Source organism: Martes martes, assembly GCF_963455335.1.
Source record: "Martes martes genome assembly, chromosome: 3".
Taxonomy (NCBI): domain Eukaryota; kingdom Metazoa; phylum Chordata; class Mammalia; order Carnivora; family Mustelidae; genus Martes; species Martes martes.
This window is the reverse complement of record NC_137890.1, coordinates 193292854-193437032: the sequence shown is the minus strand read 5'-3', so window position 1 is coordinate 193437032 and position 144179 is coordinate 193292854. Positions and strand designations below refer to the sequence as shown.

Here is a 144179-nt window from a genome sequence, read left to right as displayed (position 1 = left end):
CTTCTAGGTGTCTCAGAAAATATTTCTTATAGAACTTTAAAGGCAGTATTCTTTTTTCTCTTAGCTTCTAGCAGTGCCATCTAAAGGCATTTGATTTGGAGGGGTAGCTTGTATCTGACTTGTTTATTCTCTCTAGAAACTTGTAGGACCTTTCTACCCTAACTCTTCTGGAATTTTATGATAATGTGTCTTGGTGAGGATTTGAATTTATTACTGTGCTATGTTCTTTAGTTCTGAGATATTTTCTTGTGTTTTTTAGCTGGTTTCTTCCTGCATGTATTCTCTTAAAATTTTTGTATGAAACTCTTCTTAGATTGATGTGTATATAGATAGATATGCACACGCCTGTATATAGATGTATACATATATGAATAATTATCTATCTCTTTGCCTTTATACTGTAGTTTCTAAATTTCCTCAACTTCATTTTCCAACTTTTTAAAAAAATGTGTGCTAATCTATTAATATCAACTGCTCATATTCTGTATATTCAAATAATTTATCATATTCAAATAATTTATTATGAACATTTTAAACACAGAAAAGCTGAGAGAATAGTACTGTAATTACCCATATACTCACCTTCTAGATTTACAGTTAACATTTGCTATAGCTATTTACATGTTTATATTTTTTTCTGAACTATTTGAAAGTTGTAATCATCATGACACTTGACCTCTAAGTACTTCAGAATGTATCTCCTAAAAGGATGCATTTCCTAGAGATAGTCTTCAAAAATAAAACTGTCTGCCAAGAATGGCCAGCAGTCCCTGTCCTGATGGATGAAACTTACTCCAGACTTTGCCGTGAAAGAGAGGAGAAGGCAAGGGGGTCAACGCTCAGGGACAAAGACCCTTTACCCTTCTTTGCTCCCCCTCTTATTGCTCCTTCAGGATAATCACAAAGCCTTATCACTGTGTCTCAAGCACATGATGTGTGACAAGGGGTGTTACTGGAACTAGAAGGATCTGTTTATAGGAAAGATATGATATGCTAATCTGCATATTCTATGAGATCTGCTAAACATAGCCTAGGGGACAGTGCATACATCTCTTAGATCACAGGGCAGCCGTTTGGGCTAAGAAAGCCTCAGGGAAGGCAACTCCCCATGGCATTCCTATGGCAGAGTGGTCACACAGGCCTTGGCATTCCAAAGACCTATGACCTTCTCCAAATCCTTGCCTTGCCCCCACCACAGGCTCTGTGTTACAATTTAGCAGCCAGGTATTATGTATGATTTCATGCTGTACATTAACCCCAACAAGTGTCATATGTAAGAAAGTTCATGTTAATTCCTTAAATCACCTAATATCCATCCATATTCAGATTTTCACAATCCAAAAATATCTTCCAGAACTGTTTTGTTTGTTTGTTCGTTTTTTTTGTTTTAATTCAAATACGGGGGTGCCTGGGTGGCTCGGTTGGTTGAGCATCTGGTTTTTGGTTTTAGCTCAGGTCACGATCTCATGGGTCGTGGGATTAAGCCCTACATCCGGCTCTGCTCAGCAGGAAGTTTGCTTGAAGATTCTCTCCCTCTGCCCCTCCCCTGCTCACACATGTTCTCTCTCTCTCTCGAATAAATGAAAAAGTCTTTTCAAAATAAATAAAATTCAGATACAATCAGATTCATCCATTGCATTTGGCTATCGTATCTACTGATGTTATTTCATATTGAACGGGTCTCTCATTTTTTAAAAATAGCTTTGTATTTTTAATGAGACCAAGAAAGTTGCCTTGAAGAAGGATTTGTCTGATTGTTTTCTCTTGGTTTTTTAACTTGTTCTGTGCTTTGTATTTCTAAACTCAATTTGTATTAGATTCAGGTTAAATCTTTTGGTCAAGACGACTTCATAGGTGATAACTTAATACATTACATAATAATGGAAGGATGTACTATCAGGTTGTTCCACTATCCGTGATGCTAAGTTTGATCATGTGGTGAAGGTGATGAGTATTAGACCTCTTCATTGTAAAGGCATGCTTTCCCTTTGCAATTAGCAAGTTATCTGTGGGAACAGACCTTGGTATTGTGCAAATATTTCCTTTTTTTTTTTAAGAATTTATTTTTAGAACAAGCACATGAGTAGGGAGAGGGGGCAAATGGAGGGTGAGAGAGAGAATTTCAAGTAGGCTTGGACTGAGTTCAGAGTCCAACCTGTAATAAGGGAACACAAGGCTAGCTGAGAGTGAAGCAGAAGCTGACACCCTGCAGTCTCCCCCCTCCCTCCACTTCCGGGTGGGACATGTGTGACATTCTTCGGGAATCTTCCAACTATCTTAATGTTAACGCCTTGCTGGAGGGGAAAAACAACCTTAACTTGACAATGGTCCTCTTCAGCATATAAAAGTTCTTTTAAAACCTCCCTTTTCCTTACTTCCTCCAACCCCATCATATATATTCAGCCACCCCTCATAACACCACCACCACCACTCCCCCCACCCCCCCTTCAGCAGCTCTTTCTGCCCACGGGTCCTGTCCCTGTGCTTCAGTAAACCATCATTTTGCACCAAAGATGGCTCAAGAATTCTTTCTTGGTCGTCAGCTCCGGACTCCACCCCACTGAACCTCCCTTATATTCTAATACTTCATTCTGAGGTTCGATCCCATGACCTCAAGATCATGATCTGAGCCAAAATCAGGAGTGGGACACTCAACCAACTGAGCCACCCAGGTGCCATGCTAATTGTGCGAGTATTCTTGTCAGTTACTACACTGGGGGTTACAGAATGGCAATTTCTAATTTGATTGTTCTTTTTTTATTTATTACCTGACTTGTTTTTTTCTGTGAAGTAGAGCTTTCCCTCATCAGCTGTAGTTAAAAAAGCAGGTTGAATGTCTAATTCTTGAATATTTACCAATTTTCACTGTATACGTGATGTGATAGTCCTCTCCTATAGTGGCAAAAGATTTTTTTCCTTTCCCTTTGACTGTTAGTATGGATTCTTAAATGTTTATTAATTCAATATCTTAGAGTTAACTACATATACTCTTTTAACACTAAAATTGTTCCAAATCTGCCCGATAAGAGTCCCTTCAAGCTGCTTTTGTGTCCTTTCAACCTACACTTTTATAGTCTTTGAGCACATCACTGTTTTTTCGCATATGTGATGCCCCAGGCTCATCTTGTACTTTCCTCAGCCCTGAAAATCAGCCATTTTTCCTGGCTCCTTTTTGTCAGAATAGCATATAGAAACCAATGGCACGTATTTTAGGTGTACTCATTTATTACTGGGATGGTATTAATAATTTGGGGCTTTCCCAGGGCCTATAGCTAAGATGGATGGAGATACACACCCACATACACATATCCCACATGTCATTTTTTTAAAAACTGAGTTCAAATATAGATTTCTAACTCAACTAAAAATATTTCAGGTTTTTTTTTCCTTTTATGCTTTGTTTTTATACTTAAAATATAAGTTCTTATCCTAAAGATCTAGGTTCTTATGACATTAAAATATTATTTTATTTTACAATATATGTAAAATAGTTTTTAAAAGTCAATAACAAAGTTATTGCTAACTGTGAAAGTACTGATGGACATGTAAGATTTTTTTTCACATGTTTTATCTATATCTGAAAGTCTGTATTTTGACTAAGAATGTTTGATAATCCTCTTACTAATAGTTTTATAATACAGTTTGAGGGTTTTTTTGTTTCGATTTGGTTTTTTGCTTCAATTTGTTTTCGTTTTCAGAGTTTACTTGTATTTAATTTTATTTTAAGCTATATAAAACATTTTTTAAGGTTCATAGTCAAAGCCTAAATTAAAAGGTGTATTTAGAGAAGTTTTGCTTCTCTCCTCTCCCTTCCACCATCCCATTCTTACAGACATTATTGTACATACCATTTTTATTAGTTTGTATATTTCTTTTGTTTCCCTTTACAAAAATACCTAAATACCTACATATATACATACATATATATCATTTATCTGTTTTCTGAGATAAAAGGTAGCATATTTTATTCATTTTTCTGTACCTTGCTTTTTTTAAAAATTGAAGTATAATTAACATAAAATAATCAGTTTCAGATATACAACTTTTTCTTTTTTTTAAATAGCCGCCATACCCAGTGTGGAGCCTAATGTGGGGCTTGAACTCATGACCCTGACCTCAAGACCTGAACTGAGATCAAGAGTGAGACACTTAACTGACTGAACCACCCAGATGACCCATTGTACAACTTATTGACTCAATAATTCATTGCTCACCATGTTAAATGTGGTCATCAGCTGTTACCAATACAATGTTGTTATAATAATTTTGACTATCTTTTGTATGTTGTATTTTTCATCTCTATGACTTATTTTATAACTGGAAGTTCATACCTCTTAATCCCCTTTATCCATTTCACCCAGCTCTCCTCTGGCAACCACTAGTTTGTTCTCTGTATTTAAAAGAGTGTTTTTGCTGTTATTTGTTTCTTTGTTCATTTGTTTTGTTTTTTAGATTCCCATATAAGTAAAATCAAATGTTATTTGTTTTTCCTTATTTGACTTATTTCACTTAGTATAATACCCTCTAGGTCCATCCACATTGTCATAAATGGTAAGATCTCACTTTTTTAATGGCTGAGTGTGTGTGTGTGTGTGTGTGTGTACACCACATCTTCATTATCCATTCATCTATCAGTGGACACTTGAGTTGCTTGCATCCTTGGCTATAGTGACTAAAGCTGCAATAAACATATTGATGTATATATCTTTTTGAATTAGTGTTTTTGTTTTCTTTGGGTAAATATGTAGTAGTGGAAATACTAGATTATATGATATTTCTGTTTTTAGTTTTTTGAGGAACCTCCATACTGTTTTCCATAGTGGCTCCATCAATTTACATTCCCACTGATAGTATACAAGCATTCCTCTTTCTCCACATCATCACCAACACTTGTTATTTCTTGTCTTTTTGATTTGAGTCATTCTGACAGGTATAAGGTAGTATGTCATTATGGTCCTGATCTGCATTTCCCTGATGATTAGTGATATTGAGCATCTTTTCATGTTTCTATTGGCCATCTGTATGTCTTTGGAAAAGTATCTATTTAGGTCCTCTGTCCATTGTTTCAATTGGGTTATTTGTATTTTTGATGTAAAGTTATAAAAGTTCTTTGTATTTTTTTATATTAACCATTTATGAAATACATCATTTGAAAGTACCTTCTCCCGTTTAGTAGATTGCCTTTTCATTTGTTGATGGTTTCCTTTGCTATGTGAAAGCTTTTCATTTTAGTCTAGTCCAATAGTTTGTTCTTGCTCTTGTTTCCCTTGCCTGAGGAGATATATCTAGAAAAATGTTGCAAAGGCCTATGTCAAAGAGATTAATAATGCTTGTGTTTTCTTCTAAGAGTTTTGTTGCTTTAAGTTTCACATTTAGATCTTTATTCCACTTTATTTCCCTGTGTGGTTTAAGAAAATGCTCCAGTTTCATTCTTTTGTATATGGTCCAGTTTTCCCAACACCATTTATTGAAGAGATTTTCTCTGTTGTATATTCTTGCTTCCGTTGTCATGGACTAATTGACCATATAATCATGTATTTATTTCCGGGCTCTCCATTTTGTTCCATTGACCTATGTGTCTGTTTTTGTTACAGTATTATATTTTTTTTATTACTACAGCTTTGTAGTGTACCTTGAAATCTGGGTTTGTGATACCTTCAGTTTTGTTCTTTCTCAAGATTGCTTTAAGTATTCAGGGTCTTTTGTGGTTCCATAGAAATGTTAGTGTTATTTGTACTAATCCTGTGAAAAATGTTGGTATTTTGATGGGCACTGCATTGACTGTAGATTGCTTTGGGTAGTGTGAACATTTTAACACTATTCTTCCAATCTATGAGGGCCAATTATTGTTCAATTTGTGTCATCTTTAATTTCTTTCATTAATGAGTTATAGTTTTTGAAGTACTGGTCTTTCACCTCCTTAGTTAAATTACTCCTAGGTATTTTATTCTTTTTGGTACAGTTGCAAATGGGATTGTTTTCTTAATTTATCTTTCTGCTACTTCATTATTAGTGTATAGAAATGCAACAATATTCTGTACATTAATTTTGTATTCTGTGACTTTACTGAATTTATTTATTAATTCTAATAGCTTTTTAATGGTCGTTAGGATTTTCTAGGTATAATATCAAGTCATTGGCAAATACTGTCTTACTTATTCATTATTAATATGGAGTTTTTTCATTTCTTTTTCTTGTCTGCTGCAGCTATGACTTCCAGTACTAAGTTGAATAAAAGTGGTGAGAGTGGACATTCATATTTTGGTTTTGATCTTCGAGGAAATGCTTTTAGTTTTCCCCCATTGAGTATGATGTTAGCTGTGGGGTTTTCATATACAACCTTCGTTTTGTTGAGGTATGTTCCCTCTACACCCACTTTATTGAGGGTTTTATCATGAATGGATGTTATATTTTGTCAAGTGTTTTTTCTGTCTCTATTTAGATGATCACATGGTTTTTATCCTTTCCCCTGTTAATGTGACATACCACATTGATTTGTGAATACTGAACCACCTTTGCATCCCTGGAATAAATCTAATTTGCTTATAGTGAGTGATTTTTTTTTTTAACTATATTCTTGGATTCATTTTGCTAGTATTTTGATGGGGGGCTGGTTGCATCTATGTTCATCAGAGGTATCAGTCTATAGTGTTCTTTTTCATATTCACTTTGTCTGGTCCTGATATTAGGGTAATGCTGCCCTTGTAGAGTTAATTTGGAAATTTTCTTCTTCTATTTTTGGAGTAGTTTGGGAAGAGTGGATATTAACTCTGGTGGAATTCATCTGTGAAGCCATCTGGTCCTGAATTTTTGTTTGTGTGGAGGTTTTGTTTTCATTTTTCCAATTCAATTTTATTTCTTGTATTCAATCTGTTCAAATTTCCTATTTCTTCCTATTTCAGTTTTGGAAGATTATCTGTTTCTAGGAATTCAGCCATTTCTTCCAGGTTGTCCAATTTGTTAGCAATTAATGTCCTTTATTATTCTTTTACAATCCTTTATTTCTGTGGTGTTGGTTGTTACTTCTTCATTTCTGATTTTATTTGAGTTCTCTTTCTTTTTTTCTTGATGAGTCAAGTTAAAGGTTAGTCAATTTTATCTTTTGAAAGAACCAGTTTCTGGTTTTGTTGATCTTTTCTATTTTTTTTTTTAGTCTTGTTTCATTTATTTCTGTTTTTTAAAAGTATTTATTTATCTATCTTAGAGGAAAAGTGTACATGTGCAAGTGGTGGGGGGAGGCAAAGGGAGAGACTCTCAAGCAGACTCCCCACTGAGCGTCGAAGCTACCACCATAGGGCTCAGTCTCACGATCCATGAGATCATGATCTGAGCCAGAATCATAAGTTGACACTTAACCAACTGAGGCACCCAGACACCCCAGTTTCATTTACTTCTGTTCTAATATTATTCCCTTCCTTCTACTAGCTTTGGGCTTTGTTTGTTTGTTTTTCTAGCTCTGTTAGGTATAAGATTAGGTTATTTATTTCAGCTTTTTCTTTCTTGAGATAGCTTGTGTTGCATCTTGGCTTTTTTCATTTAACAATATATCTTGGAGATCATTCAAACTCAGTGCAGAGAGAGCTTCCTTACTCTTTTTTTATGGCTGTGTAGTCTTATATGGATATGTTAGTTTATTCAGCTAGTACCCTAATATGGTTATTTGTGTTTTTATGGTCTTTGCTGTTATAAGTAATGCTTCAATGAATAACTTTGTGAATATGTTATTTCTTACTGGTAGAGATTTATATTCAGGAGGGATCTTTGAAATAGGAACTCTGGGTCAAAGGGTAAATACATTAGCAAAACTCTTTTTGATAAGGACTGTACCATTTTGCACTTCCATTAATGATATATGACTGTGCTTCTTTCTCAGTATGCAATATGAGTTCTTTTGAAGGTTTCATATCCCTTTGTTCCTTCCAAGTCACTCTTTTTCAAGTTTTTCACTTCAGTCTTTTATGTTAGTGGCTTTTCTCAGATGTTTTCTGATCCTTGACTACCTGTTTATACTAAGAAGAAGGGACATTAAATAGCTAGTTGTGTAGGTTTGTTTATTGAAGGCTTCCTTAAATAGTTATCTGAGGACTGCTTTTTTGGAGAACCAGGCCAGATTTCAGGTCTTTTCTTTGGGCTGGTCCTATTCCCAAGGGAAGAATATTTCAGTTTCCTTCTTAAACGGTAATCCTGACTACCAGCATTTTGGAAACCCCCTGAGGCTGGGAGATCTTTGTAATAAGTATGGGTGATCAGTGTTTTGGTGGGGAGAGAAGGAAGAATAATATTTTAGAAGAGAGTCTATACCACCCTAGACTTAAATTGTCAGTCTCTTTTGTATAGAAGATTGAAACCAGGTGGCAGCATGGCTTTTCTCTACCTCTAGTCCTTTAACAGAATTGAGGATATAGTTTTGTTCATCTCCTTGACAATATGATATTATTAGCTAATGGGTGAATTTAAACCATTGCATTTATTGGGATTACTGATCTATTTGGACATAGGGCCATCATCTTATTTTGTTCTTTTTGTTTTTGCTTGTGTGTGTGTGTGTGTTTCCCTGATTTAGTGCTTTCTCTTTGAAAAAATAAAATTTATTTTCCCTTTTTTAGTCTCCCTTGACTTGGAAGCAGTGGGTTTTATTTCTGTTTTTTGTTTCCTTGTTGTTTTTGGTCTTTGTTGGTTTTTATTTTTAATGCTTACTCTTTAATGTTTAGAATATATTCTTTTTTTTTTTAATATTTTATTTATTTATTTATTTGACAGACAGATCACAAGTAGGCAGAGAGGCAGGCAGAGGGAGAGAGAGGGGGAAGCAGGCTCCCCGCTGAGCAGACAGCCTCATGTGGGCTTGATCCCAGGACCCCAGGATCATAACCTGAGCCAAAGGCAGTCGCTTAACCAACTGAGCCACCCAGGAGCCCTAGAATATATTCTTTTTTAAAACACTCAGAATGTCATTTTAATTTTAGTTTCTTTTTATTTAAATTCAATTAATTAATATATAGTATATTAATAGTTTCAGAGGTAGAGGTCAGAGATTTATCAGTCTTTCATAATACCCAGTTCTAATTATATTCTAATCACATACCCAGTGCCCTCCTTAATGTCCATCACCCAACTATCCCATCTCCCCACTTTCCTCCCCTCTAGCAACCCACAGTTTGTTTCCTATGATTAAGAATCTCTTATGGTTTGTCTCCCTCTCTGATTTGATCTTATTGTATTTTTTCCTCCCTTCCCATAGAAACCTCTGTTTTGTTTCTTAAATCCCACATATGAGTGAGATCATATGATATTGTCTTTCTCTGATTGACTTATTTCACTTAGCATAATACCCTCTAGTTCCACCCATGTCTTTGCAAATGGCAAGATTTCTTTTTTTGATGGTTGAGTAGTGTCCCATTGTATATAAATACCACATCTTCTTTATTTATCTGTCAGTGGACATCTGGGCTCTTTCCATAGGTTGGCTTTTGTGGACATTGCTGCTTTAAATATTGGGGTTCAAGTGACCCTTCAGATCACTACATTTATATCATTGGGGTAAATCCCTAGTAGTGCAATTGCTGTGTCATAGAGTAAAGGGTTCCTCTTTCTCTGCATTCTTGCTGAAATCTGTTGTTTCTGGACTTGTTAATTTTAGCGATTCTGACCAGTGCGAGGTGGTTTCTCATTGTGGTTTTGATTTGTATTTCCCTGATGCTGAGTGATGTTAAGCATTTTTTCATGTGTCTTGTTGCCATTTGTATGTCCTCTATAGAAAAATGCATGTTCATGTCTTCTCCCATTTTTGTGATTGGATTATTTGTTCTTTGGGTGTTGAGTTTGACAAGTTCTTTATAGATTTTGGATAATAGCCCTTCATCTGATAAGATATTTGCAAATATCTCCCATTCTGTAGGTTGTCTTTTGGCTTTTTCAACTGTCCCTTTTGCTATACAAAAGCTTTTTATCTTGGCGAAGTCCCAATAGTTGATTTTTGCCTTTGTTTGCCTTTCCTTTGGAGACCTGTCTAGCAAGAAGTTGTTGTGGCCAAGGTCACAGAGGTTGCCGTCTGTGTTCTCCTCTAGGATTTTGATGGATTCCTGTCTCACATTTAGGTCTTTCATCTATTTTGAATCTATTTTTGTGTATGGTGTAAGAAAATGGTCCAGTTTCATTCTTCTACATGGGCACCCAATTTTTCCAAAACCATTTGTTGAAGAGACTGTCTTTTTTCCATTGGATATTCTTTCCTGCCTTGTTGAAGAGTTGTTGACCATAGAGTTTAAGGTCTATTTCTGGGTTCTCTATTATGTTCCTTTGGCCTATATGTCTGTTGTTTTTTTTTTTTTTTTAATATGTCTGTTTTTGTGCCAGTACCATACTGTCTTGATGATTACAAGACAGGTTGTAATACAGCTTGACCTTCAGAATTGTGATGCCACCAACTTTGGTTTTCTTTTTCAATATTCCTTTGGCTACTTGGGGTCTTTTCTGTTTCCATACAAATATTTGTTCCAGCTCTGTGAAAAAAGTTGATGGTATTTGGAAAGGGATTGTATTGAATGTATAGATTGTTCAAGGTAGCATGGACATTTTAACAATATTTGTTCTTCCAATCCATGAGCATGGAATGTTTCTTTGTGTCTCCCTCAGTTTCACTCATAAGTGTTCTATAGTTTTCTCAGTATAAATCCTTTGCTGCTTTGGTGAGGTTTATTCCTAGGTATCTTATGGTCTTGGATGCAATTGTAAATGGGATTGACTCTTTAATTTCTCTTTCTTCTGTCTCGTATTAGTGTATAGAACTGATTTCTTTACGTTGATTTTATATCCTCGCACTTGGCTGAATTCCTGTATGAGTTCTAGCAATTTTAGGGTGGAGTCTTTTGGGTTTTCCACACAGAGTATCATGTCATCTGTGAAAAGTGAGTTTAACTTCTTCTTTGCTGATTTGGATATCTTTTATTTCTTTTCATTGTCTGATTGCTGAGGCTAGTACTATGTGAAGAACAGTGTTGAAGTCAACAGTGATGGTTGACATCCCTGCCATGTTCCTGACCTTAGGGGAAAAGCTCTCAGGTTTTACCTTTGATATTCACTATGGGCATTTCATAGATGGCTTTTATGATATTGAAGTATGTTCCCTCTATCCCTACACTATGAAGAGTTTTAATCAAAAAAGTTTGCTCTACTTTGTCAGATGTTTTTTCTGCATCTATTGAGAGGACCATATGGTTCTTGTCCTTTTTTTTATTAGTGTAGTCTATTTTGTATTTGATTTGCAGATGTTGAACCACCCATGCACCCCAGGAATAAATCCCATTTGATTGTGGTGAATAATCCTTTTAATGTACTGTTGGATCCTATTGGTTAGTATCTTGATGATAATTTTTGCACCCGTGTTCATCAGGGATATTTGTCTGTAATTTTCCTTTTTGGTGGGGTCTTGGTCTGGATTTGGGGTCAAAGTAATGCTGGCCTCATAAAAAGAGTGGAAAATTTCCTTTCATTTCTATTTTTCAAAAAGCTTAAGAAGAATAAGATTTAATTCTTCTTTAAATGTTTGGTAGAATTCTGCTGGGAAGCTATCCAGCCCTGGACTCTTGTTCTTTGGGAGATTTTTGATTACTGTGTCAATTTCCTTTCTGGTCATGGGTTTGTTCGGGTTTCCTATTTCTTCCTGTTTCAGTTTTGGTAGTTTATATGACTCTAGGAATGCATCCATTTCTTCTAGATTGCCTAATTTTTTGGCATATAGTTGCTTATAATATGTTCTTAAAATTGTTTGTATTTTTTGGTGTTGGTTGTGATCTCTTCTATGATTTTATTTATTTGGGTCCTTTCTTTTTTCTTTTTGATAAGTCAGACTAGAGGTTTATCAGTCTTACTAATTCTTTCAAAGAACCAACTCCTAGTTTCATTGATCTGTTCTACTGTTTTTTGGTTTCTAGTTCAGTGATTTCTGCTCTAATCTTTATTATTTCTCTTCTCCTGCTGAGCTTGGGGGTTCATTTGCTGTTCTTTCTCCAAGTCTTTTAGGTGTAAGATGAGCTTCTGTATTTCTTGAGAAAGGCTTGTACTGCTACGTACTTCCCTCTTAGGACTACCTTTGCTGTATCCCAAAGATTTTAAAGAGTTGTGTTTTCATTTTCATTTGTTTCTTTTTTTTTTTTTCAGTGTTCCAAAATTCACTGTTTGTGTACTGCACCCTGTGCTCTATGCAATATGTGCCGTTTTCATTTGTTTCCATAAATTTTTAAAATTCTTCTTTAATTTCCTGATTGACCCATTCAGTCTTTAGTAGGATGCTGTTTAGCCTTCATGTATTTGAGTTCTTTCCAAATTTCTTCTTGTGATTGAGTTCATGTTTCAAAGCACTGTGGTCTGAAAATATGCAGAGAATAATCCCAGTCTCTTTGAAACCTGATTTGTGACCCAGTATGTGATCTAATCTCAAGAATGTCCCAGGTGCACTCAAGAAGAATGTGTATTCTGTTGCTTTAGGATGGAATGCTCTGTATATATCTGTCAAGTCCATTTAGTCCAGTGTGTCATTCAAAGCCCTTGTTTCCCTTTTGATCTTTTGCTTAGGTGATCTGCCCATTGCTATGAGTGGGGTGTTAACATCACCTACTATTATTGTATTATAATCAATGTGTTTCTGTAATTTTGTTATTAATTGGTTTATATAATTGGCTGCTCCCCAGTTAGGGACATAAATATTTATAATTGTTAGATCTTCTTGTTGCACAGACCCTTTAGACCCTTAGTATGATATAGGCTTTCTCAGGCTTTTTCTTCCCTTACTATAGTCTTTGGTTTAAAATCTACTTTGTCTGATGTAAGTACTACTACCCCAGATTTCCTTTGATGTCCATTAGCATGATAAACAGTTTTCCACGCCTTCATTTTAAATCTGGAGGTGTCTTTGGGCCTAAAATGAGTCTTGCAGACAGCATATTGATGGGTCTCGCTTTTTAATCCAATATAATACCCTTTGTCTTTTGATTGGGGCATTTAGCCCATTTATATTCATAGTAACTTCGAAAGATATAAATTTAGTGCTATTGTATTACCTGTAAAGCTGTGTAATTTCTCTGTTCCTTTCTGGGCTGTGTTACTTTTGTTACTTTTTGTGTTACCTCTTCACTTAAAGGATCCCTTTTAATATTTTTTTGAAGGTCTGGTTTAGTGATCACAAATTCTTTTTAGTTTCTGTTTGTCCTGGAACCTTTTTATTTGTTCTATTTTGAATGACACCCTTGCTGAATAAAGTATTCTTGGCTGCATATTTTCCCATTTAGCACCCTGAATATATTATGTCATTCCTTTCTGGTCAGCCAGGTCTCTTTGGATAGGTGTGTTGCCAGTGTAATATTTCTCCCTTTGTAGGTTAAGGACTTGTCTCAAGCTGATTTCAGGATTTTCTCTTTGTCTCTGAGATTTGTAAATTTCACTATTATATGTTGAGGTGTTGACCTGTATTTATTGATTTTGAAGGGAATTCTCTGTGCCTCTTGGACCTGAATGGCTGTTTCCTTTTCTGGATTAGGCAAGTTCTCTAGTATAATTTGCTTCAGTATACCTTCTGTGCCTCTCTTTCCACTTCTTCTGGGATCCCATTTATTCTAATATTGTTACACTTTATGGTATCACTTATCTCTCAGAATCTCCTCTGGTGATCCAGTAGTTATTTATCTCTCTTTTTCTCAGCTTCTTTTTCTCCATTATTTTGTCTTCTTTTTAAAAAAGATTTATTTATGTATTTATTTGACAGAGGAAGAGAGAGGGAACACAAGCAGGGGGGATGGGAGAGGGAGAAGCAGATTTCCTGCTGAGCAGGGAGCCTGATGCAGGGCTTGATCCCAGCACCCTAGGATCATGACCTGAGCCAAAGGCTGATGCTTAATCGACTGAGCCACCCAGGTGCCTGTTTTGTCTTCTATATCACTATTCCTTTCTTCTGTTTTATTATCCTAGCAGAGCCTCCACTTTTTATTGCATCTCATTACTAGCCTTTTTAATTTTGATTTGATTAACTTTTAGCTCTTTTATTTCTTCAGAATGGGATTCTCTAGTGTCCTCTATGCTTTTTTCAAGCCCAACTAGTATCTTTATAATTGGTATTTTGATCTCTATTTCTGACGTCTTACTTATATTCATGTTGATTACATCCCTGACAGTCAGTACTGCCTTTTGTTCTCTTTTTTTGAGGTGAGTTTTTCCATCTTGTTTTCTGTGCAGAATAGAATAGATGAACGAGACAACAAAATACTAAAATGGCAACAACAACCATAGAGAAATATACACTGAACAAGTCAGAAGAGACCTAAAACCAAAAGAGAGAGAGAGAGAGAAAATATAATCATATAGGTGAATAGAGTAATACACTGGATTCTGTGTGTATTTTGGTCATTTCACTAGAAAACTACATCCTAAAAGTGTAAAGAAAGAAAAACTCATATATATACAAAAGTAAAATTAAAAACAATGAAAGGATAAAATGTAATAGTAAAGATGAAAATTTAAAAAGACTTAAAAAAGAGAGAATATAATCAGACAGATGAAGAGAATAGAGCAGTACACTGGATTCTGGGTATATTTTGGTCTCTTTGTTAGAGGAAGCTATAAGCCAAAATTGTAGGAAATAAAAACTTATTTATACAAAAATAAAATTAAATACAATGAATGGACAGAAGGTAACTGTAAAGATGAAAATAAAGAAGACTTAGAAAAAGTTAACAAAATAAGAAATTGGTTGAAAAGGACAGAGAAAAAAATTAAAATTGAAAGACTAAAGAACCGTAAGAAAACAACTGTGAATTCTATATCCTGTTTTCCCCTAGTGCTGGAGATTTGCAGTTCTGTGTGATTGGTAAACTTGTTTTTAGTCGGATGTTCTTGTTGATCTTCTGGGGGAGGGGCCTGCTGTGCTGATTCTCAGGTGTCTTTGCCTGGGGCGGAATTACACTGCCATTGCCAGACAGCCAGGCTAAGTAAGTGGCTCTGGATTGCTCTATGTAGCTTTTACTCCCTGAAGCTTTTCCATGCCTCCATGGAAAGAATGGATGAGAATGAAGATAGCGGCCTCCCAGTCTCCAGGCCCAGAGCCAAAAGCTCATGCCCCCCACTCCTCAGTGCACCCTCAGAGCAAAGCAGTCAATCACTCCTCTCTCCCTGATCTCCATCCACACTCTGTGCTCACCTAGCCTGTGACCAGGCGTTTCTATCTCAGGCGTGTGACCCTGCTTTGAGTCTCCAAACCCTGCTGACTCCTGCAGCACACAGCTGTGCCACTCCTCCCAGAGATAGGGGTGGGGTCTCCCCATGGTTTTGCCACTTGCTCGGTCCCTGCTTGGACAGCAGTTGCCCAACTCTTCGGTGGTTTGTGCTTTATAGCAACACTGAGCTGAAAGTCCACTCCTGAGCTCAACGATTGCAGCTGACTCCCTCACTCTGATGCCTGGGAACTCTGCCACACTTAGGCACCCCCATTATTTCTCTGACACCTCCCTCCCCTGGGATCCTGAGACCACACTCTCCCACCTAAGATTCTACTCTGCTTTGCCACCAGAGTGCCTTTCAGGCAGGGACGTCCCTCACTGGAGCAGACTTGTTAAAGTTTTGATTTTGCACTCCATTGCTATATCACTTTCCAGTAGCTGATTTATGAAGGCTCCCTCCCCCTGCAGTTTATCTTCCAAAATATCGCCTCAGATTCACTTCTCTGCACCTCCTGCCTTGCAGAAAGTGGTCGCTTTTCTATTTGTAGAATTGCAGCAATCTTTTCTTAGATCTCCAGTTGAGTTCACATGTATTTAGAACGAACTGATAACTATCTAGCTGAATTCCTTGGACCAGACAAAACTAAGGTCTCCTACTCCACCAACTTGGAAAGTCCTCCTAAAATATATTCTTAACTGTAAATATTTTTTTAGCAAAATTAGTCAGTATCTCTCTTCCCCCTGAATAAGACAAATTTAACTTTACCCATAGAGCTCCCAAGGCAATTTCTTGTTAAAATTACCTAGAATTGGGGTGCCTGGGTGGCTCAGTGGGTTAAAGCCTCTGCCTTCGGCTCGGGTCATGATCCCAGGTCCTGGGATCAAGCTCCTCTGCTCAGCAGGGAGCCTGCTTCCTCCCTCCCTCTCCCCCTGCCTCTCTGCCTATTTGTGACCTCTGTCAAATAAATAAATAAAATCTTAAAAAAAAAAATTACCTAGAATTTGTTTCAATATTTTAACACAAAATGTAGAATTGTTATGTCAGTTGTTAACCAAAATCTTACCATTTTCTGTGTTACCATTGATTTTCACAACTGTCTTTTTTTTTTTCTGAATTCTTTTTTCTCAATTTTTTTCTTAGAGTTTGACTATCTTGATTCAAACTGGAATCTGCAAAAATAAATAGGCAACAATAGCAAATATAGAAGGAGTGGTAGGGCCAAGTAATAATTACATAGTTTCAGTAAATAAGATAGTATATTAATAACATGGGATTAAGTAGATATCAGTGGAATGAAATTGATGACTCAGATTTAACCTGTGAGAATGAAAAAGCAAATACTATAAATCACTAGCCAAGTAATGGATTATTCAGAACTATATTCAGCCATTACATTATTAATTTAGACCAAAAAAAACTTAGAATCCTATCTCATAATATAGTTCAAAGTAAGAGATATATTAAATTTTATATGTAATATACATATATATATAAAATGTCAAACTAGAGCAAAACTAGTAGAAGATAAAAATGCATATCAAACTTCTAAGAGCATTTTTTAAGTTTAATGAATGAATGCATGTGAACAGTAGGAGTTATTGGTTGAAATGGTTAGGTAATACATAGTATACCTTTAAAACCAAAGGGTATATGAATGTGAAAATGTTTTGAAAAACATAAAGCTTTAGAGATTCAGATTATTTATGAATTGTAGGTAGTGTATATAGTGGTTAGAGATGAAGCTTTGAAAGCAAATAGGGCAGTTACCTGTTCTGCAAATTCAGAGTGCCATCCCCGTTAACTAACATACAGTGCAAAATTTGTTAAATAAATGTTCATGAATACATTTTGAATGAGTCTGTTTAAGGCAGTTTCCTCATTGGTAAGGTGACCATGTATTGTTGTTTAGCTGGAATAGTCATGACTTACAGTTGTCCTCTTAGCATAGTTATTAATAATGTCTTCTGCCTTTATTCTCGGAAATGTACCAGTTTTATCAGTAAATCACTTGGTCATCTGATTTATAAAATTTGGAAAATGCCAGGCTTGTAGAGATTTTTTTAAAGGTTACAAATAATCCATGTGGAGTTATATGCACAGTACTTAGCACGTGTAGTGGGTGTTTAGTATTGGTATCATAGGTACCTTAGGTACCATAAGGAACTGCTTAGTTTGCTTTTGTCAATATTTATGTTTTTCTATCAGCTTTTAAAATTGAGCCTATTATGTGACAATATTTAATATTTGAAATCTGAATTTTCTTTTATTCTTAGGCAGAGAAGTCAATACCGACATGGTAAGCTATAATATTTATGAATAAAAAAATTATGTTTTCTATGTACCTTGGATGCTTTATGAATAATTACTGATTTCAGTAGTGATAGTTTAAAAATTTTGCTTTTAGAATTATGTTAAAGATGTTTTCTCTTTTTTTCTTTTTTCTTTTTTTTGTTTTGTTTAAAAAAGGTTTTATTTATTTACTTGAGAGAGTGTGAGCACAGAGGGGGAAGCAGACTTCCCATTGATCAGAGAGCCCGATGTGGGGCTCGATCCCAGGACCCTGAGATCATGACCTGAGCTCAAGGCAGACGCTTAGCCTACTGAGCCACCCAGGTGCCCCTAAAGGTGTTTTTTCAAGTATAAAAACGGTCTCTATAACACAGGTCCAATGTCTAGAGTAAATATGTTTTGCTTTAGCTCTATGCTTGAATTACCCGCTATGAATATATCATTGTGAAAATGGACATATTCTGAATTTAGCTTTATGATCCAAATTTTATTCAGTTAAGAACTTACCATTTGAAATGGATAGGACATTTATCTTTGCATTATGAAATTTTGCTAAATAAATTAATATACAAGTAAAAGATTTTTAATGACTTTAGAACAAACATCAAAAGTATTGATTACATAAAAGTCATGTTAATTTATATCTACTTTTTATATAAAAATGGGAATGAGAGACTTGTTTTTAGGAACTAATTTTAACAAGGTTAAAGGTAACAGTTACAGCCTTATATCAGCACTGATTGCAGTGTATTTCTTTATCACTTTTTGTTTTGGCTTTGTCATATCACAAAAGTCTTGATTCACAGTATTGTTACACTCATCTGAATACTCTCCTGAAAATGGACTTGGGCTGGTCAATCTGAATTCAAGCAGCTCCATACCAAACTACATTTTCCTAAGTTGTACTATCATAAGAATTTGGAAAGTATGCAGAAATGACCAGACAAAAAAAGTTTACTACAAGGTCTGTGTTGGTTTTCTCTCCCCATCTCTCTCAATCTCTCTCTTAATCTTTCTCCATTGACACCCAAACTAATACATTGACAATCTTCCAGTTTGTGTAAACATGTCATATATAAGATCTGAGTTTGTATTTTTAATTGATTTTTTAAAATCTGGAAGTATTCAAACCACACAGTCATAGAACAATTTGAAAATCCCTTTTGATTTTTAACAGGTAGTAGTTTGTCCTATTCTGATACTATGTACCTAATAATGAAATTCCAGACCTATAAAATTCACTTATTTACCTCTTTTTTTTTTTTTTACTTATTTACCTCTTAAAATAGATTTCTGTGCCTAACTAATATGTATTAGTAGTGTGGATTAATATGCATTAGTAGTCCATGATTATATTTATGAGTGTCTTGTTTTATTCAGTCATAACAATTGAAGCATAATCAAATTTTCTTTACTGTTAATCAGTATTTAAGTTAATCAATACTGAAATCAGTTACTAAATTGCTAATATGGTAGCAATAATGCTATTTAAATTTTCAGTGAAAGCAAAGACACAGCTTTTGTTTTGGGAGTATAAAATGGTGATATGTAACATGTAACTATTTAAAAAGTATTTATAAACACTCTTTATTAACTTATTTTTTTCACTAGAGATTGGAGGTAATCTGATATAAACTATACATGCCTCAATCTCTTTCCTTTTTTTTCTCACATCTTTATTTTATTTTTTTTTCAGTGTTCCAAGATCATTGTTTATGCACCACACCCAGTGCTCCATGCAATACGTGCCCTCCTTAATACCCACTACCAGGCTCACCCATACCCCTACCCCCTCCCTTCTGAAACCCTCAGTTTGTTTCTCAGAGTCCACATTCTCTCGTGCTTCATCTCCCCCTCCAGTTTCCCCCAATTCACTTTTCCTTTCCTTCTCCTAATGTCCTCCGTGTTATTACTTATGCTTCACAAGTAAATGAGACCATATGATAATTGACTCTCTCTGCTTGACTTATTTCACTCAGCATAATCTCCTCTAGTCCTGTCCATGTTGATACAAAATTTGGGTATTGATCCTTTCTGATGGGAATCTCTTTCCTTTTTAAGCACTGTTCACATCTCAAGCCAAGGAAAGGCAGAATTTATTCCATGGATTTAAGTTAAGCTTCTAATATGCCCTTTCTAAATGAAGTCTCCTATGTATCACTCTACATGTATTTACATGTTGACACAACTTTTATTTGAATTTTTGGAAAACAATGAATTGAAAGAATTTTACTTCATCTAAAGAAAAATTGCATTAGTAGAAGGTAGAAAGAAAGCACTCTAGTTAGACTTAATAATTAATGGCTCAGAATTTACCAGATGGATAGCTATGTCATGGTTGTAGGAATTAGAATCAATACTTAAAGATTTTTAAATGAAATTTTATAGAACAAAATAAGTTATGAGTTTGCTAGTCTTAACATACCATTTTATTAAAACCCATTTGAACATAGGATTCTCATTATGTATTTGTAACTAGTTTTGGAGGAAATATGTAAGTTTTTAAGATGGATCCAGGAGATACATGCAGTAAGATTATTGAATTATGCAAGAGATTTAGAGAATTTATTGATTTCTTACCATCCTAAAATATTTCAAACCACAGCTATAACTCATTACTTGATTGTTAGATGAAGTGCAAGTCCTGTGTAATGCAAAACCCTATGCCAGTATCTCATGATTCTAACCATATACTTATATATACTGGAAAGAGAGTCAAGAGTGTAATATAGAAATTTAAATTTATACAATATAGGTTTTTAAAATTAAGTAGTTTTTCATTGTAGAAGCACTCATCCTGTAATTCCTTTAAAGGCTGATTCTTTAAAAGCATTAAGCTGTAATTCCTGCTATCTTTAATGAATTGACAAGTTGTTTTGTCTCTTGGTTGCCATTTTGTCTTTTTGCCCCTGAATCAGTGGAATTAACTGCTTTAGCAAGTGTTTTACAATCTCAGTTTTCTAAAGGAGGCTCTGTTTTTCTTTCTACTCCTAGTTTTTCCTTCATATCTACCTCAACTGTTTCTTTTAATAATACAAATTGGTTGATCCACCTTTCCTTATGAACAGAAAAGAATACAAAGTAAATATGTAATTACTAGAATGTATGTATATCCAGTTACAGCAAAGATTAAACAATTAAGTATAATCTTGTATGGGAAAGGAATTTTAAAATCCTTTAAGGTATGCATTGTAGTGTTGTAGCTGATAAACCACAGCATGTACTTCCATGCAATTCTAAGTAATAAGCCCCTTTCTTGATAATTAAATATGATAAAGATTAAGATAGCTTGGATAAATCATTGTATGTAGTATTTAAATTTATAAAGGCTGAGAGGCTTATGAAATCTATATAAACAACTCACAGATTTCATTATCATATGATTTGGGTTACTGACTATATACTTTGACTTATTTTACAAATCAGAAAATCCCATGGTTATGTTTCTAGGTAACATAATTTTACCACATTACAGGCGGAGTTAAGCTTTATTAGATTCCACAGTAAAACTGATGTTTTTCTGTATTCTTTTGATGTAAAAATTTGCTTGCTGTGTTTTTTTTACAAAGCTTAAGCAGCAAACTAATAGAGTTTTCATTGATCATAACATGTTTCTGGAAGGACCAGAAAAGCTCTAGTAACAAAATGACATGGCTGAGGACACTTCACTGTAAAGCTGTAGAGTATTTTATTTGAATTTGTAGCTGAGCTACAATAGGAAAAGGAACTATTGGGGGAAGATATGAATGCTTTATGTAATCTTAAATAATTAAAATGTATATATTTTATATGTTTTTCCTCAGGTTAGGTATATCTCAAAATATAAACATAGTCTCAAGGACTCTTAAGTATTTTTAAATGTTAGTGAATCTCTTTTTCTAAAGCTAATTTGACAAATGTCTTTATTTTAGGAAAAGAAAAGAAAGAGACTGGAACGCTTTGGACTCCTTTGATATTCTACCTTAACCTTTCCTCTCCAAGTTTTATATATTAAAGTAAATATGATGGCCAAATTAAAATATTTCAGTGTTCTTTCTTATCACAAATAAGTATTTTCATTGACATTGATTTTGTAATTGTCTCAAATGTATTTTATAAAATTTAAAAAGTAGTTACCCAGGTTTATTAAATTACCTGAATGGCATTCTTTCACTTGGGATATTTTAAGTTAATTGTGATATATTATGTTTTAAAAACAAGCAAGCAAAAAAAGCCAAAACTATATAGTTATATTTATGGAATTCACAAATTTTGGTTACTTTTAAGTTGCTTTAGGTGAGTGATTATTGAGAATTTATTATGAAAATATTGAATTTTCTTATGGTGGCCTTGGATTAAATACATACAACTACAGATTAGCTGGAATACTTGTCAAAATAAATTATAAGCTCAAGCTTCATTATCATTTGTAGTTTAAACATGACAAATCTGATACAGTGTTACTTCATAATTTTGATGCTCTTTGCAGTAAATTTGATATAGAACAGTTGCTAAAGAAACTGTTCAAATGTGTGACCATTTTTATGGAAAACATCTGGGGTAATTATAATTAGTTCAGGATGTGTACTGTTTAAAAATAATCCTGAATTCATGGAGAAAGAAGCGTATCTTTTCTTCAATGACTAGAATAATCCAAGTTAGTATAAAAAATTCTTTAAGTTATTGGTAGCTGTGCTTAGAGTATAATTTTAGAGTATTCCAAAAGGAAATGAGGAGTAACTTTTGTGTAAAATGCCAAATTGGCACTTTACACCTGTTAGTGTGTTTCGTTTAGAACAGCTGTGTCTTTTATTATCAGTAAACAGATGCAGAAAGTAATGGAATGTTTTAAAGCAATATGTTAATCCTGTCTTCCACTACTGAACTGTCTCACAATATAGTGATTAAATATTGACTGTGCAGCTGTTACTTACAATTATAGAATTTCTTAGTTAATTTCCCCTTCCCAGGCCCAAATGAGATCTAATTTCTAATCTTAAATTGTTCATAATGTAGTTTATTACAACTTGATTTCTAAAGATAGTTTATTTGACTGTTAAAGAGACAGACTGATGTGTTTATAAAACTCTGGTTATTTCTCTAAATTGACTGACATAAATAATTTTTAAAGTATTTTTAAAAATATATTTGCTTATGAATTGGAATATGATTATTAAATGTAACAATTTTGTTTAATTTTATGCTTGAAAAATGCCATCAATGAGCTAAAAAGGAAATTACAGTTCTTTTGTCAAATATTTGTGGAGGAGAGTATATAATACTTTCTTACATAATGAACACATTCGGGCAAAATCATTCTGCAAATTATTTCAGTTCTAGTGGACCTTTTGCAATTGAATTATGTTATAATCCTTACATCTCACCTTGTCAGAAAATATATTTTCTTTTTAATTTAATTTAATTTTTTCAGTGTTCCAGGATTCATTGTTTATGCATCACATCCAGTGCTCCATGCAATACGTGCCCTCCTTAATATTCACCACCAGGTTCACCTAACCCCCACCTTCCCAAACCCTGTTTGTTTCTCAGAGCCCACAGTCTCTCATGGTTTGTCTACCCCTTCAATTTCCCCCAACTCACTTCTCCTCTCCTTCTCCCAATGTCCTCCATGTTATTCCTTATGCTCCACAAGTAAGTGAAACCATATGATAATTTACTCTCTCTGCTTGACTTATTTCACTCAGCATAATCTCCTCTACTCCCATCCATGTTAATACAAAAGTGGGGTATTCATCCTTCTGATGGAGGCATAATATTCCATTTTATGTATGGACCATATCTTCTTTATCCATTCATCTTTTGAAGGGCATCTTGGCTCTTTCCACAGTTTGGCAACTGTGACCATTGCTGCTATGAACATTGAGATACAGATGGCCCTTCTTTTCACCATATCTGTATCTTTGGGGTAAATACCCAGTAGTGCAATTGCAGGGTCATAAGGTAGCTCTATTTTTAATTTCTTAAGGAATCTCCACACTGTCAGAAAAGATATTTTAGATGTGATGTCAATAATTATCACTTTTATACTTGAGCAACTATGTTAGGTAAGATTATTGTTATTATTAATAGCTAACATTTATTGTGCTCTTAATATCTGAAAGGATTTATGCAAAGAACTTTACATGTATTATAATATTTTTGCTCCTTTTTGTAGATGAGGAAGTTCAGCTTTAGAGATGGGATGTAAATGGACCAAGGTCTTACAGCTGGGAAGTGATGGAGACTGAATTTAAACCCAGGCATTTTCTCTCTTAAGCTACTTGTTCGTTTTTTATTTTTTTTAAGATTTTATTTATTTGAGAGACAGAGCACAAGCAGGGGAAAGAGCAGAGGAGGGGAGTGAAGCAGACTCCCTGATGAGAAAGGAGTCCAGGGGCTTAATCCCAGGACTCTGAGATCATGTCCTGAATGAACCCAAGGCAGATATTTAACTGACTGAGCCACCAGGTACCTCAAGCCACTTGTTCTTAACAACTTTGTGTTTTGCCTTCCTTTAGCTTCTAACACTAGCATTATATAGAAGGGAAATTATGTGCAAAGTGAACTTTGTGTCCCTTTTTTGAAGCAGCATGATGTAATTTATATCTATGTTGTATTTTTTATGCCTTAACCTAGAAATATCAGCTATTATTGAATCAGCTATTATTAAATGACTGTTCACTGCCAGATATCATTACTACTTCTACACTTAGAGTTTATTTTGTCATTTGCTGTAGGAATTACGCGATTTTATATATGAAGAAACTGAGTCTCAGAGGTATTAAATCTGTCAAGATCACAGCTAGCAAATGATGTTTGTATATATGCATTTGATTTAAAAAAAATCTAGTAGAAGTCTAAAAGTGTCCAGCTAATTATTTCATGGAGAGCTTTAAGATTTCCATCTCTAACAGATGTTTACTTCAACACAGTTTCTCTTGACACTGATGGGAATGCTTATAAGATTAACTAGGATCAACAATGTCATGAGGTATTGCTAGAAGAAACTTAATGAAGTAGAAGCCCACTATAAGATGATTTTTTAGGGGCAAAATATTTTTGCCTGAAAGTTGTCTGAAATATCAGAAGAAAATTAGACATATCTTTTTGCATACAAGGGTATGAAATGTCATATTTCATGTTATCAGTTTTAAATGAATGAAGATTCTGCATATTTTGCTAAATTTAATCAGCTATGCTATATTCAACATTGCTATTTTATTCAGATTATTTGTGCCTCCATCAAAATTAATTACCCAACACAGAGAATGTGAGATAAACAATAATATTATCATTTATATAATACAGAGATTTCTTAAGCAGAAGTACTTTGTAGTCTGGTTTGTTTTTTTTTTTTATACTTTTTGAAGATTTTTTTTGAAGTGAGCATTTATTTTGAGATAACTGTAGATTTACGTGCAATTTTAAGTAATACTACTACTACAGACACTGTACCTTTTACCAAGCTCCCTTTAATGATGGCATATTACAAAACTATATAGTTCAATATCTTATCTAGGACACTGATGTTAAAACAGTCAAGATACAGGACATTTCTGTCAGTACAGGGATCCCTGTGTTAACCGTACAAAGCCACTTCTACTTCCTTTCTCAGTGCTTTCCCTTAGCCCTGACAACAACCAATCTGTTCTCCATTTCTATAATTTTGTCATGTTAAGAACGTTATATAAATGAAATAATACTGTATGTAAGCATTTGGGAATGGCGTTTTTTTCCACTCAGTGTAACTCTCTAGAGATTCATACAGAGAGTTGTTGCATTTATCAGTGGTTTGTAATTTTTTTTATGGCTGACTAGTATTATTCCATAGTATGGATATGCCACTGTATATGTTTAACCATTCACCCATTGAAAGACATCTGGGTTGTTTCAAAAACAATATAAAATCTGTTTTTTTCAATGGTACTAAAGTTTTATAGTTTTATATTTTATACTTAAATCTTAGGTAGATTCTTTTTTGGTGGGAGTCAGGGGGAGATAATGGACACCAAATTGGTCCTTTACCATTTGTTGAAAGAGCTATCTTTGCTTCATTGAATTGTTTTTGCACTTTAGTCAAAAATCAGTTGGCCACATTTGTATGGGTGTTTTTCTTGATTCTTACTTGTGTTCCATGATCTATGTGTGTATCCCTCCACTAATATATAGTCTTGATTACTACATCTATGTCATGCCTTGAAAACAGGCTCTATTCCTCTCACTCTGTTTTTTTTTTTTTTTCAAAATTGTTTTAGCTTTTCTACTTTCTTTATCCTTCATATCAATTTTAGAATAATCTGACCTATATCTACAAAAATTCTTGCTGTGATTTTGATAGGAATTGAATGAAGTTTGAATACCAATGAGGAGACTGTTGAAATCTTAACTATATTGAGTCTTCTAATCCATGAATAGTTATTTTTGACCACTTATTTAGGATTTTTATCTCTTTTATCTCTATTTTGTATTTTCAGCATCTGTATGTCTTGTTAGATTTATACCTACATAATTCATTTTTCTTGAATGGTTATAAAGGGTATTGTATTTTCACATTTAGTGTCTATGTGGTCATTGCTAGTATATGTTTACCTTGTATCCTGCAACCTTACTGAACTCATTAGTTCTAGGAGTTTCTTGGTGAATTCCTTGGGCCTTCCTTTTTTCCTTCCTTCCTTCCTTCCTTTTGTTTTTTAAGATTTTATTTGTCAGAAAGAGTGGGAGAGAACAAGCAGAGGGAATGGCAGGCAGAGAGAGAAACAGGTTCCCTGCTGAGCAAGGAGCCCAATATGGGACTTGATCCCAGGACCCTGGGACCATGACCTGAGCCAAAGGCAGATACTTAATGGACTGAACCACCCAGGCATCCCTCCTTGGGATTTTCTACGTAGACAGTCATGTCATCTGCAATAGGAACAGTTTTCTTTCTTTTCCATTTCTATGCATTTCTTTTTTCTACCATTCGCCTGGCTATGACTTCCAGCATTATGTTAAATAGTAGTAGTTTAGAGAGGACACTCCTTTACTTGTTCCCTATCTTGGGATTTCTCTCTTAAGTTTCTCCTTTCAGTTTTACCATTAACTGTAATGTTGGCTATATATTTTTGTAGATACCCTGTCAAGTTAAGCTCCCTCTATTCTCATTTATCTGAGTTATTTTTTTTTTAATTCTGAAATAGGTGTTGATTTTTGTCAGATGTTTTTATGCATTGATGATTATGATCATGCGATTTTTCTTAATCTTGTTAGTAATGAAGGAATATATTGACTTTCAAATATTGAACCAGCCTTGCATCCCTGGAATAAACCCCATTGATCATAGTGAAAAAAACCTTTTTGTATATTGCTGAATTCTATTTGTTGATATTTTGTTAAGGGTGTTTGCATCTATACTTATGAGGAGTATTGATCTGTACTTTTCTTCTGTATCCTTTTTTTTTTTTTGACATCAGAGTATTATTAACTTCATAAAATGAATTGCAAATTGTTCCCTCCTCTTCTGTTTTCTAGAAAAGACTGCAGAATTTGTGTCAGTTCTTTAAACATTTGATAGACTCCTGGTCCTAAAGACTTATTACATTGGGAGCTTTTTAGATGATGAGTTATTCACTCTAAGGTAATTATGATTATGTTGGATATTATCTCTTTCATAGTGGATGAGTTATGGTAGCTTGTGCTTTTTGAGATATTGTATTATTTTATCCAAGTTGTCAGGTTTATGTGTGCAGGCTTCTTTGTAATATTTTCTTATTATCCTTTTGATGCCTGCAGGTCTATTATGATATCACTATTTCATTTTTTATATTGATAATATGTGTCTTGTCTCTTTTTTGCTTTGTTACTTTTGTGAGAGGTTCTTTCTATTGAGCTTTCTGAAGAGCCAACTTGTAATTTCTTTGATTTTTTTTCTCTATAGGTTTTTCAGCTTTTAATATCATTGATTTTTTTTCTTATGTTTATTATATTCTTCCTTCAACTTTCTTTGGGTTTATTTTGATCTTTTTCTGGGATCTTGAGGTAAAAACAGATTATTGATAAAGAGACTTTCATATGAATACACTTAATGGGTATAATCTTTTGTCTGAGTCATGCATATTTTGATATGTTTTATCCTCACTTCATTCAGTGCACTATATTTTTTAAAATTTATGTTGAGACTTTGTCTTTGACAAATTTCTATGTGTTTGAAGTTATTCGCATTATCCTTCTGATATTTGATTTCTAATTAGACTCCATGGTGGTCAGAGAATACACTCTATTATATTTCAATTCTGTTAAATTTTTTGAAATTTGTTTTATAGCCCAAGATATGGTCTATCTTGGTGTATGTTCTATAGGCATTTGAATAGAGTGTGTATTCTGCTGTTAGGAATGGAGTATTCTATAAATGTTTATTAGATCCTGTTTGTTGATTGTGTTGTTCAGATTTTATATCCTTCTTGATTTTCTGTCTAGTTCTATCAGTTTTTGAGAGAGTTTAAGTGTTCAACAGTAATTGTGGATTATCTATTTCCCTATTTAGTTCTGTCAGTTTTTACTTCAAATATTGTAGCTCTGCTCTTAGGTGTATACACATTTCAGATTGCTATATTGTCTTAATGGACTGACATTTTGTCATCATATAATGTCACTATCTGCATTTAGTAATTTTCTGAGGTCTACTAAATACAGCCACACCTGCTTTTTCTTGATTTGTGTTTGCATGGTAAATTTTTTCTATCCCTTTATTTCCAGTCTGATTATATTATTTTTGAAGTTGAATTTCTTATAGACAGCATATACTTAGGTCATGTTTTTCATCCAATCTGCCAGTCTCTGTCTTTTAATTAGTGTACTAAGACCATTTACATTTAATGTAATTGCAACTATAATGGACTTAAGTCTGCTTCTTTTTTTCTGTTTAATGTATTTTTCATTTTGTTTTATTTTTTCCACTTTTATATGGGTCATTTGAACATTTTTTAGAATTTTGATTTATCTTTAGTGTTTTCGAATATCTCTGTAGAGCTTTTTTAGAGGTTGCTCCAGGTATTAGTGTACACACACACACAATACACACACACACACACACACACACACACCTTATTGTCTATTGCATTGTCATATTACCAGTTCAAGTACAGAAACTTTGCTTCCTTTGATGTTCTTTTATCTTTTCCCATTTATAATGTAATTGTCTTAAGATTGCTCTACATACATTTAGAGACATAGTAGTTAACATAATTTTTACTACAGCCATCAAATATAATTTAGAAACCTGGAGAAGAAAAGTAAAGCATACTGTATTTACCCATATTTTTTCTCATCTTTAATTATTCCTTCTCTGTTTAGAGGATTTCCTGTAGCTTTTTTTTATACTGTGTCTGCGGTGACAAGTTCTGTTAGTTTTTCTTTATCAAGAAATGTCTTCATTAATCTGTCATTCCTGATGGAATTTTAATGGATATAGGATTCTGGGTTAACAGCTCCTTTCTTTTAGCTCTTGAAAAATGTTATCCCACTTCCTTCTAGGTTCTGTGGTTTCTGATGAAAAATCTGTCTTCCAGATTGTTTGTTGCATGCTTTCAAACTTTTTTCTTGGTCATTAGTTTCAGAAGTCTGACTATAATATGTATTGGTAGAAATTTATTTGGGTTTTTGTTTGGGGGACCTACCTTCTTGAATCTGTAAGTTTATGTCTTTTTTTAAAAGATTTTATTTATTTATTTGACAGAGAGAGATCACAAGTAGGCAGAGAGAGAGGGGGAAGCAAGCTCCCTGCTGAGCAGAGAGCCAGAAGTGGGGCTCCATCCCAGGACCCTGACATCATAACCTGAGCCAAAGGCAGAGGCTTAACCCACTGAGCCACCCAGGCACCCCTTTAAGTTTATGTCTTTTCTGAATTTGGGGAATTTTTAGCCTTTATTTGTTTGAGTACTTTTTCAGCCCCATGCTCTTTCTCCTCTTCTTTTAGGACTCTGATGACATGAGTGTTAGACTTTTTGTTATAGGTCCACAGGTTCCTAAAGTTCTGTTCAATTTTTAAGTCTATTTTTCCACTGCCTATTTCTGTGAAATTTCTGTTTTATCTTCTGGAATACTAATTATTTCTTCTGATTCCTTTCTTCTGTCATTGATCCTATCCTCTGAGTTTTTTAGTCAGGTTATATATTTTTCATTTCTAAAATTTCCATTTAGGTCTTTATATCTCTTCTTTCTTTGCTGAGTTTTCTAATTTTTATTTGTTTAAAATGTGTTCTGAGTTGCTCCCTGCAGCATAGATGGCCACTTTAAAATCTTTGTCAGAGAATTTGAACATCTCTGTTATCTGGGCTTTGACATCTGTTGAATGTCTTTTTCATTCAGTTTAAGATCTTCCTGGTTCTTTGTATGATGAGTAACTTTCAGCCAAAACCTCATTTTTATTTTGTCCAGAATTATAGTACGAGACTCCAAATATTATTTAAACCTGTTATTTTAGCTGGTTTTCTCCGACACCTGTCCGGCAGGAGAAGGAGGCTCAATTACTGCCATGTGGAGATAGAAATGTCAGGTTTCCTAATTGTCCTCTGTTGATTCCTAAGGGGGATTGTGGAGAGGAGCTTCTCACGACAGCTGGGTGGGTGTGCAATTTCCATCTCCTCACAAGGCCTCCACTGACATCCCAGGAGTAGGTCCCTTTATTAGCCAGTGTGGATGAAAGTCTGGTTCCCTACTGGTCTTCTTTGACTCCAGCTCTGCAGAGCTAAGTGTTGCCTTGTTATAACCTGGTCATAGTAGAAATCTATCAGGCTTTGGGGTGAGGGTATGGCCATAGCTTTTCTGTGATATTTTATTTGAGTAGAGCAGGTATATACTGCTCAGGACTATAATCTTAAAGAACAGAATGTTGCCTTCAGATGAGAACCCAGGCCTAGCCAACATGTAGATTGTAACCTTGCAAGAGACACACCTAACTAATGTTTGGATTCTTTGTCCTCAGAAACTGTGAGATAATAAATGTACACAATTTTAAGTTGCTTAATTTGTGGTAATTTATTACACTGCAATAGATAACTGAAAGACCACCCAAATAACCATAACTAAACTACTTCCTACATACAGTATAACATCACCTATCTCTTCCTCTCTCCCCAGTTCTGTTTGTTGGTAGGAATCTTTTTTCCCAATGTCTTCTGTGATCCCTGGCTTTTCTGTTAGAAGGTTTTTATTTATAGCCGCATTTAAAGTGTACATTAAAGAATATGCTCTCTTGTGGGATGTGCAACTTAAGAAACAATTTCTGCTGTTGCATTTTTGAGAGCCCATTATTTTCTTTAGGTTAAATAGTCACTTTTTATAAGTGCTATATGTGACTTTTCAAAAAAAAATTATCTCAAATCTTAGACTTCTAGTTTAGCTGATTCCAGTTTGTCTCATGTATAAGTAATCACAGCCAAAAATCTCAACTATGCATGGGTGTTACAATTAAAAACTCTGGTCTTTTATTTCAGGCCTTGCTGCTCTTTGGCTTTCAGCTTCTTAAGTATTAGAAAGTACTGGAAGCTATAAATGCTATGTTGTTTTTAAAAAGGTCTAAATCAATAACACTTACTTTATACTTTTAGTGGAGCATAACTACTGCAAATAATGAGAATCTGCTCTAAATGGTAGAATGTGCAAAACTTGATGATCCTTTAAATAGAAGTAATGGAGAGGGAAAAATCAGAAATAACTCTCAGATCTATAATGAGCAAATAAATGATGGTGACATTTTTGAAGAGCAAGAATGAAGGAAGAGCAGTTTATGGTGAGGCAGTAGCCATAGGAGTCAAAAGTAAGAAGTCTAGTTTTTGAGTTTTAGGTTCCTGAAAGACATTCGACTGGATATGCTCATGAGTCCATTTGTGGGCATGGACCTTTGGGATGATTTTGAACAGGGTGCTCTTTGGAATCTTTCCTATATGTGGAATATATGGTTTTCTAAGCCAGGAATATGGGATGAAATTACTCAGGGACAGTGTGTATAATGTGAAAAGATGTTCTAGAACAGAATCTGGAGAAATATCAATTGTTAAGAAATGAGTAAAGGAAGAGACGCATGCATGCAAAGGATATTGGAAGCAGGATGTAGAGAGATAAGAAAATCAGGAAAATATACATCATTAAAGTCAAGAGAAAAGAAAGTTTGAAGAAAAAAGGCATAGTCTGTATTATCATACATTATCCAGATGTTAAGAATGAAAAATTATTCATTGGATTTAGTGAAATGCACATAAATGATCTTGGTGAGAATAGTTTTAGTGAAGTAATGGTGAAAACTTGATTATACTGGATTAAGGAGAATGTAGAAAAAAAGAAATCTTATTTAAAATTAGATAACTTTTCTTAACTTATTTTCCAGATTTTCCATTCAGCAACTTTTGCATTATTTGTCATTGACCTATGATTGATCACATAAAGTTGAGACATACAGCCATTTTTTTCTTGAGTATCTTCCCAAGGATGAACCCACTAAATCTTACTCTTTTCAGGTCTCTACATTTTACTCTGTAGGAATGACTATATATGTTCCACATCCTCAGAGAGATGCTCAAAATGTTATTTGTGCTCTCCTGAATGACCTTAAGTTTTAAATACCTTTGCTGCTTTTAACATTCTATACTTAGGCCAAAAGGTGAGCTTTCTTGTCTTCTCTGCTAACTATAAAAAGTTTAGAATAACTAAACATACACACTTTGGGTCAAAAGTGAATATTTTATTTTAGAGTGTTGGAAGAGTTGTTTTTTTTTTTTTTAATGAAAATCAAAGTAGTTGAATGCTTATATTCCAAAAATAAGTGAAAAATACAGAGATGAATAGAAACTCAATAATTTTATATTTATGATAAGTTCTAATGAGAATAACATTGGTTTTATGTGCTATTTTATTCTTTTCTCTTTTTAAATTTTTATTTGAAGTAATGTTAGACTTACAAAAATGTTGCAAAAATAATACAATGAATTCTATACCTTTACCCAAATACTCCAAATATTAACATTTAACCACATTTGATTTAGTTCTTTCTCATGTTTTTCTGAAACATTTTGAAGTATTTAAGCTGCACATATAATGGCCTTTAACCTCTGAAAATTTTTCTATATATTTCCTAAAATTAAAGACAGCATGACAAACTCAATTCAATTATAAAAATCAGTAAAGTAAGATTGATATAGTATCATTGTCTAATCTATATACCTGTGCTGTGCAATATGATAAGGACTAGCCACATGTGGCTAATTAAATTAATTAGAAATGTCGCTCCCCAGTCACGCTACTTAACATTTCAAGCATTTAGCACATCAGTGGCTGTTGTACTGGAAAGCATAGATATAAACCATTTTAATCATTGCATAAAGTTCTGTTAGACAGTAATGGTCCAGAGATTCTAATCATGCCCATTGTTCCACTGATGCCTTTATAGCAAAAGAAAAAGTTCCAAATTTTGCTAAATACCTATTGCTCTTACTTTGGTCCAGGATCCCTATTGCATTTATTTATCGTGTCTCTGTTAGTCTCCTCCACTCTGAAGTAATTCCTTAGTCTTTCTCTTTATTTCATGACAAATTGTGATTTTTTTTCTAATCCTATCAAATCTACCATATTTATTAATTGGAATTCTATTTTAAGAAAGAATTTTCTCTTCTTTCTAATTTATTTCTATTGTTCAGGGACTCATGGGTTCTTTCATTTTGTGGATAAAATCTGTTGCTATCTTTAGTTATTTGATGCTCAAATTATCCCAGGTTTGACCAGTGGGAGGGAGCCCTTCAGGCTGATTTATATTCATCCTGAGTATGTCACGTAATGAAAATGGGATTGTTTTTGCAGTGTTGATAAAAGTCATATGGATTATGGCATTCCTTATCTGCTGAATATCTTTAGCCTGTTTAAAATATCTGACTTACCATTATACTATTAAATCAAATATTATTCATCATACAATTGCCTGTATCTCATCTCTGGATTATCCTATATCTCACACCCATTATTGAAAGAAAGATGTTTTCACTAAGTTGCTTTGTTACTGTTTAACTTGGGCAAACATTCACTAATTTACTCACTCTTTAGTTTTGAGAAGAGTTTTCATATAACTAACACTTATTTCCCTTTCTTATCAATTCTTTTTTTCTTTGAGTTTTATTGAGCTGTAATTGACATACAGCACCGAGGTATGCAGCATAATGACTTCTCTATTGTGAAGCTATTACTCCAATAAGTTTAGTTAACATCCATCATCTTGTATAGATACAAAAAAAGAAAAAAATATTCCTTCCTTGTGTAGAAAACTCTTTAAAAATCTACTGTCTTAGTAACTTTCAAATATACCATGCAGCAGTATTAACAGTAGTAATGTTGTATATCCCCAGTACTTATTTCTCTCAGTTTGTGCCTTTTAACCCCCACCTTCATCTAATGCCCCTACTTCTCTGCTTCCACCCCTGCTAACCACAAATCTGATCTCATGATTCGGGATTTTTGTTTGTTTAGATTCCACATATAAGTGAAATCATGCAGTATTTGTCTTTCTCTGACTTATTTCACCCAACGTAATGCCTTCGAGTTCCATTCATGTTGTCTAAAATAGCAGGATTTCCCTCTTTTTTGTGGCTGAGTATTATTCTGTTTTATACACACACACACACACACACACATATCTTTATAAACATGTATAAACATACATATGTATATATTTATATATTATATATAAATATTTTATATTATATAAATAAATTTCTCTATAAAATATATTTTTATATATAGATATATATTTATTCATATATAAACATGTTTGTTTATGTATTAAATTTAAAAATTAAATTTTAAAAATTAAAAGTTATATTATTAAATATTAAATTAATATTAAAAATAAATATTAAAAATAAATATTTAAGAATTAAACATTAAATGTATAGATATAAACATGTATATATACATATATTTATGTATGGATAAAGAATATATATTCTTTATCCATTCATCTGTTAATAGATGTTTTTGTTTAGGTTGTTTCCATGTCTTGGCTATTGTAAATAATGCTGCAGAAAACATGGAGATACCCTTTAAATCATCAATTCTAAGACATGTGCTTTAACATTTTAGTATTCTGGAAATCAAGAGTATCTTACAATTGATAGGGAGTTACAATCCCTGTTTGTCAAACATCTGTTCTGATGTATTTGTAATTGTTGAAACATACAGGAATTTAGTCAAAGTAATTCATATTGCCTTCACTTTGGTTGGGTTATACGCACTGTGGGTGTGTTTTTTGTTTGTTCTTTTTTAAGATTTATTTATTTGTCTCAGAGCTTACAAACAGGGGGAGGGGCAGGCAGAGGGAGAAGCAGGCTTCCCACTGAGCAAGGAACCCAGTGTGGGGCTCAATCCCAGGACCTAGGATCATGAGCTGAGCTGAAGGCAGATACTTAACCAGCTAAGCCATCCAGCATCCCATTATATGCATTGTTGATACTACATATGTTAAGCTCCATTGCCATTAAAAAAGATTTCAAAAATGTAATACTGTTGTTTTCCATTGAGATGAAAAAAAAAAAAAAATCTATTTGCAGAAAGCCCAGAGCAGCAAGGATAAATTTGGTATTGGTGAAACTTTAAATTCTGATAGGATCAAGAAGTGCCAACATCAGAACTTGCATAATGGGTGCCAATGGTTGGGGAAATCCCAGAGACAATAGTTGAACATTAACCAGTGCAGCATTAGAAACCATCTAGGTGACACAAAGGATGATAATGTTTGGAAAAACCTGCAGCAGCAAGAACCAGGTTATGAAAATGATATAGCTCCTATATCATGGGTATTAATAGACAAAGAAGAAACTCCCAGAGAGCAAAGACAGGACCGTAGAGGATAGTGGTCATGGGAATTCTCCCCATCAGCAAAATCAGGGCAGTCAGTCTAGCCAAGGAATTTAATCTATTATCAGAGATAGGAGTCTTTGGATTACCTGCTAAGTGGGCTTAACAAATGATACAAATCAATGGCTGTTAATATTTCTAATTTTTCTTTTTCCCAAATAGGAGTTTTTTTATGGTTATCCTATTCCGACATCATCACTGGGTATTGGGTAGAGAGGGAACAGATAATTCATCTTTTTGTTTGTAGATATATATAGACCTTGAGGAGGCACAGTCACTAAATTTTATTCTCCCTTCCTCCATAATGATAGAACCATAACTAAAATATGGTTGCCAGGCCTAGGACTACATTTCCCAGCCTCCCCTGCAGCAAAGTCATGGTTATGTGACACAAAGATTTCACCAATGGAATGTGAGCAGAAGTGATGTAACTTCAGATTCTTCTGCTTAAAAAAATGCCCTGGTCCTGGGATTCTATTATTATTATTCAATTTATTTAAATTTAAGCAAAAAAGATAGTTCACCCATTTCTCCCATCCTCCATAACCTGACTCTGCCAGCCACCAGTCTGTTTTCTGTACATACTGGACTCCATATTATAGGAGAGATCATATAGTATTTGTCTTTGTCTAACTATTTCAGTTAGTGCCCTTGAGGTTCATCCACATTGTTGCAAGTGGCAGAATTTCATTCTTTTTTATGACTGAATAATATTTGTGTGTGTGTGTGTGTGTGTGTGTGTGTGTGTGTATACACATACACCACAATTTCCTAATCCATTCATCCATCAGTAGATACTTAGGTTGCTTCCATATCCTGGCTATTACAAATAATGCTTCAGTGAACATATCTTTTTAAGTTAGTGTTTTTATTTTCTTTGGATAAATACCCAGAAGTAGAATTGTTGGATCACATGGTAGTTACATTTTTAATTTTTTGAGGAGCTTCCACACAGTTTTCCATAGTGGTCTACCAATTTACTTTCCCACCAACAGTGCAAGAGCGTTCCCTTTTCTCTACGTCCTCTCCAATACTTGTTATTTCTTGTGGGGTTTTTTGGTAATAGCCATTCTAACAAGTGTGAGGTGATATCTCACTGTGGTTTTGATTTGCATTTCTCTGATGATTAATGATGTTGAGCATCTTTTCATGTATATATGTGAGCATCTGTATGTTTTCTTTGAAAAAATATCTGTTCAGATACTCTGTCCATTTTTAAATCGGATTGTTTTTTGTCACTGACTACTTTATATATTTTGGATATTAACCCCTTAGCAGATATGTGATTTGAAAATATTTTTTTTCCATCATTTTGATGATTTCTTTTGCTATGCAGAAGCTTTTTTAGTCTGCTGTAGTCCCATTTGTTTATTTTTGCATTTCTTGGCATTTTGTTACTTTCCTGATTATTAAATATCTTTGCTAATACCAGTCCTGTGAAACAAGTTTATCATTACATTCAAGTTGAAATTGGCAGTTTATTCAAGTATCACTCAAAATGATTCTTAGTTTTTTGGGAGGAAATACGAGGGTGAGGTGGGAGCAACTTCTTAGAAAGTCAAAACTATACCCAGTGCCTAGCATTCTTTGGCGCTTAAGTTATTGTTCTGTAAATATTTGTTGATTGAATGAATAATGGCTGAAAGAAGGGTTCAACTTGCTGCTTTTGTTTTTTAAATTCCTTCAGATCATTTTTTAACTTAATAGTTTTTCATATGTGGGCCATTTTTACTCTTGACATTTTGCTGCCTAAATATCTAGACTTATCTATTAAAGGGTTCACAAATTGTCTTCTGTGGGAAAATAGGTAGGTTGAAATTTTCAAAGAGGGATGGAAATTTCATGCATAAAAATCAGGTTGATATTTTTTCCAGCATTTTGCTCACAGATTCTTTCATACACTGTTATTGTACACTGTGACACTCTTAGAGGAAGGAGAATACTCAGTATCTTTGAAGCTTATTTAATAATAAAACTCATTTTCTCAGTTTATTAGAGACAGTGGTATCGTAGAATACACTTTAGGAAATGCTTATCTGATCTCTAAAGTTCTGCTTCACTTCCTTTACAGTAATTCCCATGTTATTATTATTTTTTTAGTATAATATTGTCATTTTTGGTCCACTCGATATGTCCCAAGTGTATTTTCTTTCTTACTAATCCACACAGCCTCTTTTCAGCTTAAATGACATGTTTTATGAACTCCATTGATTTTCCAAAAAGCAGAGCCCATATATTACAGATGGCTTAAGAAAGATTATTCATCTAAACTTTTATCACACACTCATCAGACAATTTAATGCCAAATTTCAAAGTCATTTAGGTTCTTTGTAAACCATTCTATACACCTTGGTGGGAGATGTTTTCTATTCTAATAGAAAAAGAAACCAAAATTTTAAACATTTATGGAATGTAGTCAGTCTCTTAATGACAAAATTGCACAGAATAAGAAAAAGTCCATAGAACTAGAACCAAGAGGAGTCTATATAAATAGTAATGTGAAGAAGAGAGAATTCCTTTTTAGCTGTAACATCACATTTTTTACATGTTGCACAAATTGTTTAGCCGTTTCTAAACACATTTCCATTTACGTCATTTGTAAAAACTGCCTAGCCTCATATTCTGGAAAACTGACAAAGTTGTAATGAACAGATGCAGATTCCATAATTGTAATTGGCTTTTACTCTAAACTAATGTTCTGACTCATGCATCATTAATGATTTCCATTTTTCTCTGTATATTACCATACAAATATGAAAGGGTATTTTTTAGAGTGAAAAACATGACTTTTTAAAATCGGGGCTTATTACATTATAACCTATGTATTCCCCAAACACCTATATTTAAACCTAGAATTTCATTTCAGCTGCCCTTTTTTATGCTTTTGCTTGTATTTCTCTTTTTTTATATCTTTTTATATCTTCTCTTTTTTATAATCTTTCTCATTTTTGTATTTCTCAGAGGACACAGTTTTAAATGTAACCCTTCTTATTATATTTTTCTTATCATTAATAAGTTCTTGTTTCTAAACTAGATATTATAGTATATAATTTATCTATTTTATGTTTTTTCACAAATTCAACTTTATCTGAAGACTGAGAGATAAATATGAGTAGAATGTCAAACAGAAACAAAAAGATGTACTCTTGTGTTAACTTGTTTTCTGATAAGATTTTAACAATAACATGGAAACAACTTTCACATTCCAAAGTGGGACTAATTAAAGTGAATAACTGACATAAAGAGACCAAATAATCTTGTTATAAGCATAATAACTATACATATTCAAACGAGATGAGATAAACCCTAAAACTCCTGGCCTTTGAATAATTCCTCTGACAGTTTCTTACTATTTTTGAATTTTGTTGTATGAATGAAGAAAACAATATATATTAATGAAGGAATGATTGTTTTATAATTACTTTTTGGGGAATTATAGGTTCTTCTCATGAAAGTACCAAAATACAGAGCAAGTGTTTTGGCATATTGTTGCTTGTTGTAAGGAAGATTTAATAGCTTGTTATGGACTATTAATATGAACAGAAGTCATTTAGAGTTCAGATGTATATTTAGAACTAACATGTGTGCAAAAAGATACAAACCGAAACAAGAAATTCTGGAAAAGATTGTTTGAAAAGGAGAAATTGTTATTTTGTGGCTAGCATTAATGAAATAAGTATGTAAAAGAAATTTTAAGTTTTCTTTATTTTGAAGAATTTTATTGAGTCTCAGATAGCAACTTAGAATAGATAGAATTAAGTCAGTGAAAGTATGAAGCTCTTTATCTAAAATAGCAGTTACATAAGTATAATTTAGTTTCAAATGTTAACTAAGAAATCCAAAAAGTTACAACTCTTTGTTATAGAGATGAATACAAACTGAACATTCAAGTTTAGTAATAAAATGTCATTTGTTATTATGTATAGCAAATTTTAAAAAATTAAATATAAATGAGTTTTCTCTGGTTTTGAAAATATCTTTATCATGCTGTTTTGCATAAAGAAGAGAAAAATCTTCATATTCCAGTACTTATTGGACAGATGTTAATAAGAGTATAAGTGGATGATTTGTTTCTTACTTCTAATTTGTTGATTAAAAGAGATATATAATGAAAGCACATGCCAAGTAGGTTTGCAGCATGAATTTTGCAGCATATGGTAAACTAAAACCCCGTTGACCTTTTGGTCTTGTTGATCACATGCATGAAGATGATCATCTGTTAATCTCTACTAATTACTGGTACATCCTTGTACAGAAGATGGAATGGTTTTTATTTGTGCTACATTTGCTCTTTTGGAAATTGCTTTAACAAGGAGTTTTTTAAGATTATTTTATACTCTTAAGATTGTAAAATAATGATCATTTTATATCTAAACAGGAGTTTTTAAAAAAAGACTTTTCTTTTTTTTTTTTTAAAGATTTTATTTATTTATTCGACAGAGACAGAGATCACAAGTAGGCAGAGAGGCAGGCAGAGAGAGAGAGGAGGAAGCAAGCTCCCTGCCGAGCAGAGAGTCCGATGCGGGGCTCGATCCCCGGACCCTGGGTTCGGCAGAGGCTTTTAACCCACTGAGCCACCCAGGCGCCCCTAAAATAAGACTTTTCAACCTGCATTTATCTCCATATTTTTATGTGCTTATTTTAGATACTTATTTTAGATAATTTTCTAAAAGTCATAGATATGAGTGATTCTAGGCTTAACAATGCACACATGCATATATGCACATGCTTACACACTTTTACATATACAATATGTGTTGTTTCTTGTTAGAATTGTAAGAAAAAGAAAACAGCAGAGCTTCTCAGACTTTGTATATGAATTATCTGGAAATCTTGCTAAAATCCAGTTTCTGATTCAGTAGTCCTAAGGTATGATTGATGATTCTGCATTTCTATCAAGCTCTCAGCTCATAACCATTCAGCTAGTTTGAGGTCCTCAAAATTTTTCTTTAAGGGTCTGGGTAGCAAATATTCTAGACTTTGCACAATAAGGATATTGTGTAGGTGTTCACATAACAAAACAAAAAATGTTCAATAATCTTTTACTGGTAAAATTAAAAGCACAATGATTATTTTTGTGTTATTTCCATGTAACAAAACACTATTCAGCAATAAAAAAAAATGATCTAACAATACATACAACAGGAATGAATCTCAAAAACATGTTGAGTGAAAGAGGCCCTACACAAAAGTTATATTCTATGTGATTCCATTTACATGAAGTTCTAGAAAATACAAACTAATCAATGGTAATATAGAGCCAAGTTTCTCCTTTGGAAAAGGAGAAAGACACCCTTATTGCAAATTACAAGAAGGAAGAAGAGTTCCTCACTAACGAACTTTCCAGAAAATTGATGCAACAGAAGAAAGCTAAACTAGAACAGCATCTTCAACAAGAGCAGGAATTCTAGGTCAACAAAGCGATAAAGAAAAATTTTTAAACTGGAGAATGATACCATTCCTCAGCAGCTTACATTATAGCAAGTTTGTTCAGAAGCTTAACCTTCCATCCTGCCTTTCCTAATGCGAGTTATTCATATATGATCTGCATAGCAAGAAATAAGTTTATACAGCAACCCAAAATATGGAATTTTTGTGGCTGTGTCTATAAATGCAACGGGTTTCATGAAGTAATGCAAAAACAACACCTCTTCTGGGGGCAGAACTGAGAGGAGGTTCCTGAGAGAGCTGTTTGGCTGAAAGAAATGTTCTGTATCTTGATTATAAGTGGTGTTATACAGGTGTATCTTTTTCAGAACTCATTGAACTTGAGGAATCCAGCTGACATTTACTGAGGACATTCGAGTAGCCCAGTGGAGAGGTCTGTTCGGTTAGAAGAACTAAGGCCTGTTTCCAAGAGCCAAGTGGGTGAGCCATCCTAGAAGCATATCCCCCAGCCCCACTCAAACCTTCAGATTACTCTATACCATGGGTGACAACCTAACTGCCACTTTGTAAGATAGTTGGAGCCAAAAGCATCCAGGCACTCCCAAATACCCATTCACATAGACTGCTAGTAAACTACAACAGAAAAACATCAAACCAAACACTCTAAGTTGATTTTTCTTTGGTTTACGGTATTTAAGTTATACTTTAATAATACAGATTTTCTTTTTAAGATTTTATTTATTTATTTGACAGAGAGAGACACAGTGAGAGAGGGAACACAAGCAAGGGGAGTGAGAGAGGGAGAAGCAGGCATCCTGCCGAGCAGGAAGCCAGATGCGGGGCTCGATCCCAGGACCCTGGGATCACGCCCTGAGCTGAAGACAGATGCTTAACAACTGAGCCACCCAGGCACCCCAATAATATAGATTTTTAAAAACAACCTTAGTTGAGAGTCTTTGGCTAAGATAATATGTAAAATGACATTGTAAATTGTAATAACATGTCCAAATATGTTATTACTGTTTTAAGTACTCTCTGAGAGTACTTTACATTGCAGGTGGGGACACTAATAATCTGCACCCCTTTAACAGGAGACTGTTTACTCAGAAATTATACCTCACCAGTATACATTTAGGATAAAAGCAGTCGTCCACCTTAGGACTCTGCTCAACTTCCTCAGTAGGAGGGTGGGGACTTCTAAAATGTTTGCTTGGGGCCCAAGGATTTAAATATGCTGTAATTACTACTTGACACTATCCAAAATAGAAATGAAGGTGATATGGTGGTGTAATGTAATGGGTTTTTGGACTCTATATCAGAAAATCTAGCATTCATTCCCCACTCCAGCACTAATTCACAAAACAATCATGTGATAAATTGAAGATTTAATTTCTCCAATCATGGAGAGATTGGTCAAATTTTTCTGGGTCTTAATTTCCTCCTTTATGAAAATGAAGTTATTAGACTAGGTGGCCTAAAATAACTTTGAAATCTATGATTCTATGAAGTAAGAACTTTAAAGGATGATGAGAATATAATATGTAGCATTAAATAGGATAAATATAGCATTAAAAATGCTTCTATTTCTGATTTTATATGAAACAATTGTAGGTGCTGTGAACCTTCCAAGATAGTTCACTGTGATGCTTTTCTAAATTCCTACTTTTAAAAAGAAGTATTTAAAAGAGAGGATTTTGATTTAACAACCTGAAAGTGTTGACTTTGTTGGAGTATTGTATGTTGTGATCCAAAAAAGTAGAAACTAAAATGTCTATTTTAACATATTTATGTTAAACGTCCTGTTTTTCTTTTAGCTTGTAAAATCTTTTCAGTCCAAAATTCTGAAATAATCTGAGTTTATCTTATATTACGAGATTTTTAGTCATGGAAAGTGGGTGCATGCATTTTGATCTAGAGAATTTAAAGCAAATGATTTTACACTTTTGTAAATGTTTTATATCTGAGTCTTGCATGTCATGCCAGAAAGCTAGCTTGATCTGTAATTTAGTTATATAAATGTAGTAATCTGTGATCAACACACAAAAACATTATTTTAAAGTGTAGCTCATTATGTTACTAATTGTGCTTTCCTACATTGTCATTAGCCTATGCCTAGTGCAACTTTGGGGTCATTTAGATAGAAGCAAATAGCTTTGTCATTTATCAGTGATATATGAATTGTTCAGACTTTCTGAGCCCCGGTTTGTTTGTTTGTTTACTTATTTATTTATTTATTTATTTATTTTTAATGGAGGAATGGGAACGCCTGGGTGGCTCAACGGGTTAAGCCTCTGCCTTCGGCTCAGGTCATGGTCTCAAGGTCCTGACATCAAGCCTGCTCTGCTTAACAGGGTGCCTGCTTCCCCCTCTCCCTCTGCCTGCCTCTCTGCCTACTTGTGATCTCTCTCTCTCTGTCAAATAAATAAATAAAATCTTAAAAAAAAGTAAAATAAAATAAAATGGAGGAATGATACCTATCTCATGAAATTGCTAATTAGTTAAGGATTACGTGATCAAGCATAACAAAAGTACCTATGAGTGAGAAACTATTTTCTTTTGTTCCCCAAAGTTTACAGATTTAACAATGTCCCAATCATTAGATCTAACAGTTGAATCTTTGTTTTGCCATATATGAAGAACTGGTAATAGAAAAAAAGATTAGTTTGATCCTTTAAGTTTCATCCTATCCATCTGCATATGCTTTGGCTTGATGTGTGACTAATGTCTGTATTTTTTGCACTTAGTTGGCTCTGAATAGTTTTTAAGAGTGGATTATTAAGTATTCATATATTTTTATAAGTGTGTGATTTAAACTATTTTACTGGTACTTAAATCATTGCCATTTAGTCTAGTATTGCTTAGTAGCTAAATGTATAAGATATTTAATGAAGACACAATGTGGCACTTTCTAGCCAGACAGCAGTAGGTTGGAGTCCCCTTGCTAGCTATGTGAACTTGGGCAAGCTACATAATGTCTGAGCCCAGATTTTTCAAGAAGTTAAATAATGATAATGATTAAGTGCTTAGCTTGGTACCTGGAAAGTATTAAGCACTCAAAAAATGTTAGTTGTATAGCATCATCATTATTAAATAACTATTACAGATTTAACCCTATATAGATTAAGTTAGCTCATTGTTAGTGATTTCTGATTCTAACCAGAGTTTTCAAATTTGTGTGAAGAATAAATCTTTTACCAGTATTCAAAAGTGCATATTTTGTTGACGGTGGACCAATAGTATTTTTATTGAAGGTGGCATGTTACGTGGAAGATTGGAACAGTAAGTTCATGTTGCTGAGATTCTTGACTGAGAAGTTGACTGAATCATTATTTGCTGGGTCATACCAGACTGATTTGGTAGGAAGTTTGGGTTATTAAATATTTAACATATACTAAGTACCTTTGTTTACTTCCAGTGGAACTTACCACAGTGGTAAATACATTGTAGGCAGTATATAATTATTAATTTGTTAATATTAATTGCTGTGAGCTGGGAAAACTAAAAATGTTTAGCATTCTTGACTTCCCTGAATACCTGCAAATGAAATCCTGAAAGTTAACAGAGGAAGAAATTAATTCACAACTTACAAAATATTTTTTTACCAATTCTGTTTTCACACATTCAGAAAATGAGATTCACATCAAAAGAAGAATTATTACTTTGTTTCTGCTTTAGCTCAGAAGACATAGGTCTTTCTGTGTATCTCTATTTTCCTTTGAAGTTTAATTTTGTACATTTAATTCTTTTTTTATTTTATTTTATTTATTTATTTATTTTTCAGAGAGAGAGAGAGAGAGGGAGAGCACACAAGCAGGCAGAGAGGCAGGCAGAGGCAGAGAGAGAAGCAGGCTCCCTGCCGAGCAAGGAGTCCAGTGTGGGACTCGATCCCAGGACCCTGGGACCATGACCTGAGCCAAAGGCAGCCGCTTAACTGACTGAGCCACCCAGGCAGCCCTGTACATTTAACTCTTTAAAGTGAGTTTTTTTCTTACTGCTACAGTAACATGTACTCCATCCCCCCACAAAAAAGAAACTTTAATGGAGAGAACAAAATAAAAAGTACATGTAGTTCTACTCCCCAGCAATACCCACTATGAATATGAGTCTACTTTTATGGGCTCTACTTTTAAAAATTGTATTCATATACATATTTATATATGCATATATATATGTGTGTGTGTGTATATATATATATACATATACCCACACATACATATACCCACTCCAAGAAACATGCTAGGAACATGTTTTTCCAAGTTAATATATATTAAATTTATAATGCCATTTTTATTATTAATTGCCTTATATTGCCTTTTGATTTTTTCTATTAAGGCCTTTATCTTTTAGCATAAGTGCTCTTCCATATAAAACATATAGCATGTTAACATATATATAGCATATACAAAAGTACTGCAATAATATTAATTTGTGATATTTTTACTGTTATATGTTTTAAATTTTTATTCAGTGAAAAAGATGAAAAAATTTTCTTTTAGTATACTTTCAGTGTTAAGCTTAGAAACATCTTTTTCACCCCAAGATTATTTAAGTATTGGTTTATATTTTTGCTAGTTCTTTTACGGTTTCATTTTTACATTTAACTCTCTAATCCTTTGGCAAATGCTTTAAGTACTTTGAAAACCAAAACCACACAGTAGGGAAGTACATCTATAGGTAAGCCAAATAGCTATGGCCTACATTTCACTGTCCTGAAATGTTTCCCCAAATGCCCTTCCAAGGCCTAAAAGTCTAAGGTTAGAGAATCATCTTGTTTTTAATATAACATTTGCTTAAAACAAGAAAGGGGCTTAGGCTGGTCCCCCGTTTCTTCCCCTGCCCTGAGGATTCATCCTAAGAGCTTGAGCTTCTGATCTTCCAAATCAGATGCCATTGGGAATTGAAATAAAACAGTGTCTCCTTGAGCAAGTACCAAAATCTTAGAAATAAAAACCATACTATGAAGTTCTATTTTAGAATTCTAAGCCAATAAATTTGCTCTTTTTTAACCTGCTCTATTTCCTGAGGACAAAATTTATAAATGAAAAGAAATGGATAAATAAAGGTTAACAATAGAGAATGGGAAGAGCAACCTTTTAATACCTAAAACCAGCCCATTACAGTTATTTTTATGATGCTTTTAAAGCAGGATAGTTTCACTGACTTATGATGTGCAGCTGTAGGATAATTACAGGCGTGTTATCTTTTTAAGAACTTTTGCCTTGAAAACAAATGATAGATGTAGTGATGGAAAGGAAGAAAATGTGAGCTAAAATTAATGTCAGAACAGAGGACAAAAACCAAACAAACAAACAAAAGAACAGAGGACAAGAATGTAATAATAACAACACAAATGAGAAATAAGTGGTCAAGTGACTTTTTTATTTATGCTAGTCCTAGGAATTGTATCTTTTCTTGATGGTTTCACATTTTTGGTGCCTACTAATGTGATAGCATCCCTAGCCAAAGACTTTCTGTCCTGGGTCCACTTATGACTCTGAGATAGGGAAATGGGGAATAGTTTGCACCTAAAAAGACATTCCCAAGGGTCTTATCTATGTAGTTTACCAATATAATCTGAATATCTAATAGAATGCTTGGGACATAAGTGCTCAAATAACAACAATATTAATAAAAACAACTGACATTTATATAATTCTTACTAAACTTTATGAGACTTCTACATAATATTGATCCATTCATTCCTCATAATGATCTATGAGATAGGTATTGTTGTCACCCTCATTTCTAAAGATAAGGAAACATGCACAGAAGTTAGGTGACTTTCCCAGAGGTCTAATGGCTAATAAATAACTGGCAGAACCAAGATACAATCAAGCATTTGGGTTCAGAGTCCAGCTCTTAACTACTAAGCTGCACCTTTTGTTTGTATATTGTTTGTGACTTTGAATGAATGAATGAAGCACACAAGTGCATTACCAAAATGAAAATGTTGTTGGAGGGTTAAAAATTCAAAGTGGTAGTTGAAAAAGATGGCAATGCATGTTGACACAGAGAGGTTCTGTAAGGATACAGCAGTGAAATCATCAAGGTTGGGGATCTAGATTAGGTGGAAGGCAAGAGAAAGAGAAAAGATACAGTCCAGGTCAGGTATTTCTAGAAGCAAAAGGAATATTCTCCCAAGTCCTTTTTTCCTTACCTTCTTGGTATGAGCTGCTAAGAGGTACATGTACTTCAAATTTTATTTTGCAGATTAAAACATCAGTAACATGGTTTGACCAAACTTCTGGTTTGGTGATGTATTTATGTGAGAAACCTTAGAAATATATAAACATTAAATTACATTGTAGTTGAATATTAAATGAGTATTGTTTTAACTGTTACAAATAACACATCTTTGCATCATTTTTATCATAGCTACTAATTCAGTTAATTATTATTTTTTGCAGACATCTGTTGGTATATCTCATATTAATTGATTTGGAATATTACAGTTTTACTGACCATCAGAGACTTTTCCAATATTCAAACATTATCAGCAAAAATGATCTCTGCATCCTTGATCAGAATTAGATGATGCAGTTCTACATTTCTGTGTATATATATTATTGATGTATGCATTACCAGTATTTCTGGACTCTAGAAGGTTTCTCTTTAACTTATTCAGCTAGCAAATTCTTACTGGGATTTGATTTAAGAACACAAAATTTATCAGAAACACCACTATGTGACAAAGCAGGAAGAGAAACATAAATTTTTTAAAGATATTTTATTTGAGAGATTGAGCATGAGAGATTGAAAGAACGAGTGCGGGTGGGGCAGAGGGAGCAGCAGACTCCCAGCAGAGGAGGGAGCCCAACCAGGGACTCGATCCAAGGTCCCTGGGATCATGACCTGAGCGGAAGGCAGACACTTAACCGACAAAGCCACGCAGGCACTGAAAAGACACACTTCAGAGTTCTTATTTTTCCTGAATCATCTCACTGAGGGTCTTTTTCTTTTTTAATTTTTTTTTGTTATATCCAGATAGCTAACATATAGTACATTAGTTTTTGATGTAGTGTTCAACGATTCATTAGTTGTGTATAACACCCAGTACTCATCACAACATGTGCCCTCCTTAATACCCATCACCTGGTTACCTTGTCCCCCGACCCCCCTCCCTTCTGTAACCCTCAGTTTGTTTCCCAGAGTCCAGTGTCTCTTGTGGTTTGTCTTCTGTATTTTCTTCCCATCCAGTTTTCTCCCTGAGGGTTTTTTAAAAACTTAATTCAATGCAAGTATCTCAGAAAATTAACATACACCTAACTTAATACCAGATAGATACCTGAATACCACAGTTAGCCATTTGCTTTGTTTTCTTGCCAAAAATTCTAATTTTTGTGTTCTAAGTTTGGATATAAGTTATGTTCACAAATGACTTCTAGTGCTAATATATTCTGCCTCTCCATTTTGGAAATAATAGAATCCACAGTCTATCTAGAGGTCTTTCCAAAAATTCTTTAAAATAATGGTACATTTGGGGCGCCTGGGTGGCTCAGTGGGTTAAAGCCTCTGCCTTCGGCTCGGGTCATGATCTCGGGGTCCTGAGATCGAGCCCCAAATCGGGCTCTCTGCTCAGCAGGGAGCCTGCTTCCCTTCCTCTCTCTCTGCCTGCCTCTCTGCCTACTTGTGATCTCCGTCTGTCCAATAAATAAAATATTAAAAAAGAAAAAAAAATAATGGTACATTTTTAACTGATAATATTTCAGCATTCTTGAACTTATTTTTCTTAGTATAATTTTAAGAGTTGTTAGAAGACTCAAATCTTACATACAAAATGACAAAATTAATCTGTGTTGCACTATAATAAGATCATAAATTTCATATCATTATTGCTTTAATTTTTTATAATATATTTAAATTCAGCTTGAAGAATATCAGACATGTTTTTCGTTATAAAGGTAATTCATGCTTATGTTATAATGTTCAGATACTACAGAAAGATTGGATGTGAAAAGTAAAAAAAAAAATCCTTCTTTTCACCCACCTAAACTCCCATTACAAATGATATCATCTCCATTATTAATTCAGGTGTTAACAACCAATTGGTTAACAGCCAACAACCTTTATAACTAATACTCACTAGAATTTTATTGCAGTTAAGTGATAAGTTGTAGAAAACTTTCCAGAAACCTCTGTGGGGTTTTTTTGTAGCTCCAGATTTATCAGCAAATAAACTAATTTGTTAATATATCAACTGCCACTAAACCCAGAAAAAACAATCAACTAGCCATTTGTCCAAGTCACAGTTTTTCATATGAATATCTGTTGTTTAATTTTTAAAATATATGACAGAACAGCTATGACATTTTCTCAATTTCTACAGTACAGATGTTTAGCTTCTGAAGTAAGACTTTTTCATATGTGATAATGGCATGAAAATGGTTTTGAACAAGGAAAAGATGGTTAAATAGTTCTACATTAAAATTAGGAACTATTGATCAAAAGATGTAAAAAGTAAAAAGACAGTCCATTAAGAAATGATATTTGCAACATAAAATTGACAACGGATTAATGTTTAGAATTAATAAATAACTCTTTCCTGTTCAGTTGAGAAAAAGACAAGCAATTCCAAAGGAAAATGAACAAGATACTTGAAGAAGCACTTCATGAGATGTTATTAGTATGGCCATTAAACAATCAAAAAGTTTCTTAACCTCACTGGAATTGAAGAAGTGCAAATTAAAACCACAAATAAATACTGCTATAAACTTACCAGATTGGCTTAAATTTAAAATCTAAGAATATCAAGTATGGCAAGGATATAGAACAGCCGAATACTTATTTGCTGTGGTGAAAATAGGAGTTGGTAAAAACCAAACTAGGGAATAATTTGACATAATAATAAAGTAATGTGTATATTACATATAAATTTGACATTTGTAAATATATGTGTGTATATGTATCTCTATATGCATATACATTAGGAACTCTTGGATGTGTGAACCAAGAAAGTTGTGTAAAATCGTTTTTAGTAACACTAGGTAATAGCAAAAACGGAATATGCAAAATGTCCATCAACAATAGAATGAATGGATACTATGGTACTTTTATATGTTGTAATTATATACTGCAATAAAAATGCATGAATTACAGCTTCCTGCAATAATGTGGATGAATCTCAGGAATACAGTGTTGAACCACATAAGTGTCAAAGAATACTTACAGTGTTATTTCATTTACATAAAATTTAGAGTATTCAACAGTGAACAATAGTCGATCAAGGAGGCAACCTTATGTGGTACCCCCTACAGAGAAGCAAGACAATGAAATAGACAAAATCCAGAAAAGTGTTTATGTCTGAGGGCAAAGAGGAGGGAAATGAGTTCAGAAAAAGGCACAAAGAACTACAATGGTAATGTTATTTTCTTAAACTGAGAGGTGGTATGTAAATATTTGTTTTTGTTATTCTTTACATGTTACACACTTTGTAAATATTTCCAATCAATATTTAATGGAAATTTTTTTATTTATTTTTATTTTTTTTTAAGATTTTTATTTATTTATTTGACAGATCACAAGTAGGAAGAGAGGCAGGCAGAGAGAGAGAGGGGAAGCAGGCTCTCTGCTGAGCAGAGAGCCCGATGCAGGGCTCCATCCTGGGATCCTGGGATCATGACCTGAGCTGAAAGCAAAGGCTTTAACCCACTGAGGCACCCAGGCAACCCAATATTTAATGGAAATTTTAAAATAATTATATGAAACAATTTAAATTAAAACATCTTAAATTAATATAGAAATTTAGCTTTTTAATATTATCTAAAAACTTGAAAATGATCCTTCTGTAAAATGATATATATTCCCCTCTTCTGGAATACTAATTGCATTTCATATAGAAATAATGCTCTGGATAGGCACCTGGGTGGCTCAGTCATTAAGCATCTATCTTCAGCTGGGGTCACGATCCTAGAGTCCTGGGACCAAGTCCCAAGTCGGGCTCTCTGCTCAGCAGGGAGCCTGCTTCTCCCTCTCCCACTCCCCCTGCTTGTGTTCCCTCTCTGGCTGTCTTTCTCTGTCAAATAAATAAATAAAATCTTTTAAAAAAAGAAATAATGCTCTAGAAAATGAATTATGTAAGTAACCCTTTATAGTATAAGGATGTGGCTATTTTCACTGTAAGAAATATATCAAATAGAGTTTATTTAACAGGTTAACTTTTTCTTTGACAGTATTCTTTTTTTTTCCTTTGACAGTATTCTTCTCTTTATTAATTATTTTTATTAACATATAATGTATTATTTGTGCTAGGGCTACAGGTCTGTGAATCATCAGGCTTACATATTTCACAGCATTCACTATATCACATACCCTCCCCATTGTCCATAACCCAGCCACCCTCTCCATACCCCCCTCCCCCCAGCAACCCTCAGTTTGTTTTTTGAGATTAAGAGTCTCTTATGGTTTGTCTCCCTCCTGATCCCATCTTGTTTCATTTTTCCTTCCTTACCCCTCAAACCCCCAACCCTGCCTCTCAAATTCCTCATATCAGGGAGATCATATGATAATCCTTTGACAGTATTTTTAAATGTTCTTTTATTTACTGAATTTTTTTAAAAAATTAGAGCAATATTTGTAAATTTCTCTTTAGTAGTTCCAAGCATGTCTTAAATAATTTTAAGAAAATATTGAAAATTGTTATTCTTAAATACTGATAGTTTCCAAAGTAAATGCTATTATCGATACATTATTAGATTTTGCTGAGTAAAGCTGTTTCTACACAAAAACATCTTGGCCACCTGCAACTGTTTGTCAGTGGACTTTGAGAACACTAGTAGTAATTGTAAACTTAGGAATGTGTGACAAGCTAACAGCCAGCTGTGCATATCCTGACTTCTTCCAGGTGTTAAAATAAATATGACCATTTGGTTCACTTATAACTCAACAAAAATATTTCATGATTCATTAGCTTAAAAATCCATTTATAATTTCTTTATTGGAGGGAATAGATAATGTTATATTCATTTGAAATGAAAAAATACATACCCAGAAATATTTGTGATATCATTATTTATTATATTCAATGGTATCTTCATAAAATGAGAAGAATTTTAATGTAACATTTGTGTAGATTATTTTTCACATTCTTTTCACACAAAAACATTACTGAGCCACTTCTGCCTATAGGCATCAAAAATAATTTTTAAAAAATGCAAGTATGTTTTTTATTCAGCCAGAGCTCAACTTGCTTTGGCAGAACTCATTCCAAACTGATCTTATATTAATTTCTATCTTGTTTCATACTATATGTTTGATCATTAACTGGTAATAATTATTTATTGAACACCTGCTCTTAGGCATTAGCTCAAGAGACCCAGGTGCCTAAATCTTGCTTTGGGTAAACTACCCATCCTTGTAAGATTCCTGAGGAGGGATATACATTTTAAAAGAGACAATTGCAAGGGGAAAAATCCAAATCCATCTTATCATTAGATGATCTTGTATCTGAAACTCCAAATATAGAGCTAGAGCTAGAGCTGCCCTTCAGACATAAACACTTTCCTGGATTTTGTCTATTTCATTGTCTTGCTTCTCTGTAGGGGGTACCACATAAGGTTGCCTCCTTAATCTACTATTGTTCACTGTTGAATACTCTATAAATTTTATGTAAATGAAATAACACTGTAAGTATTCTTTGACACTTATTTGGTTCAACACTGTATTCCTGAGATTCATCCACGTTATTGCAGAAAGCTGTAATTCATGCATTTTTATTGTGAGATGTTACCATTAGTGGAAACTGGGTAAAGATCCATGGGATCTTGTTGGGTTATTCATTAAGATTTCACATGAATCTATAATAATCTTAAAAATTTCTGTGACAACAAAGGATAGTTAAGAATTTCACAGAAATTGTTTAAAAAAATACCGCAGATTAAGTAGTCAGATAATCCCATGGAAAATAAGTAAAGGGAATCTGCAGGTAGACTCTTTAGAACAACTAGGTATTTACCTATTCGCAGTTTCCCTTTCTTTCTTTTCTTTTTTTTTTTTTTAAAGATTTTCCACTCTTGTTCTTTTTTTTTTTTTAAAGATTTTATTTATTTATTTGACAGAGAGAGAGATCACAAGTAGGCAGAGAGGCAGGCAGAGAGAGAGGGGGGAGCAGGCTCCCCGATGAGCAGAGAGCCCGATGCGGGGCTCGATCCCAGGACCCTGAGATCATGACCTGAGCTGAAGGCAGAGGCTTTAACCCACTGAGCCACCCAGGCGCCCCTCGCAGTTCCACTTTCTTACTTAGTAATGGAAGTACCAGAATCATGACTTTTCAACTACTCTATATCTTCCAGTCTCCCTTATGTTTACTGTGACTTATTGCCTTATTTCTTACCTATAAAATACTTTCAGCTGGGACCTTAAGAAATAAACAGGCTACTTCCATTTTCTTTCCAACTTCCTGTAAACCAGAGCAAGAATATGCCTATAACCTGATTTTGACCATGGAATGGCGGGAAACTAGATGGAAGGAAACCGGGTTCCTGAAGAATAATGTGGGGGGAACCCACTTATCCACCTGAAATAGGCAGCCTAGATTATTACCTATCATACTGAACTACGGTGTGTTTAGTTTTCCTGTTGTACAACTAGTACTTCCCTGAACTGGTAATAAACCTAAATAGATCGCAGTGTAACTGCAGAAAACAAAAAAGATAAACAAAGACCAATTACTTGTTGTGTTTTTTTTTAAGATGTTATTTATTTATTTGAGCAAGAGAAAGAGCACAAGGGGTGAAGGTCAGAGGGAGAAGCAGACTCCCCACTGAGCGGGGAGCCCAATGAGGACTTGATCGGGAACTCCAGGATCCTGACCTCAGCCGAAGACCGTCACCCAACTGACTTTGGAATGTTATCTCTAATGTTCTAAAAGAGAACAGCCGCCATTCTGAATTCTATACCTGATTTAAAGGTACAGATTCTTGGAAAACAAGAGTGAAATAAGAAAACTACCACAATAGAATAGAGATTATAATGAGCAGAACTTGACTGAAAGAAATTCTCTTGGATGTACTTTATTCAGAGATGAATTGATCCCAAATGTAAGAACAAAGAAGCATTGTCTAAAAAAAATGACATTTAATGATAAAAAAGATAAAATACTGGAGAACAACAGAATATATATCAAAAGAAGAGCAGATGTTCCTGTGTAGTTCAGGAAGAGAATAAAAGATACTAATATAAAACTTGTATAAGTCCGCATCAAATACTAGATAATACCAGGTTGTCCATTCCAATGGTAATACCAGAATTATCACCAAAACAATAGGAACAGTACACTAGTTGAGGGAGAAAAACAAACGATAAACAAACAAACACTTAGTCAATAGAAAAGTAGATGAGAAAGGAAAGAAACAAATACAAAATAGATGGGACAAGAACAAAAATAAGATGGTAAACATAATTTTTTCAATAACTATGATAAATGTGAACAAACTAAATGCTATAAATATTTTTAACTAGTTAAACAACAAAGGTTGACTGGATTAGACAAAATACAACTATGCTCTATGTACAATAAGTATATATAAAAAGAGTACAAAAAGGTTAAGAGTAGAAGAATGAAAAAGAAAAACTTACGAAATACAGAGACTCCCTCCAAAAACTGATTTTGATATATTAATAGACTTTAAGGCAAAAGTTTTACTAGAATTAGAAGGTTTCTGTATAATGTTTACAAGTTCACTTCACCAGTTCAGTTTTTTATTTACGCTAAACTTCTTTTTTAAAAAATTTTTTATTTTATTTTCAGTGTTCCAAAATTCATTGTTTATGCACCACAGCCAGTGCTCCATGCAGTACGTGCCCTCCATAATACCCACCACTAGGCTCACCCAATCTCTCACCCCCCTTCCCCTCCAAAACCCTCAGTTTGTCTCTCAGAGTACACAGTCTCTCATGGTTTGTCTCCCCCTCCGATTTCCCCCAACTCACTTCTCTCCATCTCCCAATATCCTCCATGTTATTCCTTATGCTCCACAAGTAAGTGAAACCATATGATAATTGACTCTCTCTGCTTGACTTATTTCACTCAGCATAATCTCTTCCAGTCCCATCCATGTTGATACAGAAGTTGGGTATTCATCCTTTCTGATGGAGGCATAATACTCCATTGTATATATGGACCATATCTTCTTTAACCATTCATCTGCAGACACATAGACCAGTGGAACAGAGTAGAGAGCCCAGATATGGACCCTCAACTCTATGGTCAAATAATCTTCAACAAAGCAGGAAAAAATATACAGTGGAAAAAAGACAGTCTCTTCAATAAATGGCTCTGGGAAAATTGGACAGCTATGTGTAGAAGAATGAAACTCGACCATACTCTTACACCATACACAAAGATTAACTTGAAATGGATCAAAGACCTCAACGTGAGGCAGCAGTCTATCAGAATCCTAGAGGAGAACATAGGCAGTAACCTCTTCGACATCGGCCACAGCAACTTCTTTCGAGATATGTCTCCAAAGGCAAAGGAAACAAAAGCGAAAATGAACTTTTGGGACTTCATTAAGATCAAAAGCTTCTGCACAGCAAAGAAACCATCAACAAAACAAAGAGGCAACCCATGGAATGGGAGAAGATATTTGCAAATGACACTACAGACAAAGGGCTGATATCCAAGATCTATAAAGAACTCCTCAAACGCAACACCCACAAAACAGATAATCACATCAAAAAATGGGCAGAAGCCATGAACAGACACTTCTCCAAAGAAGACATACAAATGGCTACCAGACACATGAAAAAATGTTCACCATCACTAGTCATCAGGGAGATTCAAATCAAAACCACATTGAGATACCACCTTACACCAGTTAGAATGGCCAAAATCAACAAGACAGTAAACAAGTGTTGGAGAGGATGCGGAGAAAGAGGAACCTTCTTACACTGTTGGTGGGAATACAGGTTGGTGCAGCCACTTTGGAAAACAGTGTGGAGATTCCTTAAACTTCATCTTTTAAGAAAAGGTTTATTATACAAATATAATGTTCTTATAGAAAAACTTAGAAATATGTGCATAGAAATTTTTTATGTTGTCCAAAAACGTGTAGGGTCAAATAGTATAACATATTTAAGGCTTCTGAAACATACTACATGTGTGTCATATGCAAATACAAATCCAAATGTATCATAAAAGTATTACCAGTTTATATTTTTACTTTCTGGCCCACATCCTTTCAACCATCATTAGAAATGACTAAATTTCATTGAATTAATGTTATAGACATTTTGACCTAAGTTTTAGGTACTCATTTTTTTTTATAAAAATTTTTTTTAAGATTTTATTTGCCAGAGAAAGAGTACACACAAGCAGGCAGAGAGGCAGGCAGAGGCAGCGAGAGAAGCAGGCTCCCTGCCCAGCAAGGAACCCAATGCAGGACTTGATCCCAGGAGCCTGGTATCATGACCTGAGCCAAAGGCAGCGGCTTAACCAACTGAGCCACCCAGGCGTCCCTAGGTACTCATTTTTATTAGACTTACATATGTGATGAGGTTTTTTTTTTTTTAATTGCTAAAAAAAATTAAGAACTATATCAGAATTACAAAAAAAAGGAAAAAAAGATTCAGGAAACCTGAAGAATGACATAAGGAATACCTATGTATCTCCCACCCAGCTTAAGACATAAAACATTGCTAACAGAGTTAAAACTATAAATTTCCAGGATTATATTCTCTCCCACTTCTCCTCCAAAGATTATTACATTTGATATGTATCATTCCCATATTTTTAAAATACTTTCATTAAATACATATCTCTTAAGTAATATGGTATTGCTTTGTGTGTTTTGAAACTTAATGTAAATGTTATCACTGGGTATTCTTTTGCAGCTTGCCTTTTTGCTCAATGGTGTGTATATGCAGTATATTTGTACTGAAACACATAGATATTTTGTTCATTTTCACTGCTGAGTAATATTCAATTGTATTTATATGCTCCCTCAATTTATTCATTTATTTTTCTGTTACTGGCCATTTAGGCTCCCCCAAATGTTGCTATTTTAAACAATAACACTATGAATATTCTTCACATATGCCCTTATGCAAGAGTTATGCTGTTATGCAGAGCTCCTTTGAATGATGTGTTTATGAGTGGAGATACTGGTCATAGGATATGCATATTTTCATAGGATATTGCCAAATTGCTCTCCAAGGTATTTGTGCCAATTTATATTCATCAGCATATGAAGGTATATTTCTGCACATCCTTACTAATACTTAGTATTGTGAGATATTTAAAGCTTTATAATTATAGCAAGCATGAAATTATATCTTTCTGTGACTCTAAGTACATTTTCTTGATAACTCATGAGGTTGATCATCTTTTCTTTTAAGATTTATTTATTTATTTTAGAGCAAGAGAGAGCAGGGGTGGGGGGAAAGGGAAGAGGGAGAGGAAGAGAGAGAGAGAGAATCTTGAGCAGACCTAGTGCAATACACTTAGTGCAGAATCTGATGCAGGGCTCATTCTCACAACTCTGAGATCATGACCTAAGCCAGAATCAGCAGTCAGATGCTTAAACAACTTCGCCACCCTGGTGCCCTGAAGTTAATCATCTTTTTTTTTTTTCTTTTTATTTTTAGGTTGGTCATCTTTTTTTATATTTATTGGCAATTTGGTTTTCTTCCTTCATGAATTGCGATGCATTCCACTTTATTATGTAGTCTTCAACAATATACTAAGTGGCTGGGTCAGATTGTTTATTTAATTCTTCTATATGTCAATCATTGTACTACATGCTAAATATATAATGGTAAATAAGATAGACCACTGTTCGTGCCCTAAGGCAGGGATACAAAGTTATTTTTCCCCTTTTTTCATCTTACGGTATTGATATATAATTGAATGTCTTCCTCTGGACTAACTCAGTTTGATACCACCAACTTTCATGCAAATATCTACTCTCAGCTCAAGATATCCAGAGGGCTTTTAATAGATTAAAGTCCTCTCAGACTGATATATAATTTCAAATATTGAATTCTGCATTTTTTAGATTGGGTTTGGTTATTAGGCGTTCAAGTAGATAAGCATTTGGACACTCAAGCTTGGACTCAGAAGAGAAATCCAAGCTATTAACTTAATTTTTGTTTAATGGTTTTGTTTAATGGTTTGTTTAAACCATTGAGACAGAATGAAGTCATTGGAATGAGTGCAGGTAGAAAACAAGAGGCGTTGAAGTGGACCTTGGGGCATTCTGACATTTCAAGTTGTGGAGGTATAGAAGAATCTCAAAAGAGATGGTGTAATATCCAGTAACTTAAGGGGGAAAAGGAGCGTGTGGGATTCTGCAAGCCTAACAAAGGCAATTTTTAAAGAGGACAGAGTGATTAAAATATCAACTACTGCTGGTATTTCAAATAGGATGACATCTGAAGATTAATAAAAGTATACTAGAAAATAAAATCATGGCTGAAGTAAGTACGACATGGGGTGGCATATAGGACTGTGTAAACATATAAGAGGAGAATTTGGGTCCCTGACTTTCCTAAAAACATTATAAATACTGAAATGTAAAGGAAGGACAGTTGACCTGAGATGTGAAGAAAGAGTGAAGCAGCTGAAGTGAGAAGAGTCTTCTCTATGAAGGAAGTAACAGGTGTAAATGCTTTGCAGGGTGGAAGGAAGGAAAATAAGCCAGTGTAACTGATTGAAAGAGAAATAAAAGGGAAATGGTATGAGACTTGAGAGCTGGGCAGGTCTAGGACCATGCACAGCCTTCAGGCCATGTAATGGTTTTTGTTCTTAATTTATCCTGGTAGTAATGGGAAACTATTGTTTTTGGTGAGAAGTCCAATACAATTTGTATTCCTGATTTTTTGCATGTTACTGGTTGTTTCTCTAAGGGATCTCTTAAGACTTTTTCTGTATTTCTGTTTTCTAAAATTTTATGATAATGTACCTTGTTCTGGATTTCTGTCATTTTACTGGGTATTCCTTGGCTAATTTCAGGCTTGAGATTTATGTTCTTTAGTTTAGGGAAATTTTCTTGTAGTATTTCTTTAATACTTTCTTCCCAATTCAATTTCTCCTCTTTTTCTGAAACTTCTTTTAGATGATTGACCACCCAAAAGGATGCTTTCATTGTATAATTTTTTTTCTCCTATAGCCTATATGTGTTTTGCAAATATTTTCCTCCTGTCTCTTGCTTGTATTATCATTCTCTAAAGAGTGTATTACACCAAAGTTTTAAATTTTGATGAATCTAATTGATTTTTTTCTTTGGTGAATGTGTTTTTGATATCATGTCTAAGAACTCTTTGCTTAAGTCATCAAGATTTTCCTTTAAAAATTTATTGTTACACATTTTACATTTAGATCCATGATCCATACTGAGTTATTTTTTGTATAAGCAGTGAGGTTTAGTAAAATGGTTTTATTTATTTATTTACTTTTAATGATTTTATTTACTTATTTATTTGACAGAGAGAGAGAGAGAGAGAGAGCACAAGCAGGGGGAGCCTCAGGCAGAAGGGGAGGGAGAAGTATACTACCCGCTGAGCAGGGAGCCTGATGCAGAGCTCCATCCCAGGACCCTGGGATCATGACCTGAGTCAAGGAAGATGCTTAGCTGACTGAGACACCCAGGCACCCCAGTAAGGTGCTTTTAATGAGGAGGTTTAGCTTGAGTTTCTAATCTCAGTCTCTCTCTATCTCTCTCTGTACCCCCTGCCCCCGTAGAAATTGATTTATAGGGAATTGTCAGATTTTTCCAATATTATCCTTTCCCCATTGAATTGCTTTGCACCTTTCACTTGCTATTCAATTCTGGATTATAGGTGGTTTTTTCTTTTAGCATTTTAAAAATGTTGAACCACTTTTTTTAAAAATTGTGTGAAAATCACATGAGATTTACCTCTTAACAAGCTTTTATGTATTAAATATAGCATTATTTACTGTTACAACAATATTGTAGAGCAGAGCTCTAGAACTTTTTCATTTTGCATAACTGACACTTTATATCTTTGAACAAGAACTCTCCATTTACTCCTCCCCTTAGCCCCTGACAACCACCATCCTATTTTGTGCTTTGATTAACCTGACTACTTTAGAAACCTGATATAAGTAAAATCTTGCAGTGTTTGTCCTTCTGGGACTTGCATACTTTACTTAGCATAATGTCCTTAAGTTTCATCCATGCTGCAGCATATGACAGAATTTTGTTCTTTTTAAGGCTGAATAATACTCCTTTGTGTGTATATACAACATTTGCTTTATTTATTTGTAATGTGTATTTGGGTTTTCTCCACCTCTTGGCTGTTATGAACAATGCTCTAATGAACATGGGAGTACAGATACCTCTTTGAGATTCTGATTTAAATTCATTTGGATAAATAATCCAAAAGCAGGACTGCTGGATCATACGGTGGTTTTGTTTTTGTTTTGTTTTCAAGGAATCACCATACTGTTCTATATAGCAGTTGCACCATTTTACATTCCCAGCAACAGTATGAAAGGATTTCCAATTTCTCAACATTATCACTAATAATTGGGGTTTTGTTTCTGTTTTTGTTTTTAATAATGGCCATCTTAATAGGTGTGAAGTGATCTCATTGTGATTTTTATTTATTTCCATTTCCCTGATGATTGTGAGGTCCAGTGTCTTTTCTCTCTTTCTAATCCTTCTCCCACTCTCTAATTTGGGAGGGGGCAAGATGCTGCTCTTTGCTCTTTTGCTTAGTATGTATAAGAATTATCAAGAGGGTTCCATCCCCTGTGTCTGGTATGGAAGGAAAGGGGCACTGCACCTTTCGTGATATTTACCTGCACTTAGGAGGGTGTATTAAAAAGAATTCTGCTCTGCAGAGTCATCCTCTTCCCAGTCCTTTGAGTAGGGTTTTCATTGGGGCTTTTGGGGAGTTTTGTCTGTTTTGTTTTTGTCTGTGCCCATCACATATATAGGAGACAAACAAATAAAACATAACAGCATACTCACACAGGTCATTTCTCAATAGTTCCTAGCTAGTCTGTCTCTCTTTTTCCCACCTTTCAGAGTCTTCTGATAATTGCCTTATACATTTTGTCCATGGGGTTTTCATTGTGATCAACAAGAGAACTGGGGTTGCATATGCTTACCCCATCTTGCCCAGAACTGAGGGTTTTTTTTTTAAAGATTTGTTATTTCTTAGAGTTTTCTTCTGCCCCCAGCAATCTCTTAGTTTCCTCTTAATTTGATTTCTTCTTTTTGCTATATTTTCATATATCAGAGGCTAAAATTCACTACTCATATTTAATAGTGAGGAACTGAAAGTCTGGTTTATAAGCCCTTATTCTTCTATGGGTCTTGAATGACTAGCATTTTTTATAATAGAGCAATTCTGGCTATCTGGTTTTTTTCATTGGCTACCACTATTAAAGTATATAACTTTCAAACATGTTAAAAAACATAACTCATACAAATAAGAATGAACAAGTATCAAAGATTTTCTTTTACTCAGTAAGATGATATGACTAATTCAAAGGGAAGTTGAGAAGCTAGCCTATGCATCTGCTAATATATATTTATCCTTAGCTAGCTGCAGAAGAAGTCAAAGTGGCACTCACTGGATGGCCCCGACAGCATTCATCCGTCCTGGGAAGGAGCTGAGATGGACCAATGGATGATGACTAGCAAGAAAAGGGGGACCTCAGTCATATAGCCCCAAGGAACAGATTCTGCCAACAAAAAGAATGATCTTGGAAGAAGACTCCTCCCCTCAAGGCCTCCTGATGAGAACATAATCTAGCTGACAGCTTGATATCACCCTTGTGATACTCTTAGCAGAGAACCCCACCTTGCCTTGCCAGACTTCTGATATACAGAACAGTAAGCTAATAGGTAGGTAGGTGTTGTTTTAAGCTGCTAAGCTCCTGGTAATTTATTATGCAGCAAAAAAAAAGTATACAATGATAAAAGTGGGTATATATAAATCAGTAAACATGTAAGTCTAAATAAACATCCACATAAAAATAACAATATCTATCTTGAGTGGTCTCCAAAAAAGACAAGAATAACAATTTGAGCAAATCATATAAATTGAAAGGGGTTGACCATAATAAAGTATTCTAAGATATTTATATTTGGGGGCAGGAACTTGTAGGTGTGGTGTCCTTCCTAAATTAAATTTAGGATCTGATCTTCCCTCCTTCCTGGGCAAATACCATTCAGTCAGTTCCCTGCAACCTATGCAACTAGGTGGCCTATGTCAAGTTCTGACCAATATAATGTGAATTGGAGTCATGTGTGCACCTTTCGCCTTATTTGCTTAAGAGAAAATTGCTTGTCCTAGACTAATCTTTCCCTTTTTTGATGTTTGGAACACGGACAATATAGAGACCTAGCGTTGACCATACAAATGCAGACTGTAGGGAAGAGTGGAGCAATAACATGCAATCCTCTGGGTCCCTGAACCATACCTAATCTGACCTTATCTAAGGACCATTACTCAAGGTAGAAATTTACGTCATTTAACTGTATTTTAAGAGTTCTTGCTTAGAGTAACTTAACCTTCAGCTGACTAAATCAGTCCCTGAAACAAATGCAGCAGTCACAGAAACCTTAAATCTGGGGCTCTTGGCTTGGCAAAATTTAGGGCTTAGCATTGAGGCAGTCGATCTTGTGTTTGGGGTGCAGAAGCAGTTGGCTTTTTCCAGCTTGTGAGGCTCAAATTTCTGGTTTCTCTATTCCCTTCCTTCTCTGCTTGCAAATTGGCATATTCTTGCCTTAGCTCATCTTTTTCTTATAATACCTTGCTAAAAGCAGCCAGAGCAGCCAACACATATTCCTTATTGCTCTTACAATGAATTACAACACATAGCCTGAGATAAAACCACAACTGAAACATTTTCCCAAAGAAAGAGATGCAAGCCTTTAACAAAGATCGGTTTAAGTGTGTTGCCTCCCAACCTAAACCTACTGTTGAGATAGCCTCACAGTAGCTATAATTAAAATGAGAAAAAAGGGAGAGCGGGAGCCAAGAAATCAGGAAGAGCCTGGCTTAGAAGATTTGTACAGAAAAAAAAAAGTTTGATGTGATTACAGGCATATAAACAAATAAATAAACAGAACTGAAGGCTACTAAGTTGTTTTGATAATTATACCACCACCAAGTCTAAAAGTAAGATCTTGTGAGAAAGTCCGTGATTGTTCAATCTTTCAGGCAACCTCAGGGTCCCAAACATACTCTAGTTATGAAGTGGGCTATTACCCCAGTGCGCTCTCCACTTCCACTCCACCTTACCTACATTCTTCCCCAATGGCCACAGATTTAAGAACAATGAAGAACATCTAGAAGGCAAAGACAGAGTTCGTGGATGATAGGGGAATTTTTGTTAGTGATCAGAACCAGCATGTAACCAAAGAGCCTTCTTGACTACTAGGCCAGGAAGTTCTTTGTAACTCCTGCTCAGCATGGTTTCCTCCTGATTACTGGACCAGTGACTACTTGTATTTCCTATTCTTCCTTTATCCAAAGGGTTTTCCATCATTGCATATTAGGATTCAGGTTCATATAACTTGTCTGTTAATATGTTGTTCACAGGACTATGAGGAGCCTCGATGCACTGAATGGAGAGAATTTTGCAGCACTTAGCTTGGATTTTGTACGAGATGGGATCTTGATAAAGAGAGTAAATCTTTTCTTTGTGTGGGAAGAAAGTACACCTAAATATTTAGATGACCAAACTACTACTTGTCCCTGAAAGATCTATTCTCTCCTTGCTAGGTACATGGTCTTACCAACAGGAGATAACATTTCCCATTCTGACTGACAGCAAGATATTGCCATATGAGTAACATCTTGCTATTGGACAGAAGTGCCGTGTGCAGCCTCTGGCCTCATTGCTTTAAAATAAAGAAATGCTCTGGGTTTTCTCTCTTCTTCCTATGGATCATAGATGTGGCAGCAGTCCAGCTTTGACCATGCAGATGAGGACCACATCCTAGCGAATGACAGTGCAATGACTTGGAGACAGACTAGGGCCCTGAGTTATCTCATAGAGCAGAGCCACCATATTAACCTGGACCGCTTGCTTCAGGACTGTTATATGAAAGAGAAGTAAATTTTTTGTTAAGCCATTATATCTTTCAGTAGCTTAGCCTTTTCCTTAGTTAATTCAGAGCACTAGGACAGTGTCTTAGATTAGACTTTGTTAAGCATGCATGAAAGAATCTCAAAGGTAAGCACTAAAAGCATAGAAATAGATAACTTCTAGTGTAAAAATCTTAATTTTCACCCCCTGCCCCCCAAAATAGACCAGGAAGAAGTAGAAACAAAGAAGAAAAGCAGGACAAATAACATAAAGTACAATTATAGAAACAAGTCCAGAAATATAAGTCATCTCAATAAATGTAATCAACTGAACTCACCAATTAAAAATGCTAAGAATATAGAAAGATTAAAAGTAAAGAACAGAAAAAAATATATATAGATTAGACAAATAATCAAAATAACATTGAGGTGGTTATATGTCTGTTAGACAAACTGTGACACACAAAACAGCATTAGAGATAGGAAGAGTCACTCCATACAAATTTCAGTTCTGAAGGGAGATATCACAATTACGAACTTGTGTTCCCCTAATAATATAGCCATGATATACATGGGAATTATTTTAAGAGAGGTTCAACCCTATCTGGAAAGGCATATCCATTATTCTGGATGTGGAAATTCTCAAGGAATCCTAAAAAAATTTTTATTATTATTATACCTCTTAAATAAATGGAGCAAAATGGCGCAAATAAGTTTAATAAAAGAGGCACAAGACCTGTATACTAAAAACCAAACCATTGCTAAGAGAAATTAAACGTCTGTATCAGTAGAGAAATGGTTCATATTTATGGATTGGAAAATTCAGTATTATCAATATGGCTTTCTGTCTAAATTGAATAATTGGTTCAGTGCAATCCCCATAAAGCCTAGCAAACTTTTTTTCTTTTTGTAGAAATGGATGAGCTGATCCTAAAATTCATATAGAAATGCAAAGGACAAAGAATAACCAAAGCAGTTTTGAAAAAGCAGACAATTTTACTTTTATAATCTGGATGCCTTGAACTTATTTATTGTTCCTTATTACACTGGGTTTCAGAACCTCCATTCATTAACCTCCATTAACATTGTAATGTTAATAGAAATGGTGAGAGCAGACATTTTTGCCTTGTTTTGGATTTTAGGGTGAAAGTATAAGTTTTTCACCATTATACCTGATATTAACTATGAATGTTTTATAAATGTCCTTTGTAAGATCTAGGATGGTTTCTTATTTCTGATACGTTGAGAATCTTTTTTAGAAATCATGAATGGACATTGGTTTTTGTCAAATGTTTTGGATGCATCTATTCAAATGTTCAGATGGTTTTTGTCTTTTATTCTATTAATGTGGTGTACTACACTGATTCATCTTCATATTAAGCTAACCTCGCATTCCTGAGATAAATCCCTATTGGTTCTGGTTTATTATCCTTCTCATATGTTGTTGGATTCCACTTGCTAATATTTTTTTTGTCCTTTCATGTTTGTTTATTTCAGTTAGCTTCATGTCCCGGCTTCAACCATGTTGCAGAGTGTGTATTTCCTTCTTTTTAAGGCTGAATAATATCTCACGGTGAGGAGAACACCACATTTGCCTACCCACTCATCCTTGAGTGGACACTTGGTGCCTTTCACCTTTTGGCTATTATGAGTACTGCTGCTCCGAGCGTGGGTCTGCCAGTCCCCCAGCTCCACTTGCTAACATTTTTAAAGAACGTTTGTGTCTTGTTTATGTGCGCTATCTGTCTCCTCTTTTCTTGAGATGTTTTAGTCTGGCTTTGGAATCAGGATAATACTGTGCTCACAGAATGAGTGGAAAAGTGTTTCTTCTCTTTTGTTTTCTGAAAGAGTTTATAAGGAATTAATATTATTTCTTTAATATCTGATAGATTTCACCAGTGAATGCATCTGGGCCTAAGTTTTTCTTTATAGGAAATTTTTTAATAATTAATTCAATCTCTTTTCCCATTCTATTCAGGTTTTTCTACTTGGTTAGTTAATTTTTATCATTTGTATCTTTTTAGGAATCTTTCCATTTCATTAAAGTTATCTAATTCATTGGTATAAAGTCAGTTATGATATTCCTTTATTTAACTTCTTTAATTTCTGCAGTGTCAGAATTGATGTGCCCTCTTTTATTCCTAATTCTGATAATTTACATCTTCTCATTACTTTCTTTATCAGTGTACCTGTAAGCACTGCTTTACTTTCTTTCAATAATTTTGATATATTGTGTTTTCATTTTCATTCCACTCATAATATTTTCTAACTTACCTTGTGATTTTTACTTTGATTTCTGGGCTATTGTGAAATGTGCTTAACTTGCACATGTTTCAGGATTTCAAAGATTTCTTTCTTTGTTAATTTTAAATTGAATTCTTTTGTGGTTAGAGACCATAACTTTGGGTGAAAAGATACATTTCTATAGTCTTTTACATTAGTACACTAATTTACCATTATAGTGCTCGTCACTTCTTTCTGTGGATTTTAGTCACTTTCCTTGAGCCTGGAGGATTTTCTTTGGTACTTTTATTTTTAATAAGGCAAGTGTACTGGCAATAATTTCTCTCAGTATTTGTTTATCTGAAAATTATTTTATTTGACCTGATTTGATTTGATTTGATTTGATTTTTTTCCTGCATCTGACTAGTTAATTTCCTTTTTGATACAGACTTGAACTCTGTGTACTGTCCATTTGCGGACTGTGGCCTCTCACCATCCTCCTTCCATGACTGAAACATTCTTGATTTACAACTATTTTAGGGTCAGGCATAGATTTTGACAGAAGTCTAACTTTGTTCTTGGGCATCTGAGGTAATGTGGACTCTTATGAGAGCCTATGAAACCAGACCACTTGTAAGGGTTTGAGGTTGCCTGTGATAGGAATTGTCCTTAACATAGGCAATAAAAGGACATTTATGGTTATATATTTATTTTCTCACAGAATCAAAGTAAGAGTTAAGTAGCTAGAACTCTAGAAGTACAGGAATTCATCTTTAGAGATACTAGAAATCAGATATCTTGGGGCATCTCTTTTAATATCCTTAAGATGTCAATGGTCATACCATTGGATAGCTTAGTTACAACCACCTTTGGCCTTTATACCTCAAACCTAATGATTACACTTTCCAGAAAAGATTGGCTAACTTGGGTAACGTGACCACCTTCGTGCTAAGAATCCTGTGATTGGCAGTTCCACTAACCATATAAAGTAAATAATTTCCATAAATAAAAATTTTTACTATTACCAAAAGAGGGAGAAGAGGCACTGGACAGACAACCAAGCTAAACTAGCTTACCATGTCAGGCTCTTCCTCATGTCACAGGTGACCTGACCAAAAGGTTTGTTATTTTTCCCTGCCCAGAATTTATTTCCTTTTATGGATAGTACCCTATTATTCCTTAGATATCCCTCTTTATACCCATTGTGTGTGACTGGAGGTCCAGACATGCATATGTGACCCCAGCCAGGACAATTCAAACTGAGAAGTTTTAATTCTATTTTTCTTGGAACTATTGTGAGAAACGTACTCTTTTTCTTCTGGAGATTTACCTTCATTTATGAGGGTTGGTTTTATCAAATATGGAACTATTATTTATTTTTTCTTTTAGCACTTGGAATGTATTATTCTACTGCCTTCTGATTTACATTGTTTTTTGGTGAAAAGTCAACTATTAATTGTGTTGATGTTGCTTTATATATAATGAGTTGTTTTCTTCATCTTGATTTCAAGATTTCTCTTAATCTTTCAACATTTTCACTATAAAATGCCTACTTATGGAATTTTTTGTTTTTATCTTACTTGGAGTTTTTTGAGCTTTTGGGATCTATAGATTTTTTTTTCTTTAAATTGAGGAATTTTTTAGCCATTATTTCTTCTAACATTTTTCTGCCCTTTTTTTTCTCTTACCTTGTGGGGAGACTCCCATCGCATTTGTGCTGGTGCAGGTGATGTTGTTCCACAGGTGTCTGAGGCTTTATTAATTTTTCTTCAATCCTTATTCTTTTTGTTCTCCAGAATGTATAGTTTATAATTGCTCCATCATCACTTCTCTGATTCTTTGTTCTGCCATCTCAAACATGCGTAGTGAACCTTTATAGTGAATTTTACTTTATTATAATCTTCAACTCCACATTTTCTATTTGTTTCTTTCTTCTTTTAATACTTTCTACATCCTTATTGAAAATCTGCATCTGTCGATTCTTTGTTGTCATACTTTAATTCTTTCTACATGGTTTCTTTTAGTTCTTTGAACATATTTGTCGTAGCTGCTTTAAATCTTTGCTAAACAACAACATCTGGAACATCTGAAGACACTCAGCAGAGTTTCTATTGACTGCTTTTTTTCTTAAGTATGGGTTTCACTTTCATATTTCTTCACATATCCCACAATTTTTTGTTGGCAACTGGACAGTTTAGATAATATACTGTAGCATTTTGAATTCTTAATCTCTACCATTCCTCCCACTCCCCTACCCCTCAGTCCCACAAAATGTTGTGCTGGGTTTCTGTTGGTTCATTTGTTTAGTTACTTGCCTGGGCTTATTCTGTGAAATCTCCCTTGTGGGGTGTTACCACTGATGTCTCTATTTATTCATTTATTTAGTTAGTTAGTTAGTTTTATTTATTTTGTTTTTATTTTCAAACTTGGCTTTCTAGGAGCTGCCCTTCATCTGCATAGTTTAGTAGTCTGCCATTGACTGACAGATTGTATTCAAATACCTTGAGCCAATAGAGCTCTATGATCTACAGATAGATCTATATGTAGACAAGGGAACACATTCAGGACCTGTTCGTATCTGGCTCAGGTTTTACTTTGAATGGGGTCCTTTTGAGTCTCCTATCTTCCATATGAGTAAATTCTCAGGAGTATGTGAATAGCGTGGGACCACTCCATAACCACTGTCCACAGCCTCAGTCGGTAATATGCTTGCCCCAATCTGGGCTGCAATCTTGGGGAATATTGCAGTCAAGCTGTTGGCCCTCCCCAGCTGGCCAACCTTTGGGAAGTCACTTCCATCAGCAGTGCCACCGGGCCTGGATCTTATCCGCCCCTCAAAATCAAGTGAGCCCCTTTTGAAAGTAGCAGAGAAGCTGCCAATCCTCAGACCTTGCTCTACCAGGTAGAACCTCCACATAAACAAAGGCAGATGTTGTAGGAGCAGCCTCAGAGCAGAACACCACACATTCCTACTGTTCTTACCTGGATGTTCAGCAGTATTGCAAGCATTAAAATGCTTCTCAGACTGTTTAGGGCTTTGTTTGATTTCCAGAGTGCTGAAATGATTATTTTTGTGAATTTTCCCAGTATGTAGTTACTCTTCAGAAGAATGTTTTTTGAGCACATCACTATGTTATAGCCAGAAACTCTGCTCTCTGCTTTTTTTTTTTTTTAATTTTTTTAAAATTATTTATTTATTTATTTGAGAGAGAGAGATATGACAAGTAGGCAGAGAGGCAGGCAGAGAGAGAGGGGGAAGCAGGCTCCCCACCGAGCAGAGAGCCTGATGTGGGGCTCGATCCCAGGACCCTGAGATCATGACCCGGGCTGAAGGCAGAGACTCAACCCACTGAGCCACCCAGGCGCCCCTGCTCTCTGCTTTTATCTAGACCTTCTTTTCTCTTCATTTCTATTTTTCTCTTCCTGTTGACTTTTTATTTCCTTCTCATCAATTTCTCTTCAGTTTGGGGAACCACTGTAGAAAGCTGTCCTAGTGACTCAGCTTTATGGAGACTAGTCAGTTTCAGCCCTTATTGGGGATCCCTTGTACTTAACCACTATTGGATTGCATATCTGCTTTTCTCAGGCTGACTCAAAGCTTTCTGTTGAATAACTGCTATTTACTTTGGTTATCAGGGCCATCAGGTGGTTTATTTTTCCCTCCATCTTTACTTTCACAGATGCCAGATTCTTACATGTCTTAAGGTCTGTTCTTGCCTGTTTGGTCTTTGGGTTTTCTGGGAATACTTTGTCTCCCAGTTTTTGTTTTTGTTTTTGTTTTTGTTTTTTTAATGTCCATAGGATTCTGACTTTTTTTAAATTAGTTGCTCTTTCTATTTTTATATGAGGATTCAGAAATATTCAAGCTATGCCCATCAGTGCCACATTGCTGTCAATGTCCTAGAGTACTGGGTCTTTATGTTGCTTATTAAGTTTCCTAGTTCTTTTTTCCTAAAAAAATATTTAACATTTCCTGTTATTTTTTCTTTTTTTTTCCTTGTTAGTTTATTCCTAGATAATTATGGTTTATATTGCAATTAAAGCAGAAAAATTATTTTCTCATTACATTTTTTGAAAGGAACTGTATTGAATTCTGCAAGTTATTCTTGTATCTGGATTCCTTACTGACTTCTTTTTAGTTTATAATTTTTAAAAGTTTATTTTGGATATTCTAGGAAGACTACTATCTGTTTCTATAGATAATGATATTTTTCCTCCACATTTTCTAATTTAAACTTCATGAATATCCTTCCATATCAGTGCTTATAGAGCTAATTCTTTTTTTGTTACTATTTACATATTATTTACTGACCTCATTCTACCTTAATTTATTTAAACAGGTTTTGTTTTTTTTTTACATTTAGATTATTTCCAATTTTTTCTGTTATAAATAATAAATCCTTGGGATATAGGAATATTTCCATAGCTTAAATTCTTAAAAATAGAAATACTGGGGCAAGATATATATCCACTAGTTATATATCCTCCAGATTATTATGAGTATTATCAGCAGTAACTATAATACATTTTCTTTTTTTTTCTTTTCTTTTTTTAAAGATTTTATTTATTTATTTGTCAGAGAAAGAGAGAGAGCACAAGCAGGCAGAGTGGTAGGCAGACGCAGAGAGAGAAGCAGACTCCCCGCTGAGCAAGGAGCCCGATGTGGGACTCGATCCCAGAACTTTGGGATCATGACCCGAGCGGAAGGCAGCGGCTTAACCAGCTGAGCCATCCAGGTGTCCCACTATAATACACTTTAATTGGATTTCTTTCATTACCCAATCTATTCCATTACAAAATCTTAGCTCTAACTTTACAATTTCAAGAATCTGATCACTTCTCACAGTTGTCACTGATTTAACCTGTTCCAAGATGTCATCAACTGGAGGTAAAAGGAAGGCATGGATTATTGCAATGACGTAACCAATCTCTGTGTTTCCATTCTTGTGGAAGAATTGATGCTCAGTGTATTAATGCATTCAACTTAGCCAATGTGAGTATATGAAAATGGAAGTCAGATAATATCAATATTCTGCTCAAAAGCCTCCCCTGGTTTTAATCTATATAGAATAAAATTCAAAAATTTTACAATGACTCATGAGGCCTTTTATGATGTGCTCCTTTTTATTTCTTACCTTATCACTTCAATTTTAAAAAGTACAATTGAACAAAAGTTCAATTTTAAAAGTACACCTTCCTTCCTTTTAAGTACTAATATTCTCCTTATTTTTTGTCGAGAAACATCTTTTCTTTTAAATCATATTGTTTCTTTATTTTATGTTTATTCATCCTTTTATTTTGAGAGCAACAAACACCTGTTTTTCACACCTCTTCCCTAGATAATCACCTAATTTTTGTTTATATCATAAGATTATACAATTATATGATATGATTATAATCATTTTACCATGGGTTGGAGGGCACTTGTATCCTGCAGGCCCCCTTGCAAAGGAAGGAATCAGCAAAAAGATAGCAGCAAAAGCAGCCGGTACACGGGGGCACATTGAAGAGGAAGGGGTGGGGGAGGCGGGGAGGAGGGAATTTTATTATAAGCTTTTGAGTGTGTACCTTTCTGGGATGGAGAACCACCAAGATTTTTATTGGATATTTTAGTGGGTTCAAGGAGCAGTGCTCTAGCATCCGTTGCTTAAGGCCTTAGGCCCACCACTGTGGGGGGGATCTTGCCGCCTTCCCGGCCTCTTCCACTCCATCTTTGCCCCAGTCGCGCTCCACCACTGCCCCGGGACTTCCCCTTAACCCAGATGCTGGCACTACAAAGTCCTGCCACAACCTTTATATTTTGCCATCATAGGGAAGACCATTTTCCCGGGGGGCAAGTTCCCTGTTGGTCTCATGGTTTTCCCCTTCTTCTCTCCCTAAGTTAGGAGAAAGGGCCATGGGGTTTAGAGCCTGCTTTTCTTATTCACAAGAGGCAATGCTGTTTTCTTCTGGAAGTGAGTGGCAAGCTTCCTGGAGGTGTCTTCATTTAGTTTAGAACTCTATTTAAGTATTTTCAACGTTTGTAGTGTTTAGCAAACGTTCCTTAGCTTTAAACACTTACTCAGCTTTTCCTTATTTTTACGTTTTTCCTTGGCCAATTTAGTTGGGATTGGGAAGAAGGGAGGCAGATAATCTTTCTAATCTGAATTTTTGTTCTTTCGCCTTCTTTCTTTATAATTCTTTCTTTATAATATTCGATATATTATACTGAAGCTCAATACATATAAGTTTCTATTACCATCTAGTGGGGGTGCAAATGAGCACTAGAAGTGTCTGAAGATGGCCATTTAAACATTCTACTATGTCTAGTGAGAAAGACATAGCCCTAAATATATAACATTTTATGTTCTTATCACTTAATCATCAGATGAATGAGTGATTGGTCTGTGAAAAGATTGTGTCAGAGGACTGGAGAATATTCAAGAATTGCAGTTATAAAGTTGATATTCCTTGACATCATTTCTGGAGCATAACTGAATAATAGACTTTCTCTAAATCTCCCTCAGATTCACAGTCAAATATCTAACTCAGAGATCCACAACTTCCTTCTCAAAGTGGATGATTCAGTGAGAAATTGTACATAAAAGCTAGTTGGAATCAGAATTCTAGGGAACGGTATGATATATTCTGAAGAGACACTATCTTAGATAAGTAGATCTTCTGAGTAAGATCTAAGTACAAAAGTTCCAATAATTTGGTAAACGATGTCAGATAACCACAGCAGTGTACACTTCATCATGGGAGAGCAATGCACTTTATCAATAATCTTCAAATTGGGCTAGGCTACTTCTTAAGGATGTGAAAAACTTTCTAGAGGCTATAAGAATACTTTAAAGTAATCAATTTCCAGATTCTCCACTTCTAACTCTTCCCCAAAATCCATTTGAGTGAGAAGTCACCTGAGTTCTTAACAGTTCTTCCCTCACTTTACGATATAAAAGCTTACACATACACACACGGAGCTCCGAACCAAGGAGAGGACTGAACATTACGAGCAAGACTTTCACAGCAAGAATGTGTGTATTTCCTAAGAAACATGCCGGGATTCTCCTAAGACAAAGCTCAAACCCAGCAGTTTCTGAAATAACGTTCACTAAGTTTCTATACTTTCATGTCTTATTTGTGTAGTTCATTGACAGATATCCCAAAAATCGACAGGTAACTTGAAATTAAAACTAAATGGCACCCGCTCACACTGGCAGCCAAATCGGGGTCGGGGGGGGCGGGCGGGCAGGGGGAACAAAAAAAAAAAAAAAAGGATTTAGTTAATGATTAATCAAGTTACCCTAATCCACAGGAAATTTCCCTGTCTTCTCTATTTATGTTATGGGTGAAAAATAGGTTAGGAATGTAGTATTTTGTCCCAGCTGGGATATTCTGAACGCAGTACATATAGTAAATTGGGGTTTGTAGTGGAACTGATGGTGATTTTCGTTTAAGGACTGTGCCTCTTCCATGCTGCTTGCTTTTATCATGAATATGTGCACGTAAGGGGAGCCCTTGAACAGCAAAGTGAAGAAGGCGTTAATAAGGTGTATCGAATGCTGGGGCGCCTGGGTGGCTCAGTCAGTTAAGCGGCTGCCTTTGGCTGGGTCGTGATCCCAGGGTCCTGGGATCAAGCCCCGCATTGGGCTCCCTGCTGGGCAGGAAGTCTTCTTCTCCCTCTCCCTCTGACTGCTGCTCTGCCTGCTTGTGCTCTCTCTCAATCAAATAAATAAATAAAATCTTTTAAAAAAAGAAATATTGAATGCTAAAAACAACCCTTAATACATTGAAGCATTAATTATTTTTAGCTATACTCATCCCTAGGACATGCTATTTGCTGAAAAGAAAAGCTTCTTTGAAAAGCCAAAAAGGTAAAGTTTACTGGTGATTTTTAAAATGTAACTGAATTTTTTTTTTGGTGCTACCAAATTTTTCAAGACATATTAAGTAAAACTCATTGATAAGACTTTCACTTTTCTTTCAGATTTGATGATATTAAACAAAGTACTTAAAACCCACTTTATTAAGTATATATGATGAATCATTTATTCCAATTATAATCAATTCTCACTTAATTTCATCTTAGATATTTAAAAATAATGTTTTATCTTAGAAAATTTTTTAACTTTTTTGGTAATTTTTTTTAACTTTAGAATATTTTTTAAAGAATTTTCTACTTCCTTTAAAAAATAAAGGACAACCCCTATACCAGTTACTTTACAGCAGTATATACATTTTGTTTTCATTAAATGAAGTGAAAGATTGTTTATGATTCATCTTATTAAGGTATTCACCAGTAAATTTTACCTGTTTAACAAACATCAGTGTTTAAAATATAGTTTTATTATTTGATCAGTTGTATACTGATAATAATTCCAGTGGGAATTTAATCCAAAAGAAAATATTTAATATTTAGGGCCTTATGATCATCAGAAATAAAAAATAAAATCTAAAATTCTAGTTAATATCCTGGGGTTTGTTGTAGATTCCTTCAACTAGTATTTACTGAGCCCCTCCTTTGGGCCAGAAACTGTATTAATTTCTTGAGATATGTCAGTGAATCAAAGAGAGCACACACACATCCCTACAACTGATCTCTTGGAATTTATATTATGGGGTGTAGGTAGACAAATCATACACTATGTTAGAAGGTGATAAGTGCTTTGGAAAATGAGTAAATCAAGCAAGAAAGTTAGAGGTTAGGAAGTAGGAGTTTGTAGGAGGAGTGGTTTGAGGAAACTAATTTTAAAAAGGGAGATGGGGGATACACTGTGTTGAAAAGGTGATATTTGAAGACAATTCAAAGAGGGTAGAAGTTTGCCATATAGATACCTGGGGTTCCAGGCAGAGAATTGCTGTGCTAAGACCCTAAGATGGTTAGTATTTTGAGGAATAGTTAGGAGCCACTGCAGGTAGAGCAAATGGAGGAAACACAGTAAGAATAGTCAGAGAAATGTGGGGGTGGGAAGAGAGCAGATCACGCAGAACCTCATAGAGCCTTTTAAAAGCACTTTGTGTTTGTGCTGTCCATTGTGAGATGGAGAGCACTGGAGGCTAGTGAGCAGAGGTATAGCTTTGTCATTCTTGACTTCTGTGTTGAGAATAGGCTGTAGGAGGTAAGAACTAATACATGCTGAGTTGTTAGGAGCTCTTAGGATATGGTGGTGGCTCAGATTGGAGTGAAATAAGAGGAAATGTTGAGAAATGGTTGGATTTAGGATTTTTTTTTTTTAAGTATATGCAGGAAAGAGAGGAGTTAGTCCAAGGTTTTGGTTCTGAGCAACAAGAAAAATGGAGCCGCCGTCAACTGAGATGGGAAGGACTGCAGCGGAGCAGTTTTGGAGGGGAAGATCAGGAATTTAATTTATGATGACATTGAGATGTTTATAAATATCCAAAGAGAGATATCAAGTAGACAGTCAGATAATCAGATCTGGAATTTGGAAGAGAAGTGTAGGCTGGAGGTTTTAATTTGGAAGCTCTTGTCAAAGAGATATTTAAAGCTATGAGACTGGAGGAGAGTATGCACAAAATGAGTAGGCAGGGAAGACAAACAGATCAAGGACTGAGTCTTGAGATATACCAACATTAAGAGATGGGGAAGAAGAGAAAGACTCAGCAAAGGGGCCTGAGAAGTAGTGACCAGTAAAGTCTTGGGACAACCAAGAGAAGAAATCAAGTGAGTAAAGTGTTTCAAGGACCAGAGAGTAACAAGTTTTTGTTGCAAAAAGGAATAAAGAATAGAGATGACAGCTGGGGGGTAGGGGGAGTCAGACCAAAGAAACACTTATTTGAAAGATAGGAGAAATAACATCATGCATATATATTGGTAGGAGTGATCAAGTAGGGAACAATGACAAATTGAAAATTTAGGAAAAACAAGGAAGTATTTTTGGATCTATATTCTTGAGTAAATGAGAGAGGATATGATGCAGTATAGAGGTGGTGAATTTTGCTTTATATCAGAGTATGAATAATCCATCTATGGAAACAGGCAGGAAAGGAGAAAATGTGGTACAGATAATAGTTGTGGAATTTCTTTCCTAATTGCTTAAATTTTCTTGCAGAAGGAGGAGGTAAGTTCATCTACTTTGAATAACAGTGAAGGCAGGTACTATGGTTTAAGAAGAGATGATAGGTGAAAATCATCAAGGAAAGCAAAAAGAGAGTGAGTTAAGAATGTATCACATGATAGAAATATTAATCGATTAGTCATGAATTTAAACTTTTTCAATATTTAGAGTCATATGGTCATAGGAAAGAAAAATAAAATCTTAAATTTCAGTTTATATACATGTTTTTGTTGCAGATTCATTCAACAAATATTTGATGATTAGTCATGAATTTGAAGTTAGTGTGATTGTCCAGAAAATATGGTGAGTGGTGTACCAGTCACCTAATTCTAGCAGTAGAGCTGCATAACAACAGCAACAACAAAAAAGTCACAAAACCTCAGTGGCATACAAAAATACACACTTACTTTAGCTTACAGTTCTATGATTTCTCTTTATTGATTTGAGTTTAGTGGGTCAAATTCAATGTCTCCAGTCAGCACAGAGTCTGTTAGGGGCTTAACTGATCTTTGCTAGACTCACATGTCTGGGGCCTCGGTTTGGACAACTTTGCTGACCGTGCTGTTCTGTGTTTCTCTTGCCAGCAGGCTAGCCTGGGCATGTTCTCATAGTGAAGACAGAGAAACCAAGAGCAGAAATGAACAAGCATCACATTTTCAGACATATCATGGGCCAATGCAAGTCATATGGCCACGTCCAGAGTTAGAGAGGAAGGAGACTACAAAATTATAGGAGAAAGGGCATAGACACAGGGAGGACATTATTTAGAAACATTAATATAATCAGTCTACCACAAGTGATCAATAAAAAACTTGTACCAATAGATTTACATTCAGATAGACATCTAAATAAATAAATATTTGAGAAGGAAGTAAAATGAAACTTTGAGACCAAAGATAAAAAGGAAATAGTTAGAGAAGAGTTCGTTCATGTATTTTTAAAATGGGGGATGATGTATATCAGACCATTAGGCTATTAAGATTCCTTTGGATATGTTTGAAAGAGTAAAATTATAGTTTTATTTCTAAATGTCAATATTTACAATATATGTACATTCTTTGTACTTATTTCAACTCCCGATGAACAGTTTTAGACTTCAACCAAAAATATGTGAAGGGATATGCAGATGTAGATTTTCAGAATTCTTTTGGAGAATAACAGAAGTTTTAAGACTATTGCTTTAAATCACACCTCTGCTTGTGGACCTAAATAAATGTGGGCAAAACAAAAGCAGTATGATCTTTGTTCAAGCAAATTCAGTTTTCAAATCTGATAGTATTTTTAGATTGCTTTGAAGACAACCCATCAGTATATATAAGATCACGTCACAGTCACTTCTTCAAATTTTATGGGCCATTGTTATCATCTTCCGTACAGATCTCATCAAGTCATATTTTCTACATATTTTCATTGAGCAAACAATAAAAATTCTTGGCCCACTCTGCAGTGTCTAAATGCATCTCACTGCTTTTTAAACTCCATTTCCTCACTACAGGTGCGTTTGTCATTTACAGGGCTGCATTTATTTAAGAGTGTGGCTGAGGCTGGAATATCCAGTCCAGATCTTGGGTGGGGCGGGGATGACCATCACCCCCATCTTCTAGGGAACCCCTTTCCTATGGTTCATTCATTAGCAGAACCTGGATTTTGTATAATACGGCAGGTGGATTTTAAGAGAAGGTGCTAGTCCTTTTAATACTTCAGGAACTCCTAGAACATCACTTCTGTCACATTTATTGTGACGGGGACATTTAACATGACTTTACAAAACAAGTACAAGGCTAGTGCAGATTCAAGGGGAGAAAAATAGATTCTACTTCTTGATGTGAGGGGACATGTATGTGCAGGGACAGAGGGAATTTGGAGACAGTTGGACATTTGGATTTGTTCTTCAATTAATTTTCTATTCAGATCTATTTTCCATTTAAATTCTGGGCTGTCTTGTTGTAGCAAATTTTAGGAGCTCTTGCTATACCACAGAAGTCAATCCATGATCTGCTAATTATAATGGAAATATTTTGTGTTAAGTTTTTTATTTTAATTCTAGTACTGTTAGCGTAGTGTTATGTTAGTTTACCATGTATGATATAGTAATTCAGCAATTTTATACATTACACAGTGTTCATCATGATAAGTGTCCCCTTTAATCCCCATCATCTGTTTCACACATCTCCCCTCCCACCCGCTTCTGGTAACCATTAATTTGTTTTCTACAATTAAGAGCTGTCTGTCTGTCTCTCTCTCTCTCTTTATCCCCCCTTTGCTTGCTTGTTTTGTTTCTTAAGTTCCACATATGAGTGAAATCATATGGTATTTGTCCTTCTCTGACGGACTCGTTTTACTTAGCATTATGTTCTTTAGCTCCATGCATGTTGTTGTAAATGGTAAGATCTCGTTCTTTTTTGTGGCTGAATAATATTCCATCGTATATTACGCCTCTTCTTTATTCATTCATCTATTGATGGACACCGGGACTCCTCCCATCATTTGGCCATTGGAAATAATGCTGCAGTAAACATAGGGGTTCATATATCCCTTTGATTTAATGTTTTTGTATTTTGGAGGTAAATATACAGTAGTGTGATTACTGGAACCTGGGGTAGTTCTGTTTTTAACTTTTTGAGGGAAGTCCACAATGAAAATACTTTTTGCCTAAATGTAGAGAGTCTGTTATTTATAATCTCTTATGCCATACATGTTGCTTATTTTAACTTGGTCAAACATGTTTATGTGTAATTTTTAAGCTTTTTAACTAACACTTTAATGTCATACTTTTTGCTTTTAAGTATTTAATCAACCTGGAACTTAAGTTTGTATGTGATGCGAGATCAAGGTCCAGATTTATTTTTTGCAGATGACTGGCCAACTGAGTCAATATCATTTATTACATATAGCATCTTTTCCCCACTTATTTGAGATACCACATTTGTCATTTATACTCAGACCTATTCTGTTTAACTAAAGAAGATTTTTTTTTTTAAGATTTTGTTTATTTATTTGACAGACATAGATCACAAATAGGCAGAGAGGCAGGCAGAGAGAGGGGAGGGGGAGAAGCAGGCTCCCTGCTGAGCAGAGAGCCCTATGTGGCGCTCGATCCCAGGACCCCAGAATCATGACCTGAACTGAAGGCAGAGGCTTTAACCCACTGAGCCACCGAGGCGTCCCTAAAGAAGATTTTTAAACATTTTAACCATTTTTAAGTGTACGATTCAACAGCATTAAGTACGTTAACATTGTTATGCGACCATCACCCCCATGATTTTGCAGAATGTTTTTATCATCCCCAACTTAAACTCTGTACCCATTAAATGGTAACTCTCCACTCTCCCCTTCTATTTTCTGTGTCTATGAATTTGACTAGACTAGGGACTTCACATTGGTGAAATTATACAGTATGTATCCTTTTGTTACTGGCTGATTTCACTTGGCATAATGCCTTCGATGTTTATTAATGTTGTAGTGTGTGTCAGAATTTCCTTCCTTTTTCAGGCTGAATAATTTTCCACTGTATATATACCACATTTTATTTATCCATTCATCCGTCAGTGGACATTTGGGTCATGTCCATCTTTTGGCTCTTATGAATAATACTTCGCTGGGACAGAGTATATAAATATCTGTTTGAGTCCCTGCTTTCAATTCTTTGAGCTATATACCTAATAACTGAATTTCTATGCCAATACCATACTGATTCGTAAACACTTTATAGATTTCATTTCTGTGTAAAAGATCGCTTTATCATCTATATTCTTCAATATGTATGCTATTACAGAAAGAAAAGCTATTGATTTTATATATTTATTACATTTAATCACCTTAGTAGGTTCTTGTATTGTATCCAATAGAATTTTCTTATACTTTCTTGGAATTTCTAGATAGTGTATCACTTTCTGATATCTGATACTGAGTGAAATCATTCTTGTATCTTATTTAAGATAATATTTACTATGGTTTTTAGAAAAGAATCTTCATCAAATTTAAATCATCTTGGGTTTTTATTAGTGATTGCTGGGCTTTTATCAAATGCCTCTTAGCATCTACTGATATGATCATATAGTTTTTCTCCTTTAATTGTTGATGTAGGAAGTATGTTAACAGAGTTCTTGATATAATATCATCCCTATATTCTTGGAGTTAAAGCCTACTTGATGATAGAACATTATTTTTTTGAAACAATGCCATATTGTATTTGCTAATATTTTACTTAAAATTTATTGTGATATTTTCCAATATATACATATATCAAATCATGTTTTGTGTCTCAAATTAATACAATGTTATATGTCAGTTATATCTTAATAAAATTGAAGAAAAAAAGAGATACTTTGATGGGAAAGCTTGAGAAATACTATAGAGATTTATCATTCTGAAGAAAAATCCTTCTCTGTTTTTATTCCAGTGTTTTCTTTTTATTTTAAAATGTCAAACTTTTAAAATGAATTTTTTTCTTGTTATGAAGCAATCTGTTTAGTTTTAAGAGGAGTATCTTACTGGAAACTTAAGGAAAAAGAGAAGCTTCTTAGATTTCTTTTGGATTATAAATGGAGCCTCAAAAGATTGTATTTGCTATGCTGTAAGTAATATATAAAAATTTACCGGGCCATATATAAAAGTTTGAAGTAAAGATATATTAGTTAGGCTACAACATTTTCTAATTTACAGTTATAATTTTTACATGGTACCACCAATACTCTATTAAAGAGGAAACATAGCAATTTTTCCTTATAGTAATTTCCCCACACCTGTTCATATATACTATCATTGTCTTATAAAATTCAAGATGTCCTCCAGGGGGCACTAGATACAATAGTGAAGGTATTTGATCTTATGCAAATACAAATGACCTGCGTGGGGAAGTAATGAGATGGGAGGGCAGCATCCTGACTACCATGGAGCTTCTACGGGAGCTTTGGTCACTGAGCAGCATCCTAGGAAGTGTAGGTTTCGTAGGATTAGCTGGCTGATATGCACCTGGAATCTTAAAAGTTTTTTGAATGAGAAACCACGATAAGATTTACACAACGGGCATATATTCATTTATCAAAATGGCTAGTTCTTTCCACTCCGTATACAAGGACACAGAAAAGTAAAGGTGTGTTTATATGCACTTTGTGCAACTACAGAGTGGGCACAATTCCTATGCGATGCTGAATTGTAGTAAGTCTATTTGGACGGCACGTCTGAAGGGAAAGCATGTTGAGATCTACCCAAACTCATGTCATTGAAGACCAGTGCACACATATTACTGTTCAGTCTAGTCTAGGCTTGAGGAGCTCCCAGTGGATACTTGAATTAACTCACGTTCATTGTAAGGTCAACTATGAACTTCCAAAACAACCTAAAGTGTTCTATGTATTCTAAAATATCTCATTCTGATCCCACATACACCTAATGATCCAATCATTCATTATTTCTAACCTAGACTGCTGATGTGTCATATGTATATGTTTTTTGCCTTTTTGTAAAGGAAAATTCCTAAATATATTTATAATCACTTGAAATGATTAATGTTTAGAAGAATAACATTTATGTCTCCAAACCAAGGAATCACAATTAGCAATTATTTAAAATTCCTTTTTGTATCCCTATTTTTTGAGCTGAACATCTTAGTTTGCATTGAATATAATCACCTTCCCCCCAACTCTTTCTTGTATTATCATTATTGTTATCTTTTCTTCTGTCTATACTTAGTATTACTATGGAGCACAAGGTTGAGATTGGTTGGGGACTTTTTAAGTTTCTAAGTAAGATTTAGTAATCCAAATAATTATCCTGATGCTATCAGAAAATACTTTTCCATAGGTGCAATTATTTATGTAGATTATAGATGAGATGAAAACTAGCCCAGATTGTTCTATGTCTGAGCACATAGGGGACTACTGGGCAGGGCAGAATAAAAGTCAGGCAGAGTTATTCTTTGAAACCACACAAATTCATTAAATTCAACCATCTGCTTATTGATCTTCCAGCCTTCTCTGATTCATCTGCCAAATTACTGTTCTTAACATGATACTTCTATCTCATTAATTTTAACTGTCCTCCCTATCACATCTACCCTTTCAACACACACTCAAAAGATTCATTGTGTCCTCATTTCCTATATAATACGTAGGACAGACTTCTACTCTGCATTTAAAATTCTCTGTAATAAAACCTCAACCCTTTTTTTTTTTTTGCCCATTCACTAAATATTTATTGAGGGCCTGTTATGTGTGTGTTTATCTTCTCTATAATTGATTTAATCTCTCGGCCTTTTTCTTCATTCTTTGGCAAACTTTAAAGTCTTTCCTCCTCCTTAACAATTAGGTTTTCAGTACTGTCTATCTTAGCATTTCTTTTTTATTACTTCTGTAGTATTACTGTTTTCATTCTTAGTTTGTATCTTTGTCCGTCACTCACCATTTTAACCTCATTCCACTGAGCCATGACCTTTTTAAGTGCTCGCTGTACAGATTTCGTGCTCTCTTTAACGTGAGAGCTTTGTTGAAAATTTTCTTCTGTTTCCTGGAGGGATGTCTGCTTTCAGAATGTATTCTTTATGTGTTCACTGAACGCTATGCTTTCTGTCTCCTCTCCCTCCTTCCATACATTTCCCTTTATACCGTAGTGTGTTTCTAGAAGTCATGCTATCTCTTCTTAGCCCTCAATTGTCTCCCACTATAAAAGATCATGTTTATATCATTCCCTTAGACCTTAGTTTGAAGGCAGGTTTTTTAATGGCTTATGTCCTATCACGTTTTTAAAAATTATGTGAAATGAGAGGTTTTAGAAATCATAAACTAAATATTCATGTGTTCATCACTTGTTTAAGAATAAAACATTTGCGTTTCTGCGTGTGTGTCGTTCACAGTGGAAGTGTGGGTAGGCAAGGACTACACAGCTACTGCAAGCAGTCGTGGTAGTTGGATTTACTCTCTGCTATTCACTTTCTACTCTATTTCTGTAATTAAACAATAATTCTGTACCTGACTTCACTTTGCCTAGACAAATATCCTTTGGATTTCGTAATGTCCTGTTCAGGGTAAGTATTAAACTTTTGCTTCTAATCAGGACAGCTCTTTCTGGAGTTGAGCAAAACTTAAGGGTTGTGGTTAAAATGTAATTAATACAGTTGCCCATCCTACCAGGTGAAAGGTTCTTTCCAAAGGTATGCCCCTTAGTATTTCTTGTCTTCATCTCTTTATCTGGAAAATCACTCTTTATTATCAGAGATAGTTAACTCTGGGTGATTATCAGCTACTATTATATTTCTTATCCTGGCATGTGTGCAGTGACTTGCACACACATGCACACACACATCAAAAAATGACCTTAAAAACAAATGGACAACTCCACCAAAATGTCAAATCCTAATTCTTCCCTTATTTCTGTGTTATTTATCCATGATAGTGGGAAATGGCGTCTGTTGAAAAAGGAGCGTTTTCCTATTCTCCTGAGTTGTAGGACAACCTTCTTGATGTGCTTCCTTTCAAATTAGGAAGCCTTCGTGAGACTTTTCAGAGTTAACAAACTCATCATCTTACACCCCAGGTTCAGCAGTGAGATTTGTTGCCAAATGCTAATTATTAGAATCATCTTCCCCTTTATCTGGATAATACTCTTCCATTTTATAGTACGGGATTTTGTGTCATTCTTAGTCTGAGTGCTACTGGTATATATTTTATTCTGATTTGGTTATAATTTATGTTGTTTTAGTTTTGCTGTGTTTTGCTTTTGCTGTTGTTCATTTTGTCATGTTTTGAAGGAAGGGAGGTTTTGTGATTCAAGTTTTAACGACCATTTTCCCTAGCCACCATTTCTTTTCTCATGAAATCTCTATTCTCAACTTATATTATTCTGTCAGTTCTCTCTCTCTCTTTCATACCTTCTACAAATCTCCAAGTTTTCTCCTCCTTCTGTCTTTCCTTGTTAAAGGAAGTGTTGAAGTTCCCTAAAATTTTAAACATGACTCTCTTCTATCCACCCCTCGCTCATCACCCGTGCTGCACACACCAGTGCCCACCGCACTTGCCCCTCTCGCTCAGTCCTGCTGGACGTACATTTCTCATCTCCTATCGCGCATATAACGCTGGCTGGTCTGTGCTCACTGCTTAGTCAACATTTCAAAGACAGAATTTATCTTCCGTGTGAAACCTTAGTTTCCCTCTATCTCTAACCTTCACATTGAGCATCAGTATGCAGCTGCCAACGGCGGGGGCACATCCCTTTCAGGCGCCTGTCTCTGTTCCAGCTCTCACGTCCAGTCCGTCGTGAAGGTCTATTAGTTTCTCTCCCAAGCATCCGTCCAGGATGATGACTCCATACTTCATTTCCCTGCTTCTAGTCTCATCTCTTTTTCATTAATTAATTAATTACATTAATTCTATGTTAAAACATGAGTGATTCTTTTTAAAAGTAGTTGGGCTACTCACAAATTTGAGTTCTGTCAGCCACGCGTTCTCTAGTACAGGATGACGTTCAAAATCTTCAGCAGAGCCCGCAGGCCACTTCAGAATCTCGCCCCTGGTTGCCTTCGGATCCTTATCTCCTCTTCCTACATTCCATATCATGAGTCCACAATAGATTATTATTTTTATACAGTTTTTAAACACTTATATGTAGTAAATTACATTCATTATTTTTGCTATAGATTTCTATAAATTTTTACAAATGTGTATAGTTACTTAACCACAACATTAATCGAGATACAGAAAAGGTTCATTACCACCACAAATGACTTCATACTGTCCCTTTGGAGTCATTCCATATCCCTCCCTCTGTCCCTAACCCTTGGTGACCTCTGATCTGTGCTCAGTCCCTGCAGCTCTACCTTTTCCAGGATGTCATATAAATGGAGCCATACAGTATATAGCTTTTTCAGTTTGCTTTCTTTAACTTAGCATAATATATTTAAAACCCACTCATATTATTACGCATATCATTAGTTCTGAACCTTTTATGTTTACTCTAGGCAAGACCGTCTCTGTCTCTACCCTCTCATGTCTTCGTGACTGAGCACTCTTTATTTTTGGAATGCCTTGTTAGCCTGTTGAACATCTAGACATTTTTAAAACTTCAACTCATGCTGAACTCCTTTGCCAACATAAGACAAACTAGACAACTAGACAGAGTTAGGCATCATCTCTTCTATACACTTACTATATTACATCGCAGTCAGCAAACCGTGGCCTGTGACTGTTTCCAATCGGCCAAATTCCACAACCCCTACCGCCTTGTTTTTGTATACCCTGACCCTAGGAATGGCTTTACAGTTTTGTTTTTTTTAGAAAAATTTATTGTCTTTCTATATTGGCTTTACCTTTTTAAAAAGTTGTTAGAAAGAAAGAAAAAGAATGAGAGAAAGAGTATGTGGCAGAGATGACATGTAGCCTACAAAACCTAAAATACCTGTCTGCCAGGTTGCTCTTCAGTTTGTCTTCTGCTCTATTTGGCTGTGAGATCTTTGCAGCCCAAGTGCATATCTGTATGGGTTAGAGTTCAGGTAGGAAAACAGAAACCAAGTTAGGTATTTCAATACGAAGATTTTAATATACAGAATGGATAGAAGAGTGAGCGGAACATAAAGGGAAGATCATATCAACCAGAGACCAGAGCCCATACCTCCCCCCTCCCCAGGAAAAATGAATTTTTTTTTTCTCGCCATAGAACATACTTGCCCCAATGTCCATCACCCAGCCACTCCCCCTCCCAGCCCCCTCCCGCAACCCTCAGTTTGTTTCCTGAGATTAAGAGTCTTACGGTTTGTCTCCCTCGCTGGTTTTGTCTTGTTTCATTTTTTCCTCCTTTCCCCTATGATCCTGTGTCTTGTTTCTCAAATTCCTCATATCAGGGAGATCATATTATAATTGGCTTTCTCTGATTGACTTATTTCACTTAGCATAATACCCTCTAGTCCCATCTATGTCGTTGCAAATGGCAAGATTTCATTTCTTTTGATGGCTGCATAGTATTCCATTATATATATATATATATATATACACACACACACACATATACATATATACAACATATATATACATACATACACATATATGTATATATGTATGTATGTGTGTGTGTGTGTGTATATATATATATATATATATATATATATATATACCACATCTTCTTTATCCATTCATCTGTTGATGGACATCTGGGCTCTTTCCATAGTTTGGCTATTGTGGACATTGTGCTATAAACATTCGGGTGCATGTGTCCCTTCGGATCACTGTATTTGTATCTTTAGGGTAAATACCCAGTAGTGCAACAGCTGGGTCATAGGGTAGCTCTATTTTCAACTCGTTGAGGAAACTTCATGCTGTTTTCCAGAGACAGAGCCCATACTCTTAATGGCCTTGTAAATTCTGGGAGGCTTTATGGCTGCCCAAAACAAGCAAGAATGGGTTTTATCTAATTCCTTCCCTCGAATTTCATGAATGCCTCCAAATGGCAGACTCTAACCAGAATCCTTTTGGCTATGAACTTTGGAAAATGTCATTTTCAAGCTACTAGTTTTCAAGCTCCTAGCTACTATTTCCAGTGATTTGAGGATGAACACAGGAGTGTGAATATGTAGGAACTAATGTCGATTAAAAATATGTGGCAAGTATCTGGCATGCTGTCTTGCATAAAGCATTTGTACGAAAGTTTGTTGAATCACCCAGTAGTACAACTGCTGGGTCATAGGGTAGCTCTATTTTCAATTTTTTGAGGAGCCTCCATGCCCTTTTCCTGAGTGGCTGCACGCCTTTGCGCTCTCACCAACAGTGCCCTAGGGTGCCTTCTCCTCCTCACCACCACTTGTTGTTTCTTGTGTTTTTTTATTTTAGCCACTCTGACAGGTGACAAGCAATGTCTCACTGTGGTTTGAATTTGCAAGTGAAATAAGTCAGAGAAGGAAAAATACTGTATGATTTCGCTCGTATGTGGAAGTTAAGGAACAAAACAAGCTAACGAACAAAGGGAAAAAAGGCAAACCAAAAAACAGACTCAAATACGGAGAATAAATTGGTAGGAGCGGGGTTGTGTGAAATAGATGAAGGGGATTAAAAGTACACTTATCTTGATGAGCACTGAGAAATGTGTAGAATTGTTGAATCATATTATACTCTGAAATATAACACTGTATGTTAATTGTACTTGAATTTTTAAAAATGTTTATTGAATTAAATTGAAAGAACATTGTGATCATTTAGTTTGCTAGACACTTCATAAAATGCCTAGATTAATAAAAACTACCTCTTGCCTTTAATAGTTTTATAGTCCGCTGCTTGTAAACCAGGCTGGTGAGAGAGACTGAAGTAGAAACAAATAACCAGCCCTGCCGTGAGATATAGTGTAAGTAACTGGTGCGTAGAGATTACAGGGAAAGTGCTGAAAGAGGGAAAGGAAAGTATAAATTCATCTTGGAGGATGGAAAGGGGATGGCTTCATGGTGGAAATGGTGTATAACCCAGGAATTAAAAAGGCTTTTGAAACTGAGAAGAGCTTGGAGAAAATTCATTTGAAAGGAGAAAACAGGAGCCATGGTACCAAGATGCAGAAATAAATGGCATGGGGGGGGGGTTAGTACAGTGTAGCTATAACTTAATGAATTTTTTAATATTAAAGGATTTAAGATTTGAAAAAGACAATACATTTTATCATTCCATAAAACACACTAATTTTGTTAAGTCCTTCCTTTATATATACCTCAAATATGGGCTTTAGCGGAACCCAGGTCCAAATTTCCATGGATAGAATTTGAGAACAACTTATTGCATGTACTAAAATACGAGTACTTAAATTGGCCTTTGGAAAGATTATGTACCTTAGCATTAACTTTATACTCAACACCATTTGTTAAAAGAGTAATATTTCTTGCCCTCTAACCCCTGCCCTCACCCCACATGCCACACTGTGTTCCAAATCCAAGCCTGGGACATTCATGCACAATGCTCTACTCTTAATAGAGCCAGTGGGAATCATGTGGTGGCTGTATGTACTAGAGATCAAACTTGACTTGAGGTCTCAACCGACTAGTTTATCAGGTTTCACATACTTTATACCAGCCACTTCTGCGCAGAGGGAGGACTACATATAAACATGGTCACTTACTAACTTTTGGTTTCCATTTAAGCAGGAGGAGTAGATTAAAATGAAGATTTAAAACATCTTTATTTTTAAATTAAGTGATGCACATAAGTCTGCCACAATTAGCACCCAAAATTCAGTGTGACCTTCTGGGCAGCTGGTGATGCTCTAATATTTCTGAGTAGTTCATGAAAGGTGAAAGGGCATATCTCCTTTCATGTGCATATGTAACTGCATATAAGCATTCATAGGAGTACATACTTGTGGATAATCCTGGAATGCATATCTATATTTATAACTAGGAATAGTTATGTGAATTTGATATAAATATCTGTCATCGGTGGTATTTGGTTGTCAATTTCCCCTGTACATTTTGCAAGAACTATAATCATATGGCAGCCTACTATTAGGTTTTGTAACAGGTAATAAAAATGGTTAGAATTTCTTTAAATTTCTTCTTGCATGACAATATTTGTTCAGAATCCATAAATTTAAATGTGAGTCTACTTATTCAATTGTTTATCTTGCAAATTTATAACAAATGATCAGACCAGTCATTGTAGAATTTTAACATGTAATTTTGTGTACGAAGTTCAATTCTTCGCTGCCAGAAGAAATCTCAAGAGCAGAGGGTGTTTCTTCTATTATAATCTGTTGCTGTCTGCACAAATTTCCTTTCTTCTCTGGTTGTTTTAGTTTCCCTTTCTGTGCTTAGCTTTCTGGTTATCCTCATTCCCTGACATATACCTCAGGTGTGTGTACTTAGTGGGGAGAAGTGAAAATAAACATAAAAACGTGTATGTATGAAGGGTTTTCTGTGGTTTTTATTTTCTCCTTTTTATTTTTCTTTATTGTTTGAGGTTTATAAGCATTAGAAAAAATGAAGAAAATGATGATTCTAGTCATAAAAAGCTAGTATTAACATGCTAGGAAATTTAACGACCTCATTGGGAGGTTTCTTGCTATACAGGCTTTAGAGGCAAGCCAGGTTTCCTGGGATTGGATGAATTTCCAAGTAAACTGATTTGACTAGTGCCTGATGTTACTCTTCCTGAGAGATGTGTATGAACCAATGCTCTGAATATTAGGAAGTTCTTTGCATTTTACCTTTCAGACAAAATGATAACTCCTTCCTTTACTGGAATGTCACTATGAAGGCAGGAACCATACCTGTTCCTCTTCATATGGAAAACAGCCATAGCCCCTTTTTTATCACATCGGACATCTGTTAAATTATTTAACATATGGCACTTAGAAATCAGTTTAAGAAATGCTCCAATAGAAACATTGGCAAAGTATGTGAAGTACATTATTATGTAAATATAAAGTAATGCAGTCCATTATTTCATAAAGAAAAAGACAAATGGCCAATAATCATGAAAGATGTTTTACCTCCTTATGAATCAAGCAATACAAATGGAAATGATGGATATATCTTTCTTTTCCATTCAAGATGCAGAGTATTTGCTCATCCTCAGGATTGCCAAGGGGTTAGAGAAGAATGTGTACTTTCATGCCCTCTCGATAAAAGTGAAAGTTGTTTCAATTTATTCTGGAAGCCAGTTTGGAAAATGTCGGGAGTTTTGGACTCATATGTTGTAGCTCTAAGAATTTATCTTTATATTTTTAATTTTTAAAAGATCTCGTTTATTTATTTGAGAGAGAGAGCACAAGCAGGGGGAGTAGCAGAGGGAAAGGGAGAAGGAGATTCCCCTCTAAGGAGCAGCAGGGAGCCCAATGGGAGCCTCGATCCAAGGACCCTGGGATTATGACCTGAGCTGAAGGCAGAGGCTTAACTAACTGAGCCACCCAGGTGCCTCTCTCTCTCTCTCTTTTTTCTGAAGATTTTATTTATTTATTTGAGAGAGAGAGAGAGCATGAGCAGGGTGAGGGGCACAGGGAGAGGGAGAAGCAGGCTCTCTGCTGGCCAGGGAGCCCAATACTGGGGCTCAATCTCAGGACCCCAGGGTCATGACCTGAGCTCAAAGCAGCCGCTTAACCGACTGAGCCACCCAAGGGCCCCTCTAAGAATTTATCTTAAGAATATGATCAAGTGTGGTAAAATGTCTATGTAAGGATGTTTTTAACAACACTGATTATAATGTAGAAGAATTAGAACTATAATATCCATCCATGGAAATTTATTAAATAAACCATGCCTCCTTTACATGATGGAATCCCATGTGTCCATTAAAATGATGATCTGTATTTACTGATCTGTAGAAATTTTAATGACATACTGTTGAGTGAAAAACCAGGTTACGGTATAGCATGTGTAATATGATTCTGCCTATCAAGGTTGGAAAACTTTTGCTATAAAAGGCCAGGTAGTAAATATTTTAAGTTATGTGGGTCATATATTCTCTGTCATACTATACAATTCTCCTGGTGTACAAAAGTAGCCATGGACAGGGTGTAAAGAAGTGAGCGTGGTTATGGCTCCAATAAATCTTTATTTACAGAAACAGGCAGCCACCTCGTAGCTTGCTGACCATATTACCTACATATGTAGCAGTGTGTGTGTGTGTGTGTGTGTGTGTGAAGAATATACGTTTCTAGAGGAATGTTCACACGAACGTTAACAGCATGGCTGTATAAGGGGAATTTCTAGATGATTTTTATTTGCTAGTTTGTATTTGCTGTATTGTTTGATTTTCATAGGGATTAAAAAAGTCATAAAAATTATTTATTATTTCATGAAAGGAAAGACTCCGTTTACCTTGCAGAAAAATAGGTTCATAGAATAAGATGCCTGGGAGTTCTGTCTTTAAGATCTTCCATGTTACATATGTAAATATGAAATACCATAATATTTAAATTTTCTTTGGTACAAAATCACCTCATGCCTGCATTATTGTTCTTGCTTCCTTAACAATACTCTTGCCCCTGGTTTTTAATAGCGCTTCCTCTTCCTGGTACAGACACATCGCCAGATGTATCTAAGCGTATTTTTTGAAATCTAGAATTCTCTGATCTACATCTTCTAGAATCTGTCAGAAGTAATCCAATTTTGTAACAAAAATAAACACACACACACACTACTTTCTTGGCTCTCCTGTTTCTGTTACTGCCGGCTTTCTGGTTTCTCTTCCTATTCTCCTAATACAGGAGTTCCCGCGTTTCAGACCTTGGTCTCGTCTTTTGCTACATTGTCTCCTCTGGCTTTCTTATGGGTTCAGATAACGTAAACCCTAATATGAGGGCTCATCCGACATCATGAAAGTGACAGGTCGCCAGTTCTGTTGTGAGGATTTAGTCAAACCCACACCTATTTCCCACAACCAGTTGCCCATAACCACTTTCAGCTCCTCGCGTAGCTTCAGCTCTCCATCAAACTCCTACCAGAGATGCGCCAAATTTAGATCTACTGCCTCAGCTTTAACATCTGGCTCACCACAATATGCCAAGATTATGAACTAGATTTCCAAAATCAGCCTTGGAAGAGGTGCTTTGGTTCCTTCCGGAGATATATTCAGAGACAGAGAGGAACAGAAGCAGAGAAACCAAGCGGTCCCCCCTGCAGCCGTCTGGGCGCACCGAAACGGGGGCTTTTACTGGCTGGACCGCTGTGCAGGTGAAAAGAAGTAATGGCTTCTGCGATCTTGCGAGCACTGAGATTTAGTGAAGGACTAGTTTGGAAAGGTGAAGGAGACAGTCCGCCAGAGATAACTCAGTTTCCTGGCGTGTACAAATAGGGAATGTTGGCGTTTTTTCCTCCATGACGTAGAAGGCTGTCATCGTCTGCGGAGACGGAGAAGTGAGGGGTCAGAAGCTTGAAGATCTTGCCGGGCAGAAGGGGCCTGGGCGTATCAGGCAGAAGCAGCAATATTAGTGAAGGCTTGACGGTGCGGAAATGGTGTTTTCTGGAATTTGTGCGTCCTCGAGTAGTTAATAGAATGAGGTATGGAGTAGGGAAGGTCAGTATAGAGAAGTAAGTAAGCTAATGCCTGATTGTGCAAGTCCTTAAATTCCATGCTGTGGGGCGCCTGAGTGGCTCAGTCCGTTAAGCCTCTGCCTTCAGCTCAGGTCATGATCCTTGGATCCTGGGATCGAGCCCCACACTGGACTCCCTGCTGAGTGGAGAGCCTGCTTCTCCCTCTCCCACTGCCTGCCTCTCTGCCTACTTGTGCTCTCTCGCTATCTCTCTGTCACATAAATAAATAAAATAATTTTTAAAAATTCCATGCTAATCAGTTTTTTTACCTTATCCTTATAAATCAGCTGTCCTTAGACATTTAGATCCACAGACTGCTAAAATTTCATTTCTAATTTATGAGAACAGCCTAGAATTGCCTGCTTTTATTTTGCACAGTAAAACATTAAAGTCGGAATAAAACCCATTTTTCCCTTATGTTCTATTGTTTACAGTTCTCTGGTAAGGAGATTTTGAAAACTGAACACTAGGTACTTTCTCACATTTCAGGAATAGTTCTAGAATTGACCTAACTCTAAATTACATTATAAAGGAAGCTAAAGAGCATATAAATCATGCCAAAAATACTTAGGATTGGGAGGACTGGATGCCTCGGGGAATTGGTAATTTGATCCAAAGCCTGTCACCTGTTAAAATTTATCCTGGGTCAGTAGTGACTGAAAAACCATCACGACCTGACAGGTGTTCAGGATCGTGTGTAAAATGCAGTGGCAGACCCAGTATAGCTCCTATCCGACACGTGTATGCACTGCGGAAACCACGGCAACGTTAATTGATGACTATGCTGGCAATCTTGATTGAGGTGCCAAGGACTCACTGACCTGAACTCCCTTCACCCCTACTAATGTGCCTTTCTAAACAGGCTCAAGTCTGCTCGTGTGGTAGAGAAGTGTGTTTGGGCCTGCTCTTTGACTAGATTACGTTACTCCTAAAGTTGACCATCTGTGTTTTTCCAAGTGGATTCCTTTATTATTACATCTGAGTGTGTTGGGTTTTTTGTCCTGGTGAAATGTTTTGTTTATCTTTTTTTTTTTTTTTTAAAGATTTTATTTATTTGACAGAGAGAAATCAGAGCTAGGCAGACAGAGAGAAGGGGAAGCAGGCTCCTGCTGAGCAGAGAGCCCGATGCGGGGCTCGATCCCAGGACCCTGAGATCATGACCCGAGCTGAAGGCAGAGGCTTAAACCCCTGAGCCACCCAGGCGCCCCTTTGTTTATCTTTTGAGTCATTAAATAATATAAAGCATTAAGTTGCTACTACATATCATCCACAAGGGTTCTTCTAATTTATTCTCTCCTTGGAACTTAATTTAGAAACATCAATATACTCTTAAATGTATAACAATTTACATCACTAAAAGTTAAATTTCTACCGAAAAGATCGTTTTTCAACATAGTTAACGTCATTAAAATATCATTGCTTTGGGGGCACCTGGGTGGCGCAGTCGGGTAAGCGTCTGACTCTTGGTTTTGGCTCAGGTCGTGATCTCAGGGTCGTGAGACTGAGCCCCTTGTCTGGCTCTGTGCTCACCCCAGACTCAGCTTGAGATTCTTTCCCCCTCCCTCTCCCTTCCCCCCCCCCGCCCCTCACCCGCTCACACGTGTGCACTTTCTCTCTCTCTCAAATAAATAAGTAAATGATCATTCCTTTATATACTAGAGAGTCATTAATAAAAAAAGCCCATTCAACCCTCCCTAACTGGTAATAGATGGAGGAGAGGAGAAAGAAAAGTGTTGATCCTTACCAGTATCATACAGTGAGAACAACTTCCTTTTCCTCGATAAAGGATCATGATGGTATGAGGGTCTGTACATGTGAGTTTAGCCTGAACCCCGCCAGCAGCAAGATTTTAGCCAGGTCGAACGAAGAAGCAGACTTTAACAATAATCTAATAATTTTGTTAATTGCAAGCTTCCGCTCTCTAGCAGGAATGTGATTGTGTGGCTTCTTGGTGCTCCTGGGTTGATGGTTATGTGGAGTCCTCCGTTTAACTAGCAAATTATCCCTCCTACACTTCCTCCCAGATTGCTAAGAAAAGGCTAAACAGAGTGAATCTCAAATGTGTGTGTTGATTGGCAAAAATAATGAGACCTGAGATTTAAATTGCCTTTCTAGTAGAGGCGATAAACATCACCATAGTCCAGAGTCTGGCCTCAAGGGCAACTGCATACCTTTGCAGACCAGCTGGCCCGAGTTATGGACGTGACTTGTGACCATGGGACGAAACCAGTTTGTCTATTTGTGGAATAAATTCATGAACTTATTAGCATTATGCGTTTATAAACTGCACCATTCGTAGACTTGACAGTAACAGATTGAGCTGATTATAGATGAATTAGTCACCCTGTTTCGCCACCTTTGTCGGTTACCGCAGGCCGCCCTCAGATATGCTCGGTACTTCTGCCTTTGTACCTTTGCTTGTGCTGTCCACCTCCTTAGAACCTGCTCCCGCTCCTTCTCCCTTCCTCCTTCCCTGCCCTCCCCTCACATCCACACTTCTCTCCTGGCCAAGGAAACCTCTAGCTCACCTTCCGAGATTTAGAGTATCTGCAGATACTTTTCTAGCGCTCTCCCCATCCCTCTCCCCAGCCGTGTCCGGCCCCCACTCAGCAGGAGCGTTCACTTTCCTTTCCACGCCGTTAGCGGTTGTGTTGTGACCTGTCGCGTCTGCATCCACGGGCTCCTCAGAGCAGAAGCTGCGCTGTGTTTGACGTGTACTAGACGCGTAGCGGTGTTTAGTGAGTGAATAATTGAGTTATTCTTTTCATGTTTGTTGTGGTTAAATAAACGTTTTGTCTCGTACTTCGATGAATTTTAGAAGACCAGAAAAATATCCGTAGAGGCGCTTTTAAGTATTTTTGCTTCTAATGAACTTAGCTTTTAGAACCTTGACTGTGATTTTACCGACAATGGCTTTTGAGGTAGTTTTCCTGATTGTTTATTTGTGTACACGTGTTGAAAAACAGCTAATGGACTTTTTTCTTTAATCAGTTGCATGAAGTTCCGTGAGCTTTATACTTTAAGGAAAAGTGGGGCAAGATGGTCGGAGGGTTGTAAGAAGCACGAACCTAGCAACCTACGGTGCAAAAATAAATTGTTGACTGTTAATTATGGAAGAGTTCACACATATTCACAAGTAGCGAGACTGGTTTAGTGCATCCCCTGTGACTCATCGCCCAGCTTCCAACATTTCAGCCATGGCCAGTCTGGTTTCGTCTCTTCCCCTACTCACTGTCCCTGTCCCAGATTTTCTTAAAGGCGGATTTGCTGATATAACATATGATGTCCCAGTTTTAAATGTACAGTTTGAGTAGCTGGGGTACACATACACGTGTGTGCGTGCTCAAGGTACAGGTCATTTCTGTTACAGAATCTTTGCCACTTGGTCTCTTTCCCGTCCCCAGCTTCAGGCAACTACTGATTTGTTTCTGTCACTAGAGTTTTGTCTTTGTCTAGAATGTCCATAGAAATAGATTCAAACAGGGGCGCCTGGTGGCTCAGTGCGTTGGGCCTCCACCTTCGGCTCAGGTCATGATCCCAGGGTGCTGGGACTGAGCCCCACAACAGGTTCTCTGCTCAGCAGGGAGCCTCCTTCCCTCTCTCTCTCTCTCTCTGCCTGCGTCTCTGCCTTGTGATCTCTCTCTGTGTCAAATAAATAAATAAAATCTTAAAAAAAAAAAAAAAGAAAGAAATAGATTCAAACAATATGGAGCCTTTTGTGTCTGGCCTCTTCCGTTTGATATAAAGCTTCTGAGATTGCCCCATGCTGTTGCACGTATCAGTAATTGTTCCGTTTTCCTCTAGTTTATGGATGTACCACAGTTTGTTTATTCAACAGATGGTGGACTTTAGATTGGTTCCTGTTTTAAGCTATTATGAGTGAAACCACTTTAAATATTTGTGTACAGTCTTTTCTGTAGATACATGTATTTCTTTCTCTTGGGTAAATGCCTAGGTGTGGGATTGCTAGGTCATAGAGTGGGCATGTTTATTTTTATAAGAAATGGCCAAACTGTTTTCCAAAGTGGCCTCGCTATTTCAGTGAAAAATTCAGTGAACTTCAGTGTGAAATTTCAAAATAAGAAAACTCTAAATTTTGGAGTTTTAAATTTCTGTTCCTAATAAATCTTTGATCTCAAGTGCTCGGTTATTTTTATTACTCAAAGAAATAAGACGCACTGAGGCAACTATCAAGACATCTTGCTGCTTACTGCTGGCAAGATCCTGGCGAGAGTTCTCTTGGACAGACCACGGGACAGCCCTGCCAACCATGTGCTCCCAAATCACAGTGTGGCCGTGGGCCATGGCGCAGTGCGGCTGACTTGATCTTTGCAGCGTGTCTGGATTTAGCAAAGTCGGGGCTTAAGTCAGGCTGTATCTTACAAGACTACAGATTCCAGAACATTCATTTTTTCTGATCAAATGAAGCCGCCACTGAAGAATCACATCTTATATGTAGGGTTAAAATAGGTTCTTTTTAAAATGGAAAAGTATCATTGTCATTAAGTATTTTGGAAAGGAAGTATAAGCAATGGCATCCTAGAACATTATCTTTTGACTTGGTGAAATACTTGGATTAAGTCAGGAGTTCCAGATTCTCGACAGCCCTTTTTTTCAGTCATCAGAGTTTTGAAAAATCCTGTTTGAGACTATGACATATTTTCAGTTTCATTAGAAAATTAAAGGTACTTTATTTATTCTTGCTTGGATATGGTGTAGAATAGATTCAGATATGTTATTATTATGAACATCTCATTTTCGACTACCATTAACTGAGTGCCACAGACAATGAGGCCCCGTACCAGATCTCTATCTAGTGCATTCTTTAAGCGTAACAGATGAAAACTGCTGGAACAGTTTCCTAGAAGACCAAGGACACGGACAACTTTAGCAAGGTGCAAGCTTTATCCAATATGTGATGTAAGTGCACAGGAATTACTCTCGGCTATTAAACAAATTTTGGCAATTAAAAAAATTATATAACTATCTTTGAAATTTATAGCACAACACAGCAGTTAAGCTGTCAACCAAGAACGTATAAGGTCTCATTTTATTTTCAGAGGAAGCCAAATAGCTGCTTGAGGAGGACGTTATTGATGATTCCTTGAATTGGGAAAGTTCCAGTGAGACCTGAAATGACTCAACCCCCAGGGGGCAGGCGGCCTTGAAGTCTACCCACAGAGGAAGCAGACTTGATTTCTTTTGGATTTCTAAACCTTGACATGATTCTTTGCCATAGCTGCCCATACTGCAAGCTAGACACCGTCTCACAGTAATATTTATTTGCACCAAATGCTGTAGTCGTTCAGAACCTAAGGTGCCCAGGATTTTAGACACAGCTCACGTCCGCACCGTGAAGGGATTGTGAATCTTAGATTGGAGATCGCAGTTGGCCTGAGCTGAGGGCCAGAAGCTGTAGAAAGAAAAAAGAAATAAAAAGAAATGCCGTGCAAAGTTTGGAAGAGCGGGTTCCTTCGCTTGGACTCTGAATTTTCAAAGTATTGAGACTTTTCGGAAGGGAAGGCAGACACGGCTTAGGTCCTGAATACAGGGCATGTTTAGAGAGTGGGCTCCGAAGCCAGAGTGGAAGGGATGCCCGCCGCTGTTGGTGTGGGCGCGACGGACGGTTTTCAAGAACCCAGAAGCGAGAACCACGGTGGAGCGGAGCGGGCTCGGCTGACGCCAGGTTCTCCTGAGCTTGAGTCCAGCTCCAGAGTCCGGGGAGGCTCTCCTTCCGCTGGGGTCCCTGGTCTGACCCTGCGTCTAGCGAGGCCGAGGTATCCGAGTCGCCGACTGGGCTTGGAAGGATCTAACTTAATTTCTTTCAACCAATCTTATCTTGCTTCCTTCTAATGATGGAAAATGACTGAGTTTCCTCATCAAAGTTATCTGTTCTCCAGTTAAAAAAATGTTTGTTCTAGACAAGTGCTGTGTGATTCCACTTACAGGAGGTCTCTACAGTAATCGAACTCAGGAGGCGCCTGGGTGGCTCAGTCAGTTAGGCGTCCAACTCTTGGTCTCAGTCAGGTCTTGATCTCAGGGTCTTAAGTTTAGGCCCCATGCTGGTCTCCCTGCTGGGCATGGGGCCTACTTAAAAATTTTTAAAAAATAAAATAAAGTAGTCAAACTCAGAAACACAAAGTAGAATAGTGTTGGCCCGGAGCTGCCCTGGATGGTGGCGGGGGCGGGGGGAGTAGTCACATGTGTTTACAGTTTCAGTTTTATGCAATGAAGAAGTTGTAGAGAGCTGCTGTGCAATGTGAGTGTGGTTGACCTTACTAAAATGTACACTTAAAAATGGTAGATAGTAAAGTTTATATCATTTTTTTTCTTTTTTTCTTTTTTTTAATTTATTTACTTTTTTATTTTCAGCGTAACAGTATTCATTGTTTTTGCACCACACCCAGTGCTCCATGCAATCCGTGCCCTCCCTAATACCCACCACCTGGTTCCCCCAACCTCCCATCCCCCGCCCCTTCAAAACCCTCAGGTTGTTTTTCAGAGTCCATAGTCTCTCATGGTTCACCTCCCCTTCCAATTTCCCTCAACTCCCTTCTCCTCTCCATCTCCCCATGTCCTCCACGTTATTTGTTATGCTCCACAAATAAGTGAAGCCATATGATAATTGACTCTCTCTGCTTGACTTATTTCACTCAGCATCATCTCTTCCAGTCCCGTCCATGTTGCTACAAAAGTTGGGTATTCATCCTTTCTGATGGAGGCATCATACTCCATAGTGTATATGGACCACATCTTCCTTATCCATTCGTCCGTTGAAGGGCATCTTGGTTCTTTCCACAGTTTGGTGACCGTGGCCATTGCTGCTATGAATATTGGGGTACAGATGGCCCTTCTTTTCACTACATCTGTACCTTTAGGGTAAATACCCAGTAGTGCAATTGCAGGATCTATAAAGAACTCCTCAAACTCAACACACACAAAACAGATAATCATATCAAAAAATGGGCAGAAGATATGAACAGACACTTCTCCAATGAAGACATACAAATGGCTACCAGACAAATTAAAAATGTTCATCATCACTAGCCATCAGGGACATTCAAATTAAAACCACATTGAGATACCACCTTACACCAGTTAGAATGGCCAGAATTAGCAAGACAGGAAACAAGGTGTGTTGGAGAGGATGTGGAGAAAGGGGAACCCTCTTACACCGTTGGTGGGAATGCAAGTTGGTGCAGCCACTATGTCACTTTTTTTAACCACAATTTAAAAAATAAAAATGAATTAGACATCACCTAAAAGAATTTCGGTCTGGGGGGCTGTCTGTTACACTTTTTTCGCATTCCTCGCACCAGAATGTTTCTCTCCTACCCCTCTTGTGCTTTTCTAAATGAACCTGGAGCAGGAAAGCTCACCTAACTTCCTGGCGTTGCAGAAGGGCTTTCTGCTTGTTCCTCTCAGGCTTCTTGCTGGAACGTTTTGTTTGTCTTGTCTAAGGGCATCATCATTTCCTCTGATGCCTCAGCTTGAATTTAGCCGGGCTACCTGGTGACTGAGCATCCGCTGTCTGGTAGCCACTGAGACGTCGCTGATTTCACCTAATTTTTGGAGCACTGTGCTGACACGGGCTGCCAATGACCACACCGTTGCCTCCAGTTACGAGGTCCCCGTGCTTTGTCACCCGCACCCAGCAGCCCTTCAACATGCTGTTGCCCCTTGGAGACCTTGGTGGCTCTTAGACGCTTTCTCAGAAATTGGAGAGTTCAGGATCCCTTGCAAATGCCCTTAGTTGTAGCCACCTTCCCAGTCACTGCTACTCAGCCACTCTGGCATCACATTAGATAAGGACCATCTTGAAGCCGAGGACGTCTCTTAAAGGTTTCTCACTTGTCTTGCTACACAGGAATCAGGACACCAGCCCTATGATTCTTTGATTCTCCTAGATTTGTCTCTAATTTTCTCCTCTATGTACTTCTCTCAGCCAAATTTTGACCCCAAAAAGGGAGCAATGATACCTGGGTGTATCACTTTCTTACTTTCTTTCTGTCTCTGTCATCTGCCCAGGAAAAAAAAAAAAAAGAAAAAAAAGTATGAAATCCCGATTTCCTAGGTCGTGTTTTCTCTACTTTCCCAGGGGGCAATGAGCCTCATGGTTTACCCTCACTGACCAAAGTCTCCTGGGAGAGGATGGGGGAAGAATTACCAAGAAGGAAAAAAATCGTTGGAAATATTTTGACAATCCCTCCACTTTCACTGGCTTCTTTGTAGATTCCTCTCTCTTCATGCTTCCGCGTGTCCTGTTCACTCTGTTTCTTACATGCTTCTAATACACTCTTTACCACGATTTTGACTGCCCCAGTCGTGGATAAGAGGAAAGCTCCGAGTCAGACTACCTCGGCTCAAAACCTGGCTCTGCGAACTCACCCGCTCTGCGAACTGAATGACGCCCCTTCGCTCTCTGCGCTTCAGCTGCTTTACCCGTGAAATTTAGATTCAGAGTAGCCCCCGCTCTGTAGACGAGGTCGTCATAGACAGTATTTCGAACAGTGCCTTCAGCATAGTAATTGCTCAATTAATATCAGCTCTTAATATTCAGACCATCATTGCTTCTCGTGTAGGCTAGTAAAATAAACTTCAAATTGAATTTATTATCCCTATTTCTACCTCTGGACTTCTTCATTTATACTGTTATATAGAATTCAGGGAATGTGAGAATTGGGTGGGAAAAATTACATCTTTATTTTAGCTGCTGTTTAACTGAAATTTGGCATTTTTCCCCATTCTGCATGTAGGCTTGAAAACACAAAAGTATTCATAATATCTGTGACCATGTCACCAACAGAAATCACAAATATTTCATGTAAAAAAATTACAGTTTTTGCACATATCTCATTTATGCTCATCACTACTTTTAAACGGGTGGTTATTTAAATCACGACTAGATATTGGTATTTTACTAAGTTTTTATACTATCAGGTTTTATTATATCACATTTAAAATATGTTTATAATTTTAACCATTATTTTGAGAAGGGATATGCAGGCTTCATCAGATACCACAGGGACCTTGGCACAAAAAAAGGTTAAAATACCTTTTTTGAAGTGGGTTTTTAAAATTTACATCTAAGCTTTTTGCTTCCTGATTAAAGTGTTTCGCTAGGTCTTATCACAGACCATATCAAAGCACAAAGCGCTTAAGAAGATATACAAGGAATGGGCTGGCTCTCTGTCTACCCTCAGAGCCTCAGTGCTTGTCACTGCCTGAGGCCCCGTCCCTCCAGCCATTCTGGAATTTACCGCCCCCACCCACCGCACCTGGAAGGCATCGTGCTCTTTTATGACTGCATTTATGTGCCTTTGTGTGTGTGGGGGGAGGGGGGTGACTGTTTTGGAATGCCCTTCTTCCTTCTTCTTCCTCATTTGTTCCTTCTTACTCGTCCACCAACTTGTATTCATTATTAAAGACATTGCTAACATCTCCTCCTCCTGTGAGTCTTCAGTGAACTCCCAGTATGGCTGAGGTGACTTTCCTGTCCTGTCCCACGGCACCCAGTGTAAACCGTTTGTCACATTTTATTAAATTTGACTGTTTGCTTTTCTGCGTCACCAGACTGTGAGTTCCTTGAGTGAGAGACATTATTTATGCTTCTCTCGTCTCTCAGCTCCTGCAGTAGTATCTAGTACTCCATGAATGGGTAAAATCTGATAAGATATCACACAAATATGAACAGAATTGATGTTATCTTGGAGACAAAGTACCAGAGACATTCTGAATTATTTTCATTCCCTCCTTTTCTCATAATAGTTGGGGGGGAAACATTGCTCCTTTGGGAAGCTGAATGATATATTGGGCTGTGTAACTGAGGAGAAGCTTTGTGACTTTGGGGGAGAAAGAATGTGTAATTTTTTTTCGTCTGGAGGCCTGGGAGAAAGAGATCTTGGCTTGGCATCGGTGGAGGTAAGGGACACCACCCTGGAGGGACTTGGTTGTTGTGGGCTAACTATCCCACACCTAACGTGAAGTAGGAAGTACTATACAATAACAGAAGACTTAAAATTATTGATAGAATAAATGGGACGTGAGAAGGGCTGCAGCTGGTCATTTCCGGATTGGACAGAAACACTGTTACCAACTAGCGATGGTGACCTTCATCTGTACCGGTTGTGGTTAGATTTCAAGAGGTTTCCTGATTTGACCCTTAGGCATCCTGTGTTATTGCTCAGTTTTATGAAAAGAACTTTTTGGATCTAAGGATCCATGTGGTCGGGATAAGTGTCCATTACGCGTCAGTCCACATTTCCAGTCACTATCATGGGAAAGAAAGGTTGATAAACGGGGATAAATGGATGATCATCGGAAGAAAAATAAATTGGACACTATGACCGCGTGGACTTGGGGTGGATTAAAGATGTTCAAAGTCAGGACGCCTGGGAGTCTCAGTCGGCTGAGCCTCTGTCTTCGGCTCAGGTCATGATCCCGGGGTCCGGGGACTGGGTCCCACATCAGGCCCCCTGCTCGGCGGGAGTCTGCTCCTCCCTCTGCCTGCCGCCCCCCTGCTTGTGCTGGCGTCTCTCTGACAAATAAATAAATAAATAAATCGTCTTTAAAAAAATAAAGATTTTTAAAGTAAGTAAGCCATAAAATATTAGAAGAAAATATGATACATTTTGAAGTATAGAGGCACAGTAGAAAAGGTCTTCCTATGACACAAAGATGGAAGCCATGAAAAAAGACTAAAATATGTGACATCATATAAATATTTTAAATTCTGTGTTAAAACACACACACACACAAATCATCAAGTTAAAAGACAAGTGAAAATCTGAAATACGTGTAGCTAATTTCTTAATATGTAGATTTTTTTAAAAATACCAACCTAATAAAAAATGAGCAAAGGACAAAAGCAAACAGTTAACAGGGAAGGAAGTACAGATGATACTTAAACATGAAAAGATTAATATGCTCACTCAAAATAAGAAAAATGCAGTTAACATCATGATTAGATACCATTTTTCACCCACCAGACTAGAAACAGGAATGATGAAGGTGCGGGAAAACAGGGAATCTCATACGTTGTTAACAGAAATATGGATTGGTACAACCTCTATAGAGTACAAACGGGCAATACCTATTAAAATTAATGATAATCTTATCCTTTGACTCTGCAAAATGGTATTTTCATACACACACACACACACACAAGCACACACACAAACACACTGAGGAGCTGGGGCTCCCTTCCTTCAGTTCACCTGGACATTGTCATGCAAACTGCCGCTCCCTCCTTGCGGCGCTAAAGGGCGACAGCCTAAGGGCCCAGCAGACTCTGAGGATGACAGAGAGAAAAGGTAGAAGGAATCCAAGTCATCATGACATTGTTGAGCTGCTGATCTCACAGCACCTAGAGCTGCCTTCCACCTGCCCTTAGAGTTACCTGAGAGAGTACATTTTCTACTGCTTCAGCCATTTTTGAATTGGGGTTTCTGTTATTTGCACCTGAAAGCATTTTAAATAAATAAATGTGTGTGTACATACATATATCATGTGTACAGCTATACACATAGCCTTTACATTTGAGTACGCTATTACAGAATCTATCATAATCAATGTAGCCATATCCTGTTGTTGGAACATATGTTATTTCCAATTTTTTAAAATAATAAGATCGTGATTTTACATAAATGTTTATACCTTGATTTTCTATGGCTAAAATTTTAGAAATAAAATTAATGTATAGAAACTTTAAGGGTTTTTTTTAAAATATTGGAGGGTGACTGGTCAGGAAATGTGTGTAGTGTTCATTTCTGATCACCCTTACTAATAACACTAGATATTATTATAAAAATGTACTGCATTTGTAAATGAAAGGGTAGTAAGTAATTTTAATTTACATTTTAATTATTAGTGAGAATGAACACTGTGATTTATTAAAAGGTAACATTTTCCAGAGGATACTTTTCAGATCAGAATCAGAAAAAAGAAAAAAAAGATAGCAAGTGTTTAGCAAAATTTTAAATTCAAGAGTGTAGAGGTCAGGTATGAAGTGGAAAGCATAAGTACAAAGATTCAGTCAGCCAGAACCTATTACTTTATCTTCTCACTTAAAGATCTCATGAGCTGATGACAGGAGTGAATTTGATGAGAAGAGAGAGCTTTAGTCATTAGTCATTTTAGTCTAGTTCACTTCAGAACTAGTGATTAAAAAATTATACCACCATATTTACATTTGTATTTCTTCCATCATGTATACACTTGTCTTAGTCACTTATTAGTCATGAGCTTCTATGAACCCAAATTCTTTACTTTAAAAATGGACATAATAATGTCTATACAATACCCTTTCTTCTTGAAAATAAATGCTCCTGTTTCTTGCCCAAGATCCCATTTTTTGGCTGGTTTATTTCTTTCCATGCTGAATAGAATATATAACCAGGTAATATACCTGGTCAACAAATATATGTATTGTGTCAACAAAGTATAGGTTGTGTCAACAGATAAAGCCAAAATCAAGGCTCTAGCATACATTCTGCCCTGAAATGGCATGCTGTCTTTGGCCAGTACCAGGAATCTTTGGTCAAACATCTGGTCAACATAAGTCTCTATTGATAGTCTATCCACATTTATCAGCAAGCAAGAGAGGTCTGTCCACACTGCAGTCACAGGGCTATTTCTCCCAGGAGAGTCCCACTTTCAATATTTCAGTCATATTTTTGGAATGCGTCTTTTTTTTAAAAGATTTTATTCATTTATTTGACAGAGAGAGAGATCACAAGTAGGCAGAGAGGCAGGCAGAGAGAGAGGGAGAAGCAGGCTCCCTGCTGAGCAGAGAGCCCCATGTGGGGCTCGATCCCAGGACCCTGAGACCACGACCCCAGCCGAAGGCAGAGTCCAACCCACTGAGCCACCCAGGCGCCCCTGGAATGCATCCTGACCTCTGAGTAGATGGGACTCTAAATAGATTTTCACCAGTCCTACACAACATCCTCAGAATCCTGTCTGACTCTGGAGCTGTAAGTTTGCTCTAAGACACAGGTCATGGTAGATTCTAGTCTTTGAGAGTAGTCTTTGCTGGTGACCAAGGCACATCTACAAGTAGGGAGGACTACCCTCACCTACTCTTTTTTGCTATAATCTATCCCATGGTGCCTGGCCTGGTTCAGAGCCCAAGATGACCTGAGTTTCCTTAATAGAATTCTTCACTTAGGGTACAGGCAGCCACATAACTCATGCCATTACTTAAGTTGCTGAGAAGTATGAAGCTTTTCAGGAAGATATTCTTGGAGCTTGAAGCCAAGTAGTTGCCTCAATGACTGCCTGATTGTTTCCATTTAACAATTTGGATTTTCTCCCACAGTCACTTCAGTGTGTTCAGTAAATTGGTGTTTTATGCCTGATTTTTACTTTCAGAATTCTGTCTCAGTATTATGAGGATCTGATGTCATGATGTAGGCAAACGTCCTTGTATTGACATGTTTTGTTTTTGGCTGGTGGAGGATGCCAAAATTCTGAGTTCCATGGGAATAGAGCCAAGAGACGTTTGGCTTCTTAGTTGGAGTTAGTGTCCGTGGGAGCGGATCTGGGAAAGTCTTGTGGAGGATCCATGGCCAAAACCGCATAATCAAATTTTGTTCTGAATAGGGTCCTTCATAAGACGTTAGGAAAAAAAAAAAAAGCATAACACTTATTGGGAAAAGGTTTTCTTAATAGAATAATCTTGAATGGTTAATAAAATAAATTAAAGATGTTATTTAGTAGCTTAATCTATTAATAATTTTTGGTTTAAAGTTACCTTTATGATTAATTGAATCAAGTTTATCTGTTGTTCCTTCTCAGGAGAACTTTTCAATAGATCTCCTTAATATCAGAATCTAGGAAATATGTTTTATATTTCTATAATTTAAATCCAGTGAATAGGTTTTTTTTGCCTCGAATGCATATGTAGAACTAATAAAATAAAATTTGGTTGAAGTCAATTTTTTAAGAAAGTGCATATATGTGTGTATTTAATTAAAAATTACCTTTATTGGGGCGCCTGGGTGGCTCAGTGGGTTAAAGCCTCTGCCTTTGGCTCGGGTCATGATCCCATCGTCCTGGGATCGAGCCCCGCATCGGGCTCTCTGCTCAGCAGGGAGCCTGCTTCCTCCCTTCTCTCTCTGCCTGCCTCTATGCCTACTTGTGATCTGCCTGTCAAATAAATAAATAAAAATCTTAAAAAAAAATTACCTTTATTATGGAGCTGACATAATAGCATTACATTGTTAAAAACTTTTCTACCTTATAATAATCCAAATCTGGAATCAATGAAAACTAAACATGTACACCTTTGCTTCATTACCAAGCTATGTATTTCTGTATCAGGAATATTTAGTGTAATGTTAAACCATAGCTGAAGTGAAATATTTAACTTTTATAGCAGTTATTAAGGAGCTATTTGTCATTATTACATATACATTTTATGCCTGTCAGATAAAATAGGCAGCTTCATATATAAAATCTTATTCCAAGAGTATCCTATATTCTTGATAGAATATAATATTTATTGAGTTATTTTGATAGGTAATCTAGTAAAATATATGTAAGTGTTCCCTCCATTTAGTATTTTAAGTGGCAACAAAGATAATTTTGTTGTAAACCATGCATGCTATCTAATTAAAATGTATTCATTTTCCAAAGACATTCTCTGTAAAATTCCATCTGGACATGAATGAACTAAATTTAGTACCATTTTGCATTGCTTGAGATCTTACATAGGGATGACCAAAATGAGTGTAGTTTACTTTGATATGTTTCACAGTGTGTAAACTAGAACTGAATGATGATAGGAATGAAAATTTCAACACTATTCCTCACATGCCAGGCAAGTAATGATTGCATATCACATTTTAGACCATGGTTTAATTTCTTAAATATATTATAGGGCAGTATTCATGTGTCTTATTTTAAAAAGTGAGCATCTGATATTTAAATGAATTTTTATCATGCTACCTTTTTAATAAGTAATATTGGAATAAATGATCAAAAAAGTGTAACTGATCTGGATTTCTATTTCTTATATAATTAATATATAAATATAAATGCTATTTCCTTGGGCAGTTTAATTTGTTTAGCCTCAGTTCCTTTTTTGAAATGAATATGACCATAATAATACTGAATTTCAGAATTATGAAGATAAAATTACATTATTAATGTGAAAGCACTTTGAAAATTTAATTATTAATATATTATTACTTTTAACTTTTTGTTACTGTATGCAATAAACTAATGGTTTTAGGTGCATCTGACCATAGATTTCCCCTTAGGGTCTATCTGTCCAAGAAAATCTCCAAGGCGATAAAAGATTTGTTTAAATAGATATAGATCGTGATAATCTTATGAACATTTATTTAGTGTCTTCTGTTGGATTTTCCCAGCTAACAGACCATGACTCGGAGCTTTTTTGTTTTGTTTTTTTTTTTTAACTTTCCTGCATTTTGTCCTTTGAAATCATTCTTCTCAATCTTAGCCACCATGCACTCTTGTCTAGCATTTTAGAGCTTTTATCTCAGTTCCTGAACCAATTCTCTTTATAATTTTGGGCAACCTTCTCCCTAGACCTCAATTCAATTTTATGTAAATTAGATGATCTCTAAGACCTGTCCCAGGTCTCCTATCCTATGACGCTGACCCATTTCCATCTCCGTATGCACATTTTTCTTCTTTGGTTATCATCTTCTCTTCGTCCTCCTTCTTGTTAATACCAGCTTTACCCTCTTTCACTATAATGCAGCCACCCAACCTTTGGCAGAAACCAATGCAGAATCCAGTAAGGATACATTCCAAAATATAAATATTAATATATATATATATATTAATTAATTAATTAATATATATTAATATATATTAATATATATATTAATATAGTTTCATTCTTCCATTAGGCTTGGTGAAGAATTACAACCAGAGTAATGAATCATTGTGTCAAACTGCTCTTAGTTCACACCCAGGCTGCTCACTGAGATACCTCCCATTGTCACAGTTGCTCCAAGTTCTCATCTGTGAACTGGGAACAACAATGTCTTGCGTGCTGAGCATGTCACAAAAGTGTCTGGCACAATTCTGGTGCTCAATAAATATTATCATCTCATACCCTCCTAATTCAGACACCCACACATCAGTAACCTTGATGATAGCCTGGTTTCGTTTTTGACACATAAATATGATTTCATACTTTGAAGTCCTTTTTATTTAGTTGTCTAGTTTAATCTATCAATCACAGAGTTGTCAGTTGGTGTTTGGATGATCTTTAAGAACAGAATGTTTTGGTATATAGTAAGGGTTTTTAGCCATGTTAAGACATCGACGCTGATTTGAAATTTATTTTCCTTTAGCAACACCCAAATTGTTTAATGAATAAAGCTCATTAATTGGGAAGCAGTCATTATAAATATATTGTATTATTTCATGAAAAATACTTTTTGTCTTCAGAAGAAAAATACAAGAGTTTGTAAACCAGGTTCTATGAACGCATTCTAGGAAGGCCCTAAATTCCCTGAAACTATATGCAAAGCTGTGAGTTTTATTTCTTCTCCTGAGACTGTCTTTAGTTTTCAACAGGTTCCAAAAGGGTCATTGACATCCTGAAATATGTCTGTCATGGTTTAAAGTGAAATAAATTTGTTCTCATTTTGGGGATAGAATAATTTAGTTCTCATTTAATCACTCTCAATATCAAATTACTGCCCTTTTTTTTGTTTTAAAGAAAATAAGGTTCTATACAAAATTGCAAAAACCAAACTGAATACAAAAAGAGTAGAGTAGGGACGCCTGGGTGGCTCAGTTGGTTCAGGGCCTGCCTTTGGCTCAGGTCACGATTCCAGGGAGTTCGGCATTGGACTCCCCGCCCGGTGGGGAGCCTGCTTCTCCCTCTGCCTGCTGTTGCCCCTGCTTATGCGCCCTCTCTCTCTCTCTCTCTTCCCCCTACCCCAACAAGTAAGTAAATAAATAAAAATCTTTTAAAAAATGTGTAGAGTTTGGGAGGGTTTTTGTTTTTATATTTATATATGCATTTTTAACTAATATAGGTTTGTGGGAAGTATGAGACATATTTCAAAATAGTCAGAATATTAAAACTGATGCACCACATTGAACTTCACATGGTGTTTTCTGAAAAATCTCAGAAATTAGAGTATGATATAAGTGAATATTCTTCAGGTACTTAAATGAAAGTGATGAGTATACTTGCCATTTCTGGGACATAGGCAAAATAGAAAAGGACATGCCCGGGTCCTGTCACAAAAGACGTTGGCCCTGATGTTTTCTTTCATGATCATACTGGTTTCAAGAGGGCTACGACATGGTGAAATTGGTGATGGGATTCTGGGGCTGCATGGGAAGGATGAGTGTAAAGATTAGGGAGTTCTGTAATGGGGTCTAGAAAACGAAGGTGTTCCTTCCTCACACCGTAGAGGTCAAAGTCCCCAGTTATTTGTCCTCCAGAGCCTCAGGTATGTCAATGGGCCTACTGACCCAGACTTCTGGATCAGGTATATTCATGACCCTAGAAGTAGCTTCTAGTGTGTGTAATTCAAAGTGGCCTCACCTCATCCCCGTAGTTGGTCCTTCATTCACAGAGACAGCTCCAGACTCGTCGATATTAAATATCTCAGTATTAAAACTAGAAAAAGTACTACACTTAGTTTGTATGAGTGTAAATTTCTGTACTATCATTGATGGTTAAAAATTATATTTATATTAATTATAAATTACTTCTTTAGGAGCCATACACTAGGTAGAATTTTAACAACCTGTTCCATTAGATTTAGTGACTGCTTTATAGCTAAGTTACTAAACTGATAAGGCGTAGTGAAGAGAGTCTACTTCAGCGACATTAGATACAATGTTATACTTAAGGATTTCTAGATACTTTATAATTGTTTTTCAGTTTAATTTGAAGATTATTCCCTCAAAGCTCAGATAAATGTGCCAGTATCGTTAAGTGCTGAGAAAAAAATGCAGCGTCCCTGGGTCCCTGTGATTTCATTAGAACTTGGAACTCTAGGACTATCTACCTTTGCCAACCGCAATGCATTTGGAAATTGAACCTATGAAAACACATAAATAGTTTTCAGGTCAAGATAAAGAGAAATGAAACAAGTATACCTAGTCCTTGCTTTCATATATTTAAAGCAACTTAACCAGAACCAATTTAACAAGAATTTCACTCATGAGAACTCTAGTAGCAGACCTGAAATTCCCAAACCAAACTTTTATGTTCAAAGTGGAGTCAGAAATCCAGAATCAGTCATTATAACATAAAACTGTTGTGTCTTTCAAAAAAGGTGAAAACGCTTTAATATAATTTATATTGTTTCTACACATTAGGTGTAAGAAATAATTTCACTTAGTCATAAGTACAATGAATTTGATTAACAAAATCCTGATTTACAAAATAGAAGTAAATATATGCAGAAATATATTCATTATCAAATTATAAAATAAGATTAACCATTCTTGTTAAGATATCATCAGTTTATTATTTTGCATTTGAGATAATAGAGTTAAACCATTTTGGGATGTTTAATAATATAAGTATTGTAATAATGGAACGTTGAGATTTGAATACAATGACAGTAAACCATTGAAATTTCACATTCACATGATACAGCCATCATGAATCTGTAAGTGAATGTTAATAATGTAAAAAAATATAAAATGATTGTAATATAACCATCTAACCATTAGCATATGGAGTTTTAAGACCACTATTTAATCTGCTAATTTGCTCTGAAATATAAGCAGTTGCTTTTCTGTGATACATGACATATCTTTGTGCCTTAATACTTAATTTGAAATGTGTTTACCATAAAAATATACCAAAGTAAATAAAAAAGGAGACACTTATTTACAAAACAATTTTGTATACATATTACATAAATGCAATTGTTTCAAAGTCTTTTTATACAATATTGATAGAATTAGCCATTTCCATTATTTTATCATAAAAACTGCAGTGTTGCAAAGGCAGGCTGTAATTTTGAATTCCTGATTAAAAATGAATACTTTTTGGCTGCCTTGTAAGATAACACAGTTTCTTCAAGTATGCTACAGAATTGAATGCTGACCTCTAGAAAAATGATTCTTCTTTCACTAAAGAAAATCCATTCCCCATTTGGAGGTGTGTGAAAATGCACCTTAAGAAAGGAGAAACTTATTAGTTTACTGAATGTTTTTTATTTGATAAACCCGATAATATCAGCCATTCGGCGTATTGCATTAGCACCATTGGCATGGATTGTCAACGTACTGTACCGATCACAGTGGGGATGGGGACTGACAAATGGTGTACCATCCCGATTCTTGTGGAATCTCATCTTACCAAGTACGCTATCATACAACATAAATTCAAGTGTTAAAGGACGATTCAAATGATGGTCTACGACAATCCCGCATTTTACCAATACTATAGGATTTTCTGTAGGTATTAAATGATACTGTAAAGAAACAGGCTTTGAAGCATCCTCCTTTAATGCACCAGAACACAAGGAGACTTGCTTCATTTACCTGGATGTGCTGTAATGTATGCGAACATAAGCGTAATTAGATCTCCTCGTTCAAAAACCCTGGAAGTCATTAAGGCTTGCTATCGTGTGATTCCTTCGGATGGCTAACTGGCAACCACTGCATATATTCTCTCTTTTAGTCCGTATACTGAGCTTGCTCTTGAGTGACTGTAGCATAGTCTCGGCGCATAGCCCGTGTGCATCATTTCACAGTTTCGAAGTTGCTGAGGGGGAGGCCTTCCGTGGTTTAGGAGGTTACGGACCAAGGGTAAATCTCACGAGCACCCACAGCGATCTACCACCATGGCGGGAATCTTCCCGTATATTATTTGTTCTTTGCCATTAAAATAGAGCATATTAATGGGCGACATCTTCGTGGGGGTGCAGCAGGGGCCTGCCGAGCCTCTGGGGTTCGCCTGGTGTACAAGGTGAGTATGGGGATATTTCTGTAAAAACACAAATTCGCACTCCCCAGAGCAGTAATTGGCCTTGTATCTCTTGGGCGCAATGATCCAATCCCATCCAAAAGCTTCAAAGTCCACAGTCAGGGGGTAACGACAGCAGCGAGATTCTGTCGCGTGCTCGTCACAGTCAAGCCCAAAGTCTCTCCTGGACCTTTTCGGTGTGTCTGTCACCTTGACTTCCAAAAAGGGGTTCTGGGTGAGAAGGAAAAGAACGATCAGTCATAGTAAGAGGTCCCGAAAGTCGTGATCGGAGAAACAAAGCATTTGCTTATACGACATTTATTTTTCAAAGACAGAGCCTGAAGGCGTTTTAATTTACACCAGGCTCGATGCCTCCCTCATGGCTCCCAAGACTGTAACAGCGATTCTAACTCCCTGCGGTCAGATCTATGTCTTTGTAATTTCTGTTTTCCCCAGCTTCCTGGCACATGAGAGGTGTTCTGACAATATTTATGGGAATAAAGGGACAGAGGGAGGAAGAGCTTCCTTCTCTCTCTTCCTGATGAAACGCGTTGGCTAACGCCCTCGGAGGACTCCTGGAGGAGTAGCTGTGCTCCTCCGTCCTCTGGTCCCTAGATCTTGACTCGGGGGAACCCGGCTGTGAACACCTCCCAGCACTACCTGGGTTGTAGCAGGAAGAAGAAAGGTAGGGCAGTGCAAGGAGTGGTACGCCTATCGGGTTGGAAAGAAAAGCTCTTAAGAGAGCAAGGCACAGATTCAGAAAATGCAATATTATTTCACTTTATTCTTTCACTGAAAAATGTTTCTGTTCATAAATTTAAACAATAATTTGCCGGTTCCTCCCTTGTCCCCATCCTTTAATGCATTTCAGACTTTTCCTTTTATATAGAAAAATCTGAGGAATGTGTCATTAACAATTATATTTAATTTGTTTAATAATAATCTGTTTAATAATGCTTAAAGCTTCTGTCACATTACCAACTTTAATCATTAAAATGCTACCCGTAAAAGGAATACTTTCTTAAATAATTAAAAAGTTTTTATCCTGTATCAAAATCAAAATAGACCTGGTAATTATTGTTATTTAACATTATTTTAAAAATAGCATCATTTTGTGACTCAATCACATTCTATGTAGCATATTCAAAGACAAATTTTTTGGAAAATATAAACTTCTAAAGAATATGTTTTTACTCAAAGTAGACTGACTTACTAATAATGTACTCTTTACAACCAAAACATTTAAAAACTTAGAAAGATAGCATTTATTGTTTGCAAGTATAATCTTCTGTTCCACATTATGTCAATAGATGGAAATAAAAAGTTTGGTCACATTAAATAAGTTCGAGAAAGCACAGGTAAGCCAGAAGAGTGAGTAACTCTAGATTTATACTAGGGTTTAAAATAGTTTTTAGAAATTTTTATAATATGCAAAGTATTGTCATCTGCGTGGCCTGATATTATTAAAGTAGTTGGCATTACTTAAGTAAACTCTAGCATAAAAATGGTAAGGCAGCTTAGAAATAAGCTAGGTAATAAAGGTTAACTAGCTTGGAAATTTAAGTTTTATTAGCGGTAATTCACAAAGTTATCTACATATACATCAGTGCATGGACAGTCTGCAATATCATACACATATTTATCATGAAGGACCTTAAGTATATTATATTTGATAAGATGTAAGCCTAAACCTGTCATACTTAGTTAACTGCTATAAATAAAAGCATTTAATTTTCACCATAATTTTTCCAGTTTATTTATTCTGCTTATTTAAAGCAAAAAATTTCAACTCATTTGGCATTCTTCAGAGGAAAGAAAAGTTTTGATTTGTTGGATCTGTAGTAGAATCCACTATGAAGATTTCACATTTTTAGTCATGTAACCATGTAACATATCAATGAAAAGCAATTTATTTTTCAAGTCCAATTCAAAAGAACTCCCTCAGAAGTTACGGACCTTGGCATAACTGTTGTTTTTAATCGTCATGCAAAAAAAAAGTATCAAGAGGGTGTTTCATAGAATATGAAATTAGACACCCTACTTTTATTAGGTACAGGGCTACCGTTGGGGTAAGATAACCTTTGTCTCGATGATAAGAATAGGAAATGGGTGGTGATTTTTTCATTCTTATTCATGCACATGATTCGTAAAAATGTAACAGTGTTTGTTGTTAGATGTTATTTTCAGTTGTCACTTACCAGCCCGTCTTCTCCTGGTCCTGGGAAGGTTACAGCAAGATCATGACCATTCTCATCTAAAGCTTTGATTTCAATGCCTAAGTTGGATTCAGGCTGTTTGAGCCAATTTTGCAACACTGTCTTCACATCAATGCTCTGCCAAATACCAGTGCCTGGGTTCATGTCAAGTTTCAGAGATCGGATTCCAGTATACCTTGTACCGTCTTTCATGGGTTTGATGAGTCTCAGGATCTGCACAAACACTGTTGTAGGAGTGTTGACGGGTCTTAGATATATCCACAGTTGGGCCTTTACTACTTTATTATACTGTATTTTAGAGCTAAACTTAAAGAAGCAACACTTGGGTTTCCCTTCCACTTGCATGAGAAGATCAGCTATAAATGAATAAGAAAAGAAAAATAGTTATGGAAATTATTTCTCATAAAAAATGAGCAAGTCCCTTTATATAAATTGGTAAACATTTTTTCCCACTGGAAAGTAAGTGCATATTTTAAAGTGAAAAACCACGCAGAATTTCATTCATAAGTCAGAAAAATATCAAAGAAAATAATTACTTTTCAGCGGCTTTTCAGAATTTTTTACATACATATTTTTTTCGGCTATTTATGAGGAATCTACTCCCTCTCCAGAGAAGCGTGGACAAAGAGAATTCTATGAAAGAATGAAGACTGGATGAAATTTTAAAATGATGGTGATTAGAGAGAACAAGAGACACCGTGCAGGAACATCCACTTAGAATTCTTTGGGAATCTGAGTAGTTACACTCACGGAGCAGCTGCACCAATCAGTCTGGAAGAAGGAACCCCTCCCCCAGGCCTGAATCACCTGGGGACAAGACACACTGAGCAACTAGCCGAGCCTGGGCAATTAGTAGAAAATATAGCACATCTGCTGCATTTCGGCTCTGGAATAAGCCGAAAGGAACAAAACGGATCGGGTAATTCGCCCCAAACTGTGAATGTTACATTCAGGCTGTCTCAGAAGTTAGAAAATCCTGTCTTCGGAGCCAGGTTGTCATTGTGAGCAGAAGCTCTACCAGTTTCTGTCCTTCTGTTTTTCCAAGATTGTTTACAAATCAGGGCCATGTCCTCCAGGACTGTTCGATTGCAGGGTCTTGAAGGAAAATTACTTGCTGCCTTATAACGGGGCTACCTAGTAAGGAAAACGATATTTTGAAACTGTTTCCGGCCCAGTTTAAAGCGTAAAAAGCACTGTTTAGAGCAAGACCACAGGCACGTGGCGTGAACGCTTTCTCGTCCTGCCTTCTGGGTAGAGGTGCCTGTCCGCCTTTCCTCGAGCAGAGTTCAAAGCTCTGTGGCTGCCCAAGGAACGGGATGGAATACACTGGCTCTCAGAAGCGAGGTACATACCGCAGGTAAGACTTCCTCCCCCTCATGGAGACTGAAACAGCATTTTAGAGGCTTATGAAGCAGGGCGCCTGCCCGGAGTCACGCACACCAGGGCCTCCCAGTCCTAGTGCCGTAGTCAAGGTATAAGTGGGACTCCGTAAGCCACAACCTACTTAACTAAAATGTGTATTTCCCAGGCACGTTCCGACGCCTAGCTCATGATGATCATTATGCTGTGTTTACTTCATCACTGGTCTTCCTCATACGTTAAATTTGTAAAGCTTTTTTTTTTTTTTCTTTTTACTCCCCAGTGTCACAGCTTTCAATATTAAATATTTTAATTTGTGAAGAACATAACACCGTGAGAAATGGTTTTGAATCACAGAAGCTCTAGGCGTTTAGCAAATGCTCAAAGGAAGCCCTTGCTCTATTATTAGAGGGGGGGAAACCTCATTATTTCAAATGCATGTTTCAGGCGACTGAACGCAATTATGAAATTTCACGTAAGGTTTTAACACCGCTTGTAGTACCTCCCAAGCATTGCCTTGGTAGCCCTAAGCTGTGGAAAACGTAAGCACGTTATGCTTGTTATATTAAACTAGACACGAGTGCCGTGCAAGCGTTTAATTTTTATTTCCTCTTGGCTTTCTAGCTCTCCAGCGAAACAAATAATGCCCCAGACTCAGTCTCATTAGTGTATTTTGCATGAAATCTTGAACAAGATTTCTTTTTCTTCCTTCCTACTTACGTACAAGCCAACGGCTTGTGAAAAGAGCCTGAAAATAGATCTGTTTCTCATCAACGCTAGAACCGCAGTCAGCAGAACCGGCGCTGTGCACTACGAGGGCTACTCACGCTCGGTGGGCATGGTGATGATGGTTTCCGTCGTGGCGTGGTAATCATCGTCCTCCAAAGAGCCATCGCTGCTGTCATCTCTCTGCACATCGTACTGATCAATCAGTTCCCGGAGCGGAGGAGCTTTGGGCAAAAGTTGTCTTACAGCATCTTTGCTGATGTTAGGAGCTGTTTCCAGGCGAAGCTTGCTGAGGATTTGAATTTTTATGGCTTCTATTCTTGAAGATTTAGTGTTTTGTCTCCAAGTGCATGCATTACACAGCCGCTCTTTTTCCACGTTTTCTTTTTGCTCACTGTTCTCATTTAGATCCACTGGACCAGCGACAATCAGCATGAACAGGTAAATATAAACATAGATTTGCAGTTTCTGCATGATTTTTAAATCAGTATAATCTTTTTCCTTGTTCTTATTTCTTCCTTTTACTTTTGTTTTGCTTTTGAGTAATGCCAAGCAAAATTTTAATGCCTGTACAGTCTGAGGGACAACTTGCCACACCAGTGAATCTTTTATACTGTATTCCAAGTGGCTTTTTATATTCCAACTTTGATGAGACAAGTGTCGTCAGGATCTATGATTGGCTCTCGCTCCACAATGAATCTCGCTGTCAGAGGTTAAAACCCTGTCTGTCACAAGTCACCAAACAGTATTTTGTTACAGTCAAGGGTGAGCTGATTCATTCGACTACTTCATAAAAGAAAGAAATCTACAAATAAGGAAAGATATATGTGACATTTGAAGAATTAGAGTCTATGTTAACGATAACAGAAAGTACATTTAAATCTGATTAATCTTTATATGTGAAATTCAAGCTGTAATTTAAATAGGTAAATCTTAGTTTTACACTTCATACCTAAAAAGTTGAAATGTTGTTTCCTCAAGAGTTAAAATGATTATCTATTATTTATACAAGGATTTGAAGTAAAAAGAATTTTATTTATTGTATTAAATTATGTTTAGTGCTGTGTAATTAGGGAACTATGAATTTAAATATGGAAGACCTGAATTAAAAGAAAAGGTAAGATTGTGGTACAAGTAAAAGATTTTCAGCTGTAATTGGAGAAACTTGATTAAGTGCTTAGGTGTTTTAAAAATCAACTTATTATAATGTTATATTACACATGGAATTATTTTGAAATAATTTAGTGTTTTTTATTAATATAAAGATTGTGCTCACTTTTTGGCCAATTACTATTCAGCTATTTCCTATTCTAAAGTTGCAGATTAATATTAATTAGAAGATCTGTTTTTTCATTGTTTATTACCAAGAGGATAACGTCAACTAGTAGAAAATTCTCTGAACTTAGAAGATAATGAGGCTTATGACGGGCAATGCAGCACTTACCACAGTTTGCCTCAGATTTCCATTGATAAAAGTAAAAAGCATCGTATCTGTTCTCCGTAAGTTATGTCAGAATACTGTGGCACATGCAGCAAAAGAGCACCGTCGTCAGGGGGCGTCCATTGTTTTGTCCCCCAACGCTGTAATTGGTTTGCACCCCTTTGCCAGTATCTCATTTTGACCAGAGGGCAGACACCTGGCAGGGATTTGGGGTCCGGGAGCAGAGAATGGAGCTTTTTGTTCTCCAAATTTAAGTGGCCTGTGTAGGGATCAAACTCTCAACGTTAGCTTTGGGAGCCACGAGATCTAACCACATGAGCTGGGAAAGAGCTAAGCAAACAGAGCCAGTGAGAAACAAGCCGTTTTCTAAGCCACAGGAGAGTTCTTCTTCCTGCTCCTTTTTAGGAAGCGAAGGACTCCTGGGAGACTTAGTCCATCATTCTTCCTCCCCCACCCCAAGAGAATGCAGTGGCTCATATCAAATATTTATTTTTTAGGTCACTACCACTTTTGCACATTGTACACTAATTTACTGCCTCAGTGCACTAAAATGCAACTCAGTAGCCTGAAAAGTTAATGCATTTTCATCAAATTCTTAAGAGGTATCTACATCTCTTGAGAAAAAATGGCCTTACATAATGCATTAGATTTGCCCATCATTAAAGATTAAGGAAACCCAGACACAAACCAGATGCCCTGAAGGATTTCAGATACTTTTGCTTGTGGAACAATATCAGATCAGGCTTATAAAGTTTTATTTGGTAAATCTGTTTTTCTATGTATAAATCCTGGTAACGGCATAATCGTAGTAACATAATGCTCCTATACGCTTCTGAGTTAAGTTGAACTTTAAAAAAAAAAAAAAAAAAAAAAAAAAAAACTTGATTAGATTTGCCTAGCAGTTGGGAACTCGGGCTCTGGAATCACGGGGACCTGAGTTCAAGTCTCAGTTGCCACTTCTAACTACGTGATAATGGTTAAGGCCCTTAACTTCTCTAACCTATGAGTTTCCTCCTAGAACTTTGGGGGATGTAATTTAATAGTGCATGTAAATTGCTGAATACAGTGCCTGTCATGTAGTAAGTGATAAGTGCCCCTGGAGTGCCCAGTCTTTGTTTCCTGCAGAGAGGTTTGAGATCATGCTTGAATACATCCTCCCCATGAGCCACAACTTCTTTAGATTGTAGCTGCCAGTTATCAATTCTCAGAGACCAAAATTTCTTTTTCCTTTTTTTTTTTTTTAGATTTTATTTATTTATTTGACAGACAGAGATCACAAGCAGGCAGAGAGGCAGGCAGAGAGAGAGAGGAGGAAGCAGGCTCCCCGCCGAGCAGAGAGCCCGATGCGGGGCTCGATCCCAGGACCCTGGGATCATGACCTGAGCCGAAGGCAGAGGCCTTAACCCACTGAGCCACCCAGGCGCCCCCCAGCTCTTTATTTTTACTACCTAGAATAAAGCAAACAAAGGTTGCCTTTTCCACATACAGCCAATGCTCATCGCTCATGGATTCCATATTTACAAATTTGTCTACTTGCTAGAATTTATTTTTAACCCCCAAAATCAGTACACAGGATGATTTTGTGGTCACTCATTCACATGCACAGAATGGTAAAAAATTTGAATCTTCCAACACACAGGTTCCCAAGGAAGGCCAGACAGGACAATGCTCTGCCTTGTTTCAGCTTTCATGCTGTAAACAAGTGCCCTTTTCACAATCTACTTAGTACCGTGTTTTTCGCATTTTTGGTCGGTGGGCTTTTCTTGGGCAATTCTGTTTAACATGGTCCCCAGGGCATAGTGCTGAAGGGCTTTGCTCCTGAGTGCAAGAAGGCTGTGATGGAAAGTAGAATGGCGGTTGCCCAGAGCTTTGCGGAGGGGTTGGTGGGGGAACTACTATTCGATATTTATGGAGTTTCAATTTGGGAAGATAAAAAAGTTCTAGATATAGATGTTGATGATGGCTGCACAAACTGTAAATGTACTTAATGCCACTGAACTGTATATTAAAAATGGCTCAATGGTCAATTTTATGTTATATATGTTTTACCAGAGTTTTTTTTAAATAAAGTTGCAATGTCTTAGGAAAAAAGTTCCTTTAGAAAAATATATGTGTTAGATGAGCTCTACTCAGGCTTGAGTTAGGGTCTGTTGGCTCTGAGTTCAATGTTAATGAATCCACAATATATATTAGATAAGATGTTTTTAAACAGATAAACAAGGTTATGTATGGGTTGATAGATAAAAACGTGACCAGAGGCTCTCAGGAATGTAACCTTGTATTTCCTCTAGGAGCAACGGTTCAGCGCTGGTTGTGACTTTATAGAACATAACTACTGTGACTGAGAATCAACTGTATCTAACCAACCCCTCTAGAGATCCGTATTGAGCGAGTGAAGAGGCACCGAGGAAATTTCGAGAACATGTATTGCTTCTCCAGTGGCGACCTTCCCAAGGCCGCAGAGCGCGAAGGTTCCCCAGCTGGAGGAACCTTCACTGTGGTCCGACCGCTGATGGCCTGGCTTTGGCCACTTTCAGTAAGGACACGGACAGTGGGTAATGAGGCTGAGTGAGTAGAGCGCTCCTTTTGGCCGCCTGGGAGAACTTGGTCAGCCAGCTTGTTGGCTTTTCCCTACCTGGGCCATCTTTCTTTTTCTTTTTTTTTTTAATTTATTTATTTGACAGAGATCCCAAGTAGGCAGAGAGGCAGGCAGAGAGAGAGGGAGAAGCAGGCTCCCCGCCGAGCAGAGAGCCCGACGTGGGGATCCATCCCAGGACCCTGAGGGCATGACCTGAGCCGAAGGCAGAGGCTTTAACCCACGGAGCCCCCCAGGCGCCCCAACACGGGCCATCTTTAAAAGCAGCTTCTCGCAGGAGTCAGAATTTAGGTGGCTAACGCAGTACTTCCAAGGCTTTTCTTGCCCCCTGTTCTTTGCACCCGGTGGGCCTTATGTTTCTGTAATCACAAGTAAGGTAGCAAACAAACTTCTCTCATCTCTGTTACAAAGACCAGGGGGTGTTGCAAGACAACTTTGAGGGTACAAAGCATATTCCTCCAAAATGTTTATGGTTTTACTCTTTGTAGTCTGGGAACTACTGAATATGCTAATATAAAGTCTTGCCAGAGTTGAATGATGCAGCCAGAGAAAGGAGGAAAAGACTAGGAATTGGATCATGAAAAATTCAATTCCATTGTGAGGGGAAAACACAGAAAGATATTTTATGTGATCATTCTCGTCATTTCCTTATAATGACGGCCTTTTGGTGTCCCCCCCATGCTAATTTTACGTACGGCCAGAAAAAAGACTGTGTAAGTGCTCAACGCACACAGCAGCAGGAGAAGGTAGTTGTCCCACTTTGATGCCAATTACTCATGCTTTCAATAGATTGGAACAAAAATTAACAGGAACGAAAGTCTTCTTGAGCTGGGGACCAACAGTGCAGGAACCGAAGACAGGAGACCTGAAACACAGCCCGGCATTGCTGCGGAGTTTTGAGCGACCTCGAGTAAGTCAATTAGCAAAGCCGTCATGTATGCATCCATGTATGCGCACATGTATATATGTATGTATTAATTCCTTTACTATTTTATGAAATATTCTAATGCCTACATGTGCTGACACTGTGCTAGAGTCTGGGGAGAAAACAATGCACCAGAAAAAGATTGGTACCGCTTTTATGAGACCTATAGTTTCGTTTCTTTATGTAAACTAGGAGATCTGATGACGTGTGCCCTTTCAGTGGAAGCTCACCCCCAATGCAGTAATTCTCAAACTTTTTGTCCTCGAGATTCTTTTGTACTCTTAAATATTATATAGGATCCTCAAAAGCTTTTGTTTGTATTGTCATATTTATCAATATTTAACATATTACAAATTTAAAATGAGAAATTTTAGAATATAGTCACACACGAGCATATATTGTATTTGCCGACGGGGAGGATGTTGTCACACATTGTGGAGCCTCTGGAAAACCCCGTTGTACACAAAAGAAAAACAAGAGTAGCAAAAAACCTCTCGGCAGTGTTATGAAGATAGTTTTACTTCACAGAGTCTCTGAAATGGTCTCCACTCCAGGACTTCCCAGACCACACTTTGCGAACCACGCCCCAAGTAATACTGTTTACAATACTTCAATTGAATATTTTTTCCCTATAACTTGAAGTCCCTTCTTCCTAATACCTGTATGTGCGCTTTGAATGAGAAATCGAATACAATAATTTTTAAACATTATGTATTTATTTTTGACACATAATTATAGCCAAGAGCAGAAATATAAATACTATTCTATTATAATCACCAACTACCATCCTGAAGATACCAAGAGGACATGTTCACATTTGTCAGTTCTAGGGTATAGGCTGAAATCTGTGGGCTTGAGGGATGTTTTGTAGATGGCCTTCAGGTCAGTCTTGAGATGATAACATTCATACTAGGGCAATGCTTCATCATAATGTCCCAGGTAGTAAAGTTTCTGCATTCTACTGTCCTTTAGAGGTAGAATTAACTCAGAAAAACCTCAAACTATGGGGTGCCTGAGTGGCTCAGTTGTTTGGAAGCTGGCTCTTGATTCTGGCTGGCCCAGGTCATGTCCTCGGGGTCCTGGTATCAAGCCCTGCAAGGGGGCTCCACACTCAGCGAGGAGTCGGCTTGAGGAGACTCTCTCTCCCTTCTCCCTCTGCCCCTCCCCTGCTCTCTATCTCTCTCTCTAAAGTGAATAAATAAATCTTTAAAAAGAAAAGAAAAGAAAAACTTCGAAATGCAATTTCTCCTTTCCTTTGCAATAAACTCCAGTTTATCATAGATGTGAAATACAGAGAATCAAAAATAGCCATAATGTAGCGTCCTCATTTTTCCATTGGAAAAAAAAAAAAGATGCTTGACTCAAAGACAGTGCTGGCATTGTACAGGTCGTCCCTGCCTCTATTATTACAATTCCCAATTGCTGGCTTTCCTCCTTACTTGTCATTCTGCCTCTACTCCTCCATCCCCCAGACAGACTATGAGCTCTTAAAGGAAGGGAATTCTTTTGTTCATTCTTGTGTCTTTGGCTCTTGGTCCAACACCTAGCACATAATTACGTTGGAAAAAGGGTATTGCCTGAATAATTAATGTAATACGTGATTGAATGTCTCCTTAAATTAAAAAAACCGTTAACTTCCTAATTTTTCAAAAGGTATAACTAGTTCCATAAAGCCTTTCTAAGTGACTCTGGTTGTGCTTTTAGTTTGCTCTGACTATGGTTTGTAACTTTTCTCCTGGGGTCCCTCTTACACGAACTGGCAGGGGAGACTGGTGTTACAGGTCCTTGTGTCTTTGCCACCTCTAGTAGTTCTCTGGTAGAGCAATGAGCATTTTGAACAATGCAGTGGAGCTTTTGCATTTGGTGATCATGACCACCCACAGACACTCAATGAGGACCTTGCTGGGGAGTGGCTGTGCCGGCTCCAACACCACTCTTGAAGACCCTTAGGAACAGGGGCTCCTGGGTGGCTCAGTTGGTTAAGCCTCTGCCTTCGGCTCAGGTCGTGATCTCAGGGTCCTGGGATCGAGCCCCGCATCGGGCTCTCTGCTCAGCAGGGAGCCTGCTTCCTCCTCTCTCTCTGCCTGTCTCTCTGACTACTTGTGATCTCTGTCTGTCAAATAAATAAATAAAATCTTTAAAAAAAAAATCTTTAAATAAATAAATAAAGAGTCTGAGTCCTGATCTTAGCTCAGGTGTTGACCTCAGGGTTGTGAGTTCAAGTTCCATGTTGGGTGGGCATGGAGCCTACTGGGGAAAAAAAAGAAGAAGAAGACGACCTTAAAACCAGGACCCCTACCCAATGCAGGTCATATTTAGATCAATTTGATTTTCAGGAGCAGCAAAGGTAGTCAGAGAAGAGAAAAAAATTTCAAAAGAGCAGTGTGTGTGTGTGTGTGTGTGTGTGTGTGTGTGTGTGTTTCAGCAAGGCAAGTGCAGAACAACCTTTTTTGCCTTGACCTAGTGGGGAGAGCTGTGAACTGATCATATGTGCCACCGTCTTCCACCTTCCCCTTTGCATCCTTTTCCATAAAGGACTAAGTTTCTCAGGGATCCTTCCCTACCTCCTTTCTTTTCATCTGAGCAGGAAGGAGCCTCCCCTGAAACTAGGATAGACTTTCTCCCCTCAGTTGAACTAGTAAGGCATAACTCGGAGTAGACAGCCAAGGTGGGCGAGAAGTCAACCTGTTTCCCAGAATGTTCTCTTAAATTAAGTTCCTTAGCCCCCAGGGGCATCTGTGAGTTCCATAAATAATTTCATAAAACTCAGCTCTCTATGGTATTCTCGCTCGTCCAGGTGACTGCCTTGTATGGGAGTACCACTTCAGCGTCTCCTTTTTCTACAGTCTGCAAATCCAGTGTTTACAGTTGGGGAGGGTTTCTGGTTTGGTTTGGTTTTTGTTTGTTTGTTTACTATAAACAAGTTGGCTTCAAGTGCCCTCTAATATGATAAGGGTTAACTTTTATTTGTGGGAGTTCTCAAAAATTGTTTTTTCTTTGAAAGCCATCTTTACATTATCCAGGCTTGAGAACCTGGCTCAAATAACTTCCTTATTTTATCAACAGCAAATAAGCTGAGCTACTTAAGTCCTTTGCCTGAAGGCAGTGGCTTAGTCTGGAAAAAGTCTGTGAGTCACGACTTGATCCCTTTTTACTGGAGGTAAATTTGTTGATGTTGTTTATGTTGAGTGCACAAGCCGAGATACAGCCCGCAGGACCGGTCCAGGCCGCCCGCCGGGAGTGACACGGGCCTTCGCGGGTCTCGCGCTCGCCTTCAGCCCGCACTGCCACGCGTGGCCGGCGTCCCCGGATTAAGAAGACACGAACTTCTGCCCGCAAAATTTAATGAAGTCACATTTTTAAAATTGACAAATGAGAGCTATAGTAAGTTAATTGTCGTTGTTTTTGATCCCTGCTTTCCTTCACGATGTTTTGATTTACTTTAGAACAAACTCCTGGTTTCCAGAGCAGGTGACAATAGACTAAACCGGCAGAGACGTGTCTTTAGTCTTGAAATCTTTACCCTTATTGTTGAGTTAAGCTTTCCAGGAAACAATCACGTCCTGAGAGAAAATCTTGCAATATTTAGGGCTTGGTTTGGGGGGACCTTTGGAAACCACAATAAATTCGATAAAGACTATGTTTCCGGAAATAAAAAAAAAATTCTTTAAATTTTTTGGTTGAGGTTTTAAGATGTAAAGTCTTAAAATACTTTAAATATCTTTTAGCTCCTTTTTACTCAGTTAGTGTCTTGGAAGTAGTGATAACCTTAGAAAAATTCCATTCCTTCCAAGAGTATTCAGAAAATGTTTTCGTATTTTTTTGGAATAGCCTAAAGCATTGTTTTTCATCATTCATAGATTATTGGCTTTCAGAAGCATTCTATTTCCAAATTCTTTTGTAAATTCCTAGAAAGAACTCTTCAAAAGGATGTATTCATTTGGTCATTTTGTCATTTATTTGTTCATTAAGTACTTACTAGCACCTGGTTTATGATAGATACTATGCCAACATTGGAAACAAGAAAAAAAAAAAAAAAAAAAAAGGAGGCTTTTTGCCCAAGGATAAAACTCTGAATTTTAGAAGCATATAGATTTTAAGATTATTACGTCTAATGTATTTATGCACAGATGAGAAACTGAGACCCAGAGAGAGGTTGCATGACTTATGACTTAAATCAGAATTAAATTTTAAAAAGCTGATTTGATTTACAAAGGCGATTTGCATTGAAATACTTTTGAAGCACCAAGTACTTCTTTTATATTGAGTTAAGATTTTTTTTTTAATGTTCTAAAATTAACAAATAAGGTCAGTGCTCAATTTCCTGGGTCAATGCCACAGTGGTGCCCTTTGTTCTTGGAACCAGTCCATGGTCTGGCTTGGCAACTGAAAGACCCAATGACCTGCATTTGGCAATTAGTATAGGAGTTTTAGTGTCTACTAACTAAACATACTTTGAATGCTCATTTGCTCAGATCCTGGGGATCAAACTTCTGTTATAGGATGTCACTATTTCTGTTAAAGTCATTTTCAATGTTTTGAATTATATACTTCCATTCTTGAAATTTCAAACTAATAAGTCAGTAGTTTTTGACAATTTTAACCATAGAGAGTTCTAGGTGATTTTTTCTTACTGGCTTAAAAGTTAGATACCACCTTTAATTATAGGTAAAATTTTTCATTTAATTAGATTTAACATGAACATTCTGGCCCCTGCTGGGAACTCTAAGAACTACATTACTTGTACTACCAATTTTTCCAAGGTCTAAGAACTTAAACCTTGAACTCAGTTTTATATATTTTTCTCTCTTTTTTAAACATACAGAAATGTATTAAATAAAATTATAAGTAAGGCAAATGTTTTACTATTGTTGAGACTCAATCTGTGCTAAATATTGGACATTTTTACATGACACATTGAATTCAAATTCACTGTAATTCAAATTTTCTACCTTAGTTTTAAATATGAAGAAATCTAATATTTTTCATCTACAATCAAACTCAGAGTAGAAATATGATGAGAGAACAGGTGAAATTTAAGTACTTGAAAAAGTGTGGTAAAGACTCTACTTATAATTTCATTTCATCAAATGTTCATGGAACACCCAGTGTTCGGTTGTGGATAGGCACTGAGTATATTTATACAAAACATTGCCCGATCCCACTAGGTAATAGTTATAAAATAGCACCTCAGAAAGTGCAAATTCGTGGAATGGAGCATGGACTGTGGGACAAACCAGGTTTCTTGAGTGTAGCTGAAATGATTTATGTACATGGGAGACAGGCTTGGAGGTGGTGGTCAAACAGGAGACTAGAAACAAGATTATAAAACACCCCCTCTCCAAACCTGTGAATAAATACTCTTGCCCAAACAGTCTGTACAAGCTCTTTGACTTTAGCCAAATTAGGGGACCTTCCTTTCCTTACTGCAAAATGGGAATATTGGTAACATTGTAAGGACAAAATGAGGTAATGTTAAGTGCCAAGAACAGTGCCTGATGACAAATAAGTACTTAATAAACATTAATTATTAAACTTACCATCAACATGTAATAAACAGTAGTACCTAATAATGTGTGCATATATATACACATATGTGTATATATATATATATATATATATACATATGTCATTAATGTTAATTTGTATTAGAAACCTTTGCAAAATTGAAAGTTTATAAATTGATATTTGTAAAGTGAGAGATGGTTATACAGTTGACTCTTGAACAATGCAGGGGTTAGAGGAACCTCCTCCTGTGTAGTCGAAAATCTGCATTTAACTTTTGACTCCCCCAAAACTTAACTCACTATAGCCTACTGTTGACCAGAAGCCTTGCCAATAACATACACAGTTTATTAGTACATATTCTGTATGTTATTATATACAAATAATGTATTATGTAATGTATTCCTTCAATAAAAGAAGCTAGAGAAAAGCAAATGTTGAGAAAACCTTAAGAGAAAATTCGTCTACAGGACTACACTGTCTTTATTTAAAAACAAAAATCTGTATAAACAGACCTGCACAGTTCCATCCTGGTTGTTCAAAGGTCAGCTGTATATGGTGTACGCAAGAGGAAGACCTGAAGCAAAACTACTAGAAAACTAGAAAGAAAAGAGTGGGGAAAAACATGCCAGGCAAATGCTAACAAAAAGCAAGCTGCGGTCATGACACTAATCACAGACAGACTAAATTCAAGGCGGAAATTTGATGATGGTAAAGGATTTAAAGAAAGGATATTCCTTTCATAAATCTTAAAGCACTGAATAATAACAGAAGTACATAAAGAAGAGCTGCAGAGGTACAAGGAAAAATGATCAGATACGAATAGTAGTAGCCGACTTTAATTCATTTCGCGGATCAAGCTGAGGGTGCACCTGAACAACGAAGCCAGTGAGGTTGCCAAAATAACTGTGGTGGACAGAACCCATTTCCTGTGAACTGAAAATTAATCTTATTTTTTAAAAACCCGAGAGAAATTTAACAACTGACTAAATATATCGGCCCCCACCCAAAAAAATCTCTCAGTAAATTACAGAAATTAAAAATAATTCAGACCACATTCTCTGATAATAATATAATTAACCAAAAATGAATAAAATGAATAACCAAAATAAAAATCAACATCTCTATTACTTGGAAATACAAAAATTATTTAGAAGAACTTTGGTTCAAATTGAAGTAAAACTGATAGGGCAAAATCTGTACAAAATAATAATTAAAACATTTTACACCAAGACCTGTAGGATACAACTACCAGTGTGTTCAGCAGATATTTATAGCTTTACACAGTATTATAAAACTAGAAAACATGAAAATATCAAACTATTTTACTCAAAAAACCAGCAAATGAACTACAAAATAGATTACAAATTAAATCTTAAAAAGCAGAAGAAAAATAAAACAGTAAAATGAGAAATTGAGTCAGAAATAGCAAAGCAGTAGAATGAATCCTATGGCCTGTTTCCTTAAGGAGAAAAAAAATAATACACTAGCTAAGCTAATCAATATAAATAAGGCATGGATATTTTAAATTTAAAAAAGGATTTACAGACACAGTGAGAGAAAGAATTAAAAGAGTATAGTGTAAGAGTATTATGCAAATAAATGTAAAGACCTGTGTGAAATTGAGATGATAAATATTTTTCTAGCGAAAACATAACAAAGGAAAAAAATGGAATAATTACCAAAGAATTAGTCTCTGAAAAGTGCCATTTTATAGAGGATTCTTCCAAATCTTCAAAGGACAGATAGTATTTTTCAAAATAGTGTTTTGAGGTAAACAGTTTTTTACTGAAATATAGTAATATAAGGTATATTCTCATAGTAGAGGGCAAACATTATTCATGAAACTCTTGGTTCAATGGACATATTTATACCAGGTCTCTTCTGAAAGCTGCATTTCTTACTGTGAGTCACCATCGAAACACTCCGGAAGCCACTCTTCTAGAATTTAAATAAACTAAAGAATGGAAATAAGTGAATACAGGAAGCTTACAAAAATTTTTAAGCTACCATCATACTGAAGCTAACAACTGGCAAGGAGAGCAAGAAAAGAACATTAACACAAAATTTCAAGTCAGATATTAGCAAGCAGAATTCCGCAGCGCTTCGAAAGAACAATATCCTGGAGCCAAGCCCAGTCGTTCCAGCAGCACAAACGTGGCCCAATGTCTGAAATCTCTTAATATCTTTCAACATATTAATAGGCAAAAGGAGGGGGAAAACATGACTGTCTTAATAGATTCCTATAAAGCACTGACAGAATTTAAATAGAAGTCCTTTAATTAAGACCATTCTTTATTAAAAACCTTCAGTAAAAAATGAGCAGTTGGATATTTTGTTGAAGTGATAAACCAGCATTATGTTTAATGATAAAACACTATACATAATCTCATTAAAATTGGAAATACTTTAAGATATCCTCAATTGTAACTATTGTTATTTTTAGGGAATGATTAGCCAAGACAAGAAGACAAGATTGTAAAATAAGAGGCATAAATATAGAGAAGAAAAAAAGGACCATAAATACAGGACAATAAAAGGCAAATTATCATTTTTGCAGGTGGTATAATTTAATGCCTTTAAAAAAAAAAAATCTAAAGAAGCGGGCCACCTGGGTGACTCAGTTGGTGAAGCCTCCACCTTTTGATTTCAGCTCGGGTCATGAGATCGAGCCCTACATGGGGTTCCACACTGGGCGTGGAACCCCATGAAGATTCACTCTCCTCTCCCTCTGCCCCTTACTCCACTTGTGTTCTCTCTCTCTCGCTCTCTCTAACCAACAAAACAAAACAAAAACTAAAGAATCAGCTGAAAAAAGTATATGAATCGAATTTAGTAAGGTGACATGTTACAAAACAAATATACTCAGAAATCGCAGATTTTCTCTATGCCAAAAGGGATCAACTCGCAAATATAATGAACAAGAAAGAATGTCACTCAAAATCACAGCCAAAACTAAACCAAACCAAATAATACCACCAAAGGAGAACTTAGCTAGAAATATGTGGGCTCTGTCATAGCAGTTCTTAGCCCTGACTGGGGCTAAGTTCTTAACAAATACACACGACTTGTGCTCCACACCAGACCAATTAAACCTTCGGCGGTAGGGCATAGACAGCGGTATTTTTTTTTTTCCATCCAAGTGATTATAAAATACAGGATAAAGAACTGCTGCTCCAAATGAAGAAAATATTAAAACTCTTAATAAATGGAAAAACACATCCTATTCATGAATGGGAAGACTCAATGTTGCATAAATGCCCTTCTCTTTAGTCCATAAATGCAATGTAAGTTCCCCTGAAAATAGCAACCAATTTTTAAGTGCAAGAAATGTTTCAAAATAGCTAGAATTTTGATAAGCTAGAGAAATGAGAGGGGACTGACACTCATGGATATGAAAACATTTTAAGGACTGCTAATTTAAAATATCATGTTATTGATGGAAGACAAAAAAGTAGAGAAGTAACGCAGAAAAAAAAAGAGTGAAAAATAGACCCTAGCATGTAAGAAAACCATGTAAGTGATACAAGTGTCTTTTTTAAGTTAGGCCATTAAAAAGATGCATTATGTATTACTACTGAGACAGACCAGAAGTCACGTGGACCCCCGGCCACTAGTCCATAAGCTCCGTGAAAGCAGGGACAATTATTTCATATACATCAAAAATTTAAATCTCAAAAACGAAATCAGAAAAGCATGAGAAGAAAATGCGAGTGGTTTTTTTAATGCCATCATGTAAATTTTAGAGTGGGTGTCATACGGTCTAGGCATGTATATCCATATGAATTTGTTTAAGATTTTCTTTGCCATGATGAAAATTTAAAATTAACTGGTCACATTTATCTACCATTTCTACGTAGGGCTTGATAAATGGGCCTCAGTAAAAGTTCTCAATTTCAGCATGGCAAAGAAACCCCCCCCAAAATTCATGCACAATACAAAATATTTTCTAATTTTTCTTTTGATTATTTTTGTGACCAATCTGTTATTTACAAGTGTATTGTTTAGTTTCCAAATATTTAGAGATTTCACTAGATATATTTTTGTTACCGACTTCTAGTTTCATTCTGTTCTGATCAGAAAACATACTCTGTATGATTTCAATCGTTTTGCACATGTTAAAGTTGGTATTGTGACTCAGCAAACGGTCTATCTTGGTGAATGTTTCATGAGCATGTGTATCTTTTTGTTGTTGCCCGTAGAATTCAATAAATGTCTATTGGGTCAAGTAGTTTTCTATAACCTTACTTATTTCTATTTACTTGTTCTATCACTAACTAGAGAGGAGTATTGAAATCTCCACCTGTAATGATGGATTTGACTATCTTTCCTTTCATTTCTGCCAGTTTTTGCTTCATGTATTGTGAAACTGTGTAATTGGATACATACATATTTAAAATGTAATGCTTTCCTGATGAATTAAACGGACTCCATAATCATTATGCAATGCTCGTCTTTATCTCTAGTAATAGTCCTTCTCTCAGAATCTGCTCTGTCTGATGTTAATATGACCACTCCGTCTTTCTTAGGGTTAGTGTGTGCACCGTACATCTTTTTCTATCCATTTACTTTCAACCTGTATCTCTATTTTTATTTATTTTATTTTTTAAAAAGATTTTATTTATTTATTTGACAGACAGAGATCACAAGTAGGCAGAGAGGCAGGCAGAGAGAGAGGGAGGAGGAAACAGGCTCCTAGCTGAGCAGAGAGCTCGATGCCGAACTCGATCCCAGGACCCCGACATCATGACCTGAGCTGAAGGCAGAGGCTCAACCCACTGAGCCACCCAGGCACCCTCTATTTTTATTTGTCTTAAAAATGTTTAATTCTGGTGAACAGACAGCGTTATATTAATTTCAGGTGTATAATCTAGTGGTTCAGTGGTTCTATACATGACTCAGTGCTCATCGTGGTAAGTGTACCCTAACCCTTTCCCCTACTCCCTCCGCCACCTACCCCCTCTCTGGTAACCATCCACTCTCTACAGTGAAGTTTGGGTTTTTTGGGTTTGTCTCTTTTTTCTTTGTCCATTTGTTTTGTTTCTTAAATTCCGCTTATGAGTAGATTCATATGCTATTTGTCTTAATGGTTTTTAAATCCTTGTTTGCAGATTCCATTACCTATGTCTTTTTTTTAAAGATTTTATTCATTTATTTGTCAGAGAGAGAGGGAGAGAGAGCACAAGCAGGGGGAGCAGGAAGCAGAGAGAGAAGCAGGCTCCCTGCTGAGCAAGGAGCCGGCTAGGGGACTCCATCCTGGGACCCTGGGATCATGACCTGAGCTGAAGGCAGTGGCTTAACCGAATGAGCCATTCGTGTGCCCTACCTATGTCATTTTGGGGTGTATGTCCGTTGACTGTTTTTTCTCCTAGTTATGAGTCACTTTTTTTTTTTTTTTTGCTCATTTGTATCCCATCTGGTAATTTTTTATTGGGGGTAGAGAATTGTAAATGTTGTGTTGCAGAATTTTTGAATTTTGTTTTCTTCTTTTATAGCATTGACGTTGGCTCAGATGAGCTGTTAAGGTACTTGGAGATCAGCCTGATGCTTTTGAGGCTGACTTTCAAGCTTTGCCGGGGTGGTCTGCAGTAGCCTCTACACCGGGCCTAGTTTGGTCCAACGACTAAGGTACGACTCAGGCCTCTTAATGCCCTGAGTCTGCACCAGCCTTTCCCGTCGTCCGGCCGGTCAGAACTTGGAGGCCTCTGGAACCCTGAAGAGCGTCGACTCCCAGCTGCACGGGCGGTCTTGGCCTGCCCTTAAAGAGTCACGGTCGGCTTAGGACCCGTTGCAGAGTCGAGGGAACGCGGGCGGACTTCTGGAATCTTTCTTTGCATCGCCGCCTCCTCTCGGCGTCCGGCCCCACAATGCGCAGCGCCCACCCCCGCTCTGTGCTGGCCTCCTCGCCCCACGCAAATGCTTGTGCCTTCGTCCCCTTCTCCGCCCTGGGACCCTGGGACCCGGGACCGCAGTGCGGCTCGCGGGTGCGGCGGGGAGGCCAGGGCAGCACCAGAGATAATCAGATGCCGCCTGAGGTCGTCCCCTCGGAAGACAAATAAAACGAAGGAAAACGAGACGGTGATGACATTGTTTGATGAAAAGGCTAAATTTCTTGTTACCTTCAGTCCAGAACTCTTAAGAATAAGAAAAAATTTAACAACCCAGCAGAAAAATGACCAAAATATACCAATTCCTAATAAACTTATAAAAAGATAGGCAACCTCACGTATAAGTAAAAATATAATTAAAATGTCAGAGAAATACCATTTCTCATTCAAGTATTAGAACGAACACAGGAAAACAGCTCCCTCCTCCCTCTTAGTGAGAGTGTAAATTTTAATTTTCACTCATTCTGCAGGACAGTTTGATACCGTCTTTCAAAATTTTAAGTACGTTATCCGCTTTTGACGCCGCAATTCTATTTTCTAGGATTTGCCCTCAGATGAACTTGCACAAACTCAAAAATATTTATAAAGCTTATAGTGTTGAAAAGTTGGAAATAATGTACATGTCCGATTAAATATAAATAAATAATACTATCGCTAAGCGGAGCTATGCATATATACTGACATAGAAAGTTAACTGTAATATACGAAGTAGAAAAAACAAACTTTAGAATGGAATAGATTTTGTAACTATGAAATAAAGTTATATTCATTATATTATGCTTTCTCCGGAGATACTTCATCCAATCTCATGACCTTTAATATCAAATATTTGCTGATGTTTGCTCCAGACTCATACTCAACAGTCTACGTCACATCCCCGTTGGATAGTTACTAGGAATCTCCAATTTAACACGGCCGAAGCAGAGTCCCGATGTACCAGTTCTCTCCTCCGCACGGTCTTCCCTGTTTCAGTAAATGGCACCACCATTCCACCACTTGTTCACGTCGAACACATGCGAGTCAAAGAATTTTTCTCACTGAGCTCCCCGCTCCACACCATTCCGCAGGAATAAAGGAGTCAGAAAGCTGGAAGTTCAATAGTATGTCGTGGTTGCGGGACAATCAAATAGCTTCCACTTTTTTAAACTAGCAGTAAATTAATCACTATGACAGCAACCTCACATACATATTATCTCATTTAACTCTCTACAAGACTCTGTAAGGCCAGGCTTACTTCAACATTTATTATAGTTTAAAATTTCAGGTGATAATGCTTTCGTGAAAAATGAGCTTGCTCGGACCTGGTGTGTGTGTGTGTGTGTGTGTGTGTGTGTGCTTCTCTTTCTTGGTTGCAGCATGTAGGTTGTGCCAGAACAGGGTTGCCAGGTGATACAGATTTCCTAAGAACACCCGTGTGGCCCCAAAGCAGGTGCCGATGGAAACACAGTAGGTACATCCTATGAAGTGTTGGTTGTTCCCGCGGGTGTGCGCAGTTGGAGCCTTCTGGCCCCACTTCGTCACTAGTTCAAATTCTACAGAATCCATTCTTCCTCAGTTATAGAAAAATTTTGCTTCTCTCAGTTGTATAAAAATATTCGCTGTCCTTATGTTTAGAAGGATGTAGTTTTTTTTTTTTTTAAATAAATGCATCTGTACGACTTATTAGCAGAATCCCAGGAAGGTTTTGGAAATTCATTTTATCAGGTGCTATGCTAAGTACCAGCAACAAAGAAATTAATAAAAACAGAATGGCCCTGGCGACCTTACACCCCGGCGGGGGAGACCGGCCTGTGAGCAGACACGTTAAAGTAGAAGGTGCTAAGTCTCCTCTGAGGATTGAGCAAAGAGCTGTCGGCGCAGAAGCACGTCGGACTCTGCCGGAGGGAGTCGAGCAGGTTTACGGAATAGGTGACATTTGAGCTAGATCTTGAAGGATGGGCGAGAGTTCGCCAGGTGAATGAGATGATCTCTATATAAAGTGCCCAGTATAGGGCCAGGCACTTGGTAAGACCCAATAAATGTTAACATCTAGTTCCAGTCGGGGAAGTGTCCAGGCAGAGGACACAGGTCAGTACAGCTCAAGGAACACTTGCGGAGGACCTCGTACATGTCCGGCGCCGTCCCAGGTTCTTCAGCCCTATGTGCCGGGCACATCCTGTGGACACAGAGAATTATACAAGGGTCTGGTGTGAGCCATGTTCAGCTCTACTATTTATAGATTTTGCTCTCAGGGTGGAGCAGGGATGTTTGGTTTAACCCTGCCGACCCATTTCCTTCTGGTCTGCATGCCCCGACTGCAACGGCATGGGCAGCACTCAGGTGTGAGCAGTAATGACGGTCCCAGACTCCGTTTCATGAAGGCAGTGGTGACAGGCTAACCTGGCTCCCCCCTGGGTTTGGGGGTCACTTTGATTTTCACTTGGATGAGGGCCAAGCAACAGCTCATCCCATAGCAAGCACGGACGAATCCAGAGGCCGGCATTTCTGTCCCAGCTCGACGACCGGGAGGTTCCACTCGCCCGCTCTTCACTAAGTCCCTTGACCTTAACCACGAACTTTGATGTTTACTACAGAACCTATACACTTCTGTGTCTAAAAAAGAACATCTTTTTTTTTTTTAAGATTTTTATTTATTTATTTGACAGAGAGAGAGACAGAGATCACAAGTAGGCAGAGAGGCAGGCAGAGAGAGAGGGGGAAGCAGGCTCCCCGCTGAGCAGAGAGGCCGATGCGGGGCTCGATCCCAGGACCCTGGGATCATGACCTGAGCCGAAGGCAGAGGCTTTAACCCACTGAGCCACCCAGGTGCCCCTAAAATACAACATTTCTAAATGTAAGGAACACTCAATGATTGCTTTCTTGTTAAAAAATTTTATTTATTTGACAGACAGAGAGCACACAAATAGGCCGAGCAGTAGACAGAGATGGAGAGAGAAGCAGGCTCCCTGCTGAGCGATTCGGTGGCGGGGGTGGGGGGGGTGCCTCCATCCCAGGATGCTGAGACCATGACCTGACCCAACGGCAGACGCTTAACCAAATGAGCCACCCAGGCACCTCTATGACTGACTTTCTTTCTTTTTAAGATTTTATTTATTTATTTGACAGAGAGAGACACAACGAGAGAGGCAACACAGCAAAGGGAGTGGGAGAGGGAGAAGCAGGCTTCCCGCCAAGCAGGGAGACCAATGTAGGGCTTGATACCAGGACCCTGGGATCATGACCTGAGCTGAAGGCAGAGGCCTAATGACTGAGCCACCCAGGCACCCCTATGATTGTTTTCAATAGCAGTTTTACTAGCATAGCCCAGTTACAAGTAATAGAAGGAATTTATTAATTTATCCACAATTTATTTAATTCTTACAGCAACTCTATACCATAGAAATTATTTTAGCTATTGTACAAATTAGGAAACTAAGGTATAGACCATTAAACTTACCTAAAAATGGCAGCACTAGAATTTAAAATCAGGTCTATCAAAGTTCCACCCCACTGTCTTTCCTTTATAGCAGTGTCCAATCTGAATCCTACCATTTACTGTGTTTCCACCCTATGCCATACACAATGTGAGATGCTCAAATACATTTTCTCTAATCCTCATGAATTTTCTTTCATGCAACATTTAAAGCAATTGAGTACCTGGCTAACAGTCACAGCAAGCAAATTATAGATCTTGACTTCGTGTGTCGGTCTGAGACTGAGAAGTCTGCTTTATTTCTATTATACTGCACAGTGTTCTCCTCCCTAGAGTACCTTGGAATCAAATGGGGAAATTTGAAAAACAAAACAAAACAAAACAAAACAAAAACCAAGTCCTACCCCTGGAGAGTCTAATTTAATTGGTGTGAGTAGAGCCCAGGTGATTTCCATCTTCTAGGTGCTTCTCACGTGTTGTCTGGTTTCAGACCACAGCTCTCAAAAGTTAAAGCCTGACCCAAGGCACGGTTTCACGCAGCATGGTAAATTGGTGGAAAATGCCACTTAGAGATTATTTTTAAAGTGATGGCATTTTTGTAGAAAGTTCTGAAGAACATAGAAGCAGCAACATGGGCTTTAGATTAAGAATGACCTGACTTCGAACCTCAACTTTGAGCCCCTCTGACTGAGTGCCCTTTGGCGGGTTACTCCGCCTTCCGCGAGGTACTGATGGTGAAAGAAGGAAAAGCCGCCCTTGCGAAGCGGACTCTTAAGTGACGGGGGCCCCGCTCTTGCCGCCCCCCTCCCGAAGCCCGTTGTACACAAACCGCCTTGAAAAGACCTTGGGAGAACTCGACAGTTTTTCCGGTCAACCGGACTCTTTTGTTTTTTTGAAGGCCACTGACTGTATTGATTCTTAATATTTTACAAAAACGGTGACTGTTCTGCTGGTCCAAGGAGCCCGACTGCAGTGAAACAGACCAGGTAGACGTGCAGGTGAGGAAGGGGCCAAGAACGCACTCGGGTACGCAGGTTGGCTGTTCCCTGAGCCGGCGGGGGAGGGAGGAGGGCGCCGCTCGGGAGAGTGAGGACGTCCCAGGAACTGAACCGGCGACGGGCGGGGACAGCACGCCCAGAAGCCGGTCCGCGCCCTCCGAGGTGAGCGACAGTCGCAACCTCTTCTTTCGCAGGGGGGGTCCGGTTGGGCCTCAGACCCTGGAGGCCAGGGACGTCCGGGCTAGGAAGGGGGGTGGGGTGGGGGGGGGTCCCGAAAAAGCATCACGACAAGTGGCACCGCCCTCGGGGCGTCCAGGGCGGTCCCGGGACTGCTCAGCGCTGGAAGCGCGGGTGTCCCTCGGCGCGTCCCAGAAGGTCCGTCCTCCGCCCCCACACCGAGCGCGCCCCCAGCCACAGGACTCCCCGACAAATGCTCGGGAGTGATTCCTCTGCTGCCAGACCCGGCATCACCGCGAGGTGACCCGGAGAGGAGGATCCCATTGTAGCCAACGCCGGGGTGGGTGAGGGGAAACGTGGAAGGGCATCTGTTTTTTAAGTCAATTAGTCTACGTTTCAGTTTCCGTATAATTAACATACAGCGTCGTATTTCGTTTCAAATGTACAATACAGTGAGCCGACAGTTCTACACATTACTCGGGGCTCATCACCCGTCACCTGTTTTCCCAAAGCCAATACTTGAAGAGAATTTTTCCCATTGCATATTCTCGTCTCCTTTGTCATAGATTAATTGAACATGTAAATGTGGGTTTCTTTCTGGGCTCTCGATTCTGTTCCATTGATCTCCGTGTCTGCTTTTGGAGAAGTACCATACTGTATTGATTACTACAGCTCTGTGCTATATCTCGAAATCTGGGATTGTGATGCCTCCAGTTTTGTTCAAATTTTTCAAGATTGTTTTGGCAACTGGGGTCTTTGTGGTTTCATTGAAATATTAGGATTATTCCAGTTCTGTAAAGAATGCTATTAGATATTTTGATGGGGATTGCATTGACTATAGATTGCCTTAGGATGATGGACATTTTAACAATATTTGCTCTCCCAATCCATGAACATGGACTATCTTTCCATTTGTTTGTGTCATCTTTAATTTCTTTCATCGGTGTTTTATAGTTTTCAGAGTACAGGTCTTTAACCTCCTTGGTTAAGTTTATTCCTAGGTATTTTCTTATTTTTGGTACAAATGTAAATGGGATTGTTTTCATAAATCTCTTTTTTTGCTACTTCATTATTAGTGTATAGAAATGCAACAGATTTCTGTGCATTGATTTTTTTTTTTATCCTGCAACTTTACTGAATTCATTTATCAGTTCTAATAGTTTTTTGATGGAGTCTTTAGGGTTTTCTATATATCATGGCATAGGCAAATAGTGAAAGTTTTACTTTTTCTGTGCCAATTTAGATGCCTTTTATTCCTTTTTCCTGTCTGATAGTTGTGGCTAGGTCTTCCAGTAATATGTTGAATAAAACTGGTGAGACTGACCGTCCTTACATTGTTCCTGGTCTTAGGGGAAAACCTCTCAACTTCTACCATTGAATATAATGTTAGCTGTGGGTTTTTCATATGTGGCCTTTATTATGTTGAGATATGTTCCCTTTAAATATAAGGAGAAGGACATTTTTAATGTCTCAGACTAGACTTGAAATATATTTCATAATAGAAATGATGACTGGATGATTATTAGGTTTCTTGGTAATTTAAGTAAAGCCTACTCATAATACAGAAATGTACTGTATTTTATGTTCAAATAGGACTGTATTTCAGTAAACTTTCGTGTCAAAGAGGATTTGAGGAATTAGTATGGAAGTATAACCATCCTTTATAACATTGTTTCTATGAGAACTATGGTATCACTACTTGGACTTTAAGAAATATCTTCTCAAAAAAAAAAAGAAAGAAAGAAAGAAAGAAAGAAATATCTTCTCTCCTCTCTGACTCAGCTCAACAAATAGAGAGCCCACTGCTCATCTAATGAAAAGAGAATGAGGCAGCTCAAAGAATGTTGTGTGCTCTCTGGAGTTTAGCAGAACTCTTTTAGTTATTGATCTTAAATTCACAACATACTTGAGATTGAGGACTAATTCTTTCCTTCATTTGTTTCTCTCTTCTCAAGCACCCTATCATATAGTACGAACATATAGTAGACATTAACATGTTCATAGATTAGATTTGAAATCAGTAATGACCTCACTTTCAGTGGACATACAGGACACTGGGGGTCCATACCCTGCAGGGACAAAATGTTCCTCAAATCATTACTTATTGTTGCCTGGAATCAGGCACCTTTCAATGACAAGACTTTAGGAAACTAAGTAACAATTAGAGTAAGACATCATGATGGAAATTATGAGTTTAAGGGCGTGGGGATGGTTCTGGTTGCACTGGAAAGCTTACATAAAGAAAATGACAAACTCAGGGATTTATATTATTAGCTCAAGGTACTGTCAGGGAATCAGAAAGCTTCCTTAACTACCTTTAAAAAAAAAAAAAGGTCTTATTTCTTGTATCAGTGGATCTGAGGTACCAAAAATCAAACCTACATTTGATTTTTTTGTTTTTATGCATTACAATGCAGACTTTGTAAGCACCGGTTGGAAGCATGAGATCACCCAAATAGAAATACTTGGGTAGGTCCTAATGGTGCTTACTGGTAGTTCTAATCCGGCTACCTTGAGTCCTCAGCTCCCACCGAGTCTTAACTGTTAGGAGGAGCAGTCTCTCTTCCTCCATCTGACAATCTTTCTCTCTGCCTGATAACCTGTTACATTACCTCAGGTAGTCAATTTGCCAGGAGGTGATGAAACTCCTTCAGGTCAATCCCCACTTCTTACGGCATCCAGATGTATCCAGATATATCCAGATGCATCCAGATGTATCCAGATTTAAATCTGGGCATACCTCAGGGAAGAAGAAGAAAAGAGAAAAACTAAACAATACACATGACTACAGCTCTCATTTCTATATAGTTGATTCACTTTATAATTTGGTCTGGTTGTCCCGGTCAATACAGTATTGGCAGGTCTGTCTTTTTGCTTTCCTTACACTGTTCCCACTGTCAGCTGACACTTTAGCTAGTTGTGTTATCTATCAGTCCCGGGGACCTAAACTTTCATTCCTGAAAGGTCTGAACCACCGATGGTTCTTGCTTGGCTTGGGTTGCTCTAATCTTCTAGTAACTTTTACCACAGACATGGGAGTATTAAGAGTTCCCAGAGACTCCCTGGACTTCCAGACATAGTCTTCCCTCTCTGCGGTACAGAACCAACCCTTTTTCTACTTTATAATTAGGACCAGTTGCCCCATCCAATACAGTAACCCCCTTCTTTGCTTGTTTCAGTGACATGAAGAGCCCGAAGAGGTTAATGTGGCCATCTCCTATCCCACTCAATGGAGGTCTTCTGGTATATTTTAGGGAAAATGATCTTCCCTTGGAAAGTAAAAACACAACATTGTGGAGATAGAAACAAAAGTTGCATGAGTTAGGTCATTAGGAATTACAGTGAAGGAGCCACCACTACTTCTACATTTTGGTCCTTAGAGCTGAGTATGATGGCCGAGGAAGAAAGAACATTATATTCTGGTTGCTGGCTCGGGAAATACAATATAACTGGTGTGACTTCTCTCCAGTCCCACATGTGGCAATGTAGTGAGTTGTCAATAGAGCATTCCACCATTTTATCAAACCAGCTTCTTCATAAGGACATGACCTATGTCTTCAATTCTTATTCTTTTTTCTTATGATTTATTTATTTATTTTATACAGAAAGCATGCTTGAGCTAGGGGAGAGGCAGAGAGAGAGGGAGAAAAATCCTCAACCAGAAAGTCCATGCTGAGTATGGAGCCTGACACGGGGCTCAATACCAGGACCCCGAGATCATGACCCGAGCCAAAATCAAGTCAGACACTTAACTGACTAAGCCACCGAGGTACCCCCAACCCTAATTCTTTAAATGGAGTTTCTTAGTCAAAAGCAATATTTTATGGGATGCCAGAACATCGAACAAGGCAGTCCATAAGTCCATGGTCCATAAGTCCATAAGTCCATGGACAGCAGAACCATTATAGGCAAAGAAGTTAAATCCATATCCAAGTTGAGTGTCTTGTCCGCTGTGATGACAGAGGTTCAGTGTAATCCACCTGCCACAGGGCCGGCGGGTCCTGGGATTAGTGCCATTTTAGGGACTTAGTCTCTGATATAGGTGAGGTAGGCACTCATCAGTGACAGTAACCAGATCAGCCTTGGTGAAGGAAAGCCTACGTTCTCAAGCCCACACTGTTGCCACTATGTTCCCAAGCCTATCATATATGCACCAGGGTGGCGGGGAAGACCGCAGACATCTACAAGATTGGTCATATTGTTTACTTGATTACTGAGAATCTTTTTCAGTGGATGTCTTTGATTAAGTATTTATGTGGGACACAATCATCCTCACTCTACTTACTCTGAGAGGCCCATCCATATAACTCTTTCTCAGATCTCCTTTTAATCAGTCTGCGAGCCTATTTTTTCAAGCCCCTGACTTGTTTGTTCAAACCCCTGTATTTCTAAGGCTCACCGCCCAAATAGCCATTTGCCCATGGATCAGCATAGGTCTCTACTTCTGTCTCTCTGCCAAGCAAAGTGGACAATCCGGTTTTAACACGTCTGTCATGAAGTCTGCCACCCTGAGGCCTTGCCGTCTTCCTAGGAACAGAGTAGGGCTCTACAGTGTCCCCACTGGTCATGAAACTGATAAACCTCTGTAATCTTTATAATCGTATTGGGACAAACTTCTCTCTTGTTTTATCTTCAAAATTCCTCTCTTCTATCTTGTTCTCTTTCCTGGAAGTCCTCCTCTTCTTTCCTTCTCTAGGACTCCTAACATAATCTTTTCTATAAAAGATAAGAAGAATTTTTGAAACCTCAGATAGCTTAAGATTTCCCTAAGCAACAAACTTCCAGAAGTGGGGGACCTGGGTGGCTCCGTAGGTGACACGTCTGGCTCTTGGTTTCAGCTCAGGTCTCGATCTCAGGGTTGTGAGATTGAGCCCTGTGCTGTGCTCTGTGCTCAGCACAGAATCTGTTTGAGATTCTCTGCCTCTCCATCTCCCCCTGCCCCTCCCCCCACTTGCACGCACTCTATCTCACGCGTGCATGCGTACATACATACATACGTACAATTCCAGAAGCACAGAAATAGAGAGTAATCTGGCTACCTGCTTGAATAGTTGGAGAGGAAAAGAAATTAAAAAGAAATCATAAAAATAATATCTCAAAAACAATCCTGCACATAATTCTTTGTTTTTCAAAGCTCTTTTGAATATTTTATTTGCTTCTCACTGAAATACTGTGAAGTGAGTATGACTACTACTAGTATACACACTTTAAGTATGACACAACTGAAATGTAGAATGAGTAAAGTGGCTTTGTCAGAAGTTCCATAACTGTCTAAGAATATAACCAGGGGACCAGGATTTTGCCTTCTAGTACAATGACAAAAGAATGAAAGCACAAACCCCAGGGTCGTGATATTCTGGGGGAACTCTGGTTTATGGAGTAGAGAAAGAGAGATGTTGGTTGATGGAAGAAAGATAAAGCAGCAAAGGGCATTCAGGAATGGGTGACCCCAGGGCCCTGAGGGTAGAAACCAGTCAGGCTTTCCAGAAAATCCTGGTAGAATAACCATTGCCATTGTTTTATTTTTGTTTTGTCTTTTTTCTTAGTACATTATCAAGAGTTTTTTAGAGGTAAAGAATAGGGAAGGACATAAAAAGTATACTCAAACCCAAAGAAATATTTCATAAAGATCAAAATTGCAGAGATGGGGAACACAGGTAACTTAGCGAAGGCAGACAACTTAACATTCCAAAAATAAATTTGTGTCTGACATGAAGTTATATAAACTTACAAAAAAAAAAAAAAATCCGGAGAGGAAGGGGAAAAAATTGTCTTGTTAGCATCAATTAGACATTTTTTCTTTTCAGCAACATTGAGTCTTCACTGACCAAATCAAATGAAGAATTTATTTTAAAATCAGTGTAAGTTCCTGAGGTTTTTCTTGCCCTCCTCATTTTGTGGGTTATAAACACTTTTATTTATTGTGACATAAAACGCCATCTGTGTAAACAGGCCCAAGAACTGGGCGTGTCTTTATTTCCTGGTAATCCCAGTTCTGTGACCTAAAGCGAGTCATTTAACCTCTCTGAACCAAAGGCTGTTTCTAAGGCTCTAAGCCTCTCTTAGCTTTTAAATACAATTATTCTATAAAAACCTCTATCCTTACACAGCCCCGATTTGGCTTTCTGAGTTTAAAAAAAAAAAAAAAAAGGCTCCAGCAGGGGTCACTATCGTCACATTGTGCCCTAAATCCAAGTTTCTTACGTTGTAGTTCAAGGTTAGTTACACCCACCCCTTGTCTTGATTTTCTGTTGGAGAATGCGTAGAGCCTCTCAGTACCCAGATGTTATCTGGATTGATTTCCAAATGTACGTAGAAAACCCACTGCAAATGTTCTCTTGTTCTGTTTCTTTATTTTCTTTATTTTCCCTGTGCTTGGAGATCATTTATCTCCATTGATTCTGGGGTCCTTTAGGAGAATTTATTTTATCTAATTAACTACCTTAGATTTTTTTCACCTCCGAGAATTGTGATGAATATAAAATATTATATATTTCTTTAAATATATGATATGAAAACAAAACACAAAATTCAAACCTATCCCAAAGGGTTATCTTTTTGTTTTGGGGTTTTCTTGAGGGGTAGGGGAATCTATGAATACCTCAAAAAATGTGTTTAGCTTCGTTAGAACACCTCTGTCCCTGAGAAGTCTAAAGTTCTATGAATTGCTTCTACTCCTCCATAGCTGTATTGCTGTGTATATGAAACCATGAAAGGACCAGTTTATATATCCAAGACAAGGGTAAGGAGTTCAGTGACAGTTCTTTTTTTTTTTTTTTTTTTTTTTACGATTTTATTTATTTACTTTGGCAGAGAGAGAGAGCACAAGTAGGCAGAGCGGCCGGCGGAGGGAGAGGGAGAAGCAGGCTCCCTGCTGAGTGGGGAGCCGTCATGGGGCTTGATCTCAGGACCTGGGATCATGACCCAAGCCGAAGGCAGCTGCTTAACCGACTGAGGCACCCAGGCGCCCCTCAAGGACAGTTCTAATTTTAAAGTTCT

At 36.8% G+C, this 144179-nt stretch overlaps 1 protein-coding gene and 1 long non-coding RNA gene across 2 annotated transcripts; one reads left to right on the top strand and one right to left on the bottom strand.

The window, feature by feature from the left end:
• The first annotated feature begins 75469 nt into the window (after positions 1–75469).
• LOC308339643 lies at positions 75470–133368 on the top strand. Its single transcript, XR_013966549.1, has 6 exons — positions 75470–75625; positions 114765–115510; positions 116137–116679; positions 119971–120215; positions 121065–121185; positions 132201–133368. It is a non-coding gene; the product is annotated as an uncharacterized lncRNA (long non-coding RNA).
• MSTN (myostatin) lies at positions 110277–116859 on the bottom strand. Its single transcript, XM_080798500.1, has 3 exons — positions 116340–116859; positions 114136–114509; positions 110277–112168 (listed from the first exon to the last, which is right to left on the bottom strand). The coding sequence occupies exons 1-3, from the start codon at positions 116710–116712 to the stop codon at positions 111788–111790; spliced, it is 1128 nt and encodes a 375-aa protein (XP_080654626.1). The 5' UTR covers positions 116713–116859; the 3' UTR covers positions 110277–111787.
• Positions 133369–144179: the final 10811 nt, after the last annotated feature.

What these genes read in the sequence shown, in the direction of transcription:
- MSTN (XM_080798500.1), bottom strand. Translation starts at nt 116,712, where the DNA reads ATGCAGAAACTGCAAATCTATGTTTATATTTACCTGTTCATGCTGATT. An exon ending in CATCACCATGCCCACCGAGC is followed by an intron (nt 114,510 to 116,339) that starts GTGAGTAGCCCT and finishes ATTCATTTATAG; the next exon opens with CTGATCTTCTCATGCAAGTG. An exon ending in GACCAGGAGAAGACGGGCTG is followed by an intron (nt 112,169 to 114,135) that starts GTAAGTGACAAC and finishes CTTCTCACCCAG; the next exon opens with AACCCCTTTTTGGAAGTCAA.